Source organism: Lepidochelys olivacea (genome assembly GCF_965140295.1).
Source record: "Lepidochelys olivacea isolate rLepOli2 genome assembly, chromosome: 1".
Taxonomy (NCBI): Eukaryota; Metazoa; Chordata; order Testudines; family Cheloniidae; genus Lepidochelys; species Lepidochelys olivacea.
The window spans coordinates 21472042-21573965 of record NC_140411.1 but is presented as its reverse complement, the minus strand read 5'-3'; the positions used below and the strand labels follow the sequence as shown (position 1 = coordinate 21573965).

The window sequence follows — 101924 nt, the reverse complement described above, 5'->3', positions numbered from 1 at the left end:
TTCTCTCCCTTAAGGGCTCTCAGTTTAATTCATTAACATGAGACACTCAGATCTCTACATAAGAGGTGCCAGGGAGTTTCTTTATAAATGAATGGCTTGTCTGCAAGAGCAAAGGGGATTTAGGGCAAGTATTTGCTTTAATTGTGCTTTGCACTGGTGTGTAATTTATTTATTTAAGCTTTTTGCTGTTGGGCTCTGCATTGTTACCCTCACCTGTTTACATTTAGCTAAACACCATGGAAGATTAGGTCTTACCTTGCATGTTCTGCCATCCAGCAGATGTGTTGCAGTTGGACATTCCTAAGACTTGGTGCCAATATGTGGCAAAATCTCACACTCCCGTGGCTTTAGATTCCACAGCTCAGATGCTGCAGAGCAAGACACCTTTCAGGACCTAAGGGCCAATTTTTCCTCTATTAGAGAGGCAAAACCCTGCTGACATCAAGTGTACTGTAGCTGTGAAGTGGGATGGCTACTGTTCTGACCTAGCACGGACACTGTATCCTTATGTAGATGTTTTCCCACAATGAACATCATGTAAGAACACTACATCAACTGGAATGGAGAGGTCTCTGAAGTTGAACTGTTTATTTCTGTGCCAGCTGGATACTTCCCTTACAGAAAGTGTGGGTCCATCTTCTACATACAATAGCCATGCTAATATGTATTTCCAGGCACCCATGCCTGATGGTCACACCCAACTGCACTGAGTGGCTGATGATGGGTAGATGCCAGCTGGCAAATAGGACTTAGTCAAATATGCCAAACAACTTGTGAGGCGGCTCAGTGTGAATAGACCACATGGGCATAAGTTCAGGGAGCCAAAACTTAGTATCGCACTCTCTCATCTGCAGTTGAGAATTGCACTTGCATGACTGAACCAGTGCAAAGCATCCACACTACCCTGCCGGCTTCTGGTACTCCAACGGCAGCATGTCCCTTCCCCCTCCATCCCCACCCTGAGTGCTGCAAGGCCTCTGGGCTGGTGCATCGGTCCCACAGGGAAAGACACTGCTCGCTGCTGCAGGGGCATACCATCTTTTAGGTCTTACCTTGCATGTTCTGCCATCCAGCAGATGTGTTGCAGTTGGACATTCCTAAGACTTGGTGCCAATATGTGGCAAAAAGATGGCTTTTACATCTATATACCTGCTCACATTATTGGTGTGTTCCACTCACCAGCTGTGTTGAATAGTTCTGTCCTGTGCGTCTCAGCATGAGGGGCAGAGATTACACTTATGCAGTGTGGAGGATCACTAGACGCTTACTCATGAGGCAGCTGGTTGGACTCTTGGGCCGGCTGCCCAGAGCCTGTGATGAGGATCACCAGTTTTTAGGTGGCACTGTTCAAGTAGTTAAAGACCTTGATTTTTTTTTTCTGTTCATTTAAGTTTTTTTTTTTTTAAAATTCTATTTTGTGCTTTACGGTGTAGCTGAGCCTATGTGTTTTGTTCCTCTCATATGTCTGTCTAGGATCCACAGATGGGACAGGGCTGTCAGAACATCCCTGCAGGCGCCTCACTATGGCCCAGCCATTTCCCTTCACCACCTAGTGGTGTAGGATCCCCAGAAGTGGGAAGAACTCTTGGTGTCAGAGTATCACAGTGAGTCGTAGAAGGTTGAGTGGAAAGATGGTATGTCTGTGGTTAAGATTCCACTCTGGGACTGAGGCAACCTGGGTTCTATGTCTGTCTGTCTACCACAGACTTCCGACAAGTCTCTGAACCTCTCTGTGCCTCACTACCCATTACTGTACAGATGGAGAATGACTCTGCTCTGCCTCATGGGCTGCTGAAGATCAGACTGTGAATGGGTGTGAGGTCCTGACATTGTATATCACTGAGCAAAACTGAAAAGCTTCTTTTAAAGTGGATTTGTTTTGGGATATTAGGGAGCCTTGGTACGTGTCCACTAATGACTTTTCTTTTTTGGCTTTCGGAAACACTGCAGTGCTAATATGCTGAGCTGCTAAGAGGGAGGAAGCACCTCATGCTAACTGAGTGACCCTTCTCGCCAATTACAGAGAAACAGCGAGGGGCTTCAAAGTCTTTGGTTAGGAGATGAGTGGCTACAATGTGGGGGGCCATGAGGTAGGGTAGAGAAATGGGAGAGAGATTATCAGAGCTCCATAGGGCAGATGGAAAGTCCATGCTGAAAATAAAGGAAAGCTGCTGTTCAGGCAGATTTGGAACAGGAATAGATCTGCATTTACACACTGCTTTCGAGCAGCTCTCAGTGTCTTACTTTTCTTTTGAGGATTGAAAACCCCATTAAGGCCCAGAGACAGTGGATGCCTTGGAGCCCATTCCACTAGCCCATGAAATAATGAAAAGTCTCCTACTGACTCCTCTGACTAGGGACTGAATATGCCAAGAAGGCCAATGGCATTTTAGGATGTATAAGTAGGGGCATTGCCAGCAGATCGAGGGACATGATCGTTCCCCTCTAGTCGACATTGGTGAGGCCTCATCTGGAGTACTGTGTCCAGTTTTGGGCCCCACACTACAAGAAGGATGTGGAAAAACTGGAAAGAGTCTAGCAGAGGGCAACAAAAATGATTAGGGGACTGGAACACGTGACTTATGAGGAGAGGCTGAAGGAACTGGGATTGTTTAGTCTGCGGAAGAGAAGAATGAGGGGGGATTTGATAGCTGCTTTCAGCTACCTGAAAGGGAGTTCCAAAGAGGATGGATCTAGACTGTTCTCAGTGGTAGCTGATGACAGAACAAGGAGTAATGGTCTCAAGTTGCAGTGGGGGAGGTTTAGGTTGGATATTACGAAAAACTTTTTCACCAGGAGTGTGGTAAAACACTGGAATGCATTACCTAGGGAGGTGGTGGAATCTCCTTCCTTAGAAGTTTTTAAGGTCAGGCTTGACAAAGCCCTTGCTGGGATGATTTAGTTGGGGATTGGTCCTGCTTTGAGCAGGGTGTTGGATTAGATGACCTCCTGAGGTCCCTTCCAACCCTGATATTCTATGATTCTATGGTTCCTGGTGCCAAGACAGGTGCATTAGAAATATCATAATGACCTCCCTCAAAGACAAAGCTAAATGGGTAGCAGAGATGGAACTGAATGCAGCTCATCTGATGCCTAGTTCCAGTCACAGTACCCAACGTGTTAGAATAGAATTTATTCCCTCCTGTGACATATTTCTTAACAGGTCCTAAAACAGCGAAGTCAGCCTTCCACAAAAGGATTTCACTGAAAGCAGAATCCAGGTCCTGTGTTTTGAACAAAGCAGGAGAGAGAGCCCTAGGAATGCACCACTCTCTGGGGAAGATACAATTATTGGCTAAACAAGCCTCTGCTTGAATAGGCTTCAAAAGTAAGGTTGCATAGCCGGTCTATTAATGTTAAACTTTTATTTCACAGTTTTTTAGCTTAGTCATTTCATCCACAAGAAAATAAAGTGACAGCAGGGTTCTGTGTTCCCCAACCTCCGTGCAGGACAAAAGGCTTTGCAGGTAGGCATAATTCATCTTAAACAAGACAGATGCCAAGAGACATATGAATAATTAAATTTTTTTTAGAACAGTGCTTTTCCTTCTCTGGTAAGGCTGGCACCCTTCCAAAAATTAAACAGAATGAGGTGGAGTCATGTTTCAAGATGAGGCTTTTTTCCCCAAAAGCCACATACTTAGAAATAGTATTTTTCTGTAAACAGTTCAGGAGACCAGCTAACTGCCTCATCCAGTCCACCCACTAAATAAGTTGCACATGAATGGCTCTTCTGGGTTTCTGAGCAGGCACAAGTTCCAGAGACCGCATCTTCTAGAAGCCAGGCCTTAGCAGCATTTGCAGGTTTAGAAGTTGCTGGAATTCCAGCTCTATTCATAGGATTTAATTTTCTGCTTCTTAAACATGTATCAGTTCTTGACTTTCCACTGTTGGCTTTGTCTTCAGAAATAGTTTTTTTGTCAATGGGTTTGCAGATAGCTGGGCTCCTAGCTTGCAATCCAACTGTTTTTAAATTAGAAAATGCAACTGGCTGTAACAATTTTGTTGCTGATGGAGGGATCCATTCTTTAGAGTCATTCTCTGGCACCTCGCTGTTGATAAACGACTGCTGTGAAACAGACTTATTGATGGCTGTGTTACTTGAACTTTTGTGTTTCAGGAATTTGCTGGTAAATTGTCTTAATAAAGTATTTTTAAAAGAAGGCCTAGACAGTTTACATTTGCAGTGGATTTTAGTAGGACTTTTAGATGTCAATTTAGGGAGAACTGATTCTCTCCCCCTCTGGGATCTGAATTTTTGAAAAGGTCTTGCAACAGGAGTTGACTGTGAATAAGGAACAAAGTTCTTGGTATCTACCAGATCAAGTTCTGAATCATAAAGTGAGTAAGTTATGGGTGTACTGTGTATACCAAAAGGAGGTGGTAAACTAAGTGAGGATCTGCACTTCGAATAGCTGCAGTCAACATCTAATGGACTACACACTAATCCAGATGCTGTGTACTTTTCAGTCAAAACATCTTCCTGTGCTGAAGAGTTGAGACACTTATCTGAAAATTCTACCATGGTTTCTATCTCTCTGGCACTAGCATCGAAGAGGTCAGCAGAAGCATTGTAGCTGCTTTTGGGGTGATTTGAGTTGTTCTGTAGCAAGTCACTCTGGTTTATAGCTCTAACAGTATTTTCTTGCAATTCAGTTAATGGTTCTAATTCGCTCTTACACATATTTTTAGCTTTGTAGGGAGCTGCTGAATCACAGCCCAGTTCTTGAGAACTTGTAAAATCTGTTCTTGGGTCTGGTGGATAACTACAATTTTCTTTATTTTCCCAATCAGCTACACAGCCATCATATAGAGAATGTAAGTGGGCAGGTTTCTCTCTCCTTTGTAAATACGGGCTTTCTGCATCTTTCATAGTACACTGAAGGTTGGTGAAAGAATGGGCATTGTTTGAAATATTAACATTTGCTTCCTCAGATGGTAGAAAACTGCCCGCTGAAAGAGCAGAAGTTGCTCTAACTGCTGAGGACTGTGACAGCACTAGCAGAGGTGGGTTAGGTATAAAGTCAGACTCTCTGCCTCTCTTAGTACTTGTAGATAAAACGCTGGTCAAAGGCTCACTCTGTGATACTTGGCCATTTACAGGAGTGAGGTTTGATTGATGGCAGGAGGTAATATGCTCTTTGCAAGTATTCACATTCTCTGCTAGTTGTGGGAACCTCCCTGTTGTGGTGGTTGATTTGCAGGCAGTATGTACAATGCCTTGCCTACATGATGTTTTGCTATGATTTTCATCCAACTCACTTCTTTCACGCAGGGAACATTTATGAGCATTGAGACCTACTGGGGATATGGTGCTCTTGTTGTTTTCAATTCTGGCTATGAATTCATTTAGACTTTCAGAGAACGGCAACTCGTCCCAAATCATAGGGTCATCCTGAGAAGTTCCAGCTGCAATTCCATGATTAGGAGACACTGCTGAGTTGCAAAATGAATAATCTTTTCTCTGGTAAAGCAAGGAGTTAAAAGAGTTTTCTTGAAAGTAATCATGTCTGCTGATAATCTCTGGGCAAGAGTATTTTAAATCCAATGGGCTTTGTAACAACCTGGACCTGTTCCTATCAGGTGACCATTCTCTCTTTAAAGAAGAGAAGCTCTCTGGTTTTTCAGTTGCAGTGATCGTGTTTGACTGACTAGATAGTGAACTGAATTCATTATCTTCCTGTTCATTTCTCTCATTCATAGGGGTACAGAGCTGTAAATCTTGAATGGCTTGGTTGCTGGGGCTTAGGTTGCATAGTTCTGCAGAGAAACGCCTCTCCTGTAGTTTACACTGTTCACCAGCAGCCTTGCCCAGTTCTAAAGACGAAAAGTCTTCTGTTGTTACCCAATCAACAGATGAAGAAGTCAGGCCAAAGGACTGCTGCCAGGGTCCTGAAAAACTCTCTCGGCCACTTGACTGAACAAAACATGAGTTGCTGCCAGAGCTACACAAGCTGCTGAGCTCACTGCTAGGCTGATCTATTGCAATGAAAGGACAACCAGGTCGCTGTGAGCTACTGTGACTGCTCCTGAAATTAGCTGATTGCAGGAGCTGACGGAAGTAGCTGATAACAGTAAAGCCGGCAACAGCCGTGTTTGGCAGGAAAATCTGGCAGGCTGTAAGATCTCTTGTAAGTCTATTAATTCTGTAGCAGTTTTGCAAAATGTTGTCAGAAACAGAGTGCCCTCCATCATGGTTTTCAGAGCTCTGTAAAAGAATTAATTATGTTTATTAGTGTAATGATTTGTCTGTATACAGAGCAAAATTTTATGGGGACTGAGAGCAAGAAAGGTCTAAACAAGTCCAGTCCACAGTTCATTTTAAAGACCTTCTCTTTTCATCAGGGTCTTTGGGGAAAGAGAGGAAAACCTGCTGTTTCACAGCAGCACACCCTAGCAAATGAGTGCTACTGAAAGCTATAAAGGACATCCCAGTCAGAAGGCCTTTGTGGCAATGATGCAAAGAATTTTCAGAGCGCTGGGTGAAAACTCAGTAGGAATTCTGAGGAGAAAAGACAAAACCTGGGCAGAAGAAAAACTACATCACTAGAGAAGGCCACCTTGTGAAGAGGGACGTACTGCATAATTGACTAGGTGGCCACTAGACAGCAGATACCTTCCTTTGAACAATGACGTACTGAGCAATGTTCGAAGCAGGGCACCCTGATACCCAGGAGCAGGGATTGGAGAGGAATATTACCTGGACCCCCTTGGTTAGGTCTAGATAGTGCTGGAGCTGTATGGCCAGATCTTCAGAGGGGCCTCATCTGGAACTCTATTTGCACCCCCCGTTTATCACTCACTGAATTGAAACTGCAAGTGCAAATTTAGAGGCATTCTTGGAAAAAGAAAGGCCTAAAGCATGTAGCTCATGGAGTGATTAGAACACCTGTAGTGTCTAGAGGAAATGCAATGCCAGAGCTGAGCAACTGGTGGAAGGTACAGACTGCAGAACGATTCACAGATTCCAAGGCCAGAAGGGACCATTGTGATCATCTAGTCTGACCTCCTGAATAGCACAGGCCTGAGAACTTCTGCAAAATAATTCCTAAAGCAGGTATTTTAGAAAAACATCTAATCTTGGATGGTTAGTAATGGAGAATCAACCAAGGCGGGGGGGAATTGAACCTGGGTCTCCCACATCCTGGGCGAATTCTCTAGCCACTAGACTAAAAGTTACAAAGGTGGGCACCTCCTGGCAAGTTTTGAATGGAGCCCGATTCAGTAGGCTTGCTCCGAGCATGCCATGCCTATTGGATCAGATCCCACAGGTGAGATAGGTGGCCTCTCACCTAACTTCTCCCAGTTTGTGGATTGTACTGGGCCTTAGGCAAGAGAGAAACATCTGAATGCCTAGAGGGAGGCAACAATGCATGTGCCCAGAGGCAGAAATGTAGGTGTCAAGGAGAACCTTTACCCTGAAAATGTAGGTGCCAAATGGCCTTAGGTCCTACACAAAACAGCTGTGTGAGGGTTTTGCGGATGGCAGTGGTGCCTAAGATTGTGACGTAGAAGCCTAAATCTGGGGTTTAGGCTGCTAAGTACCTTTGCAGATCTGGGCCTTATTGAGTTACATAGGAAGTTAATAGCAGAATTGAGAGTGGAACACAGGTCTGATTCCTCATCTTATGGCCTAGCCCCACTGCCTTCTTTGCTGGATATTTCAGTCCCTAGAAGAAATCATACATGCTGCTCTGCTACTGTCAGTGTGGGAACACGGTACATTAGACTCTCAAGCCTGCCTAGTAAAATTTGCATGATAAACTGGAAACTAATGGATCAAAAGTGGAAAGTTACCTTCACTCCAAATATAAATCTTCTCCCAATGAAACAAGTTTTGACTGCTTGAATTAACACACTTGGAGCTGCATCTCTGTCCAGCTCTCCTGATACTTGGTTAAAATCTTGAATATACCTTGAATGAAGAAGGTTAAATGTTAAGTATTGACATGGGCAGAGAAAGCTTTACATGGTATTTAAATTGTAATGATTAGGGCACCCACACTAAAGATGGGGTATTGGGTTAGGTTGTTGAGCTACACATGGAATGAAAAGATGAAATCAGAGTAGGAAGTTAGCAGTGACAAAGCAGTGATCTGTAGAGAATCAACTTAACTATTATATAGAAGAGAAGTAAGGACACATACATACAACTGGAAAAAAAATCAAACAGAGAAATAATGGAGTAAGCAGACAACTACATAATTTGCGTTAGGACTGGTCTGCACGCAATTTTTATAGCAGTATCAGTATTTCTGTTAAGGGTGTGTTTTTATTGATAGTTTGACCGGTACCACCCACAGTGTGGACGCAGTTATACTGGTATAAAGGTGAGTACCAGCGTAACTTGTTCCCCTTCTGGTATGGGAATAGCTATACTGGTACTAAGCACGCTTATAACAATATAACTTTGTCCACACTAAGAGGAGGTGAGAGGTCTGCCATTTCACGTATAATGATATAGTAAAACCAGTACAATGTTTTATTGTAGACAAGGCCAAAAATTAAAGCTAGCACGAAGCTTGAAGTATAGCAGTAAATTCACACTACACTGGGTGGGTTTTTTTAAAACAAAGTATTCATGATACATTCTTCTGCTATAAAGTAATAAAAATTTACAGAAGCATGTATGCACACAAACTGAGCCCTGGTCTACACTACAAACTTGTCAGCATAACTATGTTGCTCAGGGTGTGGAAAATCCACACCACTAAGTGATATAGTTATACAGACTTAACCCCCGGTATAGACAGTGCGATGGTGACGGGAGGGCTTCTCCTGTCAAAATAACCATCGCCGCTCGGGGAGGTGGAGTACCTACGCCAATGGGAGAAGTTCTCCCGTTGGTGCAGGAAGTGCCATTGCAGCACTGTGAACATAGACAAGCCCTGAGACACTATACACTCCCTATTCCTATCATCTACAGCTGCTAAAGGAACTGGAAAACATGGAATTGAAGCATGAGAATGTCAGTTGGTAAGAAGGTGGTACTACATATTACTCTAATGATGGGGCGTACCTGATGGACAGCTTACTCCTGGTGGAATTCTGCACCAAAAAATTAAAAATTCTGTGCACAATATTTTAAAATTCTGTATATTTTATTTGTCAAAAATACCACAATTATTTTTGGTCATTTATTTCAAAATACCTGTCAGCAAGTATGTCTGTAACAACACAGACAACAAAAAAGATTCAAGAAATGTTTTTCAACAAATAGAGTTCTGTATTAATATGTCTAGTAAGGAATCTGAGTAATAATTCTCTTAAACTACACCACAGAACCATTTTCCCCACACCCCTCAGAAGCAGTGCAAAGGTTTTGGGGAGTCAAAGGTAACGGAGGAGCTGAGGGAGAGGGAAATATATTGCTGGGAAGGAGCCTGGGTGTGAACTTGGAGGGTTGTTGGATATGAGTGGGAAAAGTATGGAACAGGTTTTTTGCGGGGCGGGGAGGGATTGTTAGAGACCTTCCCCCATGCAGACCCTGGCTGACCCCTATCCTCTCCTATTCAGTCAGGCACATCTGCCCCTGTCCCCATGTGTCTCTGTTCCCCCACCCAGCCACTCCCCTGTCCCCGTGTGTCTGTTCCCCCACCCAGCCACTCCCCTTTCCCTACATGTCTCTGCACCTCCCTCCCCCGTGGCCCTGTGCCTCCACTCCCATTCAGCCCCTGCCCCAGTCTGTCCTCCCCCACTAGCCCTTAGGAACCCCTGTCTGACCCCGCCAACCCCAGCACCCCATGCTGTTTGTGTCCCCATAACCCCTGTCTCCTGACCTGGCCTGACAAGCTCTGTGAAGAAGGCAGCTCTCTCTCTTCCCTCGCTGGCCATGAGCTGTAGCTTTGTTTTATTGCCATAGTGCCCTCTGGTGGGCAAAAGACAGAATTGCATAAGTTATTTTCTGCTGGGAGCTGCTGCTGTTCTTGTGCCACAGTGCCCTCTTGTGGGCAAAAGGCGGAACAGCAGCAACATTTTTTTCTGTGCAAAAAATTAGAAATCTGCGGGGCTCATTAATTATGTGCACACGCAATAGTGCACAATTCTCCCAGGAGTAGCAGGTGCTAGACTGGGATAAAAAGCAAGAATATTATCCTAACTATTCAGAATGTAAGACAAAGCAAGCTTCTTTGTCTATCCACCACAGCCTGTGTGTGTAATTTGAGAGAGGGAGAAGTCATGGTGATGGTCTTGAAGCAGAGGAACAAGCTGTAACTATGTGTTATTAGAGAGTTAGCAAAGGATAATACAAATCAGATGGGTGAGAATGTATTCCCTACCTAGGGAAGCTATTAAGGTGGTGTTTTCAGAAATGCTTGGCTTAGGTTCAATTCTGCTCCTACTGATCACATGCATAAAATTCTCACTGAAGTCAAATCCCACTCAGATTTTTATAGTCAGGATTTTTTATGGCCAAAGGGTGAAGCTTGTAGGACTGGTGGTTGAGTTCTCAGTAGCATGCCTGGGAATTCACTCCTTGCTACTGCAACCTGACCGCTTCAGTGACGAGCTATAAGACACATTTTCTACCTCAATGTCCAAAACACAAGGTAGTGCAAGAGAGAGATGTCCCCAATGAGGCACCTAAATGACATGGAAAAGTGTGTCTAAACCTGAGGGAAGCTATGCTATTTAGCAACTTGCCATCAGACCAGGAATGATCATTAATGACAAAGGGACATAAGGGACCAAGCTCCCAATGCAGCGTGAAACTCAAAGGGCAGGTAATATCTACCTTTGATAGAGATCCTTCAGGTCTCTCTCCTGCACTTTGGCAACACTTGTACAGCTGTCATACCAATATATTGTTAGTGAAATGAAATTGTGAGGTGCACCTCTTTGACAAGATCTTCTCAAATGTTAACCCCTGGTTTCCTAGTAGATGGATTAAGCTGCAGGCAGTAGGGCTAATGGGGTTTTGTCTCTTACGAACATCTTTAATGTCTCAACTTAAGTCTTTTAAAGTGTCCAGATAACATGGTGGTAGGTGCCAAATAAATGCTTGTAACAAGTAGGTATTTTCCTGATTTCACCCTTACAAATAAATCACATCTACTCAGATCTAATTTTTACCAGTTTATGGAGAAATACTGCTCAGATACCAAATTGGCAAACAGTTCTAAGAAAATATTTAGAGCCATGAATGTAGCCACACACTCATTCCCCCTCCTCCCCCGATTCTGCTAGGTTGAGTGAGGGGAGGCAGCTATATAATTTTTAAAAAAGTAATCCTTTACCTCTGCAGACTTCCTGCTGTGACCCCAAAGAATGGATCTAAAGAGCTTCCAAACACGGTAATGGCAAATAAATCACTAGTGCCAGCAACTTTTAGGGACAGCTTATACCTGTAGTTTGCATCCTTAGCTTCACCCGTGCAGCCACATTTTAGACAGTTAAACCTGGTAAGACAGTAAGAAAAATGAGCACACATTTTTGTTAATTGATGGTGTAGTAAGAATTTCTATCCATCAATAAACACTACCAGCATAATGCACCTTGTACCAAATCAGAAATGTAGTTTTTTTCTTATTCTTTGCTCTTTATGGCCCCAATCATGCAATAAGCTCAACAAAAGCAGATTCCTGTGATCATGCAAAGCCACATGAACTTCAGTGAAGCTCTTTTACACAGTTAGTAAACATAAGCCTAATATAGGCTATGGGGAAGTTGGGGTTACTTTAATGTTTTTTGGGGGGGTGGGGGGGTTTGAGGGATGTCTGACTTCACTTTGAAACTCCTAGCACAGTAATTTTTGTATTTCGGATTTCTTTTATTTTATTTGCCTAGAGCTTTGGATAAATCAAAAAGATAACAAAACCCCCTCAGACATTAGAAACCTCCACCATCTATCTTCTCTTCAATATCTGACACTATGGAGATACCAAGCTTTGTAAAGCTGGATGTCTTGATTTAGTATTTATGGAATTCATTCTTTTCGTGTGCTTCAGAGTCAGTGCCCAGGATTTGACAGGGCATCAATCTGGATGTTCCACACATTTGTGGGAGTTTCTTGATTTTACAGAACAATGGCACTATGTGATTGCCAAATGCTGTGGAGTAGGAAAGGGCAAAATTTGGGCACTGTCTAGATGTGAGATGGGGAGGAGAAATCACACAGGTGGACCCTACGTTATGAGAGGAAGGATGGGGTTGTCTACAGTCAAAGAATGAGGAAAGTCAAAAGGTTCATGAAGTTCAAGAAACCAGCTCAGTTTTAGTCATGTTAAACTGAAGTTAAGACATCCGGGAGAAAGTGTCTATAGATGCAAGAATGAGCCCATAGTTCCTACTGGCATAAGAAAGCAGGAGCTAGTGAATCTAGATTTCAAGGAATCTATGGGAAAGTAAACGTATTCTGTGCTCAGTGCCCCGTATTCTGCCACCATATTGCCCTCTTTCAAATCCCCTCTTAAAACTCTCCATTGCCATAATGCCTACAAGAAACTTTACAACACTTAGGTTGCTAGTGTGCTGAGACCACCGTCATTGACGATCATGAGGATTTTCTCATTGTGCTCCCCTTCTGTCTTTTGTCTCACCTGCTGTGTCATCTTATAATTACATCTGTAAACTCTTTGGGATAAGGACTGTTTTTGTATGGGGCCAAGATCAATCAGATCCTGGTCCATGACTAGGGTTCTCAGGCACTAACATAATAGTTCTAATACAACTTTCTACAGGCCACTTATATATATAGCACCCAAAGTGTGGTAGGTGCTTTCCAAATAAACAATTAGCAATGCCCCAACATGGACCTACCTATTAGAATCTAGTATCAGCTTAGAAAAGCAGTTTTGACAAGAAGGGTACACAAAGCTAGAGTTTTGGACAGAAATTACAGAGGCAGCTAACAGTCTTCTCCTGCCATTCATGTGTTCACAGTGTCACCTGAAAAGACAAACACAGAATGATCTGATGAGATTATCATGTATAAAATTTTAACACAAACTTCTTTTTTTCTTAAAAATAAAACTTTAGCTTTTTTAAAAAGAGTAGTCTGTATCCCGGTTAACCTCAGCATATTATTTACTGCTCCTTGTGAAACAGAAGACAACGGCTACTTGAAGTTGTGTTAAAGAGAAACATTTAATAGTTTTTCAAATAAGTACTGCAAAATACTGTACTGTTTAAGGTGGTATTATAACTATGCTTCATCCCAGCTTTAAAGCATAATTGTTCTGGACTCTTTTTATTTAAACTGGAGTCACAATATGGGGTTAAAAACCTGAGACACCTACATGATGGTGTTCGCATTATTGTGTTGAACTTCAATGAGTTCATGAATGAGGGAGACAACCTAGTGACAGAGATGTGGAAAAAGCGAATGTACTCAATGCTTTTTTTGCCTCTGTCTCCACAAACAAGGTCAGCACCCAGACTGCTGCACTGGGCAGCACAGCATGGGGAGGAGGTGACCAGCCCTCTGTGGAGAAAGAAGTGGTTCGGGACTATTTAGAAAAGCTGGACAAGCATAAGTCCATGGGGCCAGATGCGCTGCATCCGAGAGTGCTAAAAGGAGTTGGTGGATGTAATTGCAGAGCCATTGGCCATTATCTTTGAAAACTCATGGTGATAGGGGGAGGTCCCGAAGACTGGAAAAAGGCTAATGTAGTGCCCATATTTAAAAAAAGGAAAGGAGGAGGATCCTGGGAACTACAGGCCAGTCAGCCTCACCTCAGTCCCCGGAAAAATCATGGAGCAGGTCCTCAAGGAATCAATTCTGAAGCACTTAGAGGAGAGGAAAGTGATCAGGAACAGTCAGCATGGATTCACCAAGGGCAAGTCATGCCTGACTAATCTAATTGCCTTCTATGACAAGATAACTGGCTCTGTGGATGAGGGGAAAGCAGTGGACATGTTGTTCCTTGACTTTAGCAAAGCTTTTGACACGGTCTCCCACAGTATTCTTGCCAGCAAGTTAAAGAAGTATGGGCTGGATGAATGGACTATAAGGTGGATAGAAAGCTGGCTAGACTGTCGGGCTCAATGGGCAGTGATCAGTGGCTTCATGTCTAGTTGGCAGCCGGTATCAAGTGGAGTGCCCCAAGGGTCGGTCCTGGGGCCGGTTTTGTTCAATATCTTCATTAATGATCTGGAGGATGGTGTGGATTGCACCCTCAGCAAGTTTGCAGATGACACTAAACTGGGAGGAGATGTAGATAGGCTGGAGGGTAGGGATAGGATACAGAGGGCCCTAGACAAATTGGAGGACTGGGCCAAAACAAATCTGATGAGGTTCAACAAGGACAAGTGCAGAGTCCTGCATGTAGGATGGAAGAATCCCATGCACCACTACAGACTAGGGACCGGATGGCTAGGCAGCAGTTCTGCAGAAAAGGACCTAGGGGTTACAGTGGACGGGAAGCTGGATATGATTCAACAGTGTGCCATTGTTGCCAAGAAGGCCAATGGCATTTTGGGATGTATAAATAGGGGCATTGCCAGCAGATTGAGAGACGTGATCGTTCCCCTCTAGTCGACTTTGGTGAGGCCTCATCTGGAGTACTGTGTCCAGTTTTGGGCCCCACACTACAAGGATGTGGAAAAATTGGAAAACGTCCAGCAGAGGGCAACAAAAATGATTAGGGCACTGGAACACATGACTTATGAGGAGACGCTGAGGGAACTGGGATTGTTTAGTCTGCGGAAGAGAAGAATGAGGGGGGATTTGATAGCTGCTTTCAACTACCTGAAAGGGGGTTCCAAAGAGGATGGCTCTAGACTGTTCTCAGTGGTAGCAACTGACAGAACAAGGAGTAATGGTCTCAAGTTGCAGTGGGGGAGGTTTAGGTTGGATATCAGAAAAAACTTTTTCACTAGGAGGGTGGTGAAACACTGGCATGTGTTACCTAGGGAGGTGGTGGATTCTCCTTCCTTAGAAGTTTTTAAGGTCAGGCTTGTCAAAGCCCTGGCTAGGATGATTTAGTTGGGGATTGGTCCTGCTTTGAGCAGGGGGTTGGACTAGATGACCTCCTGAGGTCCCTTCCAACCCTGATATTTTATGATTCAACGATGAGGGGACAAGCGGATGCTGGGCACTCGAGGCACTCAGAAAATCATTAGGTTGTCCTTTCAATTGAGAATGAAGACCATAATTCTGCCTTTTGATCCAACAGTGCAGACCAGCAAAGTGCGCAACTAACTTCAATGAGGCACAGGTCTGCCCATGTGTATCGGATAGCAGTATGAGGAGCTAAATAGTTTCCAAACTAGTCTTAATTTTCTCTGCAGAATTACCAATGTACTCTATAGTTAAGGGGTGGGCAAACTTTTTGGCCTGAGGGCCACATTGGGGAATAGAAATTGTATGGCCGGCCATGAATGCTCACAAAATTGGGGTTGGGGTGCAGGCTCTGGGGTGGGGCTGAGGAGTTTGGGGAGTAGGAGGGTGCTCTGGGCTGGGACTGAGGGGTTTGGAGGGCGGGAGGGGAATAAGGGCTGGGGCAGAGGTGCAGGAAAGGGTGCAGGTTCTGGCTGGGGCTGGGGATGAGAGGTTTGGGATGCAGGAGGGTGCTCCGGGCTGGGATCAAGGGGTTTGGAGACCTGGAGGGGGATCAGGGCTGGGGCAGGGGTATGGGGAGAGGCCCAGGTGGTGCAAGCTTCCAAGCGGCGCTTACCGCAAGCGGCTCCTGGAAGCAGTGGCATATCCCTTCTCTGGCTCCTACGTGGAGGCATGACTAGGTGGCTCTGCACTCTGTCCCATCCGCGGGCACCGCCCCTGCAGCTCCCATTGGAACGTATAGGAGCCAGAGCGGGGCCATGCCATGGCTTCTGGGAGTTGCATGGTGCAGCCTCCAACCCAGCGCCCCAGCTGGAGCAGGGTCAAGCCGCATGGTGCGGCCTTGAACTCAGTGCCCTGGCAGGAACAGGGCCAAGCTGCGTGGTATGGCTCATGAGCCGTAGTTTGCCCACTCCTGCTATAGTTAAATCATTCTTTTGAGGAGACATTTGGCTCATGTGGTTTTAGTCTTATGTTTCACCAAAATTAAAAAATGCAAGTCATCTGGTTTGAATTAATACATTTTTGCTCGGGCACACTTTACTCCAGGGGTCGGCAACCTTTCAGAAGTGGTGTGCCAAATCTTCATTTATTCACTCTAATTTAAGGTTTCACGTGCCTGTAATTCATTTTAATGTTTTTAGAAGGTCTCTCTCTGTGAGTCTGTATTATATAACTAAACTATTGTTGTATGTAAAGTAAACAAGGTTTTTAAAATGTTTAAGCAGCTTCATTTAAAAGTAAATTAAAATGAAGATCTTATCAGTTTAGTGCAGTGGTTCTTAACCTGGGGTGCATGCACCCCCTGCAGGTGCGAGATGCCCTTTCTGGGGGTGCGAGACATGCGAGTTTTTTTAGAAAGTAAATCATCGAAAACACAAATTAAGCACAGGCATATAAGTACAACTACTTTGTTTCATCAAACCTATGTATTTATTAACATTATACATTTCTATGTATTTATTAACATTATACATTTTTAAACAATTACTGTAATATACAAAGTTTTTAAGTTTTCAAGTTTTTAAGCTAACTGTAGTGTAATTTTTTATAAGGGCTGTACAGCGCTGGGCCCAGGCCAGGAGCAGCGCCCTGGGCTGGATGCTGGTACCCCAAGATGGCAGGAGGGCTGAGCAGGGCCAGGCGGCTGGAACCCCAGACCAGTAGCGAGGTGAACAGGGCCGGCGGCTGGTATCCCAGGCCAGCAGCAGGCTGAGTGGGGCAGATGGCTGGGACTCCGGCTGGCAAGGGGCCAGCGGCTGGAACCCCAGACTGTCAGCAGTCTGGCTGACTCGCTGCCGGTCTTGGGTTCTGCCAGCCGTGGTCCTGGCTGCTGGCACTGCTCAGCCCGCTGTTGGCTGGGGGTTCCATTCACTCAGGCTTGCAGCGGGCTGAGCGAGGCTGGCGGCCGAGACCCTGGCTGGCAAGGGGCTGGCGGCCGGAACTCCAGACCGTCAGCGGGCTGAGCGGGGCCGGCGGACAGAACCCCAGACCAGCAGCGGGCTGAGTGGCTCAGCCTGCCGCCGGTCTGGGGTTTCGTCCGCCGGCTCCTGCTAGCCGGGGTCCCGGTTGCTGACCCCGCTCGGCCTGCTGCCGGCCTGGGGTTCCGTTCACCCAGGCAGGCAGTGGCCTGAGCGGGGCTGGTGGCTGGGACCCTGGCTGGCAGCAGCGTGCCAGTAAAAATCGGCTTGCCTGCGTCTTTGGCACGCATGCCGCAGGTTGCCGACCTCTGCTTTACTCTGAAAGCTGCTGTTTTCTCAAGGAGTCATTTAGCCATTCATATATGCTTCTTGCTCTTCAGGCTTTTTTAAAATATAAGACTAACACAAGACTTCAATTCTGAAACTGCAGAACACTCTATTTTAGTAAGACAGTCAATTTACCAAAATATTTCTTATGTATTTGACAGCAACAACTCTGTTTCTTCATTTGTGTGGGTCTTTCAAACAGCAATGGAGGAGAGAAAAACAAGTTTAAGAATAGGAAAAAGTGACTGTAAAACTAAAAGAGTTATCAGAAGGATTCATACAGATGAAGTCCCTCAAGGTATTTTAACATGAAATCAAATCAAGTTAAAAAAAAACACAAGTTGAAGCGTCTCTTTAAAATGTTTCATGATAAACATTTTTAATCCAACAGGGCAACACTTGGAATTTTAATGTTGCTTTTGTAAATCAACCTCCTCACTATACTGGCACAGAGAGAAAAAGAGCCCTTTTAATCATATGGTGTCATGAACACCTGCTTTTTACCCAGACAACGTTAAAATTCCAAATTAAAACTTTGTACCCTCAACTATATTCAAATGTTACCTACCCTAAAATATATCTGAGGATTTTTTTTTTTTTTTAAGAGCTAGCACCTTATACTGTTTACAGTTTTAATTAAAAATACCCAGCTCTTCCAGTTTTCTTCACTGAATTACCCATTTGTCTCAGCTGTGGGTTACTATATAGTAGAAATATCTTCTACTAATCAATATGAAAGATGTGGTTCCAAAGCTGTCAAATAGAAGTGGAGGACTTTGTTAAAGGGCCTTATTTAAGGTGATGTGTAGTTCTTCAGATTGTTAAAGTTCGTAGAATGGAGAACAGACTGTGGATTTCTGAAACTGAAACTGAAGTGTTCGTATAACTGACATAAGCATTTGTGCACTCAACCATTTAGGTATCCCCCATAAGCTCCAAAGGTGCCATTTTTAAGCAAACCATTGATAATGGCAATGTTTAGGCACAATTGCTCACAATGAGCAATACCCTTCACCTTAAATAGTCTAATTAAAATCAAAAGGAATATCCAAGGGTATTCTCCTCCACAGAAGGGTAAGACAATTTGGTCTTGCGCCTTCAAATCAAGTCACAGACAAGCTACTTTTGAGCAGTGCAATATGTGGAAATCAAGCTTTTTTAAAGGACTACACAGAGCTTTACAACTGCATCAGGAGAGGCCCTAAAACTTCTTTATGGAAGATTCACCATCATTGTACTATCCAAACCTATATATCCCTTTTCAAGATACACTAGCCACGCCCCCCCCCAAACTTACAAATTAGAGAAAACATGTTTTAATAATTTCAATGGAAACTGAATTCCCAGGTCCTACATTATCCACAGCATCAGCCTACAGCTCCTTCTGGTATGCATGTGTGTATGACTTCAAGGGCAGCATTTGTAGTTTGTAGATATAGCTATATTAAAATACTTCAAAAGGATATCTATTTTGTAATTATTTAAGGCAAAGTATCTAAATAATTGAGGACATGTCCTCTGGCCTTGGCCAGAGCAGGCAGGGTTATCTATCATTTTGGAAAAGTAAAACAAGATTTGGAACAAGCACAGTGGTCATATTCAGGTTACAAGACTTGTTGTCTGTGCATAACAAAAACAAAGTTAACCTGTTCAGTGCTGTGCAGATATCAAGATGGACCCAGCCCCAGAAAGTTTAAAGTTTAGAAAACAGACACAGAGACAAAATACATTGGGACATCAAGTGAGAGGACAGATATTATCCATAGCATTAATGAACCGGAGAAAGATTTGACTGTATACACATTGTATTCTGTAAGAGCTACCAAAACTGCATAACAATCTTGATTTCAAGAATAAACACACAAGCGAGCTACAGAATCACACAACAGGACCAAGAAAATAAGTTTGGACAGGGAATAAATTTGAGAGTTGATAAAGAATGAGTCTGATCTTAAACTGCTCCAAATATGAAATTCAGATAGAAATCAATAGGAGTTTCATGCAGAGAAATTGGAAGGATTGGCACCGTACTGTCAAAACACCCTGTTACCTATGCATTTTCAGTCAGCTAGGAAATAAACACAAATGCACATTCTGAAACAGAGACAGGGTGAGACATGTAATGTTTGTATTTTACAGGTTTTGTTGTTAACCCCTCAGGTGCAGTTTATATAGAAAAACATGTAATCAATAGTTCAGTTCCTGCATGGTGGAAATATTAAGGCCACTCAGTAATAAACATGTGAGAGACAGAGTCAGCTTTAGTTACCTGAATATAATTTTTGTCTCAGAGTGCTGTGTATCGAAAGGCGCAGCCCTGGAGACAGGGCTGTGTCACACAACTCTTTGACTGGTTACCACAGACAGGCTTCAATAAGCATCCCTGTTCTCCAGGTATGTTGTCCCCCTCAAACCCTATAAATCAGTGTTTGGTGCCCTCCTTTCCAAATGCAAACAGATGGACATCGTACCAAAAGGACTGAAGGTAAAAAATCCATTACAATCTACATACCACACAGACTATGCTGACAGCTTGTGCCACACGCTCTCAAAGAAACTGCGGAATCACCTGATCAACATCCTCTACAGCAAACAGGGAAAGATTAAGAATGAGCTCTCAGAACTGGATACTCTCATAAAAAACCAACCTTCCACACAAACTTCCTCGTGGCTGGAATTTACTAAAACTAGACAAGCCATTTACAACGCACACTTTGCTTCTCTACAAAAGAAAAAGGACATTAAACTTTCTAAACTACTACATGCTACAAGGGGCCACAGCAATGGTTCCCTCAATCCACCCAGCAATATTGTTAACCTATCCAACTATACTCTTAGCCCAGCAGAAGAAGCTGTCCTATCTCGGGGCCTCTCCTTCTGCCCCTCCACCCCCACGAACATGATACAGTTCTGTGGTGACCTAGAATCCTATTTTCGACGTCTCCGACTCAAGGAATATTTCCAAAATACCTCTGAATAACATACTAATCCACAGAGGCCTCCCTACCAACATTACAAAAAGAAGGATTCTAGGTGGACTCCTCCTGAAGGTCAAAACAGCAGACTGGACTTCTAAATAGAATGCTTCCGCCGACGTGCACAGGCTGAAATAGTGGAAAAGCAGCATCACTTGCCCCATAACCTCAGCCGTGCAGAACACAATGCCATCCACAGCTTCAGAAACAACTCTGACATCTTTCAGAGTAACAGCCGTGTTAGTCTGTATTCGCAAAAAGAAAAGGAGGACTTGTGGCACCTTAGATACTAACCAATTTATTAGAGCATAAGCTTTCGTGAGCTACAGCTCACTTCCTCAGATGCATATCGTGGAAACTGCAGCAGGCTTTATATATACACAGAGAATATGAAACAATACCTATTCCCACCCCACTGTCCTGCTGGTAATAGCTTATCTAAAGTGATTTCCAGCACAAATCCAGGTTTTCTCACCCTCCACCCCCCCACACAAATTCACTCTCCTGCTGGTGATAGCCCATCCAAAGTGACAACTCTTTACACAATGTGCATGACAATCAAGCTGGGCTATTTCCTGCATAAATCCAGGTTCTCACATCCCCCCCACCCCCATACACACACAAACTCACTCTCCTGCTGGTAATTCATTTGCAAATTGGATACTATTAATTTAGGCTTAAATAGAGACTTGGAGTGGCTAAGTCATTATGCAAGGTAGCCTGTTTCCTCTTGTTTTTTCCTACCCCCCCCCCCCCCAGATGTTCTGGTTTAACTTGGATTTTAACTTGAAGAGTGGTCACTTTGGATGAACTATTACCAGCACTATTACCAGCAGGAGAGTGAGTTTGTGTGTGTGGTTTTTGGAAAAAAAAAGGGGGGGGGCTGAGAAAACCTGGATTTGTGCTGGAAATGGCCCACCTTGATTATTATGCACATTGTAAGGAGAGTGATCATTTTAGATAAGCTATTACCAGCAGGAGAGTGGGGTGGGAGGAGGTATTGTTTTATGGTCTCTGTGTATATAATGTCTTCTGCAGTTTCCACGGTATGCATCCGATGAAGTGAGCTGTAGCTCACGAAAGCTTATGCTCAAATAAACTGGTTAGTCTCTAAGGTGCCACAAGTACTCCTTTTCTTTTTGCGAATACAGACTAACACGGCTGTTACTCTGAAATCTAGTGGATCAGTTATTTTTTTCCCCCCTTCAGCCATGAGTTTACACTGCTCATGAAAAGAGCAATACACCTGAATTGTAACTTGCAGTGCTCCTGCCATTCTAATCCTGAGATGCCTAAATGGAGCTCACTAGCTATGCAGTTAGCATTTCTGACCGATCCGTTCCCCTGTTTTTAAAGTGAATGTTGATGAGGAAGGTACATCCACAAAGAAGTGGATGCTGATTAGGTCACGACAGTCTCAACACCGGTCATCTCAATTAAGACTTGGGTGAGCAAGCCACACAGCTAGGATTTGGCATCTCCATAGCAACGTGCAGTACGTCATTCTGACGCACCATCTTCCAGACTGCCCAATGTTGTGGCCATGCTGACGGTCTCTTTCTCTGCAGGAGATCTCTGGAGAGAAACCAGGTGCATGCCAGCACTCTTCCCAGGGCCGGAGCAGCGAAGGGGTGGAAGAAACAGCCACTTAATCCATGTCTGAGGGGACTGTCAGTGAACGGATGCGGGGGTGGGGGGTGGGGGGCTGGAGGGAATTTGGACACAAATGGTCAGCGCCTGGTAGCAGGTTTAAAACAAACACAAGAAAGTATTTTTTCAAGGAATGCACTGTTAACCTCTGGAACTCCTTGCCAGAGGGTGTTGCGAATGCCAATACTATAATTGGGTTCAAAAGGAAGCTAGACAGATTCATGGAGGACACTCCAATCAATGGCTATTAGCCAGGGTGGGCAGGGATGGTGTCCCTCGCCTCTGTTTGTCGGAAGCTGGGAATGGGCAACAGGGGATGGATCGCTTGATCATTACCTGTTAGGTTCGCTCCCGCTGGGGCACCTGGCGTTGGCCACTGTCGGCGGACAGGACACTGGGCTGGATGGACCTTTGCTCTGACCCAGCAGGGCCGTTCCTATGCCCTGCCCGCCTGCGCTGCGGAGGTGTGGGGGGGGTGGAGGGGGAAGGGGGGCTGGGGGGAATCCGCGGGGGTGGCCGGGAGCCCCAGGCCGGAGCTAAGCACAGGCCGAGGCCGCCTGTCCAGAAAGCGGTGGGGGCGGCAAGGCCATTGCTGGGCCCAGCCCGGCGGAGGCGGGGCGCTCCCGGGGGGGGGGGGGGAAACGGCGGGCAGGAGGCGCGATGCCAGCGACGGACGCGCCGAGGCGGCCGTTACTGGACTCACCCAATCGCGGCCCGGCTCAGGGAGCGGGAACCGCCCCCCAGACACCGCTCCCGCCGCCCGCGCGCACCGGCCTCGCTTAGCCCGAAGGGGAAGTGACGTGACACGCACCGCCTCGTTCTCACACACCAATAATCGTGCACAAAAACGGCCCCTTTCTCCTCGACCCCCCTGGGATAACAGCACGGAAACGGATCACGTGAGTGAAGCATCCTCAAGGAGCCAATCGCCGCCTCCCAATATCAGACCGGGTAGCCAACCCCTGCTCTTCGCAGAGAATAGTCAAAGAATCCGCTGAGCGCGATCAGGCAGCCAGTCACCACTGCCAAACACAACAGCCAATCAGGGTTAGCCATCCCCAGCTTTGCAGCCAATCACTGCAGTCAAGCCGAAGAGAGACTCATTGCCCATTCCCGGAAATCCAACCACATCCTGGCATGCCCGGCCCGCAGACCAATCAGAGCACCATGCTGGGTAGGCCCCGCCCCCTGCGTTGCTGACGGGTCTGGAGGCCCTAGGCAGATAGCTCCGAACTTCCAGACCCTCGCTCGGCCTGGGGGCGGGGCGCTGAGGCCCCCAGCAGCCCCTCCCCACCGGGCTCGCGCTTTCCACGGCCCCCGCCCCCGCCTCCGGGGTTGCCCCTCGGCCTCTCCCGCCCCCCACGCGGGGCCGGGGCCGCGCCCCGGGGCCGGTATAAAGCGGGCGGAGCGCAGGCGGCGCCGCTCAGAGGCGCTATGCTGCGGCTGCCGGCGCTGCTCCTGCTGCTCAGCCCGGGCAGCGTCTGCTGCCCTCCGGGGGTCCTCTCCGGCCTGCCCCTGGGCTCCCGGCGGGGCCCCCCGGGGAGAGCTCAGCCCCCCCGCGCCGCCCTCTACCAGACCCGCTACTTGCCCCAGAAGGTAAGCGCCTCCGCTCGCCCCGCCGGAGACACCCCCGGCCTCTGCCCGGGGGTCCCCTCCGCTGGGCCCAGGGCCACCCCTGCGTCAGTGTCTGGGGGGGGTCCCATCCGCTGGGCCCCCCCCAGGCCCTTCTCCAGCGTGAGTGTCTGGGGGGGGGTCCCCATCCGCTGGGCCCCCCCCAGGCCCTTCTCCAGCGTGAGTGTCTGGGGGGGGTCCCCATCCGCTGGGCCCCCCCCAGGCCCTTCTCCAGCGTGAGTGTCTGGGGAGGGGTGTCCCCTCTGCTGGGCCCAGCCCCTCTGGCCTCTCCCCTAGGCCCCTCCCCAGCATGAGTGTCTGGTGCTGGGGAGCTTCCTACTGAGCAACCCCCTTCCCAGCATGAGGGGTGTCTGTGGGGCCAACTTGGACTCCCTTCCCCAACATCTTCTCTGGGGTGCGGCATAGTTCTGGGGGCTTACCTGCATCCCATAGGTGCTTCTCTGGTGTGTCTGTGGGGCCCCCAACTGCTGCCTGGGTGGGGCCCCTCTTTCTGTTGATAAGCACCCACTCCCTGGCACGAGGGTCTGATGTTGTCTGCCCCTTCCTCATGGTGTGTCTGTTAAGGGTCTTCTCTCTTATGCTTCTGAGGCTGTCTAAAACTTGGGCCAAGGGAGACCTCAGGCAGTTGTGAAAGAACCTTTGAGAGTATCTCTATACTACAGTTAGACACCTGCCGCTGGCCCATGCCAGCTGACTCAGCCTCACAGGGCTGGGGCTCAGGGGCAGTTTGATTGCCCTGTAGCTGTGCCTGAACATCTGCACTGCAATTAAACAGCCCTTTAGCCCAAGTTCTGTGAGCTCCAGTCAGCTAGCATGGACCTGCCACAGATTTTTAATTGCAGTGTAGACATACCCTAAATGTCTTGTTGAAATATCAGGCTATCAGGAAGGGTTCCTTCCACACTCTGAACTCTAGGGTACAGATGTGGGGACCCGCATGAAAGACCCCCGAAGCTTATTTGTACCAGCTTAGGTTAAAATTTCCCCAAGGCACAAAGTCTTTGCCCTTGGATTAGGTAAACGCTACCACTACCAAGTGATTTAACAAACGATCAGGGAAAGGACCACTTGGAGTTCCTATTTCCCCAGCATATCACCTCAAGCCCTTACACCCCCTTTCCTGGGGTGGCTTAAGAATAAACAAGATGAGCACAGACCAGCCTTGGATTTTTAAGACCCCCAAGAACCCAATCAGATTCTTAAAAAACAGAACTTTATTAGAAGAACAAAAAAAGATAAGAGAACAACTCTGTAAGATCAGAGTGGAAGATAATCTTACAGGCAGTCAGATTCAAAACATAGAGAATCCCTCTAGGCAAAAACTTAAATTACAAAAAGACACAAACAGGAATACACATTTCCTCCAGCATAGTGAATTTCACAAGCCAAAACAAAGAAAACCTAATGCATTTTCTTGCTAGATTACTTACTAACTTTACAGGAGTTCGAGGGCTTGCATCCTTGATCTGTTCCCAGCAAAGGTATCACACAGACAGACACAAGCCTTTCCCCCACTTCAGATTTGAAAGTATCTTGTCATCTTCTCATTGGTCATTTTGGGTCAGGTGCCAGCCAGGTTACTTGAGCTTCTTAACCCTTTACAGGTAAAAGGACTTTGCCTCTGGCCATGAGGGATTTTATAGCACTGTATACAGAAAGGTGGTTATCCTTCCCTTTTTATTTATGACACAGCCCGAATAGCTGTACTTAAAGTGGAAGCTCCTTGAGGCAGGGACCATCTTTTTGTTCTGTATTTGTGAAGTTCCTCGTGTGGTGGGACACTGGTCTCTGACTAGTGCTGCTAGATGCTGAGGTAATACAAACAATAAAGTAATAATAGTCGTGCATAAACCAGTGTGAGATCTTACCAGAGCTTTAAAAGAAATCCAATGTGGAGGCGTCTGCTTAGAATTTAGGGGCACGACTGTATCTGGCTATTTAGGGGATTTTTTTTCCCTTTAAACTTCGGAACAGGAAATCATCAGTCCCAAACTACTGGCCTGTGGGATCCTGCAGTCTTGTTGCAAATGGAAAGAATTGCTTATAAAATGCTGGATAATGCTATTCAGTGGAACTTGTTCTAATTTCCTAGCATTGCGCAAATGGACATAAAGTGTCTGAATGATAATCCTATTTGAGCACAGACTCTTTCCCTTTCCATGTATAAAGCATTATCTCTGAATGCTTAATATCTAAAACTTATAAAAATTTGGAAAAACATTTCATTTCTGATGAATAGTTTAATATTACCTTTCAGTTAAGAGTAATGTTGCCCAGCCAGTAGACTTGCTGGGTAAGACAAAGTTGCTATAAATGGCCCTGTTTTTTCCTCTTGATCATTCAAAGGATGGTGATTGGCAATGAATTAGTCATGTCCCCTGTAAAGTCTCCTGGGTTGCTGCATAATTTTATTGTCACCCTTCTATGTGACTGTGAGACTGCTGTACAAGAGTGAAACAGTGCAGTGATGCTAATACGGTGTTTAGGGATTGGAAAACTTTACACACCTATTCGCAAGGGGAGGCCAATAGGCAAAATAAGGCCACTAATGAAGTCCGGGGCAATGCTCTGTGGAGGTGTCTAGTCCACTTTCTCTCTCGGCTATTGAGATTCTTGCCAAACTCTTGTGCTTGAACTATGCCCAATCATATTGACCTCTGGGTAGTAGGTATTGTGATACAGTTGAAATCACTTGACTCACATGGGCTGCTGGAAGGGAAAGGATCTCTCTCTCCCTCCCTTTTGACACCAGTGTCCTAATCCCATAGGAGGTAGGAAGTTAAATTGGGTAGGAAGTCCACAGGATGGTCAGACAGCATGCCCTCCCCACCCCATGTATAAGCACATGACCTTACTGGGATGCTAGCACTGGACTGGAGTCCTCTCTCTCATGTTAGAGACAAAGGAGGGGAACGGGTTTAGTAAGGATTCCATGAAGTAGTACTGCTTTCCTATGGATCATAATCCAGTAGTCCCTGGGGACTCTCCTTTTCCAACTATCTGCCCACATAAGGGGGCACTTCCCACCCTTCAAAAAGACTCTCCTTACAGCCTCTTCCAATCACATACGTGCAATATTTTTTTTAATCTGGAAGTGGAATTCCAACTTTCTGCCTGGTAACTAAAAGTCCCACAGCTCTAACCCTTAACAACACAGAAGCTTTGCTAACCCTCCAATAGGCTTAATCATATGGAGGAACAGACTGATTCTTTTGCTAGTGTAGCAATAAGGGCAAACAGGGATGTGGTGCATCATTCATTACCATGATACTAGTGTTGAGTGCTGGTGCCCAGCTAACTGAGATGAATACACAGGAATCTCATGATACTGGTGCTGAGCATGAGTATCGTTGTGTTGCAATGAATATAATTACAGTTCTACTTTTTCTTCTTTGCACCTTCATGTATCAGCTACAAATTTCATTTCCTTCTAGGTCTTGATACTTAGTTATGATGAAAAACATTAGAAACTTCATTGTACGCAGTGTTGTTGTGGCTGTGTCGGTCCCAGGATATTAGACAGGTGAGGTAATATCTTTTACTGGACCAACTTCTACTGGTGAGAGAGAAAAGCTTTCATGCTTACACAGACCTCTCTTTTTTAAGCCTCTCATACTACACCAGTGTCCTGATCCCGTAGGAAGATAAACTGGGGAGGAAATCCAGGCAGCATGCCTTTCCTAGCCAATGCTAAAGAGCAAAAGTTGGTCTGATAAAAGATATTACCTCACCCACCTTCACATTAGAAACTTCAGGCAATTAAAGCTTTAGGTGGTATGTGCTCTGATGGTTGGAATAGGAAGTACTAGGAGCCAGGAATCCTGGATTCTATTCCCTGTTCTGCTACTGACCCTGGCTATGTCTACACTAGCGCTTATGTTGGAGTAACTTATGTCGCTTGGGGAGAGAAGGTGGGTTATTCGCACTCCTGAGCAACATAAACTGTAGTATAGATAAAGCCTAAGTTTATGTCTACACTACCATGTTAGTCGGTAAAACTTTTGTTGGTCAGGGGTGTGAAAAAAAGGGAAACTCTTTCCTGCCAACACAGCTACTGCCACTCATTAGGGGTGGGTTAATTATGCAGGCAGGAGAGCAGCTATGTGGGAGACCTTACAGCAGTACAGATGCAGTGGTACAGCTTTGCTGCTGTAAGGTCTGTAGTGTAGACATAACCATGGTTCCGTGGGTGAACCACAGGTTCGGGGAGACTAGTCCCTGCCGTGGCCCACCCCTTCTGCTTGAGGCCCCAAGCCCAAATTTCACCCCCTGCAGCCACCAGCTCCCCTGCAGCCCCAGAGCACCAGGTGGGGTGTGCCCCCCCCAACCTGAGAGCACCAGGTGCGTGGCTCCCCCCAGGTGTGTGTGCGGCCCGCCCTCCCCCCACCCCAGAGCATTGGGCTGTGCAGCCCCGGTGCCAGGGACCCCTCAGCACTGGGCAGCCCCAGCTACTCTATCCCCAGGCCCAGCAGGCTTCCCTTGCTGTAAGAGTTGCAGCCTCCCTGGGTTGGGGCCAACTAGCTGCAGGGGAGGGACCTCTGGACTGAGTGTGGGTGGGGCCACGTTAGTCTCCTTTCCCCACACACAAGTCCCCCCTCAACTGTTCCCCCCCCTTTCCTTTCCTCCCTAAGACTGGAGGGGTGTTAATGGGCCACTTCGCCTTGAATGGTCCTTTAAATATGTGTTAAGTATATATCTAAACAATCTGTTCATCTTGTATTTATCAGTGACACTCTGAGACCTTGTCTACCTAGAACTTACTTCAGTATACCTTATGTCGCTCAGGGGTGTAAATAATCCATATTCCTGAACAACATAAATTACTCCTACCTAAGCGCCAGTGTAGACCACGCTGTATTGGTTGGAGAGCTTCTCTTGCTGACGTACCTACCGCCTCTTGTGGGAGGTGGAATAATTAAGCCGACAGCAGAGCTCTCTCCTGTTGGCTTAGAGCATCCTCACCTGAAGCGCTACAGCAGTGCAGCTGTAGTTTCCCAGACCTGAAGAAGAGCTATGTGTAAGCTCAAAAGCTTGTCTCTTTCATGGACAGAAGTTGGTCCAGTAAAAGATATTACCTCACCCACCTTGTCTCTAATATCCTGGGACCAACCCGACTGTAACAATACTGCATACAAATGGGGATAACAATGTTTCACAACGTTATAGGACATCAGAGAATTATGTTTCTGTTCCCTATTTATTTTAGCTTCTCAGCAACAAAGATCCTATTTTGATTCAAATGGTCTCTAACACAGGATTGAGAGAAGAAAAACATGTTCGGCATAATGACTTCTAGAATGTTATATAAAAATAGAGAACTAAATTTGTGCATACCGCAACAAACATTATAGTGTAAATCACAAAGCAGGCTTTCATTTTTAACTCATTTCTATATATTCACCACTTCCAAAAATTCTCTTTGGGGCTGAAACTTTCTATACTAGATCTCTGTCCAAAGAGGTACTTTAAAAAGTTTGAGCAGAATCCTTTCAACAGGGGGTAAATTCCACTGCCAGAGAACAAACTTGATACTTTAAGCTTTAAAGAATATTTAATGGCATGTTGCAAATGGATAACTTCAGAAGAATTACCTCGAAAAGTCTGAACTTTTCATACTGTAAGTTCTAACTAATCTCTTAGGTAAATTTTTTTTTGCTGGGTGTGGGGTGTGCAGGGGAGAAGATTACAGTATTAAATAAAAAGTTGCAAATGACTGTAGGGGAAAATCACTTTTGCACAGAACAGTATTTCTGTGTTTAAACTGAGTTTGACTGTGAAGCATATAAACAGTTTATAGCACTGTTTGAAGCAGGATTTGTATCAAAGCTTCACTGCTGAGATTCAACTATTGCTGAATATGCTCTTTGTGCAACTGGGGAAGTACATAGTAGAATGATTAATTTCCTCTTTACCCATTTTTTCTTACTTAAAATGAGATTAAATGCAAAAAGCTTATGTTGATGGAGGCTGAAGTCCAGAATGTTGAGAAACAAATCAAGTAATGCAGAAGTTAATGTTGCTATGAGACCTTTAACTTGCTACTTTGCTTGTACAGTATGGTGCATATCCGTGGCTGTCAATCTTATTTGTTGAAAACCAATTTTGGAATGGACTGGTGCAATGATGGCCATGTCCTGACACAGGTCTCTTTTTTTGCTACCTGTTATTTCTCCTTACTGACCTTTTTCCCATCTTGCCTTTTATTTATTTTCTTATTCACTTTTGCTCTCATACATATTTCTTTCTGACTTCTGAGTCTGATTCACACAGAATTTTGTATCAGTTTAACTATTTGGGTTAGGTATGTGACTTTTCTAGTGTAATAGTTAGAGGTGTGGGGGTGGTGTACCACTTTGTGTGCACACATTTATACCAATATGAAGGTGCTTGATACCTTTATTCTTGTAATGGAAGGGAATTAAGCTATGTCTACACTACGAAATTAGGTCGAATTTATAGAAGTCGGTTTTTTAGAAATCGGTTTTATATATTCAAGTGTGTGTGTCCCCACAGAAAATGCTCTAAGTGCATTAAGTGCATTAACTCGGCGGAGCGCTTCCACAGTACCGAGGCAAGCGTCGACTTCCGGAGCGTTGCACTGTGGGTAGCTATCCCACAGTTCCCGCAGTCTCCGCTGCCCATTGGAATTCTGGGTTGAGATCCCAATGCCTGATGGGGCTAAAACATTGTCGCGGGTGGTTCTGGGTACATATCGTCAGGCCCCCGTTCCCTCCCTCCCTCCCCCCGTGAAAGCAAGGGCAGACAATCATTTCGCACCTTTTTTCCTGAGTTACCTGTGCAGACGCCATGGCACGGCAAGCATGGAGCCCGCTCAGGTAACCGTCACCCTATGTCTCCTGGGTGCTGGCAGACGCGGTATGGCATTGCTACACAGTAGCAGCAACCCCTTGCCTTGTGGCAGCAGACGGTACAGTACGACTGGTAGCCGTCATCGTCATGTCTGAGGTGCTCCTGGTCGCCTCTGTGAGGTCGATCAGGAGCGCCTGGGCAGACATGGGCGCAGGGACTAAATTTGGAGTGACTTGAGCAGGTCATTCTCTTTAGTCCTGCAGTCAGTCCTATTGAACCGTCTTATGGTGAGCGGGCAGGCGATACGGACTGCTAGCAGTTGTACTGTACCATCTTCTGCCGAGCAGCCATGAGATGTGGATGGCATGCAGTCCTTCTGCACCGTCTGCTGCCAGCCAAAGATGTAAAAGATAGATGGAGTGGATCAAAACAAGAAATAGACCAGATTTGTTTTGTACTCATTTGCTTCCCCCCCTCCCCTGTCTAGGGGACTCATTCTTCTAGATCACACTGCAGTCACTTACAGAGAAGGTGCAGCGAGGTAAATCTAGCCATGTATCAATCAGAGGCCAGGCTAACCTTCTTGTTCCAATAAGGACAATAACTTAGGTGCACCATTTCTTTTGGAACCCTCCGTGAAGTACTGCCTGAAATACTCCTTGATGTAAAGCCACCCCTTTTGTTGATTTTAGCTCCCTGAAGCCAACCCTGTAAGCGCCCCTCCCAGTGTCAGAGCAATGGCAAACAATTGGGCATCTGAGAGTGCTGTCCAGAGCACTCACAATGGAGCACTCTGATGGGGCTAAAACATTGTCGCGGGTGGTTCTGGGTACTTGTCGTTAGGCCCCCGTTCCCTCCCTCCCTCCGTGAAAGCAAGGGCAGACAATCATTTCGCGCCTTTTTTCATGAGTTACCTGTGCAGACGCCATACCATGGCAAGCATGGAGCCAGCTCAGGTAACCGTCACCCTATGTCTCCTGGGTGCTGGCAGACGCGGTACGGCTTTGCTGCACAGTAGCAGCAACCCATTGCCTTCTGGCAGCAGACGGTGCAATACGATTGGTAGTCGTCCTCGTCGTGTCCGAGGTGCTCCTGGCCACGTCGGCTAGGAGCGCCTGGGCAGACATGGGCGCAGGGACTAAATTTGGAGTGACTTGACCAGGTCATTCTCTTTAGTCCTGTAGTCCTATTGAACCGTCTTATGGTGAGCGGGCAGGCGATACGGACTGCTAGCAGTCGTACTGTACCATCTTCTGCCAGGCAGGCAAGAGATGAGGATTGCTAGCAGTCGTATTGTACCATCTTCTGCCAGGCAGGCAAGAGATGAAGATGGCTAGCAGTCGTACTGTACCATCTTCTGCCGAGCAGCCATGAGATGTGGATGGCATGCAGTCCTTCTGCACCATCTGCTGCCAGCCAAAGATGTAAAAGATAGATGGAGTGGGTCAGAACAAGAAATAGACCAGATTTGTTTTGTACTCATTTGCCTCCTCCCCTGTCTAGATCACACTGCAGTCACTCACGGAGAAGGTGCAGCGAGGTAAATCTAGCCATGTATCAATCAGAGGCCAGGCTAACCTCCTTGTTCCAATAAGAACGATAACTTAGGTGCACCATTTCTTATTGGAACCCTCCTTGCAGTCCTGCCTGAAATACTCCTTGATGTACAGGCACACCCTTTGTTGATTTTAGCTCCCTGAAGCCAACCCTGTAAGCCGTGTCGTCAGTCGCCCCTCCCTCCATCAGAGCAACGGCAGACAATCGTTCCGCACCTTTTTTCTGTGCGGACGCCATACCAAGGCAAGCATGGAGGCCGCTGAGCTCATTTTGGCAATTAGGAGCACATTAACCACCACACGCATTATCCAGCAGTATATGCAGCACCAGAACATGGCAACGCGATACCGGGCGAGGAGGCGACGTCAGCACGGTCCCGTGAGTGATCAGGACATGGACACAGATTTCTCTGAAAGCATGGGCCCTGACAATGCATGCATCATGGTGTTAACGGGGCAGGTTCATGCTGTGGAACGCCGATTCTGGGCTCGGGAAACAAGCACAGACTGGTGGGACCGCATAGTGTTGCAGGTCTGGGACGATTCCCAGTGGCTGCGAAACTTTCGCATGCGTAGGGGCACTTTCATGGAACTTTGTGACTTGCTTTCCCCTGCCCTGAAGCGCATGAATACCAAGATGAGAGCAGCCCTCACAGTTGAGAAGCGAGTGGCGATAGCCCTGTGGAAGCTTGCAACGCCAGACAGCTACCGGTCAGTTGGGAATCAATTTGGAGTGGGCAAATCTACTGTGGGGACTGCTGTGATGCAAATAGCTCACGCAATCAAAGATCTGCTGATATCAAGGGTAGTGACCCTGGGAAATGTGCAGGTCATAGTGGATGGCTTTGCTGCAATGGGATTCCCTAACTGTGGTGGGGCTATAGACGGAACCCATATCCCTATCTTGGCACCGGAGCACCAAGCCGGCGAGTACATAAACCGCAAGGGGTACTTTTCGATGGTGCTGCAAGCTCTGGTGGATCACAAGGGACGTTTCACCAACATCAACGTGGGATGGCCGGGAAAGGTGCATGATGCTCGCATCTTCAGGAACTCTGGTCTGTTTCAAAAGCTGCAGGAAGGGACTTTATTCCCAGACCAGAAAATAACTGTTGGGGATGTTGAAATGCCTATATGTATCCTTGGGGACCCAGCCTACCCCTTAATGCCATGGCTCATGAAGCCGTACACAGGCAGCCTGGACAGTAGTCAGGAGCTGTTCAACTACAGGCTGAGCAAGTGCAGAATGGTGGTAGAATGTGCATTTGGACGTTTAAAGGCGCGCTGGCGCAGTTTACTGACTCGCTTAGACCTCAGCGAAACCAATATTCCCACTGTTATTACTGCTTGCTGTGTGCTCCACAATATCTGTGAGAGTAAGGGGGAGACGTTTATGGCGGGGTGGGAGGTTGAGGCAAATCGCCTAGCTGCTGGTTACGCGCAGCCAGACACCAGGGCGGTTAGAAGAGCACAGGAGGGCGCGGTACGCATCAGAGAAGCTTTGAAAACCAGTTTCATGACTGGCCAGGCTACGGTGTGAAAGTTCTGTTTGTTTCTCCTTGATGAAACCCCCGCCCCTTGGTTCACTCTACTTCCCTGTAAGCTAACCACCCTCCCCTCCTCCCTTTAATCACCGCTTGCAGAGGCAATAAAGTCATTGCTGCTTCACAGTCATGCATTCGTTATTCATTCATCACACAAATAGGGAGATGACTACCAAGGTATCCCAGGAGGGGTGGTGGAGGAGGGAAGGAAAATGCCACACAGCACTTTAAGCACAGCACTTTAAAAGTTTACAACTTTAAAATTTTATTGAATGACAGCCTTCTTTTTTTGGGCAATCCTCTGTGGTGGAGTGGCTGGTTGGCCGGAGGCCCCCCCACCGCGTTCTTGGGCGTCTGGGTGAGGAGGCTATGGAACTTGGGGAGGAGGGCGGTTGGTTACAGAGGGGCAGCAGTGGCAGTCTGTGCTCCAGCTGCCTTTGCTGCAGCTCAACCATACACTGGAGCATACTGGTTCGGTCCTGCAGCAGCCTCAGCATTGAATCCTGCCTCCTCTCATCACGCTGCCGCCACATTTGAGCTTCAGCCCTCTCTTCAGCCCGCCACCTCTCCTCCCGGTCATTTTGTGCTTTCCTGCACTCTGACATTATTTGCCTCCACGCATTCGTCTGTGCTCTGTCAGTGTGGGAGGACAGCATGTGCTCGGAGAACATTTCATCGCGAGTGCGTTTTTTTTTCTTTCTAAGCTTCACTAGCCTCTGGGAAGGAGAAGATCCTGTGATCATTGAAACACATGCAGCTGGTGGAGAAAAAAAAAGGGACAGCGGTATTTAAAAAGACACATCTTATAAAACAGTCGCTACACTCTTTCAGGGTAAACCTTGCTGTTAACATTACATACATAGCACATGTGCTTTCGTTACAAGGTCGCATTTTGCCTCCTCCCACCGCGTGACTACCCCCTCAACCTTCCCCCCTCCCTGTGGCTAACAGCGGGGAACATTTCTGTTTAGCCACAGGCAAACAGCCCAGCAGGAATGGGCTCCTCTGAGTGTCCCCTGAAGAAAAGCACTCTATTTCAACCAGGTGACCATGAATTATATCTCAGTCTCCTGAGGATAACACAGAGAGATAAAGAACGGATTTTGGTTGAATGCCAGCAAACATACACTGCAATGCTTTGTTCTACAGTGATTCCCGAGTACGTGTTACTGGCCTGGAGTGGTAAAGTGTCCTACCATGAAGGACGAAATAAGGCTGCCCTCCCCAGAAACCTTTTGCAAAGGCTTTAGGACTACATCTAGGAGAACCGCAAATGCCAGGGCAAAGTAATCCTTTCACATGCTTGCTTTTAAACCATGTATAGCATTTTAAAAGGTACACTCACCAGAGGTCCCTTCTCCGCCTGCTGGGTCTAGGAGGCAGCCTTGGGTGGGTTCGGGGGGTACTGGCTCCAGGTCTAGGGTGAGAAACAGTTCCTGGCTGTCGGGAAAACCGGTTTCTCCGCTTGCTTGCTGTGAGCTATCTACAACCTCCTCCTCCTCCTCCTCCTCTTCTTCGTCCCCAAAACCTACTTCCGTATTGCCTCCATCTCCATTGAAGGAGTCAAACAACACGGCTGGGGTAGTGGTGGCTGAACCCCCTAAAATGGCATGCAGCTCATCATAGAAGCGGCATGTTTGGGGCTCTGACCCAGAGCGGCTGTTCGCCTCTCTGGTTTTCTGGTAGGCTTGCCTCAGCTCCTTCAGTTTCACGCGGCACTGCTTCAGGTCCCTGTTATGGCCTCTGTCCTTCATGCCCTGGGAGATTTTGACAAATGTTTTGGCATTTCGAAAACTGGAACGGAGTTCTGATAGCACGGATTCCTCTCCCCAAACAGCGATCAGATCCCGTACCTCCTGTTTGGTCCATGTTGGAGCTCTTTTGCGATTCTGGGACTCCATCATGGTCACCTGTGCTGATGAGCTCTGCATGGTCACCTGCAGCTTGCCACGCTGGCCAAACAGGAAATGAGATTCAAAAGTTCGCGGTTCTTTTCCTGTCTACCTGGCCAGTGCATCTGAGTTGAGTGCTGTCCAGAGCGGTCAGAATGGAGCACTCTGGGATAGCTCCCGGAGGCCAATACCATCGAATTGTGTCCACAGTACCCCAAATTCGAGCCGGCAACGTCGATTTAAGCGCTAATCCACTTGTTGGGTGGAGTAAGGAAATTGATTTTAAGAGCCCTTTAAGTCGAAATAAAGGGCTTCATTGTGTGGATGGGTGCAGGTTTAAATCGATTTAACGCTGCTAAATTCGACCTAAAGTCCTAGTGTAGACCAGGGCTAAGCTATATCAGCATAAGCACTCTTATACTGGTATACTTGCATTCACTAGGGGAGATGTACTGCTTTAACTATATGGATATAATTAATGCAATACAATTTGTGTGTAGACAAGAACTTACCCTCTTTGGTAGTTTTGATCCCATTCTCCTACTCACTAGAAGGCTACATATTGGGAGTGTTCACTGATGCTGTCTGAAGCCGAGCTGAGTGTAATGGAGAAGGGAAGATGGGGATGACAGTCTGCAGCTTGCACCCATATTTGCTTGAGCTATTTTTATACAGCCAGCTATGTCAGAGGTCGCAACGAGAGGCAGGTGTGGGTAGCTCTCAAGGAGCCACTTACCAGTTTTATATGCAGATTGGCAGCAGTTTTGCCATGTGTCAGGGGCCTGAGGGGTGGAGAATCTGGAATCATGCAGCTTTCCAGACCCACAGTGATCCTCTTCTGCCCCCTAAAACTAGTCTGGCACCTTTCTCCCTCCAGGAATCCCACATCCTAGATTGGAAACAGTGGAATGTGTATTAAAGTACTGTAGCCCTTGCAGGAGACTGTAGCCCGCACAATTGTTATAAGGTAAAGGACTAGGAAAATGACGCAGAAATGCAAGGAGCCCATAGGCCTAGACCTATAAGAATGGCCCTACACTCATGCTAACTGCTTAAGTTAAACAGCCTGTGTAGGAGTAGTTGCTTAAAAGGGTTTGTGATCATGGTGCCTGGATGGGCCATGCTGAGAATGCCGGCTCAGGGCAGACTGCAAGAGATGGGGCATACAATCATCAAGACTGGTGATTTATTCTATAATTAGATTCCCCAGTCCAGTAACAAAACAGCTTCTGTAATACCACACTGGTTAACCAGAAACCAAATACAGTCCCCTTTTAGGCAATCCAGCCTTTGGCTCCCATCTAGACAGCCAACTCTAAGGGCTTGTCTACACTAACCACCGGATTGGTGGGCAGCGATTGATCCAGCGGGGGTTGATTTATTGCGTCTAGTATAGCGCTCTCCCGTTGACTCCAGTACTTCACCAGAACGAGAAGCGCAAGCGGAGTCGACGGGAGAGCGTCAGCTGTCGACTTACCGCAGTGAAGACACCACGGTAAGTAGCTTTAAGTACGTCAACTTCAGCTACGCTATTCACATAGCTGAAGTTGCATATCTTAGATCAACGCCGCGCAGTAGTGTAGACAAGCCCTAATGTAGTGAGGGGTTACTAAAAACCTTATTCACCATAAAAGTGTTAGTTATTCCAAAGGACCGGCCGCATTGCCCACCAGGCCAGTGAATATTCCAGATTTCACCCAAATACAGCCAATCCTTATTAACTAAATCTTTTAAGAGATCAATATATGTACAAACCTGTGTAAAATCCTTAGGTCAGTTTCATAGCAGAGATGGTGAGGCTGCTGGTTTGTAAAAGACTTTCTGGAATAGGTTTCAAAGGTTATAGTCCAATAGGCAGTCCAGGTGTAGAATCTGTTCAAGTTCTTCCATGAGAATTCCAGGGTAATCCAAGGTAAACCCGGAGACTTCAGTTTTATGGTTTAGACCTTCCCTGTTCAGAGTTTAAGCAGACCTGAGATGGCTGGATTAGGCCCGGGGCTTTCCTTTATAGTTTCCTAGCAAGCTGGCAAGCCTCTTGTCACAGCAGGACCTCTCTGGAGGAAGCAGAGGCCGTGCAGATAGTTGCTTTGAAGCTAATCTTCTATTTCCTAGGCATACACAGATCATGAATGCATCCGATGAAGTGAGCTGTAGCTCACAAAAGCTTATGCTCAAATAAATTTGTTAGTCTCTAAGGTGCCACAAGTACTCCTTTTCTTTTTACAGATAAACTAGTTGCATTCATTCACATAAGGCAGTTTGCAACTACTTCATTGTGGCATAGATAATTAAGTTGAAGATAATATAGATAATAATATTAGTTTCCTGCAGTATCTTACATCTTCGATCTTAAGGTTAACTGAACCATCCGCATGCATAATATAAAGCACTTAAGACATGAAAGGGAATTAGCATCTACAAGCTGATTTCTATTACTACAGATAAATGGGTTAATGATTGCTGGTCTAGTACATTTCTTTGAAATTCACATACAAGTAGATTGTCTTGATCACATTTCAGTGCCTCCTGATAAGTTATGGGTCATACCCAAGTTGGCTGATCTGTCAGTATCACAGGGTTAGCATAAGTAAACTATTAGTGACCTTAAACCACAGGATGGCATAAGACTTTGTTTTGCTTGTTTTGTAGTAATCACAAGTGCTGAAATTAAGGAAAACTGCAGACAGGTAACAGCAAGAAGGCAGTTTGTACCAGTTTAGGGTGTTTTTGGAGAACATCTGCAGATGTCTACTGCATGTAGTCCTAGTAACCCAATCAATGTATATGCCAATACATTTAAACTAATTAATATACTAACCTATAAGATAAGGACACTCCAACATTATGAGGGTGAGGAATTTAAGATAGGACATAGGAGGAGCTTCTTATACATATGCGTGAAGAACATCAGACCCTATAAAACATCTGGTTTTCGTACAAATTTAACAACTGAACTGATGATCCAGAATGCTACGTATGGCCCGTATGGCTGCGGTGATGTTACTCTGAGAACTTTAACTTTTGCATTTCCTGATGGGTCTGATCGTATAGTACTTAATAACTTTTACAGTTTTTTCAGAAAAAGAGCTAATAAGATGTATGTCAGAGTTGTCTTTGATACATAGTGCTTCTGGGGGATTTGATGCATATGTCTGATAGGCCCTGTTTTCCCCCATCACTCATTCTGATTCCATGTTTCACAGAATTAAGCCTCTGTGCAACAGCTTGTACTGATATAATGCATTATTTAAAACTTAAACTGTTTTCCAGCATTGGTTTGAAAGATCAGGTCCTATAAATTATATCAAGATCGTGAGACTATTATCTTTAGCAAGGGGTTTATATTTTCAAACGTGTGCATGTAAATTGTGTGACAGTTTTCAAAGTGTACTCTTTTTGCATGCAAGCAGCTTCAAGTGCTAATTCGTACAGGCTATAAAATAGACACACACAGCCACCCAGTGCATGTGTAATTGGTAATGCTTTAAAAAACAAATGTTTGTGTGCATAAAAGGGAAGAGTGCATTGAAACACGAAAATTTGGCTTTTTTTCAATGGGAGCAATACAGCTAACGTAGTGCCCAGCTGGATCAGATGCCTTCAGTACCATGGCTTACATTACAGTCAGAAATGCTGCTAAACTTAGAAGAGCTGGAGAAAGAAAGACCTTAAGGTCAGAATTGCAAAAGTAGGGAGGAAAGAAAGAAAAAAGAAAAAGAGAAGACAAAATATTCCTTTGGAAGTAGTTCTTTCTGTCAGTCACAGAAGTTGCCCTGCCTCCAAGAGATGCATCAGGAACTCCCACCCATTCATGCTTAATATGTTCCTTTCCCAGCAATGCACAAGACCTAGCTACAATCTGGATTATTATTCATTATCAAGCCTTCACATTCACTTGGGGAAGTCCATGCATTCTTGTACCACCACCGTGGGTGCTGGGATATGATGGTGCTGAGCATGTCAAATGATTAGATAAAGAAAGCAGTGTCAAAGTGTGACTGGCCGTTTAAGGCTCTTAAGTCTGGTCCGCGCTAGGAAATTTCGTTTTTGCTATGGTTTTATTGGGGAAGAAAGGGAGAGCGGGTTAAGCCTGTTTGTTTTCTTTACAATGGTGCCTAGAGGTCCAATATTAGATCAGGGCCCCGTTGAGCCTAGTATTGAAAACTGTCCCTGACCCAAAGAATACAGTATGAGTTGATTTTATTATTAAATTAGAAATTTCTATCTTTGCATGTGCCTGCCCTAGGAAATTTCTACTAAAATTTCCCACTGGTGGAGCTGAAGTGGAGGGAAAATTGTTGTGGGGAGAGAAGCAGGAAAACAGCCATTAAAAGGGTGTGATGCTTAATAGGTGTTGCCTGTAAATTCCACAGTTGAATTGCATATGGCATAGAGAGTAGTGTATGTAGTAATCCTTCAAACTATTTGTTTGAAAGGTAGCTAAAAACATCTTTCACTTCATTTTTGTCATCAAATTCTCACAGTCAGAGATAGAAAGCTTCTGTCAGATCCGGACCTTACTACAGTCACTCCTGCCTTTGTGTTGTCCAGACTGGATTATTGCAGTGCTGTTGTCAGTGTGGCTGCATTTGAAGCTCACTTGGAAGTTACAGCTGGTTCAGAATGTGATACTGTATTGGCCACAAAGACAGTATTACACCAATTCCTCGAGAACAGCATTGTTTAATAATTTCTGGGTACAAGGTATGGACTCCATCTATCAAGCCCAATATGGCATGAGTCATGTCTACTTGAGAGACAGTCCCCCTTCCTATGGAGCGCTAAGTCTAACAGTTTCTTGACCTGCCTGTGTACTGTGTTCACAAGAAGGGAGTTTATAATTATGAACAAAAATGCCTTTCGCCCCAACTCTGGAATTCTCAATGCAGCATGATATTTTTGTGTGGATTAGTGTCTGACTTGTTTTTAAACAGAGCTGTATAATGCAACTTGGCACAAATGTAGCACTTTTTATCCATAGGTTTCAAATCACTTTACAATACCTCCTTTTTTGAACTGATAAAACTGAAGCACAGAGGCTAAGCCTGGGTAAAACAATGAATTGATGTAGGGTGTCCTTAAATCACATGCTCTTGAGATTAATACTTTTAATTCCAGTAATTATGGTGCAATATTTAATTGGTACTAGTGATGGCATCTCAGAATAGTAACATGTTGAGAACAAATAAGTTGGATCTCTTCTTCATCACTGACAACATAATACAATAGCTTTTTAATTTTTTGGATGAAAGGAAAAAAAAACAGTGGTTTTTGAAACCCACTTAGTGCTAATTAAAAGTAGTGTCATTGGTTAAAAAGAAGTGATAATTCATGTCTGTGACAAACAGTGTTGATTATATGTTTTATTCATCAAATAGTATCGGAGTATTTGGCAACAGCTATGCTGTGATTTCATAATGGCATTTAAACCAGGAGCTATAAGTGAACACAAGCTATAAGCAAAAACAATAGATCTTGTTCAGCAGATAGGCAAGTGCAGAAGTACTTGTTACAGCTTGTCAGTGAATTTTTATTTTTATACACTGTTTATCTATGGGTCACAATGCAGACATCAACTTTTCAAAGTAAGCAGGAAACACTTAATTTCCTCACAACTTGCACCCGCTTTCTTCAAGGGAGCAGTTAATACAGTAACTACAAAAGGCAGCAATAATCACCACTACCTCTTTGAAAATAAACACTTCCTCTTTCGTGCACCAGCCGTTTTAATCATTAACAAACTATAATAAGCAGAGGGTGAGAATTGTGGATGACAGTGTCTTGATTAAAAAAAGTTTAAAAGGCGAAATAAATGAAACTTCGAAGTAGAAAGAGGCCTTTCATGAACTCCACACACACATTAGATTCTCAGCTGATATAAATCAGAATAATTCTATTGAAGTCATTCTGATTTACACCACTTGAGGATCTGGCCCTCTTTTTAATGGGTCAAACCAAAACTGTAAATTCCTCTGATGGTAGGGGTTCAGAGCCTGCTAGCTGTTCAAAGTGGTATTTAATGTCAACATGTTCTGCATTGAATTCATTCTCCAGCTGAGAAAGATCAAGACCATATAACTGCCTGAAAGCACGTCTGTGATGAGACATCATTGTTGTAAATGTAGATGATGTGTAGCACATCCCAAATTGGCAAGAGGTTAGGGACCACATGACTGTCTTTGAGTCTGTTTCAAAACCTGAAGGAATACAAAATGAAAAGAGAGAGATGGAATATAATTGAAACAGTGTTTGTTCTGCTTGATAACTTTTCTTCCCCATTAGCGTCCCTTGGTCTCCCTGTTTAGCTGATCCCCTCTCAACAAAACCCCACCCAAAAAATTAAATCAAACAAAGGGTGAAAACATGGTGGCACTAACAGGATGTTTGCAAAACCTTCTTTGTTATATCCCTTTCTCCTTAATCTTTTGTCTGTTTTATCTGTTTAAATTGTAAACTCTCCAGGGCAGAGATTGTCTCATTCTGTTTGTGTAATGCCTCGCGGAGTTAGGCCCCTGATCCCAACTGGCCCTTCAGTTATACCGTGATATAAATAATAAAAATTGACTCTAAGCCTGTTAGTAGCCCGGACAAAAATTATCTTAGCTATGCAGGAATTCAATTTTAGTCACTTGGAATACCTATGTTAGTCTGCTCTTCTCTGCAGTTTTACAGAAATTAACTCTTGCTTCTGAAACTTTGACCTGTACATTTTACATAATCAGCTGCCCTTAACCAGGCACTAAATTACTAGATTCTGCAAACACTGCTCTACCTGTTGATTAACGCCACTCCCAGACTACAGGTGTGCAATAATCTTTGTCTCATCACAACATGAATTTAATCCCAAAATTAAAATGGGACCACTTTGGAATTTATTGCTGATTTTCAGATAAAAGAGTAGGCTAGCTTTTTAGGACATTGTGATGGGTTCCTTCCAGGGTGCTGGCTGAAACTGTGGTACCATTGAGCCCCCTGATCCACCAGCCTGGGCTCTCTCTCACCCTGTAATACTTTGACAAGCTGCAGACACGCTCCAGGTCTCTCACTTTCACCAGCACACAGGTAGGGACACACCCAGCTGTAGTAACATGCAGACAGGCTTTCTGACCAGCCCCTGCATGGGAAGGCTATACAGCTAGGGCACTTATCAGCTTCTCAGAGGCACACCCCTTCTGGAGGGTTAACCCAAAATTATACCGTTTTGAGCTGCACCGGGAACTGTACAGCATAAGCTCATAAAATTCTTGCCCTCCCTCAATGTGGAAAGGAATATACACAGCTTTGTGCCCCAAGTTACACACTGGTTTTAGACCAAACAAAAACACACTGGTTTTAGACCAAACAAAAACAAGTTTATTAACTACAAAAGATAGATTTTAAGTGATTATAAGGATAGCAAACAGATGAAAGCAGATTACCTTGCAAATAAACAAAAATGTAATCTAAGCTTAATATACTCAAGAGATTGGATATGAGTAGCAAATTCTCACCCTAAATGATGATTTAAGCAGGTTGCAGAGATTCTTAAGCTGCAAGCAAGTGCAGTTTGCCCTTTAAAACCCCAGGTATTCCTTTCATAGGCTAGAAATCCCTCTAGCCTGGGTTCAGCCCTTCTTTCCCAGTCCAGTCCTTGTTCCTCAGGTGTCTCCAGGAGCCTCTTTGGGCGGGGAGTCAGTGAAGAACCACAATGATGTCAGCCCCTTCCTTAAAATAGCTTTTGCACATGGCGGGAACCCTTCGTCTCTAAACTTGGTTCCCACAGCTGGTCAGTGGAAGAACTTTGGTATTCCAAGATGGAGTCCAGTATCAGGTGACTTGGTCACATGCCCCTGTAGGGTCACAGCAGCCATGACTCAGAGGCTGTTTGTTGCATCCTCAGGAAGGCTCCCCCATGGGAGATTAGCTTCTTCTAAGACCTATTGTTCTCCCTAATGGCCCTTCCCAACCAGCCATCTAGACTGATTGCATGGTGCCTAGTGGGCATTCCCCAGGTGTAAACACATTTGTAATAGATGCATAGACAATATTCCTAACTTCAGATACCAAAATGATACATGAATACAAAAAGGATAATCCTATTCAGTGAATCATAACCTTTTCAATGATATCTTACATGACCTATCCTGCCTAAAATACATCATAGTTATGCCATAATCATATGATAATATTACTATGAAGAATATGGGGCGTAATGCCACAGACATAACTTTTTTTTTAATACCAAGACCAAAGATGATCCTAAGGAGTTTAAAAGTACAAGTTCTATTAAGGTTTTGTCATATTTCAGAATGTTAATTTTGCAAAACAACAAAGAGTTGGCATTTATGGGAAAAATACGATTAACGTGAAATTTTTTTTTTTCTCTTTTAAATTACTCCATGGAGGCAGCCATGTTCCCATAAGTTAGGACAGTTTAGGCGAGGGAGAAATTCATTCTGTATAGAAATCATTGGGGAAAACAGACTGCCTGAATACCTGCTGCTTACATGTGAATACCAGTGCAGATCTTGTGGGGCCTTTGTTTTTCATTTTAAAATGAAAGCCTCCAGCTGTCTTGTCTTAATCTCTGGGAAAAAGTATTTCCACTCTGCATTTTGCTTCTGGCATTTCCAACTACAGGGGACCAAGTCTACTACTGCCCCAAATGTTCCAACTCTCTCTACCATGTTGAGCAGCTGTTGTCTCCTTTACAACATTCACGTAGCAATGTAGAGCCATGCTGCAGCACTGCCAGAGTGGCAGCTGGTGATTTTTAATATTGTGTGGCTGTATGACTAATTGCTGCTTGCTTGTTGAATTTTAGCTGACTTGCCCAGTGGTTCATAGTCAAGCTGGAAGGGCATATTGAGAGGGGGTCCCGCAGGTATTGGTCATGGGTCCGGTTCTGTTCAATGTCTTCATCAATGATTTAGATTATGCCATAGAGAGTACAGTTATAAAGTTAGTGGACGATACCGAGCTGAGAGGGGTTGCAGTGCTTTGGAGGACAGGATTAGAATTCAAAATGATCTCGACAAACTGGAGAAATGGTCTGAAGTAAGTAGGTTGAAATTGACCTCTTGAGGTCCCGCCTACTCCTACACGTTTACGATTCTGAAAGTTTAGGTTTCTAGACAGAACCAGCAACTGTTTTATAAGTGATGTACCTGTTACTTGTAAAATCCTCCCTAAAGAAACTGGGATTCTGGACCTAAAAGTTGTGTTGTGGAAAACCCAATGCTGGAGGTCTTTAAGAACATATTAGTCAAACACCTTTCAGGGATGGTCTATGCTTAATCTTGCCTCAGCACAAAGGGGTGGGCTTGATGACCTTCAGAGTTCCCTTCCAGGTTTATATTTTTATGATTACACAGTACCTGTTCTGGGATTATACAATAAAAGCTTCCTCATGATGCAAAGTGGTTAACTTAATGGATATATGGGAATCTGCCATTTAAAATTCTGGCTATTCAGGTTTTGTAGGATTGACAGCATTGCATTGTGTGTTCATAATGTATGGCCCAGTCACTTACGAAACAATCCAGCTGAAAGGAAGTGTTTTGCTACCCTAAGCCTATGTTTGTTTTTGGACCTGTGTGTTATTCCTAACTTGTAAAATTCTAGCAAAGCCTGGAAGTAATAATGTATTATGCAATATATTTTCACCATGTCCTATTCAAAAAGATGCATTTAGGGAGACTATTTCTCTTTCCTGGTTTGTTTTGAAATAGAGACTATGTAGTGTGTATTACTATCTAATGCTGTTATTTAACAGTGCTTCCAACTGCCTCCCAAAACAAACAACGCATCCCTGTACCAAGATTACAGCTTTTATCAAATGTCACATCAAGGGTGAGGGGAGGGGTACCAGTTCACTTTCCTCATTCAAATCCATCCTTAAGACTCTCCTCTTCTGTGACTCCCACAACAGGAGTGTATCATCCCTAATATTAGCTACTTAGAAAAATACTTGTGATAGGTTGTGTCTCCATCTTGATTGTTCAATCTTCACATCAGTTATCCCGGCTGTTTTGTCCTGTCTAATATCAGATTAACTGTTTGGGGTAGGGATTGGACTTTTTCCTCACCTGTTGCCAAGTGCCTAGCACATCTCTAAGGCCATGTCTACGCTACCCGCTGGATCGGCGGGTAGTGATCGACCTATCGGGAATCGATTTATCGTGTTTAGTGTAGACACGATAAATCGATCCCCAATCACTCTGCAGTAACTCTGGAATTCCACCACAGCGAGAGGCAGAAGCGGAGTTGACGGGGGAGCGGCGGCTGTCGATCCCGCGCCACGAGGACACGAAGTAAGTGATTTTAAGTCGATCTAAGATATGTCGACTTCAGCTACGCTATTCTCGTAGCTGAAGTTGCGTATCTTAGATCGATATCCTCCCCCCCCCCAGTGTAGACCAGGCCTTTGTGATGCAAAATAATGCACCTTGATTAATCCAGCTTGGACGCAGATAGGTTTTTTTCTCCTCATAAAAATACTTCTCTCTGGGGCCATATTTATTGTATTTCAGACAGAATGTCCTAATTTAAAGTGTCACTGATGTGAATAGAAAGGAACATAAAGGCCATGCAGGGTCAGACCAAAGGTCCACCTAGTCCAGTATCCTGTCTTCTGACAGTAGCCAATGCCAGATGCCCCAGAGGGAGTGAACAGAGCTGGTAATCAAGTGATCCATCCTCTGTTGCCCATTCCCAGTTTCTGACAAACAGAGGCGAGGGACACCATCCCTGCCCATCCTGGCAAATAGCCATTGATGGACTTATCCTCCATGAGTTTATCTAGTTCTTTTTTGAACCCTGTTATAGTCTTGGTGTGACATTCCCCTGGTGTTATCTGGACCAGTGATCTGCTCGGTCACTCCAAGCCTCGAATCTGGGAGCCAGCCTTGCCCTGCTCTGCTGTGAGAACCCCCACTCCTGGGCTGTTCACGCACAACCTCTGGCATGTAAACTGCTTGGATTCTGCAACTGAATGACACTAGCCAATATCTCCAGTCCCAGACGCAACCCAAGGAACCTCCATCTTTCAGTGTCCAGTTATGCCCGCTGGACATTGCAAGCTTTTGTGAGTTCGTCAGTTTAACAAAGAAATTGATATGTAGGCTTGTTATCCCAAGGGGAGTCTCTAACACACTTCAAACCAAATGCACTGCTTAAGGTAGAATAAACAAACCAAGATTTTAAGTGATAAGTCAAAGTACAAGTCAGATTTGGTCAAATGAAATAAAAGCAAAACACTTTCTAAGATCTTTCAGTGCCCTTACAAACTTAGATGCTTCTCGTCACAGGCTGGCTGGTTGCTCTTCATGCAGGCTCTCCCCTTTGATCAATGCTTCAGTTGCTTGTTGGTGATGTCTGTAGATGGAGGTGGAAGAGAGAGGAGGAGCATGGCAAACGTCTCTCCCTTTTATCATGTTCTTTCTTCCCTCTTGTCCTTGCCCCTTCCCCTTCAGAGTGACGTGAGCATTACCTCATTGCAGTCCCAAACTGGGTAAGGGGGGTGACTCACTGGAAAATCCAACAGATCTTTTGTTACTGCCTGGGCCAGTGTCCTTTGTTCCTGTGAGGCTGGGCTGGGTTTGTCCCATACATGCCCTGATGAAGTGTGAACTGCCCCTGTGCTCTTGGACAGTTTTTGCCTGGGCCTGTTTTAAGCCATGAGGACACATTTTCAGCCTCATAACTATATACATGAAATTACAATGTATAATGGGGAGGGCAAACTGCAGCCTGTGGGCCAGATCTGGCCCGTCAGGGCTTTCAGTCTGGCCCACGGGATTGCCAGCCCCATGGCACAGTGAGGCTAAGGCAGGCTTCCTGCCTGCCCTGGCCCCGCACCACTCCCGGAAGCTGCCGGCACCACGTCCTTGTGGGAGCGGGGACAGAGGGCTCCATGCGCTGCCCTCACCTGCAGGCACCACTCCCCGCGGCTCCCATTGGCCAGGAACAGGGAACCATGGCCAATAGGAGCTTTGGGGGTGGTATCCACAGGTGAGGGCAGCGCGTGGGAGAGCTGCCTGCGCCGCGCCACCCCACCCCCAAGAGCCACTGCTGGACACGCTGGCCACTTCTGGGAGTGGCGCGGGGCTAAGGTAGGCAGGGAGGCTGCGCACTGCTGCCACCCCAGAGCTGCTCGAGGTAAGTGGGGACAGGCTGGATCCCACACCCTGAACCCCTCCTGCACCTCAACCCCCTTCCCTGAGCCCATTCCTGCACTCCACATCCCTCCTGTACCCTCAACCCCCTTCCCTGAGTCCCCTGCCGCACCCATTCTGCACCACAACCCCCTGCCCCAACCCTAAATTCATAGCCCTGCATACAATTTTCCCACCCAGATGTGGCCGTTGGGCCAAAAAATCTGCCCACTCCTGACCTACAACATTACTATAACAACTCTCAGTGGATCATAAGTCTTCCAAAGACACGTGACATGACAAACTTTGCATTGGATACCACACATTCATTTTATAAGGCTGAACATGGGGGTATAGGGTGTTCCCCTGAGGTACAGAACGTCACACCTGGCTTTCATAACATTTTCTGGCAAGGAGTTCCACAGGTTGACTGTGCGTTGTGTGAAGAAATACTTTTTTGTTTGTTTTAAACCTGCTGCCTATTAATTTCATTTGGTGACTCCTATTCCTGTGTTATGAGAAGGAGTAAATAACACTTCCTTATTTACTTTCTCGACACCAGTCATGATTTTATAGACCTCTATCATATCCCCCTTAGTCGTCTATTTTCCAAGCTGAAAAGTCCTAGTTTTATTAATCTCTCCTCATATGGCAGCTGTCCCAGACCCCTAATAATTTTTGTTGCCCTTTTCTGAACCTTTTCCAAGTCCAATATATCTTTTTTGAGATGGGGCGAGCACATCTGCATGCAATATTCAAGATGTGGACGTACCATGGATTTATATAGAGGCAATATGATATTTTCTGTCTTATCTATCCCTTTCTTAATGATGCCCAACATTCTGTTTGCTTTTTTGACTGCCACTACACAGAGTGGATGTTTTCAGAGAGCTGTCTGCAATGACTCCAAGATCCCTTTCTTGAGTGGTAACAGCTAATTTAGACCCCATCATTTTATATGTATAGTTGGGATTATGTTTTCCAATGTGCATTATCATATACATATAAAATGATGGGGTCTAAATCAACATTGGATTTCATCTGCCATTTTGTTACCCAGTCACCCGGTTTTGAGAGATCCTTTTGTAGGTCTTCGCAGTCTGCCTGGGACTTAACTATCTTGAGTAGTTTTGTATCATCTGCAAATTTTGCCGCTCACTGTTGACCCCTTTTTCCAGATCATTTAGGATTATGTTGAACAGGACTGGACCCAGTACAGACCCCTGGGGGACACAACTATTTGCCTGTCTCCATTCTGAAAACTATTTATTCCTACCCTTTGTTTCCTATCTTTTAACTAGTTAGCAATCCATGAGAGGACCTTCCCTCTTATCCCGTGACAGCTTACTTTGTTTAAGAGCTTTTAGTAAGGGACCTTGTCAAAGGCTTTCTGAAAATCTAAGTACACTATATCCACTGGATCCCCTTGTCCACGTGCTTGTTGACCCCCTCAGAGAATTCTAGTAGATTGGTGAGGCATGATTTCCATTTACAAAAACCATGTTGACTCTTCCTTAACAAATTGTGTTCATCTATGTGTCTGACAGGTTTGTTCTTTACTATACTTTCAACCAGTTTGCCTGGAACTGAAGTCAGGTTTACCGGTGTATAATTGCCGGGATCACCTCTGGAGCCCTTTGTAAAAATTGGTGTCACATTAGCTGTCCTCCAGTCATCTGGTACAGAAGCTGATTTAAATGATAGGTTATAGACCACAGTTAGTAGTTCTGCAACTTCACATTTGAGTTCCTTCAGGACTCTTGGGTGAATGCCATCTGGTCCTGGTGACTTATTACTGCTTATTTTATCAATTTGTTCCAAAACCTCCTCTATTGACAACTCAATCTGGGACAGTTCCTCAGATTTGTCCCCTAAAAAGAATGGCTCAGGTTTGGGAATCTCCTTCACATCCTCAGCCATGAAGACTGATGCGGAGAAACTAAATGAATTCTTTGCAATGACCTTATCCTTGAGTGCTTCTTTAGCATCTCGATCATCCATTGATCCCACAGGTTGTTTAGCAGGCTTCCTGCTTCTGATATACTTAAAAATTTTTTGCTATTACTTTTTGAGTCTTTGGCTAGCTGTTCTTCAAATTCTTTTTTGGCCTTCCTAATTATATTTTTACACTTCACTTGCCAGAGTTTATGCTCCTTTCTATTTTCCTCGCTAGGATTTAACTTCCACTTTTTAAAGGATGCCTTTTTTTGCCCCTCATAAATATAAAGGGAAGGGTAAACACCTTTAAAATCCCTCCTGGCCAGAGGAAAAATCCTTTCACGTGTAAAGGGTTAAGAAGCTAGGATAACCTCGCTGGCACCTGACCAAAATGACCAATGAGGAGACAAGATACTTTCAAAAGCTGGGGGGAGGGAGAAACAAAGCCTCTCTGTCTGTGTGATGCTTTTGCTGGGGACAGAACAGGAATGGAGTCTTAGAATTTAGTAAATAATCTAGCTAGATATGTGTTAGATTCTGTTTTGTTTAAATGGCTGATAAAATAAGTTGTGCTGAATAGAATGTATATTCCTGTTTTTGTGTCTTTTTGTAACTTAAGGTTTTGCCTAGAGGGATTCTCTGTTTTGAATCTGATTATCCTGTAAGGTATTTACCACCCTGATTTTACAGAGGTGATTCTTTTTCTTTTACTTCAATTAAATTCTTCTTTTAAGAACCTGATTGCTTATTCATTGTTCTTAAGATCCAAGGGTTTGGGTCTGTGTTCACCAATGCAAATTGGTGAGGATTTTTAGCAAGCCTTCCCCAGGAAAGGGGGTGTAGGGTTTGGGAGGATTTTGGGGGGAAAGACGTTTCCAAGCGGGCTCTTTCCCTGTTATATATTTGTTAGACGCTTGGTGGTGGCAGCAATAAAGTCCAAGGGCAAAAGGTAAAATAGTTTGTATCTTGGGGAAGTTTTAACCTAAGCTTATTTGTACCAGCTTAGGGGGTTTTTCATGCAGGTCCCCACATCTGTACTCTAGAGTTCAAAGTGGGGAAGGAACCTTGACAGCCTCTCACTGCTTCTTTTACTTGGTTGTTTAGCCCCAGTGGCACTTTTTTTGTTCTTACTATGTTTTTTAATTTGGGGTATGCATTTAAGTTGAGCCTCTATTATGGTGTTTTTAAAAAGTTTCCATGCAGCTTGCAGGGATTTCACTTTTTGTGCTGTACCTTTTAATTTCTGTTTAACTAACTTCCTCATTTTTGTGTAGTTCCCCTTTCTGAAATTAAATGCCACAGTGCTGCGCTGCTATGGTGTTTTCCCCACCACAGGGATGTTAAATTTAATTATATTATGCAAAAAGAAAAGGAGTACTTATGGCACCTTAGAGACTAACCAATTTATTTGAGCATAAGCTTTCATGAGCTACAGCTCACTTCATCGATGAAGTGAGCTGTAGCTCACGAAAGCTTATGCTCAAATAAATTGGTTAGTCTCTAAGGTGCCATAAGTACTCCTTTTCTTTTTGCGAATACAGACTAACATGGCTGTTACTCTGAAACCAATTATATTATGGTCACTATTACCAAGTGGTCCAGCTATATTCACCTCTTGGACCAGATCGTATGTTCCACTTAGGACTAAACCAAGAATTGCCTTTCCTCTTGTGGATGGGGTGGAGGTTCGGGGGGTGGGAGGGGGTCAGGGGATGGGGAACAGTGGGGGTTGGATAGGCATGGGCATCCCGGAGGACCTGTCAGGGGGCGGGGGTGTGGATAGGGGTTGAGGCAGTCAGGGGACGGGGTTGGGTAAGGGGTAGGGTCCCGGGGGCAGTTGGGGGGGGGGATCCTGGCAGGGTGTGGTCAGGGGACAAGGAGCAGGGGGTTTGGATGGGTTGGGGGTTCTGGGGGGGGCGGTCAGGGAACAGGGAATGGGGGGGTTGAATAGGCGTGGGAGTCCCTGGAGGACCTGTTGGGGGGGGGGGTGGATAGGGGTTGTGGCAGTCAGGGGACAGGGAGTGGGGGGGTTGATAGGGAGTGGGGTCCCGGGAGGGGGAAGGGTGGTTAGTGGCGGGGGGTCCCGGGAGGGGGCAGTCAGAGGACAAGGAGTGGGAGGGTTGGATGGGGTTGGGGTCCCCGTCAGGGCACAGGAAGTGGGAGGGGGCCAGGCTGTTAGAGGAGGCACAGCCTTCCCTACCCGGCCCTCCGTACCGTTTTGCAACCCCAATGTGGTCCTCGGGCCAAAAAGTTTGCCCACCCCTGCCCTACACCATCCTCTCAGCCACACATTGAGACCCTGAAGTTCTCCCTGTCTAACTGGCCCTGCGCGTAGAACTGGAAGCATTTCAGAGAATGCTACCATAGAGGTCTTGGACTTCAATCTCTTACCTACCAGCCTAAATTTGGCCACCAGGACCTCTCTCCTATCCTTCCCTATGTGGTTGGTACCTACATGTACCACGACCAACGGCTCCTCCCCAGCGCTAGACATAAGTCTATCTAGGTGTCTCGAGAGATCTGCAACCGTCGCACGAGGCAGGCAAGTCACCATGCGGTTCTCCTGGTCATCGCAAACCCAGCTATCTATGTTTCTAACGATCAGCTCGCCCATTACTAATACCTGTCTCTTCCTGATAACTGGAGTTTACTCCCCTGGAGAGGTATCCTCAGTGCGAGAGGATCCACAACATCATCTGAAAGGAGGGTTCCAACTATGGGATAGTTTCCCTCTGCTCCAGTTGGATGTTCTTTCCCTGAGACGCTCATCCTCCTCAGCAGCACAGAGGCTGTCAGACTGGGCGTGGGACCGTTCTACTGTGTCCCAGAAAGTCTCATCTGTGTACCTCTCTGTCTCCCTTAGCTCCTCCAGTTCAGCCACTCTGGTCTCCAAAGGCTGTTCACAGTCTCTGAGGGCCAGGAGCTCCTTGCACCGAATGCACACATACACCACCTGCCCATAAGGCAGGTAATCAGACATGCTGCACTGGGTGCAATAAACAGGATAGCCCCCCTCTGTTGCTGGACTTCTGCCTGCATTCTCTCGACTCCTGAAGCTCGTTCCTTTGTTGTTGTTTTGTTTTTATCAGGGGGTGTTTTTGGCTTTAAGTTTAAAGAATGTTAAGTGTATCTAGCCCCCCTCACACTCCTGTTAGCTGCTCCTGTTATATATAACATGCGACATATTTAAGTCAAGCAGCAACCACAACACAAACAACACACTACAGGCAACAAACTTACCCCAAGGGTCACGTAATCGCTCCTCCTTCACCTGAAGAACTCCCTTGCAAAACTCCCCTGTTAGCCGCTCCTGTTCGCTCGCTCATGAAAACTGCTCATGTATTGGGACAATGCTTTACACTCTTATTTGATTCTCTGCAGGACAAACATGTCCATTGCTTGCAGATCAATGTGGAGGGGAGTACTGTGAAGGGAGTGAGAGGGTTTCTGTGCTGTGGCTTGTGTCAACTGACTTGGGCTTGTGGGGATCGGGCTGCTGGGCTGTAAAATTGCAGTGGAGGTGTTTGGGCTCAGGCTGGCACCTGTGCTCTCAAACCCCATGAGGGTATTTTATTGCAGTGTAGACACACTCAGTGTGATCTTACTGTGATTTCCACAGGTTTTTTTTCTTAAATAATTAAAACCCAATTTTATTCTGACACTGCCTTACGTGGCACGGATATCTGTGCTTTTAATCAGACAGCCAATGCTGTTTCAAAGGAGCGGGGAGTTTGTCAAAGCGTGTAACCAAGATTGTCTTTCACTTCCCTAAGACCTTCACTGTGTTGCCATTTAAATTTTATCTCTTTATTTTGATTTTATATAAAAATAGCACTGTATTATGTTCTGCTTACTGGGTGACCTGTTTTTAACAGAGGCTAATGTGAATAGCGTTGGCTACTTTCCTACAGTTTCCTCTGGGTATCTGAGTATTTTTCAGCCTGTTGTTTTCCAGGCAGTTTGTCTAAGCTGTGACACAGGACAATAGCAGAGTTCCTCTCCAACATTTCCCTTTTGAGTGTTTCTAATCACAAATGAGACAAATGGGTGCTAGAAGCAGGGTGATTTATTTAAACTATGACCGCCTATTCAGAACAAGTATCAAGGCTATCACAAAATAAAACAAGCCCCAGTGAAACAAGTGAAAGTATAATAACTTGCTCTTATCCCCGAAGAAGACACACTAGCAATGGTACAGTCACAGTTGAAGAGGTGCTTCCTCGCTGACTCCCTGTTCTCAGGGTTTTCTGAAAAAATTAGGTTGTAAATTCCCATGCCTCTCCTGTGTTAGAGTAACCACTGGGGTAAGTGAATACTGGCCCCTGCCATATGAGAAGGCATTAACCCTGTCTTGGGTCAAGGAGCTGGGCTAGGAAGTACAGTCGTATCTTAACAGCTCTCCTGTATGTCATGCTATTATAGACTGATTTCCTTTTGGCACTTCATAAAATGATTTAATTTCCTAATCTAACCTTTGAAAATTAATTTAAGGTCTAAAATAAGACTCTAGCTTATCCTTATTGCCTAATTGCAGGCAGGACTAGGCACAGACACAATAGGAGTCCAGCCTTTTAAACTGTTTTTTAAAAAAAATTGAAGCCGAGAGGAGGAAATTAAACACTAAAACCACTGAGATTTTATGAAATTTTTTAAACCAAAAAATAAAAGGCAAATTCAGTTATTTATCATGACTACTTTTCACTTATTTAGCACTTTAACATTATCTAATTGTCCTTGAGTATTTCAAGGTTATTAGAAAAGTGCATGATCCAGTGCAGTAAGAGATGGAAATATATCGCAGATCACGCCTTCTGATAAATGGCACCCGACGTTTCTCATTGAAACCGATCATTCTTGGGATTTAGCTATTATTATTTAATCTATAGCATCTTCTACAAGTATCAGCGTTCTGAAAAGAATACAACAAACACCCATTAAAAAAAATTGGTGCGCAAGTTGGAGCCCACTAACTTAAAATGGAAAATGAACTCATAAAGCAGCATTTCAGTATTGCCAGCTCTTGTGATTTTTATCGTGACTCTAGCAATTTTGGGGTGTCTCGTTACCTGTGTGATGTGTTCACATGTGGTCAACTCATGAATTTTCCCTTATTCGATGTGGCCACCATCTCATATTATTACCAATGGGTCTCGTCACCACTTCCCTCAAGTCTATCTGCATCTGGAAGTGAGGCCATCCCTAATAAAGTCCCATAGTTGGCAGCCATTTTGCCCATGGACTTGGCTTCAGTCTGCTTTAGGAGGCTGAGCGGGACACAGGGACTGTGAGGAGCAGCCAGCAGAGACTCTGTGCAAGGTAGATGGGGGAAGAATGAGTGGAGCAGGAGGTCTATTTAGGGGTTCAGGGGAATGTGGAGGCAGGAGGGAGGTTGAGGAGTATGCAGAGGACAATGTAAGAGTGGGAGATGGTGGGGATAGAATGGCAACTCCCTCAGCCAGGGGGTAGGTGGGTGAGTAAGTGGGAGACCCCTCTGATCAGGCCAGGGGAGGGCAGTGTTGCTAACTCTCATGAATTGATCTCCAGTCCCCTGTCTCAGGATTTTGGAGCCACCTTGGGAGCTGTCATGACAAGACTCTCCCATGATTCAATCCCATGATTTTCAGGGCTCGGCACATGGGCAGAACTCTGTGGAAGAGCCTTGGGTCTGAGGACGCAGACCTGCCCTGGCTTCCTGTGGCCCTGTAGCAGAGAGCGGGTTCTGGGATAGCAGGAGGAAGGGGAGTGGGGAGCCGGGACAGCAGTGCTGCTGCATAGAGAAGTCCCAGGGCGGCAGGAGGTAGAGAAGTGTCACTGTTGCATCAGGACTGTGCTTGAGGGAATGGATGGCAGTTCCCCTCTTTGGGGTGAGGAGAGGGTAAAGGGGCTCCAACTGAGCAGCCAGGGAGAGGTACATGTTTGTGTGCATTAAAGGTTGATATTTCAACCTGAAATTCTCTCACATGCACACCATTGGCAGGGGAATAGAGGGGAGTCCAAAAAACAGATTAAAACCATAATTTGATTTTTTTTTTTAAATGATGGTTTTTGATCTCGAGGTTGGCGGTACTGAAGTTTTAGGGTTAGATTTAAACAAAACCAAATTGGCACTGAGAAGGGAGAGAATTTCACCCAGCAATAGGTGACACAAGGTGGCGCTTGATCCTTTATGTGAACAAGAATGAAAGTACAAGCAATCTCAAAATGGAAGTACAGTGTGAAATCCTAGCTATTGTAATATAAAAGCTTGATTTCTACCTAGCTTTTACTCCCTTTCCCTCCTCTTCCCCCCCATAAAAGGTAAATTGCATTTTATTTTGTAAAATACTAGTGTGTCTTGTGGGCATAGACTTGGGGATGGTATTTATTATTTGTATTATGGTAGTACCCAGAAGCCCTAAACAAGAGTGGGGCCGAGTTGGGCTTTATGCTGTACGTATGCATAGTGAGGGACAGTCTCTACCCTGAAGAGTTTATGGCAGTGGTCCTCAAACTGGAACCCACCCCCTGGAGGGGTGCAGAGGAACATCAGGGGAGGGGCACAGCGGGGCCTGGGCCAGCTCCCACAAGGGGATAGGGAGGGATCACTCCCCAGCCCTGCTCTGTCTCCAGCCCCAGTCCTGCCCCAGCTCCCACTCCACTCCTGGTAAGGGGATGGGGCAAGAGGAAAAGTTTAGGGACTACTGGCTTATGATCTACAGAGACAGGACAAGCAAAAACTGGGTAGGGAAAACAGGCACAGAAAAGCAAAGTAACTTGCCTGAGGTCACGCCGCAGGTCAGTGGCAGAGCTAGGAATAGAACCCAGGTGCTGCGAGTCACAGGCAGGTCAACGACCATGCTGCTTCTCAAGTCAGGAGGATATCCTCTGCCCTTCCTGTGTCTTTCCACAGTGAGGAAATAATTCAGACAGGATGAGCTCTTGGAGGGTGTCTTTCTTTTACTTAAGTTCTTTTTTGGCTGTTCACCAATGGAATCACTAAAGTAAACTCAGTTGCAAATGAAATATCCAACTATGTAAAACAAAGCTGTTATTGCATAAAGAAATTCTGAAATATAAGCCATCACAGCAATGCTTTAGAGTCTCATGATCCTGCCAGAATCTCCAGGGGGTAAATAACATTGCAGTTATTTACAGTAAAAAATGGGTATAATCTCCTCTGGAGGAGACTTAAAACTGAGATCCTGACTTTGGTCATTAAAGATCAAATGGGACTTCTGAATAGCGAAGTGCTCTGTTCTGTTCCATATAGGTGGTTATACTATGTTTATCACAGTAGTATGTGATTGCCTTCCTGTAGTGCATTAAGGAATATGACTAACATCTGCCACTTGTTTTTTCTCTCAACCTCTTCCCAGGGGCAGGGAGGAAGTATGGCAAATGGAGTATTTTGGTTTGGATAGCAACATGAGTATAATAAGGCAAGGTCAAGGAACTTCTTACATCCCAGGTGTTAACACTCGGTTTCAGAAGTGTAAATTCAGTGTTGTGGGTTACAATGGCTGTAGGTTAAGTGCTGAAGTCACACATGGATTACTGCTACAACTGTAGAATAGAATGCTGTTCTGACGGCCTGGTTTGCACCGGTACTGTTGATGGCTAGGCTTGTTTCTAGCCAAGTTCTCTAAAGCTACATACTTAAATTTTAAGCCTATATAGCCACTCAGAATGAATGTCTTCATACATGTGCCTTTAATAGTAGTATCCCTTCTGGTAGCTATACTGTAATTATGGGTTCACTATCTATATAAAATCCTTACATACACTGTGTATTTGTGTAAGATAACAGACCATCTCTTGATCAGTGTTACAGATAATACTTTAGATGATGATTAAAATCTGAATTTTAAAAATCTGCTGTGTGATTTCTGTATCATGGCTTCTGTTTTATTCCTTTGCATTCCACACTGATTGGACAACAAAAGTGAGTTTTTGTTTCTTGTCATTTTCACTTTTAGATTTCTATGCACTAAGCACAGTGTTGATAAAAATGTTAAATAGCATAGGGTCCAGAACAGTTCCCCACAGGACTCACTAGCAACACACCTACCTGCTGCTGATTCGCTGTTTGCAATTACATTTTGAGACCTATCAGTTAGCCAGCTTTTAATTCATTTAATCTGTGCCATGTTCATCTTACCTTGTTCTAGTTTCTTAATCAAAGTATTGTGCAGTATCAATTCAAAGCCCTTACAGAAATCTAAGTATGCTACATCACCACTATTACCTTTATCAACCCAATTTGTACTATAATAAAAAAAAAATCAAGTTAGTTTGACAGGATCTATTTTCCATAAACTCATGTTGATTCGCATTAATTATATTACCCTCCTTCAATTCATCATTAATCAAGTCCCATATCAGCTGTTCTGTTATCTTGCTTGGGATCTATGCCAGACTGACAGGCCTATAATTACCCTGATAGTCTTGTTTATTCTTTTTAAATATTGGCACAACATTAGCTCTCTTCCAGACTTCTGGAACTTCCCCAATGTTCCAAGACTTATTGAAAATCCGTGTTAAAATAGTCCAGCAAGGTCCTCAGCCAGCTCTTTTAAAATTATTGGGTGCAAGTTATCTAGACCTGCTGATTTAAAAATGTCTAACTTTAATAACTGCTGTTTAACATTCTCCTGCTGTACTAGAGATTCTTGTCTCTCTGGACATATATAAACTTTCAAACAGTTGCAACTTTCAAATCAGTGGAAACTGCATCAGTAAATCTCCCTTGCAGCATTTAAAAATCAAAACATCAGATACATTGTCTAAGTTGTTTTGATTTCTTGATATTAATATTTAGCATTTGCATGTTCAAAGTACTTTACAAACATTGGATTCTCTCCTGCAGTCCTTCTGTGATAAACTGGCTTAGCCCCTAGTAACTGGTCCTGTCAAGGATGAGCCTGCTACTTATTTAGTGCTTAAAGGAGTTACTATTTTGTCACAAGTAGAGGTACTTGTGCTTTTGGTGCTGAAGGTCTGGAATTTGATCTCTGGGGCCAGATATGTGATGTCTCTGTTTATATGGCCACTGTTTGTTTACCGTGTTCAGGCCAAATCAAAGGGAATTTGTTTGAATAAAGACTGAAGAATTGGGCTTATTAACTAACCCTCAGCAGTGCTCTGAGGAAGGTAAGTGGGGTTAATACAACTTTAGAGTTGGGGGAGGAGAGAAGAAACAGACATAGAGCCTCTAAGGGCATGTCTATGCAGCATTTTTGGAGTGAGCGTCCCAGCCCAGGTCAACAAACTTGGGTTAGCAGGGCTCATGCTAGTACCAAAGGAAGAGTGTGGGCTTCAGAGTCCGAGCTACAGCCCGAGCCACAACTTAAAAGCTCTGTCTGTTCAGCTATTCTTAAAGCTCTAGCATGAGCCCAGCTAACCTGACTCTGTCGATCTGGGCATTGCTCCAAAATGCTGTGCAGACCTACCCTAGGTGGTGACCACGACCAAGGAATGAGTCTGCAGCAGTACAGACTAGGAGCCCTGATGCAGAACTTTCATAATGTCGCTTGACTCATTAAAATCTTGGTCAATAGCAGTGATGAAAGAGGAAGGAAAAATAGAATTTCTTTCTCTATCAATACTAAAAATCGAAGATATGCCATCAATAGCGCACTGGCAGTTTGGCCTTCTGCCTTACGTTTAGAAGGGACAGCAGAATAAAACTGTATAAAAAAGAAAATCCCACTTAACCAAAACTCTAAAAAGAAAGTTAGCCAAAAGTGGGGGGAATGACCGAACAATCCCCGCACCTCAAACCAAAGAACTGATTTCAATTTAAAACTCAGGATACTAAAAATTGTTGGAAAAATCAGATGCATGATTTTCTGTAGAAAGATTCTCTTCTGTGTCAGAATGTTGGGAATCTGCCAACTTCTGTACTAGCCTAATGTTAATCCAGATCTTCCACTTTAATTCACCATTTAGCAAGGAAAAATAGAACTCCTAGTACAGAACTATTTAAAAAATGATGGTGCATATGTATAAATAAAAAACAAATGAATGTTTGTACTAGAACTGGCTGGAGGTTGACAATTCTGTTTCACAGCAACTTTCAGGGTTTTGGAATTTGTTTTTGTTCCTCATTGGACCAACAACAAAACTTTTCAGGCATCTTTTGCAAAAGATGGAGTTGTCAGGGGAGGGATGTGTATGTATTTGTATCAGTATCACACCCCATAGGGTGGGGGTTAGGGTACTGGCCAGGTTTAAGGCCTTGCCCTACCTGACAGCAGAATTTTCAATCCCACATCACTCCAAATCAAGCAGAGCAGCGACTTGAATCTTGGTCTCTCACATCCCAGGCCAGTGTCCTAATATCCACCTATAGAATCTTACTCTGTCAGAAAGAAGAGAAGGAAGTTTTGTGGAAACAGATTTCTCATTCCTCCTAAAACCAGGCATGTACAAAATGGATTTTCCATTACTACCAACAGAGTATTCAGGTTAGTAGACTATATTATTCGAATAGTTCTTGGAAACTACTTATCAAATATGTTCCCTCTAAACCTGCTTAAATTCCCTCCCCAAAACCTATACACTTCTAAACTTGAGTATTTTCTGCTGCTGAGTCTATTCTTGGTTCATGGGAATCACTTTCTAACTACAGCACTAAGTTTATTACATGTTAAATAATGGCACTGCAAAAAGTAGCAAGCCAAATATCAGCATACAATGAGATAATCTGTCATCATTCATTAGGGCTGCGACCCAGCAAAGCCATTAAATGCATGCTTAACTACAAGCATTCGTGTAGTCTCATTGACTGCAATGGGAGAACTCGTGCTTAAAGTTAAGCACATGCATAAATAGTTTACTAGATTAGGGACTGAATTAGTTGTCTAATTTATGTGGGGGCTCTTAGCCATGGATCAGGGCCCTGTTGTGCAAGGTATTGAACAAACACAGAACAAAGAAGATGGTCCCTGCCCCAGAGTTCACAATCTAAGTATAAGACAAGAGACAACAGGTAGTTTCAATAGACAAGGACAGCACTGGTTTGGATGATAGGCTGTGGTCACAGCAGAGCAGCTGCCCAACTGCTGTTAAGTTTTTGGTAGGTGTGACAGCAGAGGAGGTGAGAGGTTGGTTCAGCTGCTACATCTGTTTAGTCCTTGGCCTTTCCACTCAGCCTCAACAATTAAAGACTAATCGGATGGAGATTTCTGTGATGTAGACAGGTGGCCAATAGGAACTGGATTGATTAATTTAATAAACAACTCATTTTGCTAGGGCATCAGTTGGCAATAACTCACAAATAGGTCTGCTCTGACTATGCGCAGGTCTGGTTTCTGGTGCCTTGGGGACTTTTGCCAAATGGGCCAAGAAGAGTGTAACTAGCTTCCTGGTGTCTTTCCATCCCCATCTTCACAGAGTGAGAACTTGGAACAACAGAGAACCTTGTCCTTCAATCTTATTTTGTTTTTTTGTGTTAACATTTTGTGGAACTATGCAAGTGTTACACAACTGATAATGAACAGCAACAATGCCAAGAAAAACTGATATCCCTCTTACAGTTAAATGAGTGATACCATAGTTAAAATGTTTCATGCTTCATGACTTGGCAAAGCTAGAAAACTTTCAACCAATGCAAGTTCTTTTTGGACCAGAACAAATTTTCATAGCACTGGTTCTGGACCAGGAATCCCTGTGGTCCCTCACAGCCTGGGATATATTTCATCTGGTCACATTTGACTCCCATTGGCAGTTTGCTAAACCATCTGACATTCACACTTATCGTCTCAAGAAGCTTAAAGATAAGCTTCCTTGGTGTAGCTTTCTGATATTTACATTCATGAACACTAAATGGCTCAGACTTATCCTAAAGTTATGTCTGATCTTCTTTGTTAGACTCCAAGACTAATCGTATGAGATAATGACCCCAAACTGAAACTATGGCTTTGGCAGCTGCTTGTCTTCTAAACAAACAAATTGAGATTAAATACCAGAATTAAAACCATTCACAAATGGTGCAGGGAGAAAAAAAATAAAGGAAAGCACAAGGATCAAATACTTGAGCACTTCTGATTTTATTTGACCAATGGTTGACCAGTCAATTGACCAGTTATTTTTGGACTAGTAAAAACCCTAAATCTAGTTAATAAACTCTCAGGCAAGGACCGTGTCTCTCTGTTTTCCATGTCTGTAAGGTAAAATGCACACACATGGCATTATTATGAATAGTAGAATGTGCCTGAGGCACAGAGGATCTGAACTTCCTCTACGTTCAGTGCTGCTAAGGCCCATCTGTAATAACAGCACCCCCAAAAGTGAGTGCGGCAAAATACTTTTTGCGAGCTTGTTAGGTTTTGAAAATAAACCATTTTAAAATGTCTTTTTTTTTTTTAAGTTCAAATCCTGTTCTTGGGCCCAAGCAAAGCCTGGAGTCTTATCCCATTCCCTGTTTGTACGTACCAACCTCTTAAAAAGTGTGCGCACAAGGCCATGCAGTTTTGCTATCTTGATTGGAATATCTGGGTTCTGGTAGTCAGGAATTAGACTCCGCGTTTGAGCTGCATGGGGAAGTTTGCACAGCAGCTGCTCATGCTACACACGGCTTGATCTAGTACTGAGATGCCTCTTTTCCGTGTGCACTAAATCCACTTGCAGATGTTTGCAGAACAAAGGCCGTGTTAAGAGCCCAGGTTTTATGGGGCACATGAGGGACTGTAGATGCTGTATGTTAACGACAGAAGGCAGCAGGCACAGATGTTCATTCCAGCAGATGTCAGGCTTCTACTAGCAGCACGCCATAAGCTACTGCCAATGTCTTTGTTCTACTGGTCTGGCAGGGAGACTGACCGAGAGAGATGAAGCAAAGATGCTGCTCTCTCCTAGAATAATTCAGTGATCCAGCTACAGGCTACCCTCACTCCCAGGGTGGAAGCACCAAACACTGGTTTCTAAAGCAAAAGTGATGATGTTTTAAGACTTGGCTGTGATTTGGAAATTTACTGAAACAGCTACTTCAGAATAGTTACCTTGAGATAAGCCCCCCTGGGGACACTCTTATACCAAAATAAGAATGTCCACATAAGGAGATATTCCAGGATAGCTATTTTGGTAAACTTCCCAGCAGGGGTGGCGCCAGCCTCTTCCAGGTGGGGGCGCTGAGGTGGACTAGACAGAAAATTGGGGGGGGGCTGCGCTATACATTTTGTGGGCACACATGGGAGCACTGAGGCTCCCCTGTGCCCAAGCTGGGCCTTGGGAGAGCATGAGGGCTCTGGCCCTTCGCTGCCTCTTCACGGGAAGGGCCCCGGAGCCACCCTGGGCTCTGGACCTGGGGCTCAAGGTCAGCTCCGCACACCTCACGTTGCCTGCCGCCCTGAGGCACAGCTCTGCGCAGTTCCTGGCAGCCCTCGGACAGCCATGGCCGTGGGACCGGACCCCTTACAACATCTGATGGCTCCTGCCTGCCCTGCTCACAACAGCAGCAGCATCCCCTGTGCTCCCAACCATGCGCTGCTTCATCATGTGCCATCTCCTCTTTGCAGGATGCCTGCCTATCTGGGACTCGTTCCCCCACCCACACTCCCTCTGTTTGGGGCTCTCCACCCCTAGTCTGTGCCCCCTATTCCCTTAACCATGCCTTAACCATGTGCTCGATATGTCACCCTTACTTCTCCACTTCTGCTGCTGGCTGTGGCTCTGCCTTCAGAGCTGGGTGTCCAGCAGCAGCCATCGCACTCCCTGCTCTGCCTTCAGAGCCAGGCCCTGCCATGCCACCTTTACCTCTGTGTGACGTTTGACCTTTGCACTGGGAAGGGTGGCTACGGGCGGGGGGGGGGGGTGGACATAAGGGCCCTGCAAACCCTCCCCCAGCATTGCCCTGCTTCCTAGTGTAGACAGGCTCGCCAAGGGGAAGGACGTGTGTAAACATTTGTGTGTGTAAAGTAGCATAAATGAAGGCTGAAAATTTCACCTTTGTAATCCAGGGTAAATTTGCAACAAGGTTCCAAATAGGGCCCTACCAAATTCAGGGTCCATTTTGGTCAATTTCATGGTCATAGGTTTTTAAAAATTGTAAATTTCATGATTTCAGCTATTTAAATCTGAAATGTCATGGTGGTGTCATTGTAGGGATCATGACTCAAAAAGGAATTGGCACGGGGGCGGTCGCAAGGTTATTGTAGAGGGGGTTGCAGTACTGTTAGACTTACTTCTGCACTGTTGTTGGTAGCGCTGCCTTCAGAGCTGGGCAGGTGGAGAGCGGTGGCTACTGGCGGGTGCCCAGCTCTGGAGGCAGAGCCTCTGCGAGCGGCAGCGCAGAAGGAAGGATGGCATGGCATGGGATTGCCTCCCTTACTTCTGTGCTGCTGCCTGCAAAGCTGGGCCCCTCAGTCCGCAGCCGCCACTCTCCGTCCACCTGGCTCTGAAGGCAGCAGCGCAGAAATACGGTGGCATGGTATGGTATTGCCACCCTTCCTTCTTTGCTGCTGCTGGTGGGGTGCTGCTCTGAAGGCAGCGCAGAAGTAAGGGTGGCAATACTGACACCCCCCCAAAATAACTTTGCAGTCCCTCTCTTTTGGGTCAGGACCCCCAATTTGAGAAATGCTGGTCTCCCCCGTGAAATCTGTATAGGGTAAAAGCACACACAAGACCAGATTTCACAATCTGAGATGCGTTTTTCGTGGATTTGAATTTGGTAGGGCCCCAGTTATAAAGCTAATATTACTGCTGTTTTATGTAGAAAAACACCTCCCCACCCCCATGGAAAATTTAGATAAAAATGGGAGGAAAGTTTTAGTGAAAACATTCAGTGGAAAATTTCAACTCTTAATCAGAAATGAAAACTTTACCATTTTTCAGCTGTATACTGTTGAAAACCAAAAATATTTTAGCTAGGAAAACTTCAGTTTTGGGTTTTCAGTATTTCATCAAATATGTTCTAGGAAACATAATTCCTTGAAAATGTTTCCATTTAGTTGAAAAAACTACTTTGTATTTTCCCCACCACACCTCTCCAAAAAAACAAAAACAAAAAACTGACTGAAAACTTTTGACCAGCACTGCCATTTGCCCCCTCACTCTTCTACCTTCCATCTTGCCCCATTTGTTTATTTCATACAGCTATCCTGTCTTAGTCGTGACCCTAACAGCATCCCAGTGCAAGAGGGCAAGGGGTTTACTGGTATCTGGTAGTGAGTTTCAGCTGGCCTGACCAGTGTACCCCAATTCATTAATGTCATAAATTGTATCTGATAGGTGTCACGTAAGGTATCATTGAAAAACTAATAACATGCTGATCATTAATAGTCTTGCCTGGGGTAGGTACAGTAAATGCCTAAGGGACCATACAAATAATGAAGGAAATGCAGAACTAAAATATGTTTACCGGACAAGTCTGGGGACTGGGTAAACAGGTTTCTCCCAGACAAAGGATAAGCCAGCACTTCCAGCCAGGTGTTATCAGCCAATTAGTATCACATCAGGTGGCCATTAATTTGCACAGGAGGGGGCAGGAACAGATCAATATACATTTTAGCAAATACCATCAGGAAAGAAACTAGCATGGAACTTCCTTTATCACCAGACCCCATGTCTCCTTCCTCACGGTTTGAATGAACTTTATTTTGGGGATCAGGTTTCAGAGTAACAGCCGTGTTAGTCTGTATTCGCAAAAAGAAAAGGAGTACTTGTGGCACCTTAGAGACTAACCAATTTATTTGAGCATGAGCTTTCGTGAGCTACAGCTCACTTCATCGGATGCATGCCGTGGAAACTGCAGCAGGCTTTATTTATACACAGAGAATATGAAAAAATACCTCCTCCCACCCCACTGTCCTGCTGGTAATAGCTTATCTAAAGTGATCATCAGGTGGGCCATTTCCAGCACAAATCCAGGTTTTCTCACCCTCCACCCCCCACACAAATTCACTCTCCTGCTGGTGATAGCCCATCCAAAGTGACAACTCTTTACACAATGTGCATGACAATCAAGTTGGGCTATTTCCTGCACAAATCCAGGTTTTCTCACATCCCCCACACCCCCATACACACACAAACTCACTCTCCTGCTGGTAATACTTCATCCAAACTGACCACTCTCCAAGTTTAAATCCAAGTTAAACCAGAACATCTGGGGGGGGGGGGTAGGAAAAAACAAGAGGAAATAGGCTACCTTGCATAATGAAGGTAGCCTATTTCCTCTTGTTTTTTCCTACCCCCCCCCCCCAGATGTTCTGGTTTAACTTGGATTTAAACTTGGAGAGTGGTCAGTTTGGATGAGCTATTACCAGCAGGAGAGTGAGTTTGTGTGTGTATGGGGGTGGGGGGGATGTGAGAACCTGGATTTGTGCTGGAAATGGCCCACCTTAATTATGCACATTGTAGGGAGAATGGTCACTTTGGATGAGCTATTACCAGCAGGAGAGTGAGTTTGTGTGTGTGGTTTTTGGGAGGGGGGTGAGGGGGTGAGAGAACCTGGATTTGTGCAGGAAATGGCCCACCTTTATTATCATGCACATTGTGTAAAGAGTTGTCACTTTGGATGGGCTATCACCAGCAGGAGAGTGAATTTGTGTGGGGGGGTGGAGGGTGAGAGAACCTGGATTTGTGCTGGAAATGGCCCACCTGATGATCACTTTAGATAAGCTATTACCAGCAGGACAGTGGGGTGGGAGGAGGTATTTTTTCATATTCTCTGTGTATAAATAAAGCCTGCTGCAGTTTCCACGGCATGCATCCGATGAAGTGAGCTGTAGCTCACGAAAGCTCATGCTCAAATAAATTGGTTAGTCTCTAAGGTGCCACAAGTACTCCTTTTCTTTTATTTTGGGGAGTAACCTTCAGAAGAATCCATTTCAAAGTTTCATTGGTCTATACAAGAACTTGGGGTATTTTGTCTTTGGGGAGAGATTTTGACTGGGTGGGAGGAGTCAGCCATCTTGCTCTTTGAGCGTGCAGTAAGAATCTTACCTTGAATCAAGACTGTAGTTTTGTTAAGTCTTAGTCTCTAGAAAGCATTTTTCACCTTTATTTGCTTGTGACTATTTCTAACTGTATTCTTAATACTTGAACTCACTTAAAAGCCTACCTCCTTTTGTTAATAAACTTGTTTTACTTTTAATCTACACCAACCCACTGTTTGAATTAAAGTGATACAACTGTGAATTTTGTCTCTTTAGAGGAATGAACGAACCTTGTTATTCCTCTGAATGGTCCAGGAGAGGGCTGGACATTAAAGAGCATGTGGTTTTGGGAAATCTTGGGACTGGGAGTGTTGGAGTCACTGGGCTAATAGTAACAATCTTGGGAGATACCAGTGTGTGGCTGGGCTGTAACAAGCAGATGGCTGGCATCAGAGTGCAGAGCCAGAGTTGCTTAATACACAGATGCTCAGTGCGTGTTTGTCTGCTGGGTGTTGCTGTTCAGGCTGTGAGCCACAGCAGCAGAGCATTTAAGGCCCCCTGGGTGACAGGGCAGGCTGTGACGCAATCCAAAGTAGTGAGTGGTTGTACCCCAGAGCGTGACACAAGACTGTAAGCAATATGGGACAAAGACTGTGTTTCTACTGCATTTGGAGAGCATACTCCTGGAGAGCATCACCTTTAAATATGATGCTATTAAAACTGCATGTATCTTTTGTAACTGAGATTAAATTTCACTTTCGTCTTGAGTGTACAGCCTTCATCCAGCGCTGGTTAACTGTCTCTTGGAGAGGAAAAACTTTAAATCAATTTCAGTGTGTTAGAGTCAAAGAATCCTGGGTTAAATTATGTTTTTCAACCTTGGTGAATCTCATCTTGAATGTCAACACTTTCACTCCTTGACCCTATTAGACCTTTCTGAAACTATTTGTTTGTTTTTTTTTCTGTTCATTCCCACAGATTGATCATTTTGGATTTGATCAAGATCTTACATTCCAGCAGCGGTACCTAGTAGCAGATCAGCATTGGAGAAAAGACAATGGATCGATTCTCTTCTACACTGGCAATGAAGGCGATATCACCTGGTTTTGCAATAATACGGTGTATATAAAATAGATTTTTGTTCTTTAATATTGCTCTTACTTTATAATGTGGCATATTAGTGGGAGACCGCATCGGAATACGTATTTAAAATCCAAGTCTGCAGTAATTTTGATTAAAATAATAGTGTTCCTTAAGGAACACTGAGCTAAAAGAATAAACAAAATAAGAGTTTAGGGCCTGATTCAAAGCCCATTGAAGTAAATGGAAATACTTCCATTGATTTCAAAGGGTTGTCAATCAGATCCTGAGAGGAAGGATGATATTGTGGTTGAGACACTGGACTGGTTGTCAGGAGATTTTGGTAAGTCACCTCACATCATGTTGCTTTAGATTCCTCATCTGCCCTCTAGGGGAGTTGAGTCTAGATTCATGGACATGGTCTGATAGTAAGTTGATGATCACCATAGGAAAGTCTGTTATACATAATAATAGTAACTGAACATCCATGCTGTCACACAGACATGGTAGTTGGGTGAAGTAATCCTCTTTCAGTGCACTCCATACAAGCAATGAAATTGTTGCATGTAAATTAACTTTAGAATTAGGCTGTGATTGTGATATATCAGAGGTAACTCAACCAATATCTAGGACTGTCACCATGGCATAGATACATGCCTTGCTGCCGCTTGGGTATAATTCCTCAAGTCAAAATGTCTGAGAACTTAAAAATGGGATGGTAACGGATTTCAAATCCCAGTGGTGATAGAACCTGGAGATGTTTTGAATAAAAAGAGCTTTCAACCATGCTTGTAGCTATTTCCATCACTTCACATTGACTCAGCAGATAATCTAGACTTCAGTATGTCACACCTCAGAGTAACGTTCTTGGAATCTTATATAGATTATAGACAGGGATTCTGTTTTTCAGGGCTTATTTTTAGTAACTTTTTAGTTTTATGTAGATATTCAAAAACTGGGTGGGGGGGAGGGGGAAGGGTTGGGGACCTTCTCTTTGTGTATGCTGCAATATATACATTACTCATTACAGTAGTAAGAACAACAGGAGTACTTGTGGCACCTTAGAGACTAAGAAATTTGAGCATAAGCTTTCGTGGGCTATGGTCTCTAAGATGCCACAAGTACTCCTGTTCTTTTTGCGGATACAGACTAGCACAGCTGCTACTCTGAAACCTGTCTTAACAGTAGTATATGCCGTAGCATCTTTAGCACGCAGAAGCAGGGACTACATGGACCAATTAATGCACAACATGTGCCTGTGCTTTATAAATCACACCCCTATTGTATGCGTTACTGCTCCATGTAGACAAGCTCCTAGATACAAGTAACCAGTTCAGGTGGTGTTCTGGTGTTCCCTGGATGAATGCTGATTTCAGGGGGTTATTTATGTCAGGGATGTCTTATTGGTTTTTGAGTAACAGCCGTGTTAGTCTGTATCCGCAAAAAGAAAAGGAGTACTTGTGGCACCTTAGAGACTAACCAATTTATTTGAGCATAAGCTTTCGTGAGCTACAGCTTGCTTCATCAGATGCGAATTGCGACTTTTAGGTCTGTAATCGAGTGACCAGAGAGATTGAAGTGTTCTCCCACCAGTTTTTGAATGTGATAATTCTTGACGTCTGATTTGTGTCCATTTATTCTTTTGCCTAGAGACTGTCTGGTTTGGCCAGTGTACATGGCAGGGGGCATTGCTGGCACATGATGGCATATATCACATTGGTAGATATATCCTTGCAACAAAGCCACACTGTCAGAGGCTCGTTCACCTGCACACCTACCAATGTGATATATGCCATCATGTGCCAGCAATGCCCCTCTGCCATGTACACTGGCCAAACCAGACAGTCTCTACGTAAAAGAATTATGATTACAGACCTAAAAGTCGCAATTCTTCAATAAAAAAAACTTCAAAAACAGACTCCAACGAGAGACTGCTGAATTGGAATTAATTTACAAACTGGACACCATTACACTAGGCTTGAATAAAGACTGGGAGTGGATGTGTCATTACACAAAGTAAAACTATTTCCCCATGTTTATTTCTCTCTACCCCACCCCCCATCCCTGGCTACTGTTCCTCACACGTTCATCAACTGCTGGAAATGGCCCACCTTGATTATCACTACAAAAGGTTTTTTTCCCTCTCCTGCTGGTAATAGCTCACCTTTCCTGATCACTCTTGTTACAGTGTATATGGTAACACCCATTTTTTCATGTTCTCTGTGTATATAAATCTCCCCACTGTATTTTCCACTGAATGCATCCGATGAAGTGAGCTGTAGCTCACGAAAGCTTATGCTCAAATAAATTTGATAGTCTCTAAGGTGCCACAAGTCCTCCTTTTCTTTTTATTGGTTTTTATCAGTTAAAACCGTAACTAGAAGCCCTATTTATATAGTGTTTGCTGCAAAATGACGTTGATGTCACCTGTAACTTAATCAGAATCCTGGGATGTGTATAAGCTTTATTCATAGATTTCCCATGAGCCACGTCCCTTTTGCTACAGCAGTTATGGCAGCATTTCATGAACTGGCTCTGGCACAATAGTGCCACTTCCCCTCACCTGAGATGTTTCTCTTTTTGTGTACCCACTTGCCCCTTGCAGAAATTTGGCCCTGTGAATATTTTCAGTGATTTACTAAGCCTCCATTACATTCTGTATCTGTCTAGTTCTCTTTACTTTTACTATCCTTAGACAACAGTTGAGTGACTAGTAACTGAGTCAGTGGCATCTTCGCTATTGAAGAGTATGAGTTTAATGGGTATATTTAAATGAAAGTGCATAATAATTCAGTGTCTGCTCATTGTTTTAAATGCTCCTCCCCCTCCCCCACAGGGTTTTATGTGGGATGTGGCAGAAGAGCTTAATGCCATGTTAATATTTGCTGAACACCGATACTATGGAGAATCCTTGCCCTTCGGAAACAAGTCTTACAGTGTAAGTGCCTTTTCCCACTCTGATCACCCTCTGGTTTCAAGGCTTTTGAGAAGAACTGGCTGCTTCCTTTCTCCTTAAAATTCTTCTTTGCTAGTGTAAATTCTGCTGGCTTGACTCATGTGAATAACCCTGTTGACTACATAGTAACTACTTGCATGAGTATGGGGAGGTGGATTTGGCTCCATGTTTACTAGTATTTGCGGCAGGAGAGTCACATTTTCTATAACTATTGATTCTGTACAGTTGCTTTCAAAAGCCTCTAGGGATTTCCAGAATTACAAGCTACACTTGCAGAGATCAATTCACCTGTTGCCCAAATGCAGTCACCTCTGGTGTGATCCTCAGCAGATCACAAATTGCAAATGGAAAAACAAAGATTGGTGTTTGAAAATCTGTCCCATACTATATAACGTGTTCTTGTTTCAGGATTCCAAACATCTGAATTACCTGACGTCGGAACAAGCTCTGGCAGACTTTGCGATACTAATTCAGCACCTAAAGGAGACAATTCCAGGAGCCCTAAATGCTCCTGTGATTGCCATAGGGGGATCCTATGGAGGGATGCTTGCAGCCTGGTTTAGAATGAAATACCCTCATGTGGTGGTTGGGTAAGTGCAGTTGCTGTGCTTAAACACAGATCAGTAATGGCACATAAAAAATGACTTGGAAATAGAGGGACTGGTTAGGAAGACCTAATCCTTCTTTGCATTTATAATTTGCATTTATAGCTATGAATATCGTGGAGGCACTCTTGAAGGCTTAGAGTTAAGATTGGGTTAAATTTTTCATCTAAAACCGGGATTCAACTTCTTTGTTATTGACTGAAGAATAAAGTATCTCTTCCGAAATTTACAGAACAGAATCTAGCAGTTGGTTGTAGTAGGCACCCTTCAGCCTTGAGAGGCCATGGGTATGCACCCCTGAGTGGTAAAGAATTCACTCAGTTGGTTTTATGGCAGCTGTAGCTGAAGACACCCACTTGAGAGAGACAATCTCTGCTGCATCTGTCACATTTGACGGTGATGTTTCAACCCTTTGGGCTCTGCCTTCTGCGAGCTCTTTTCTCCTCTGCTAGGCTGGATGGCTTCCTCTCGTAACTCCGGAGACCTTTAAGCTCTTGTTTCCAAAGGCTGCGGTCCTGAGTATGATCTTCCCACATCCAGGTCCGTTTATTTGAGGTCTTGCTTGCACAGACCCTTGAAAGCAATTTTGGACGCCCTTTGGGTCTTTTTCCAGATGCCACTTCACCATAGAGGATGCCCTTTGGGATGTGCCCATCATTCATTCGGCACACACGTCCAAGCCAGCGGAGGCATCTCTGTTTGAGGAGTGTTTGCATGCTGGGTATGCTGGCCTGTTTGAGCACCTTAGTGTTGGTGACTCTGTCCTTCCAAGAGATTCCAAAGATTCAACGGAGGCAATGTATATGAAAGCTGGCAGCTAGTGTTGACTTTTTTCTGAGGATTTTCAAGTAAACCTGTTAATTAAGTTATAATTACTTTTAAATGATCCCTTTTAAGAAAATTGACTTTTTGAGTCTCCTGATCTTTTCAGGCTCCGTTGTCCTTAAAAGTTGCAGGTGGCGGAAAGTCAACCATTTATCTGTGATAACATTGTGTCTCTCTCTGGGGTGAGGTAACTTTTAAAATTTATTAACAAAACTTAAAAAGTGATTGGGATTTTTGGCATAACCAAAAAGTCTTATTCAATGAATATCTGACCAATAGCAATGTGTTTTACAATGGCTGTTTTCGTTCCTTGACGCAGCAAATGTAGTTGAGCGTGGGAATCTCCTCGCCCCTGAAGGCTTAAAGTGCAGGCAAGCTTTCCTAGGCTGGCTAGGACTTCATATGGGACAGGCCAAGTTTGGGACACTTCACTTGGCGGCCCCCTTTTTTCTGAAGGTCAGGTAGAGAGAAGAGCAAAGAGTCGCACTGGGCTGAAAACTCAACACCTCTGTTTATATTCCTCTTCTCATCATGAGGAAAGAGAGATGCTCCAGGATAAACTATGGTGTTGGAGGGTAAGGGTTTCCCACAATGTCATTGTGAACATAAGCTCTCTTCTTGGTGTCTAGAAGAAAGAGAAGCTCCTCTATATGCCCTCCAAATGCCTGAGCCAGCCTTATCACCCTCCAGCAAACGTGCAAGGGAATTAGTAGAGTTGTTTGTAACTTATGTGGTCTTTGCCTTGGCAAGCAGACTGCCCAGCTGTCCCAAGGGTTGACTACTGGATGCTCTTTCCTTGGGCAACTTCACATTTCATCATGGGAAAGTTATTTTGGTGACTTTGCTTTGTAGCATCTGAGGCTCTCCTGCCACAAAGCCAGCATCCATAGCCTTCTGTGGCTTTTATGACCGAGGCAGCCACTGCTATTTTGTATTGTATCAGACCCTATATAGGATTACTGTATAGCTGTTGGCAAAGGATTGTCCTGTGGTTATGGCACTGGCTATGACTTGGGAGCTCTGGGTTCAGTCCCAGTTCCACAGGTGACTTTCCATGTGACCTTGGGCAGGTCACTTAGCCTCTCTGTGCCCCAGAGTCCCATCTGTTATATAGGAATAATAATTCTACCACCCTTTGTCTGCCTTGTTTGTTTAGACAGTAAGGTCTCTGGGGCACAGACTGTCTCTTTAGTGTGTGTGTGTGTATATGGTGCCTAGTACACAGTAGTGTCTAGAGACCTCAGTTGGGATCTCTAGACACTACTGTACAAATAAATATAAACATGGACTAAGAGCTGCAAAATTTTTAAAAATGTTTGAACTAGCATCTGACATGGCTAAAACATCTACTTGTTTTGCACTCCATCTTGTGGAATATTTTTGCAAATGTATGTATTGTTCATGTTATTCTCAGTCAAGAATGTCACAGATAAATTATAAACACCTATTTTTAGAAGTTTTTAATTAGAAGACAGCAGCTGTGAGGACAAAGATTCATTTTTTTAGAGGTGCTAGATGCACGTTTCACCAAACGATCTTGTCTTTCTGTCTCAATCCACAGAGCTCTTGCAGCCTCTGCCCCAATCTGGCAGTTTGAAGATTTGGTACCTTGTGGCACTTTCTACACTATTGTGACAAATGATTTCAAAAAGAGCGGGCAGTGCTGCTCAGAGAGCATCCTGAATTCCTGGGGGGCCATTAACCGTGTCTCCTCCACAGGTAGGCAGTTGGCAAGACCTTTCAGGAATCATGCTTTTCGAAGGATCACAAAGTTCAAGCAATTTGCTTAAAGAGAATCATTGTAAATTTTAAAATTGCACAAAGTGTGAGTGATTGTCTCGTGTATAATTAATTTTTTTTTAAACATAGCCTTCATCAGCTGTTATGGATTAGCTTTTACATTTAAAAAAATGAACTTTTTAAATGAGACCATTTGGAGTTGACTTTGAAGGTGGAATCGAACACAGGTTGAAGATGCTATCTTACCACATGAAAATAGGAGACCTTCATTAAAATAAACAACTACAGACCAAAAAAAACCCAAAAACCAACAACAGATTTCCACACTGGTTGAGTTCTAGCTTTATCTACCTTTTTTTCCAGGGCCACACCTTGCAATGGCCTAACATAGTCCATGATATGTCTGCATGCTCAGTACTGTAGCTAGTTTTTCAAAGTAAATAACTAGGTTGTTTAAAAATGACTACAAAATAGCAGACCTTAGTCTAGATCTAGAGAGTTCAGCCATTTCCTCTATCTGGAATGGGTAAAAGAAAAGAGGCTAGCTACGACTGAAATGCTATTTCTGCAGTTCCTTGGTATCAACCTTTCAAAAAGGGGAAGGTAACTTAAAAATAGACCTTGCTGATGGCGTAGCATATGGTTTGTACAAGTTTTATAGAGTGGTTTAAAATCCAGGTCCAAACCTCCCTGGCCACTGGGAAAACTTCAGATCTGGAGTTGGTTCCATATCATAACTTAAGGAATCTCTATCATGTTCCATCCTGGTGCAAACTAGGAAGGAATGAGAAAAGGTGAAGGGAGGAGGATGGGAAAGCAGATCTTAAAGGTAGTCTGTTTGGTTTTGTTTTTAAACTAGCTTAAAAATAAACAGGAAAGGAGGAAGGGAAAATCTGAATTGGCCGTTGCACTATTTATCATTTAGCACTGGGGGGAGAGATCAGATGGGATTTCAGCCTACCTAGAGCACAGGGATTTTAAAATTTATTTTCGTGTTCTAGTTCAGGACCCCACTAGAGATACCAGTATTCTAAGTTAGTCTGTAGAAATGGGAAACTGAGTCAGGGATTCTTAACCAGGCAAAACAAGGGAGAGAAGGGCAAGCAGAGTCCTGTGAGTTATCTAGTGACAGCTCTCATACGTTCAACCAGTAGGTTTGATGTTTCCTTTCAGAGAAGAAAGGCTTGCTGTGTGGTGGTCGTGATGATATGTCAGACATTACATTCTCCAAACACCAGCCAGATTTACATTAACCTAATGTGCTTGATATGCACTATCCATGTACCTCTGAGTAATACAAATACTTGCTGGACCAGATTCTGCTCTCAGGAATGCTTGTGTACACGTGAAGAAACTTCAGTGGATTAATTACGCTGAGGGAAGGGAAAAGGGTAAGAGAGAAGCTGCACTAACAGGGGCATGTTTCGGGTCCTCACCATCCATAGCCTTTATGATGTATGATTGACTCCAGAGACATTAACCCCTAATTTGTATGTTTTCTTGCTTAGATGAAGGTTTGAAGTGGCTTTCCAGTGCATTTCACTTATGTAGCCCATTAAAAAGCAAGCAAGATGTTGCTGTGTTGAAAGCTTGGCTAAGTGAAACATGGGTAAATTTGGCAATGGTGAACTATCCGTACAAAGCTGACTTCTTACAGCCCCTGCCAGCTTGGCCTATTCAGGTAAATGAATGTCTACATCTTCTATAACTGGATTCAGCTTTAGGCTGGGACAAGCTGATTTACTGCAAATTGCTGCTTTTAAAAAGTTAAGAAAATCCACATGATCTAGGATGGGTGGGCAAACTACGGTCTGCGGGCTGCATCCGGCCTGCTAGCTGTTTTATTCTTCCCCATCGATATCCTGCTGGGGAGCGGGGTCTGGGGGTTGCCCCACTCCGGTGCTCTAGCCAGGGAGCAGGGTCAGGGGCCACTCCACACAGCTCCCGGAAGCAGCGGCATGGCCCCATCTCCGGCCCCTACACGTAGGGGCAGCCAGGGGCCTCCACTCTGCATGCTGCCCCTGCTCCAAGTGCCACCCCTGTGGACGGGGCAGCATGCAGAGCCGCTTGAGGTAAACGCCGCCGGGAGTTTGCACCTGTTTCATCATCTTGTTGGAAAGTTGCTATCGGTCTTTACTTCCCCTTGGCCCTCCTCCTTATTCATACCTTCATCTGCTGTGACCTCAGCTGTTGCCTTTCCCTCTTATGATCTTACCAAATCCCTCTGGTCTTTAAAAGCTCAAAGTGCTGGAACTAGACTGTTTTTGCAGCTGTGTTCTGACCTCCTGCCTGCAGCTCTCCACATCCTCTGCCTTATTTGCTAGCCCACTTATTTGGAATGCTTCTTGCCTCTGAGCCACTTCTTCTTGGTCTTGCCTGCCTCTACTCTGTTAGCCCCTCAATGAGTTCCTTTGAGTCACTTTGAGATACCATGAATTACCAGTGAAGTACAGTAGGTAAAATTAAAAGAAATAAAGTCAATACCAGTGTTATCTTCCATTAAACATAAATTCTGAACAGACAAACTGTTGATCTCCTTTAGACAGCAGTCTTGGTTTTATATGCCACATAAGGGATTGATCCTGTTGGAAAAATCTTGCTAATGTGAGCAATGTGGCTTATTTGAATTGGACTAGTACACACCCAAGGACTTCTGCTCATACTGAGTAGTCCCTTAGGAATGCTCCCCTGGATTTGAGCATGAGGTACTACTCTGGGTGAGCAAGGAAAGCAGAATCTGGAGGTGAGTAAGGGATTTGCTGAATTGTGTTTCAGTGTGGTTTTCTGTCATGTCCTCGCACTGTTTATTGTCATGTTGTGTGCATAGGTGGGCTTGACTTGCTCTGGCTTGTTAACAAAAGCTGAAACATGCATACAAAAATAACCATAGACTTGACTGGTGGAAGGGAAAAGAAAGGAAAGGGGGGGAGAATGGAAATTCACCTGTCCTTTGCTGCTCTCCCATCAGCATAAATACCCTCAGTTCAATTTCAGTCTCTTGTCTGTCTAAATGCAGCTTGAAGGATACCCTTTATCATCTCACTATCATCCCTGAATTTGCTGTTCTGTTACTGATAGATGGAGCTCAAAGGTTTGAGTGAGCCACAGTGACTCAGTAAGATATGAAATAGAAAATCCTTCCTTCTTTTTGTCTTGGCACTTCTAATGTATGCGGCCTCTCTGGGTGGTTTAAGCTGTTTAGGTACCGTCTATCAAATGTGAGCTCTAATGACAAAACTAATGTGATTAGCTGAGTGAGAGTGAGAAGGGTATTGAGAGTTTAGTGGAAGAAAATCTGTTTTAGAATGTGAATATGTCTGCATAATCCTTTCTCTAGTGTGGGCGGATGGTGCCCTTTGAGAAGTGATTGGTCTCTCAGCCTCCACCCTGATGCTTGATCTATAGAAGTAGGGTTGTCTACAGCTCTTTAGACTCTCATCTTTACCTTCTGCAGTGCACAAGGGCACTAGAGAGTGAATTTTCAGAGCCTTTAACTGCTCAGAGGCAGAGCTGGTTAGTGAACTAGCCAGTGCTTCCTTTGTAATGAAATTGGTCAAGCAATTAGATGCTGGGTCTCAAGAATTTTTTTTTACATTCATAACTGATGCAACAAGCCCAGAGGTGCCAGGGCTATGAACTGCCAAGTCTAGGGGTGTCGGGGCTCAGCCCTGGAAAGCCCTGGCACAAATTAAGCACTGGAACTAGCCTAGGCAGAAATGATGATGGCAGAACAGTTGGTATCTTACACTTAGGCCTGGTCTTTACTAGTATGTTCTTGCCTCCTGTTAGCTAACACAAGGTAAAATCCTAGAGACGAAGCAGGAGTTAACTTCTACCTCGACCTGCTAACTTGTGTTGAAACTGCCATGGGGCAGCCTGGAGTTGACTGTGACCTGCTCACTCACGTTAAAACTATGAGCTGCCTGAGTTCGCAGGTCACAGACAACTCTAGGCTCCCCCATAGCCCCTACTTCAACCTGCTAACTTGTGCTAAAACTGGTAACTGCCTCTTCTTCAGTTGGATTTGACCTTGTATTAGGCCCTCTGTTAGCTACCAGGAGGCAAGAACACATCTTTGCTCCTAGTGAAGGCATAAAGTGAGCTATACTCTGCTGAGCACCAGCAACTCTCTTCAGCTTCAGGGGGAGTTAGAGGTACTCTCCACACCCTTCAGGGGGCTGGATTGCACACCTCTGCCCCCCATAAGTCTGTGGGAGGAGGCTAAGGGGAGAGGAAAGTTACACAAATATCCCCTCTGAGTTTCTTCCTGATTATCTTTAGATGGAGACAGGGACAGGATTTGCACACTGCCTCCTCCCCCCGGCACACACCTATTCCCACCATGAGCTATGGAGCCTGTCCCCAAACCATGTAGATCCCAGAAGGTCTGCAGGTGGCCAGAACTGTTTGCACCAGCATCCTTGTGACTTCACAACGGCTCTAGAGTCCTGGTGCATCTCCCCCAGTCCCTGGCAGGATCCGCACTAACAGAGATTCCCATGGCCACCCATGGACTGGGTTGGAGCCTGGGGTCTGATGGATGTGCCCTGGCCCTCCCCACACTTACCATTGGGATGCTCAGTCTCTGCCCTTCCTCATGTAGGTCCAAGACATACTGAAAGCCCTCCACAGATCAGGAGATAAGAAGGGAGCTCTGCTCAGGAATCAGCTGCCACATACCTCTTCTGTTTGGGAATGTGTGGAGGCAGATCATGGTGTGATGTGGCCCAGGATTTAACCCTGAGCTACCAACCAAACCCAGCGTTGATTTAATTCTCCAGCAGTACAGTGCCTCCTTCCAACAGGTTTTCCAGAGCTGAAGAAATAACAAAACTGCTAGAGTGCTTAAAAACAGTATCACTTTAAAAATGAGAAACTTCCCAATTTATGTTGATTTATTATTTATGTTACAGTAGCACCTAGAAACCCCAGCCATGGATTGGAGCCCCATTGTGCTAGATGCAATGAATTTACATTTTTAGGAGACATTTTTCATCCAAAAGGAACTCCAAATTATTTATTAACTTTGCTAACTAATTATGAAGCATAAGCAATTTTTATAAAGCAAGGGAATTGGATGCAGAAACCTCTAATGCAATATTAAGATTGTACAGCTGAAATAAAATCAGGAAATTCAAAATGTTGGGTTCTAACAGCAAAATTAACTCAGCTGTACTAAACGTAATAGTTTATATTTGTGTTTTTCTGATTTAATATAATTGTCTTCGTAATATATACCATAAAATTAAATAGGATGTTCAAGAAATGCTGTAGTTCAGACTGACACAACTTTCAAAAGAAAGCAGTGCACCTTACCTGACTTGTTCTCAGGTTTGGTCTGTTTGCATCAAGGGCATCATTAGAGACATTTTCCCCCTTTCTCTTGCTATAGGTAGTTTGCAAGTTCTTGAAGAATCCCAAACTGCCAGACAAATTATTGCTGCAGAATGTTTTCCAGGCAGCAAATGTCTACAACAACTACTCAGGAGCTGCATCGTGCCTTAACACGTCTCAGAGTGCCACAAGAAATCTTGGGCTGATGGGCTGGTACTATCAGGTACACACGCAAACCCTTTCCAGAATGTCCAAAGTGCCAAAGCACTTTGTGAATTCTCAATTCATGCTGTCAGAATCTTTTAACTTGTGTTAATATATGGGTGCAGATCCTTGGTTGATGTAAATGAGCAGACCTTCACTGAGAAATCAATACAAGCTGTGCCATTTGCACCAGCTGAGTGTCAGGCTTCATTTTTTCAAAATCAAGCTGGTCTAGAACTCAATAGGAATGTGTCAAGGGATTATCAGTAGCTTTTGTGAACAGTCCTGGCCTTCCCAACAAAGGAGTTTGTGTTAGATGATCTCTATGAATTAGACTGTGATCTTAAAACATTACTTCAGTCTTTATCTGTGAAATTGATTAACAGAACCTGAACGTTCTCTTGAGCTTGTATGTATGGTGGTGAATAGGGTGGAACCTTTTTAATGACATGAGTAATATGTCTTGCTGACCTGCAGATGTGAAGTAGGGAAAATTGTCAAGAATTAAAATAATGAAAGTTTACAGCACTTTTCATCTTTAGGGCACAAAGCCCTTGACAATGGAAGGTCGGTACCATTATCCCCATTTTAGAGGTGGGGAGACTGAGCTATATAGAGAGGAAGTGACTTGCACGATGTCACACTGCAAGATGGTGGCAGAACGGGGAACGGAACCCGGGGCTCCTGGGCTTTTGACGACTGGTTTAAGATTCACACCAACATTTTTATTAGAAGCAAACCATTAAGTTCCCGCAAAAAAAAACCCCATAATTTGAGTCCATGTAAATTTACAAGGGTAAATTGATTCTGGTTAATTCCGATAGAACCACTTCTGATGTGTCCTCTGGCTAGGGGTATTGAGGTCAGTGGGATAACTGGAATGGGAAAGGCAAGCAGTTTGTGGCTCAGTGTCTGCATTTTAATATGTAGCAAACATCTATTGTTATGTAAGGCATTGAAAGGAGTCCTTTACAGTACAATTATAGCCACAACTAGCATATTTAAAGTGTCTCACAGAGGCCACTATTACATTTTCCTGCTCTGCCTTCCAGGCTTGCACAGAAATGGTGATGCCCATGTGCACAGATGGTGTCAATGACATGTTTGAACCTAGGAAATGGAACTTCCATGTGTTCTCTGAAGAATGCTTCAAACTGTGGAAAGTGAAGCCTCGCCCTTCCTGGATTCCTTCTGTGTATGGAGGGAAAAACATCAGTTCACACAGTAACATCATCTTCAGGTGAGCTTACTTCTGCTTCTGTAACGATCTCCCTCCACCAGCATGGGTTGCTGGTGGGGATAGAATCCGGGGCTTTGAGCACCAAAACCACAAGCCTCTCCCACTTTTTGTTTCATCTAATGTGTAGCCATAGCCAGGAGTCCCCAGCACTCCCCAATTCTCTCCTAGGTGCTTGTGCTGCAGTTGATGGGAGTTGCATTTGCACCTCTGAGAGGTGAATTTGGCTTATGGCTTTGTGGAGTGTGGCTTTGTTTCTGTGAGGAAATGCTCTTGTCTCTCCACCTGTAAACGTGGCCATTGCCATAGTATCCCAGGACGGTAAGGCCATCTAGTTTGCCGGCTAAACTGGACCGCCAAGCCTTCCCCTGTAAATGGAAGGCTAAAAAACACAAACTCCAGCACCAGGAGTCTTTTGCCCAATCTGTCACCCTGAGTCACAGCCTCTGCTGTGGGCTGGAGCAACCTTCCCTCCCTCAGCTGGATGCAGTGGAGCTGCCACCCAGCCTCTTTTGAAAGCCTTAGCTTGGGGCCCTGAACATGGAAGCCAGTCATGTCTCAAGCCCTCTATTCTCTTGGCCAAGGCCTGAGTCTCTTAATTTCCCTGTGGGATGTTGGCTGTCCAGCCTCACACACCCCCTTGTTGGGGTACTCAGGAATACTGGTTGTTGCCTGCCCCTGGCTCTACCTGTCATCTCTGTCACCAAGTCAACATCAACTTTCCCCTTCCCAGTGTTCCTTGCCCTTCTGTCTGTCTACTAGGTCTCCTTCTGGGCCCCTTTCACCAGTTTTGTTCTCAGGCCCTTTTAGCAGAGATTCTGGGGGCCTCCTGCTTCTTTCACAGTCTCCTCTCAGTATAGAAACCAGTAGCCTAATCTTTTACAGCCCATCTTCTAGTCTCTGTAACATGGGGAATGATCCTCCTTTTAATAAGAAAATGTAGGGAGTATAAATATAATTTGTAGTATAGACTCCAAATCCACAAACTGGCCCTCCTTTCCTAACACATGAGACAATTCTTTCAGCAAACGACTATTAATCATTGTTTCTTAAGCAGCTTTCTAGATTTCTTCCCCCCTTTATTTTTAAAGAGAGAAAGATAGGAACTCTGATAGGGAGATCAGTCTTTCTTCTTGTGGAGCACACAGTGATTGCCTACAGCTTGCAGCTCCCTGAGAGACGACTTGTGCTATCGTTCAAATTGTTCAAGTTCTTTTAGAAAAGAAACTTTTTTAACAAAAGTCAGAATTAGTCTTTTGGACCGAGTAAATAGCTGTGTATTTTAAAAGTAAGGCATCCTTGAATCAGGGATTATTCTCAGGATTTCAGCCTGTGACTTTGGTCTCTTAGAAAAGCAATAGGCCTTGGAGCTCTCTTATTGGTCTCTTGCTGTTCCTTCCCCAGCAGGGTATCTGCTCCAAAGTGTGAAACTGTGCTTTGACGGAAACTTTATTTAAATAACCCCCCCCCAACCCATCTAGTTTAGTTCCTGCAAATTGTAGCTTGTTCTTAATAAGATTCCATAAAATTGTACAGTATGAATCTGCTTTATAAATTGACAGATGAGCAAACAAACATATTTAAAGCATGTTTAAGCATTTATGCCAGCTCAGGGCATTTGAAACCAGAAAAGCATGAAAGCAACCAAATGAGTGAAAAAGAAATGCTTTACACACAATGCTTTGGACCACAAGCTGAGCTGTTTCCTTCGGACAGGCATATTATCAATACCATACATATATATACCATATATACATATATATATATATATATGGTATATCTTACCTTTTATCCTGACGGGCAACAAAGAATCCCTACACCCACCATGGAGATGCAGCCCCACATGGAGTAAAATGCAACATCTGTTTAACTGCAAAGCAACTCTCACAACAGTTTTAGGACAATGAGTGAAGCATACTATATTGGAATGGAACCGTTGGGTGGATTTTCTTCAGGCCGAATGTAATTACCCAGATTGGAATTTGGCCAGGATATTGGAACTGATGTCTCTACTCCTACAAAAAATGCCCTGAGATACATAAGAAACAAAAATTGTCATGACTTCTGCCCTGACATCCAAAAGATGACACCCTTAGCAGCAGTGTCTTAGAGCACCATGCTGATGTGTCAGCATTGACTCAGAGAAATCCACAGCACCACTTCTGTAGCTCCTTGGAACTTCCATCAAACTCTCTCAGCTTGTGAACACTACTGAGACCATGGCCGATGTGGTATGGCTCTCTGGGAAAGTGCACCTTTATTACAACTTGAGTTTTTGTGAGCTTGGTGTTCGCAGTGACTATTTCACTCTCAGCAATTTTCATACCAGAGAGTCTTATTGGAAGCTATTCAGTTTTTCAGTTGGCATGGCATGGAAACCTTGCATCATGGTGGAAACCATACTTTAATCCCATTAACACATGGGATTGTAGAGTGTTTGTTGCGAGTGGCAAGTTTCAGAGCTGAGTGATGATGTCAGACTGTGAAGGCTCCTCCCAGCTGCTTCTCCTGGTCCCTAGGAGGGGCTGGGGGTGAGGGTGACAGATGGGCCTGTTCTGAGAAAATGGGTTGGGAGTTTTCTCATAGGGATGTTTCTTTAGGGTCAAGGCCCCTTAGGAAGTTCTGTTTGTACTGTCCGTACTAGGCAGTGATGGCAGGGATAAAGAACTAATGATGGGGGTGGGAGATAGGAACTTTACACTGGAAACTTGATTTTTTTCAAAGCCTCACCAGGATCCTTGTCAATGATGATTTCCTTTTAACTTGTCCCTCAAGAAGCATTTGTAACCATGTAGTGAATGGAGAGGAATGGCTGACTCCTGAATATTATTTCACTTGGATAAAAATGAGTGTTTGCTTGAATTTATTCTCTTGTATTCTCAGACTCTTTACTTGCAAGATGCTCAGCAAAGCACTTAAGCTTAACTTTGAGTCTGCATTGAAGTAAATAGGACTATTCATATGCTTAGTTAAGCACATGCTTAACTGCCTTGGTGGATCAGGATCCGAGCACTCAGCACCTTCCAGGATAAAGCCCCTACTGAGCATTGTTTCTCAATCTCCATCAGTGCCGCCATGCCATCACTTGGCACGTTGGCCAGAACCTTGGATGGAGCAGCCAGACTCTCCCATGAAAGCCAGGGTTGGTGGTGGTTTCCTGCTGCACGCTTTAATTTCCACATGAGTGGGACCAAGAAATCCAAGTCCATGTACGTTTCGGGTCTCTCAGCAACTCAGCCTACTGTTGCTAAGGCACTGGGCTGATTCAGGAGACCTTTTGAATCTAATGCATTTTGCTTATTGTGCAGTTCTCTCTGTGTTTTTGTTTTGCAAATACAGAATGTTTTTTTCTCCCGAGCCATATTAAGATCTATCGAAATTAGAGGTACAGAGAGAGATGCAAGATTTCCTGTTATTTTCCACTGAGGAAAAACAAACACTGTAATACTATAGTTCAAACGCAGTCAGTTTTTATTGTAGTTCTTCGAGGTCAAAAGTTGGAGACAGAGACAAATGTTTTGAGTGTAATCGACTGATATTCTTATGAAACACGATGGCTGCGTGACATCAACAGACCCCTGTCCCTCTAGGCATCCGATTCTATAATGCATCAGATTTGGCTCAGGACAGATCATCATGAAGGTGCACAAAGTGTTCAGTGGCCTCTATGCTGACCAAGCAACAGCCTGAGATCTAACCTAACATATTTCTAGCTGCGTGACTACAGATGTAATAGAAATGTCTTTTGTGTCCCAGGAAGAGTATCTGAAAGATTTAACTTAAAACTAGCATTCTAAATAAAATAAAATAAAAAAGCCCAGGGCTATAATCCTTTTTGTTGCAGCAGTTCCCCTGATTTAAATGGGAGTGAACAAATAAGGATTACCCCCAGAGACTATGCGTTTATTTGGTGTGCTGTCCAAGGTCTCTCCTTTCATCTGGAGAGATGGCACTAGAGATAACCTTGTTGAATGGAAGGGATGGGGGAAAAAGTACCATAGGTTTTAGTGGACTGAGCCCAGGATTGGGAATTAGACGTTCTTAAATGCTAATCCTGATTCTGCCACTGATTTGCTGTATGGACTTGGGTAAATCACGTTGGACCTGATCCAAAGCCCATGGAAAGCCTCCCATCGATTTCATTGGGGTTTAGATTGTTGCCTGTGAGACTTGAATTTTCAGAAGTGTCCACTGGATGGTGTCTCTAGCTGGGCACCCAAAATTCATGGACACTTCGAAAAACTGGACCTTTCCCAGTTGACCCATCTGTAAGAACAGGGAAGTTACTCCATGATTTTTGCAGAAAAGGCATTAAAATAAAGGCATAAATAAATGAATAGCTTGGTACTGAAAGTGCAGAAGGGAAAAGAGAAGATAGAAGTATATTGACATATCACTCTGCTACAGTCACTCTTATTCTGTACGGAAAAGGCAATCTGTGTGTTTGAAAAGTTTACCCATTTGAATGTGAATTTGCAAACGAAGATGGCTCAATTCCCCCAGTAACTTTAAGTGAATGTAGGCTACTTCAGTTACTGTTTAAGCTGTCGCATGTTGTTGCTGAACTCTATGAAAAAATGGCCACATTTTATCTCATGAGGAGCTGGATTTCTGTGGGGGCAGAAATGGATCCCCAAGGAGTTCATACAAATCCTACTGAGCCAGCATGAGACCCTTACTCCCCACAGAGTGGTATGTTATTCCAGAAGTAGCCCCATTCACTTCGGTAGGACTGTTCATGGAGTAAGGTGCTATAAGTATCACAATCTGACCCGTACACTCACGGTGCTTTAAATTTTATACTCCCTGGATGAAAACCACTGCATAAGAGCATTAGCAGGACACGTTGTCTGAGATGAATGTCCCCAAGGGAGGGAAATGTGCTTAACTCTCACCAGTTGCCCTGGCAGCTGAGGATCGTCTGTGCCCAGGATTGGGCTGTGCATTTCTAGCTCCTATGAATCTGAAAAAACCTTCAAAATGTGGAGTGGATGGGTCATGAGGATAAGACACGTGATCGTCCTCCCCTCTGGCCCTGTTAGCTGTGAAAGTTAATACAGCCTCGGACTGGGAGCCAAAGCCCCCAGGAGCTGCCATTGTCTGGTGGGAGTCTGTGAAAGTACAGGCCCAAGGGAGCCCTTCCGCTGGGAGAGTGGGCAGATAGTGCCATCCTGTCATTCCCTATGGCTTCTTGTCACCTCCTGGAATCAACAAGTAAGGCCCCCCCTCCTTGTGTGGCAATCTAAGGTAACCTTTGCACTGAATTTTTCACTGAGTTGTTCTTGTGAGACGTTCCCTTCCGTGGCTTTTTTGTGTGGGAGGGGACAGCCTGCGCCCCAGTTGGTGGCAGAATGCTGAAGCAGAACACCACAGAGCAGGGGGACTTTGTAGAATTTGGATCTATCCTGAATACTGAGCCTCTGATCATAACAGTGGCTGCTGAGTGACCCCTAGCTTTATCACACAGGTACCGTCACTCAGGATATTAACTGTAATCTAACGGGCTATATGGACTTTCCTTATAGCAATGGCGGATTGGACCCGTGGTCTGGAGGTGGAGTGACTCGGAACATCACAGACTCTCTCACTGCAATTGTGATCCCAGAAGGAGCTCATCACTTGGACTTGCGTGCCAGTAATCCCAGTGACCCCAAATCTGTGCTGCAAGCCCGGGCCTTGGAAGTTCAGTACATGAAGCAATGGATTGAAAAGTACAGGCATAAGCACTAAAGTGGTACTGTAATAATGGTGGTCATTATCTCCCATTGCCTTCAATGGGAGCAGGAGCAGGCCCTTATTACAGAGTTCTATTCAAAACGTTTTTTGCCCTTGCTTCCTCTCGTCCTTTACTAGCTATACGTATGGTGGCTGTCAGCACTGTGCCTATCACTGCGGGATAGAGGAGGTGGCTGACAGTTGCGAGTCTGCTCCAATAGCAAACCTCAATCAATAAAGTACATGGCTTGAGTCACCCATGGTGGCTTGCTTTCCTGTTCCGCTAATACCAAATGCTGCATTACATCCTCTTTGCAACATGCTTGCGTGGGGCCTGATTCCTACAAGGCGCACACATCCTCACAAAATCAGTTTCCAAAGTTACTAACGAAGTGTGTGCTCGACCAAATGCAGGGACTGCTGAACTCCATGGCAAAGCTGTCACTGATTTCAACTGGATCTCAATGCAGGGGCTGCTTCTCAGCTGGTGTAAATTGCCATACCTCCGACAGGAGCACCAGCTGAGATCTGCCCTAGGACTTTCCCTTATCAACACAAACTGCATGTACGCTGTCTTCTATCAGACACAGACTAATTAGTGAATACTGTAACCCGAAGAGTGAGAAAGCACATCTGTTCAGTTGATAAGTAGAGGGAGACCTGCTGAGTATCGCCTCCTACAGGCAAACCCTTGTCTTTAGAGACTGCTTGCAAGTCTCTCCAGGCTTTCCAGCAAGAACTTTTATTGTTTCCAACGTCCAGTTGAAAACAAAACCATGAGAGGGAGCTGAGTTTGGGTGATCCCTTGGCTTCAGACAGTTGTCGTCTCTGTACTGGAGAGTTACATGGGGATACAAACCATTCTGATATGGTGAGGGCTGGAGGAGTTATTTTAGAGTACGAACAAAACCACACTGGGATGTGATTTCATGGGCGGAAAGACTTTTAAAGCAGAATAGTAGGAATCAGCTCAATATTTTTCTTGTTTTCAGCAGCGTCTTAAGCAAGTTGTCGTGTACTGTATGGTTGTTCTGTGCAGAGGAGAATAGAAACAACCAGGACTGGCCCCTGAACACACTTTTGTTGATTAATTCTCGAATTGATTGGCTGTGCACAATTTATCACTTTTCTCCCTCCCACACGGCTTCTCTTAGGTCCAGGGCCAGGCTATCTGCTGCTGCCAAAGAGAAATGTGGGTATTTTCTTCCTTGTCTTTCCCACAAACATTTCATTTGTTTTTTGTTTTTTTTCAAATCATCACTGGGAAACTTTTTCTCTAAACTCTCCTCCTAGAGAGGGAACCTGACACAGTACTTGTGCTAGCTAGATGGTATTAAGTGACAAATAATTGGGGCTGGACCTTGTTTTTTTTCCCCTTTCTGTGTATTGATGAGATTCTGCATGGTCTGGTTGCTGATGGTGGTTCAATAAAGGCCTTTTAAAAATTGTTTGCAGAGCAAACTATTCAGAATGCAGCTAAACTGTTGCGACAGCATTAACCCAAAGCGTGAGGCAGTGCTCAGCAGGGCAGGTGCATTAGATGGCTTTCTGTAGGGCTTCCAAAAGAGAGACACTGCCCAATTCATGCAGACAGCATATTTGACATTAATAAATGGCTGAGGGAGTCCCCTCACTTTGCAGCTTTGGCTTTGTTCACACTGAAAGCCTTCTTCCAAAAGGCCCCCTTTCTAGGCTAATGGGACTAGATAATTTCATTTCAGAAAATCTCAATGCAACAAATGGACCCAAAGGTCTCTTAAAATTCCAGTTTTGTTTGTATTTCTCAGCCTAAAATACAGCATTTCTTCTTACTCCAGACAGCTTTTTACATTCCCACACAATCCAGCATTTTCTAGGAACAAAATGGATCTTATTCTGAACCTTTAATTTTTTTGATACACTCCAGTATGTCCGGTTCTCTTGTTTGACAGAGCTCTTGGCATATCCTTGCTTTTGCTCCAGTGTTCTAGGAAAGGTTGATTTGAACAAGGAGGCCTTTATGTTCAGGTTCAGCAGTCTGGACCTTTCATGCTCTGTCTTTAGCAGGTAATCACTTTGGAGCCTATAAAGAGTGAGACCAGAGAAGCATCGAAGTGCAAGGGGAAGAGCTCTTTAGAACTGGACTAAAATCTGTCAGGTGTTAGTAATCTCCATTCAAATGGGTCAATTTTCTAGCATTATGATGTAAATGTGTCCTAATCTGGGGAGGGGGTATGTGTGTGTGTATGTTACAATAAAATAGTGGCCTTATTTTTTTTTGTGTTAAAACATTTTAGATCAAATAAAAACTAACCAAATTTCCTGCGTCCACTGCCAAACAAAAGTTAAAACTTGAAGACACAATCAATAGTATTTTAAGATGGCATCTAGGTTTATTTTTAACATACTTTATTGAAGGGCAAGGGAGAGAACTGACCAAGTAAATCTAAACATTGGGAATGCACGAACCACTCATAATCAAGGAGAGAGAGGATAAGGGCCTAATCCAACTACTTTCATTGACTGCGGAGGGAACACTTGTCAGATCTAAAGATGATTGAACTAAAATGTCTTGAAAATGCTTCGGTTTTCAAAAACAACTGTCTTTAAAAAAAACTTTCTTTTTTCCCCTCCCCCTCCATCTCTGCTTTTTGCCATTTTCTGTGGCATTTTTGTTTTAATTTTTTAAAGGAATATTTCAAATATTTTTTTCACAATTTTATGAAAAGGCCCTTTTTTGACTCCGCTCCCCAAATCTTTATATTAAAAAAATATTTCCATTAGCTCTATCCAGTCCCTCGCTCAGACTTCTAGAAGATGGTTATTGCTTCCATCTGTTGTAGGCCGAACTCATGCTGTACCATTCTTGTAGTATCTAAGGGCTTGATTCAAAGAGCCCATCGAAGTCACTGAGAGTCTTTCCATACACTTCAGTGTATGGATCAGGCCCTTACCACTTTTCCTAGATTTTTAACAAGGTGACCAGTGTTCTGTTCTGTTTAACAGGGCTTTCTACAGGTCTTCATCCTTATCATTGAAACTGTAGATCCATCTATGTACTTTTTCCCTTAAAGGATCTTTCAGACCTGGTCCAAGAATTTGTCCATTAGGGAATGACCATCAACAAAGATCGACTACCTCATTTTGAAATGTAACTTTCCCTGCTTATGTCATGCATGTTAGACTATCAAGAGCCATGATAGGATTGTTACTTTCTATGCTCAGCTGTATCATGATAGGACCATATTTCATGCCCTTCAAGAAGATATTCCCAGATACATTAGATACACTTTTGTTCTCCATGTGTATTGTGAATTCTTTTGTTTTAAGTATATGTTGCCTTTTTGGGGAAAAATGCATAAAATAAAGCAAATTTAAATTTGTATGTGTAGCACTGATGACATGTGAATCAAAAACCACTAACAATGGATCTTACAGCTAAAAGATTTTGAAATTGAAATCTGTATGACAAAAATATGCTGTAACAAGTATTAAAGATAAATAAATGTGAATTTCTGGAAGTTGCTTGTTTCATTTTTAAAGTAAGCAGATTGCTGATATTAGAAAGATGTTGGGGTCTGTTAGCATTTCTGTAAGTAAGTTTTTCTACTTTATGCTTGAGCCACAGATGGGGAATGTGAGCTAAATATGCCACTGTTAAGTTACCACTGCTTTGTAATATCCAAGGGGTCAGGTGTTCAGATGCCCCATGCTGGTTCAAATAAGAAAGCTGTTTTAACTCTTCAGTGCTTGGGGGATTTGATGGCTCAGGAGCTTGGTAATGGGCAAATAACCCTTTCTTCTCTAGCCTGCTGGTTTGAATCTAGCTTAGGTGAGTAGTATTTGAAAGTTGCTATCTGATTGCTGGTTTTTGTTAGTCTCAGTCCAGGCCCCAACAGACAAATGTCTGCTCACATTTCTACACTGATATGAGGGCCATGTAAGTATCTAGATAGACAAGCATCATGGAAACCACTGGTATCCTTGACAGTAATTGACAGTCCCAAAAGGTGAAAGTTAGATAGGACTAAGCAGACTGAAATGCGAAAGTTTGAACAGCTGCTGTCTACAGTGTATTATGCTCCTGGGAAATGTTAAATACTTAGACCAGTGGTTTTCAACCTGTGGTCTGCGGACCCCTGGGTATTCCTGCAAATTATGTCTAAGATTTCCAAAGGGGTCTGTATTTCCATTTGAATTATTTTAAGGGTCCACAAATGAAAAAAAGTTGAAAACCACTGACCTAGATCTCTAATACAGTCAAACATGCATTGTCAGAGAGGTTACCAAAAATATCTAAACTCCATCTTGAGGAGAAGCTATCCTGGCTGTGACACTTTACCTCAAAGTAGCACCCTGGAACCCCCATATTCACCACTGTCATATAATGATGTGATTTGCACAAAGTATGCCTTGTGAGGTATCATTTTAAAAGCCTTGATTGGTTGAACATTACTGTCCTGTTGGATTGTATTTGCTATCATTGTATGTGAAGTTATGAAGTATTGCTATGTGTATCACTGAAATATGTTTTACGGTTGGAAACCCTCACGGCCAGCCTTTCAGTTGCAACAAAGGAGGGTCAGACAGGCGTTGATGGCCCACCAAGAAAAGAATCCATTATCCCAGAGACTCCTTAGAGAAGGTATGTACGCAGTGGAAACTTCTTGGCCAATGGGGGCAACCTGTCCCCCACGTCACAGAAAGGATCTTTCTAGCAGCTGGAAGAAAGTATAAAAGAGGGACAGTGACATCATCATTTGGCTTCTCTCCTGCCCATCTCAACACCTGGAAGAACGTCTGCAAGGAAAAGACTTTGAACTGGGGAAGTTTGGTCTCAGCATGGAAAGTGGTCCAGTTTGTATGCAGAGGAACTGTAACCTGTTTGTACCATCTATTAGGGTGAGACGTTGCTTGATTCAAATCTTGCTTAGTCTGTTAAAGTTAAAATTTAGGCTGCAGATTTATTTTTGTTTCTAACTGATCTCTATGCCTGCTACTTACAATCACTTAAAATCGATCTTTCTGTAGTTAATCTGTTGTATATCTTACCCAGAACAGTGTGCATTGGTTGAAGTGACTGGGGGAATCTCAGCTCAGGTTACAAAGGCTGGCGCATGTCCACTTTCCTGTGAAGAACTGGTGAACTAAGTAATGAACTTACACTGGTCAGGCTTCTGTCCAGTGAAGATGGTACAGTTCTGGGGTATAAGACTGGGGGGCATTGGCTGAAGCCTCTCTATCGGGTGGCCAACCTGTGGCTCCGGAGCCACATGCGGCTCTTCAGAAGTTAATAGGCGGCTCCTTGTCTAGGCACCGACTCCGGGGCTGGAGCTACGGGCGCCAACTTTCCAATGGGCCGGGGGGTGCTCACGGCTCAACCCCTGGCTCCTCCACGGGCCCTGCCCCCACTCCACCCCTTCCCGCCTCCTCCCCTGAGCCTGCTGTGCCCTCGCTCCCGCCTCCCACCCCCCGAGCCTCCTGCATGCCACGAACCAGCTGATCGGGAGGTGTGGGGAGAGAGAGGGAGGCGCTGATGGGTGGGGCTGCTGGTGGGTGGGAGGCGCTGGGAGCGGTGAGGGTGGGGGAGCTGATGGGGGGGCTGCTGGCGTGTTACTGTGGCTCATTGGCAATGTACATTGGTAAATTCTGGCTCCTTCTCAGGTTCAGGTTGGCCACCCCTGCTCTCTATTGATGGTTCATGAGTGGCTGAGAGATCATTCGAGTAACTCAGGTGTGTCCTTGCCTGTGGATGGCTCTGTAAGTGCAGAGTCTGTCAGAGGCTTGCAGGTTCACATCAGCATCACAGTGAGAGGCAGCCCAGGTTGGAGGGCTTAGTGGTCCCACAGTCCAGGTTGCATCCGAGAGAGCCCGTCACACTGACTCATCTACTTAACAGAAAGAAAAGGAGTACTTGTGGCACCTTAGAGACTAACCAATTTATTTGAGCGTGAGCTACAGCTCACTTCGAAAGCTCATGCTCAAATAAACTGGTTAGTCTCTAAGGTGCCACAAGTACTCCTTTTCTTTTTGCGAATACAGACTAACACGGCTGTTACTCTGAAACCTACTTAACAGAGCGAACCTAAATGAGAATAAAGGGAAAGTTTGGAACCGATGGCTTGAATTTGTATTAGTAAAGAACTGGGTACCAGAAAGCAGCAGGACAAGGCATATGGAAAGAGTTTTGAGGATTTAAGGTTCAAGCGGAGGAGATTTCAAAAGACGCAGAGGACAGTTAGGCCCAAATCCCCTGAGAGGTGCCCAACTCCCATGCATGCCTTTGAATATCACCTCTGCAGGGAGTAAGGTCCATATGAGGAAAGATTGAGTTCACAAGCCTGGAAGGAGGCTGGGGAACCCTAAATGAGGCCCTAATTAGAACACAACAGACTTCAAGTCCTCCAACAAGTAAGAATGCAAGGAAGAAATGGCTGGTGTGCCTTCCTGAGGCTGTGCTCGGAGATCTGAAGGTGAAACATTACAACTCGTACTGTAAATACAGCATTCTCCCCTGAAAGCTTTAGGTGAAATTTGTCATGCCCCATCAAATGGACTCATGCTTTGCCCAGGCAAAGTTGGTAGGGAATAGTGTCCCACTGCTGGCTGGCATAGTAAATTTCTTCATTAAGGTCCAGAGTATAATGCCTATATTTATCTTGACTAGTGCCCAACATGACGAGTAGGCCCATTGCAGTCTATCTGGTCGCTTGTGGAGTTAGGCGCTTTCAATACGAATAAGGGTATCAGAATCTGGCTGTAAGAAGGGGCATGTTACCACCCCAGTGTCCAGGCTCAAGAAGGGCGTAAGATCTCCTACCTTTAAGAATCTTGACAGCTACTGCCTTGTCTCCAGCTTCTCCTTCCTAGGCAAGATAAATGAGGAGATGATAGATGCTGCTGGAGTGAGTGCACTGCTCTCTGCTAAGATCCAAGAGCCTTTCCATTTAGGCTTCAGAGTATCTTACAGCACTGCAATGACAGACCATCTCCCTGTGGCTACTGATGGGTTTGTCATCCATGTTCTTCCTACTTGCGCACTCTGTGCCTTTTGATAAACCCTTCGTGTCACACCAATCAATCATGTACTGTGTTAGGCACACCTAGCATGTTCCAGATAGACTATTTTACAAATGTCATAGAGGGTTTTAAATAAAGGGACTTTTTAACCCTTCTGCCTCCAATGCAAGGTAGTTTAGTTGCTATTAATCCAACTGTGCAGGTCTCAGGAGCCATCATTGACCTAAAGTAGTTTTCTATACTTGGATGCTTTGTGAAAATCCAGCCTCGTAAATTCCAAAATATAATCTGAGGAGGCTAACTTTAGGTTTTTATTCCTTTTGAGATTTTGGCCTAGGTATTTGTTAGGGGCCAACTTTCAAACTTTTTAACCAATGTACGTTTGGGCAGTGTCACTCTCCGGCAATGTTAGTAACAGTGAAGTGTAGCTCGGTCTCACGTGGCTGTTGTCTAGACCTGCTCCGAGCAGGCTCGCGTGATGCAGTGGTAGAAATGTCCATGCCCTGGCTGCAGTAGAGCGCTCACCATTTGTACTTTAGTGGTGCAGCTGCTAGAGTGAGGAATTTAGAGAAAACCCGTCTAGTGAGGACAAGGACAGTGAGGTTAGTGGGTGTGCTGTGGTGGCTGCGTGTTGTGATAATGGTTGGAGCTGTCTGGAAATCAGAATTCCTGTTCCACGAGGAATTCCAAAATTAAAAAAAAAATTAGTTCAGAAAAAATTTCCCCTGGTCTGGGCCTGCTGAAATGTCATGTAGAAAAAGCTAAAGCACTGCTTTATTTAGACATTTTTGCAACATTTCAAAGATACTCCAGCAGCTCACTGCAGAGGGAGGAGGGGGGAAGGGCAGGAACAAGCAGCTCACCAGGCAGCTCGAGGAGCTTGAGACTTTGAGAGCTGGGAACCCCAGGCCCTGGAAGTCCTGGTTCTGCAGCAATCTGCCTGGCAGCCTTCCCCAGAAGCCTGGAAATCTGGGTGTTCTGTGCTGACAATGAGCAGGGAAACTGCAGAGCGGACAATAATTTTCTGCCTCCCCTCCCACCTCACCCCCAGCCCTACTTCCCCTCAGCCCACACACAAAAAGTGAATTTTTCTGGATGAAAATAATTTAGGTGAAAAGTTCCAAAAACCAGCTCTACTAATCACAATAGTGTTTATAGTGTGTCTATATGTTACAGTCTGTTTGTTGCTGCTCATCAGACACTTTGGGGCCAGGATTGACTTCTCATGATATGTATGTACCCTGCTGGATGCCATGGGGCTCCGACACTGGATTGGGCTTTAGGTGCTACGCTACTGCAAGACAAAAATTAAGGAAAAGGCTAAACCATGGTTCCCTAGTCTGGTTGTAACCTATTTCTCCTCACACAGAAAAGAGTAGCAGATGTCATAAGCTGGTTAAGCTGAAGTCAGGATTCACAAGCTTGTTTGAACATGCTGGCTCAACTGGGGTAAATCAGCATAGTCCGGAGTGTAGTGTGGACAGGGCGGTAGGTTTCCATTTCCTTGGCTTTAAGCCTCTTTGTGTAATACTGGGTGTCACCTCAGTGGGGAGCAAGTGCTCCTCAGACGAGGTTCGACAGCACTGTTCTGTCATATGCAACTTCCCAGAGCCTCCTTTCTGATGTGGTTCTTCAGTATTGAGCTGGGGTAGAGGCAGGGCTGAGTGCAAAGCTGCCCAGGACTCGGCTGCTTTACCCTTTGCTGATAATTTGCAAAATCTTTTAGTTCAATCTCCTGAGTTTAGAAAATAGGTGCAGTGAAACGCTGAGACAGGGAATAGCAAATCCCTTCCGTTTGGCTTGTTGTTTTCTAATGTATGTGACCTCTCTGGGTGGTTTAAGCGGTTTAGGTACTTTCTATAAAAGGGATCTTTTAATGACAAAACTAATGTGATTATCTTAGTGAGTGTGAGAGGGGTATTCAAGGCTTAAAGAAAATCTGTTAGAATAGCTGAATGTATCTGCTTAATCCTTTCTCTAATGTGGGTGGACAATGCTCTGGGAAGCAATTGAGCTTTCTTTCTTAGAGTAAATGCCTGGTCTCCAGAGGTAGGAACTGTTTGCAGCTTTTTATACCCTTACGCTTCACCTTCTAGAGAATACAAAGGCACCAGAGGGAGGGGGAGAATTTTCAGAGGCCAAGTGTTGCTGAGGGTGCCTTGGGCTAATTCCGGCAAGCTGCTGAGTACCCTCAGCTCCCCTTCACTACATCAAGAAGAGAGGGAGCTCAGCATCTCACAGGATACGGCCCACTGTGGGTTAAGAACCCTGGGTTCTTTCCCCCACGTCAGGCAGCAGTAAATATATTAACACTTTCAAAAAAAGAAAGCTATGAATACGAACTTTAAGGGTGTATGAAATCTGACCAGGGTTACTTGACTGGACAGATGATTTTCTGTATTACAAAGTTGCCTCCATGCATGGGAGTCTGCCTTTGTTTGTCTGGGTTCTCAGTACAGCAGCATTTCCTGTCCAGAATAATCGTGGCATTGCACGGTCTGGGAACAGGAATGCTGGGAAATGGAATTCTCCACGGCATATTCCAAATGACCACTGATTTTTCAGTGCTTTGAGTTTTGGGCGCCCATCTTGGGAGTTGCAGAGCAGCCACAAATCCAGCTGATGTCTTTGGGAACTGTGGGTGCTCAGCGGTTGTCACAAGATACGGAACTGCAGTCTGTCTTAACCAGGATGCATTAATTTGCAGTTGTCCGCTTTAAGAATAGAAGTAAACAAATACTGTAGTTTGAGTTTCAGCTTTGCCTCCCTTGTTTATGAGTGACCACATCCTGTCTAGAGCTCTGGACAACACATGGAGACACCTAGAAGCTGAATAATATAGTGCAAGTTGTTATATCGTTAGAGAACCTTTGGAACTAAGGCCCCAGAGGTCTCAAGCTGGGCATCCAAAATGGATACTTTTAAATCTGCTGGTCTTGATTCTGTTGTGTTCCTTGATGAAACCTAGGCTGGGTCATTTGGGCCCTAGGCTGCCTGAGAATGGGCTTCCTATTCCTCCAGTTTGGAGGGTCACTGAGTTGTCTCCTCTCTCTCACCCCCACAGCAGAAACACAGAGAGGGGGGAGTAACTCCCAGCCCTTGCGTCCTCTTAGAGAGACTCAGCTAGCTGTATGAACTGCTGAGGTTACATGTAGGGAATGCGCGTGGATTAATTTTTGTAAATAGGCCAATATTCAAAGACCTATAACAAAGCCCAAATGGTGTCAAAGTATGACTTTCTTTGAGGGGTGCGAAAAATAAATTATTAGACAGAGCCTCAGGAGCACCAGAAATATTCAGAGTCTCCCCCATAGGATACTTGCACAGTCAGCAACAAAGCTAAAAAGAGCCAAATCAGCCAAAAATTCATAATCTGGGAATTAAATGTTTTCTTTTTTAACACTATTCTAGAAACTCTGCTGGGAAAAGATTACTGGTCCTGAAAGCACTTATTCTAGTCCTCCCTTATAACATGTTTCTGGCCTCGTCAGGATGCTAGATATTGGGCATTAAAAATGTCGTCATTCTGATTACCTTCTTGTGTAAGAAACTTCAGTTCTTACACATTTTCTGCAGCTGACTACTGATTAATGTTTTATACCAATTTTCTTTCAGATAACGTATATAGGATAGATGTGGGGGAAGGGTAGGGGTGTTTGTATGTGGATAATAATCTTTGGGGTGCACTGATTGTAAGTGTGTGTTAGTATTAGGTAATCACTAATCTCCTGCTGCAGGAGAAGGGTTGCCTACATGCTTGTGCTGGAGTCTAGGCACAGCTTCCAATATTTAGAAAAGTTCTGTAACAACCAAGCCTCCACATAAGCCAGCGCTGGGAGGGCAGCAGGCGGGGTCTCCTCCTCCCACCCTGCAGTGTGTATGTTCTGACACGTCACCACTTGTATAGAGCTTCACTCGCCTGAACAGTTAAGGGTCCCACAGACCCTTTGAGATAGATGAGTAAGTACTATTGCCTCCATTTTATTTATGGAGAAACTGAGACAGCTGAAGATCCAGGAGGGCTGGATTTTGACTTGGATTCCATGCCCCTTCTGGCTGAGCAGGAAGGAGCAAGAAGCTTCCTTATGTCCTGGTGGAGCTGCCCAGACGTTGGAGCTAGAGGAGGAGGAGTACCAGGGTGCTGCATTTCTGCCTCTTGGAGCAGGTAGGAAGAACCCTGGGTCTGTCCCTCAAGGGGCTGGCAAGCACAGCTGAGCAGATGTGGGGAATATCATGATTGGTCGCCAAGCCAACAGTAAATTACTGCACCTCTCCCTGCCGCGCCCTCCCCTTAGAGCAAGGGCATCACTCCCTGCTAAAATTGTGCCTCTGGGCACAGTCTAGGCCAGAGGGAGTCACTGTGAAATAATATTAATACTTTAACACAGTGCCCCCAGTGCAAAAGTGGGGCTGGGGCATTAGTTCAACAGTGATTGAAAGTGCGGAGCTCTCTACCTGTTGAATGATAGACACCACTTCCTAGTACCTAGTTGTTCCCTTGACATTTCCTCTCTATACACTCAGACGCAGAGAAAGAATTATCCCCATTTTACAGGCAGACGACTGAAACATAGACCAAATGATTTGCCCATGGTCCCAAAGGAGCACTGTAGCAGAGCTGTGACCTGAACTCAGATCTCCTAAGGCCTAGTTCACTGCCTTATCCATCCTTCTACTCCTAGATCTGTATGTCTCTTCGGGTGTGCAGCTTTGAAAACTGGTCTGCTCAAACTTGCCCTCCAAGATAGAAATACCCATCTTAGTGGAAAAGTGGATTGAACGGTTCAAATCCAATGACAATCTTTCCCTACAGCGGAAAGTCTGAGGTTTTTGATTTCCACAGTCAGGGCCTTTAAAAAGCCCAGGCTCTTGTGAACCAACTTTGATGAGAGGGGTGCTCTTACCTTTTCTCCTGAGAGATGAAGTCAGCATTCTGTGTGTAAACGAGACTAATAAATGTTGGGGCAGCAGGAGGTGAGTGTAATAAAGTGAGAGAGCCTGAGTTATAGTGGTAACCTGCTGAATTCCTAGGTCACAAAGTAATTTACAGAGCAGCCCTAATGTCATTCAATAATTATTCAGACAGCCCAGGCCCCAGGGTGCCCGGCCTCCCACTGATTATATTATTAATACCATCAACAAACAGCAGGATGTTGGTGTGAAGAAAAGAAACACAACACAAGCATCTGAGCTAAGGAACAAATGGAGACCGATATTAACTGGTTGTTTGTACCAGCACCAAACGAGTAAAGAGAACACCAAAACCCGTTCCTGACAAGTCATTCAGCAAGTATTGCCAACTCTCCCGTATGTCAACAGTGAAAATCACTCACCACCGTTTGCAGGGGAAGGGGGGTCGGGGGCAAGAAACCTGCATGTCAGTATCTGTCCATTTATATCAAATGCGCTCTGCGATAGTCCCCATGGAGATGGTGGGGAGGGGGGAGGAAGAATGGTTTCTAGGCACCCCCAGAATAATTTAAATTAATATCCAATGAACAATGTAAACCTTTTCTCTGACGTGGCGTGGGAATAGGCAGTCACAACACTATAACTGGGTCAGCTGAAATGGAAGGTAATGCCAAAAGCTTGGGATCTGACCAGCAGAGTAGGCCAAGGTCCTGACCTCTGCTATCTCAGTCACTTGTTACATTTCTCTTCTCTCTTCACGCTCCCTCCTGCCCACCCTGTCAAAAAAAAAAAAAAAAGGTCTAGAAAATGGTGGTGGAAATCTTTCTTTAGAAACTGACACTTGTTGGGTGGCACTAATGTATGTAACCAGAGAGTGTGTGCACAGTGAGTGACCCTATGTCTATGTGTATATACACACATACATGTATGCTTATATATGTATATGCATCTATACGTGTGTGTCTACATGCCATAGTAGTGACCCTATAGTTAACATTTTAAACCTTGTTCCATTATAAGACTGATTTTGACCTGTTTCTCCTAGCAAAGCTCCTCTCTGCCTGAAAGCTGTTATGTGCCCCCTCCCCAGGGGTGTGTTTTAGACAAACTCTGCGGTTAATTGGCCAAAGTTGTCTCTGAGTTAGGAGATGAGGGATGAGTGCTGCTTTCCTACTTTTTGAAATTTGTTCTGATTTTTTTATTATACATTCAGAGCTAAAACTATACCAATGCTCTACTCCTCCCCCCACTTTTTAATACACTATTTTGCAGTGGGAACATATGGTTTAGCATTTTGCATTCATTCAACAAGCCTATTTCATTTTTTCTTACCTAAGTAATTCCCATCTGAAAACGTTAGACTGGTGATCTTGGGAGATCAGCAGGCCAGCTTTTTTAATTGACGTGTCTTGAGTGGATGATGTTTGAGGATTGACCAATGTAAGCCTGTCCATCATGCACTGAGTCTTGGGGAGATAGATGGAGGATATCAAACTATAAGATGTTCTTGGAGGTCTCCTACCTAGTTACCAAGAAGTATTATCACTCAGATTGCCACCAAGTGAACAGAGAACAGATATGTGATATTGACTCAAGGGGGATGTAGCCTCAACTACAAAGCTGAACCAAGCAATAAGAAAAGGAGCTGGTAACATAGATGCAGCTTTCTGCCTTCAGAAAAACAAGCTGTTTAGGAGTTGGGGATCAGATAAAGAACTTTCTACCATATTTGACTTTTGTGTTACTTAATCTCTATTATGTAATTTAAGTTTAATGCCAGTCTAGTGGTGCTTTCCAGAGGAACTAGCTACCCTGGGGCTTTCACTAGCGAGGCTTCCTATAGGATCCAACTAAGTGTGTTTATCCCTGTATTCATATTTTATTGGGTAATTTTTCTCTCCAATTAGATTTTGACAGTCGAGAGGTGACTTGATTACAGTGTACAAGTACCTTCATGGGGAGAAAATCCAAGTGACTAGAAGGCTCTTTAGTCCTGTGGAGAAAGGCAAAACAAGAACCAATGTCTGGAAGCTGAAGCCAGACAAATTCAGATTAGAAACAAGGCACAATTTTTTAAACATGGAGGGTGATTAACCACTGGAACATACTATCAAGGGAAGTGGTGGATTCTCCATCTCTTGCTGTCTTCAAGTCAAGATTGGATGCCTTACTGGAAGACAGGCTTTAACCAAACACAAGTTATTGGGCTCAAGAGAGGGGTAACCATGTGAAATTCTATGGCCTGTGAAACACAGAAGGTCAGACTAGATGATGTAATTGGTCCCTTCTGGCCTTAAAGTCTATGCAACCGGGAATCTTTCTGTAAATTTGTGGAGCAGGTGGGAGTTGATCAGGTTGAGCCACTGGGTGGTGGTGTGGTGTGCAGTGCTAGTGACCAACACATTTATATTTTGTTTCCCTTCCATGGGCATTTGGTATGTGCATGGTAAGCAGTGAGGGTACCTAGGCTTGCTAAATCTTGTTATTTGTATGCCATGATGGCCTCGCAATATTTGCCAACTAGCTTATCATGGCAAGCCCTTGTAGTAAGAGCCGGGATCAAGAACAAATGGACTGATGCCAGATGTCCCTGATCTGGAGGAAGTAGTTGAAACAAAATAGCCATCAACATTATGAGTACCGTCTTGGCTGGATTCTATGCCGGATTGTTGTAGCCATGTTGGTCCCAGGATATTAGACAGACAAGGTGGGTGAGATTGTATCCTTTATTGGACCCACTTCTGTTTGTCAGAGAGACAGAGCTCTGTGTAAACTCAAAATCTTGTCTCTCTCATCCACAGAAGTTGGTCCAATAAAAGATATTTCCGCACCCATCTTGTCTCTCTTTGGCTGGATTCTCACACACCAGGAAGAATGTGCCATTGTAATGGTGATGGGAACTATGAGATAAAGTGCTGGGTCATTTCAAGTGGAAATCATAAAGCGGATCCTTTTGGTGCAGAAGCATTTCTGCACAACTAGCTATGCCCCCAATCCAGCAAAGCACTTAAGTACAGTATGTGAATAGTCCTGTTGGCTTCAATGTTAAGCATGCACTTAAGTGCTTTGCTGGATAGAGCCCGACTGAGCATGGTCAGAAAGTCTCCAATCCTGCCAAAAAGCTATACATTCTTGCTGCTCAGGAAGCAAATTACACAGGGCTGCTCTAGTTTTCCAGTGTTCTTGGCTACCACAGGGGATTCCTGCACTACTTTTCATTTGGGCCATGCCAGGAAGCCCTTTGTGGTGCACTTGAATGGCTCTGGGATATGACAGGGCACCATCTTATGCCCCCTGCTAGGGGGTCTAGGATTGTGGTAGGGGCTTGTAGAAGGATACTTTTGTGACTGAAGCACAGGGCTGGTACCTGGGGAACTAACGTTTGGGAGATGTGAGCTGGAGAATACCAAAAAAATTGCTGCCTCCCAGAGGAGACTGAAGCAGGGCGGAAGTGATACTCAGTGACAGTGATCTGAGAGCATCTCCTAAGTGCACTGCTGGACATGATTACATCAAGTGGAAGGGAGTAAACAGAGCAGCTTGACCCTACAGAGTGTTGTGGTGGATAAAAATTCTCCACCTTCTTGTGCTGGCCTCTTTTAAATTTTTGGCCAACAGTTTCTTCAGTGCCAAGTTTCCCCAGAAACCAGCTCTTTGTTCTGCAATTCCGCCATCCCCCACCTCCATCTTGGCCTGATCATAGACATGGAGGCTATGGCAGAGCCTGGTGCCTGTGTAAATAGGGAGGAACAGGGAGAGGATTTCAATGACTGCTCTCCTCACACCACCTATCCTTCTGCTTTTATTTTTCATACATTCACCAGGAGCCTGGGGACATCGAAAGGCTCCTTCGCTTCATTAATACTTGGCCTGAGCTGTGGTGACTCACTGAGCTGCTGATGGCACAATCACAGGGATGGTGGGTTGTTGGTTTTTTTTTTTTCGAATGCTGTCAATGGACAGTACATTTTTAACAGGCTCAGCAGGCAGCCCGTCCAACCACAGATAGCACAGCTACTTCCCCAGGCACCAGTGACTTGGAGGTGCAGAGGCCGTGGGTCCTTCCCCTGATTCACAGCTTAGAACT

General features: G+C 44.6%; 2 protein-coding genes across 5 annotated transcripts; one reads left to right on the top strand and one right to left on the bottom strand.

Moving 5' to 3' along the window:
- Positions 1-3350: 3350 nt before the first annotated feature.
- Positions 3351-22853, bottom strand: DDIAS (DNA damage induced apoptosis suppressor). Of its 4 annotated transcripts, none has more exons than XM_084639267.1 (5): positions 22684-22853; positions 12760-12888; positions 11238-11399; positions 7798-7915; positions 3351-6208 (listed from the first exon to the last, which is right to left on the bottom strand). In XM_084639267.1, exons 2-5 carry the CDS (start codon positions 12870-12872, stop codon positions 3641-3643), a joined length of 2961 nt encoding a protein of 986 aa, XP_084495393.1. In that variant the 5' UTR covers positions 12873-12888; positions 22684-22853; the 3' UTR covers positions 3351-3640. The 4 variants fall into 4 exon arrangements, with proteins under 4 accessions (XP_084495393.1, XP_084495394.1, XP_084495392.1 ...); XM_084639268.1 differs by having other exon boundaries at positions 22702-22853; XM_084639266.1 differs by lacking the exon at positions 22684-22853 and adding an exon at positions 22576-22670.
- Positions 22854-23122: 269 nt separating this feature from the next.
- Positions 23123-86185, top strand: PRCP (prolylcarboxypeptidase). The gene is made up of 9 exons (XM_084651114.1): positions 23123-23468; positions 67210-67350; positions 70148-70249; positions 70676-70857; positions 73259-73416; positions 74946-75118; positions 78830-78994; positions 80028-80215; positions 85738-86185. The coding sequence occupies exons 1-9, from the start codon at positions 23307-23309 to the stop codon at positions 85940-85942; spliced, it is 1476 nt and encodes a 491-aa protein (XP_084507240.1). The 5' UTR covers positions 23123-23306; the 3' UTR covers positions 85943-86185.
- The last annotated feature ends 15739 nt before the right edge of the window (positions 86186-101924 follow it).

Bases quoted from the DNA above. Each gene is read 5' to 3' on its own strand.
- PRCP (XM_084651114.1), top strand. From the start codon at position 23,307: ATGCTGCGGCTGCCGGCGCTGCTCCTGCTGCTCAGCCCGGGCAGCGTC. The intron at 23,469-67,209 runs GTAAGCGCCTCC...TCATTCCCACAG, and splicing joins CCCGCTACTTGCCCCAGAAG to ATTGATCATTTTGGATTTGA. The intron at 67,351-70,147 runs GTGTATATAAAA...CCTCCCCCACAG, and splicing joins CCTGGTTTTGCAATAATACG to GGTTTTATGTGGGATGTGGC.
- DDIAS (XM_084639267.1), bottom strand. From the start codon at position 12,872: ATGAATGGCAGGAGAAGACTGTTAGCTGCCTCTGTAATTTCTGTCCAA. The intron at 11,400-12,759 runs GTAGGTCCATGT...CTGTCTTACCAG, and splicing joins CTGATACTAGATTCTAATAG to GTTTAACTGTCTAAAATGTG. The intron at 7,916-11,237 runs GTAAAGGATTAC...TCTTCATTCAAG, and splicing joins ACAGCAGGAAGTCTGCAGAG to GTATATTCAAGATTTTAACC.